Below are 144,179 nucleotides of genomic sequence, written 5' to 3'. Positions count from 1 at the left end.
CAATTAAAAAATAAGCAACAACAAACTTTCTGAGCTATTGAATAGACACACAAACAGTTACATGTTCCCTTTTTACTCACTGCTATCTTCTGTTCCTTTTCCATGCAATGTCTTCCTTTTTGCATTGGATAATACAGGTGATTCTGATAATTTTCTTAAATAAATTGAAGTAGCTAAGGTGTAATGCATTAACTTCATATTTTGTGTTTTCAATGTTGAAAGTTTACTCATGTGGTACTAAGGATTCTGGGCTTCCCAGGTGGCTGAGGGGTAAAGAATCCTCCTGCCAATGCAGGAGACACAGGAGAGGCGGGTTCCATCCCAGGGTCGGGATGGTCCCCTGGAGGAGGAAATGTCAACCCACTCCAGTATTCTTGCTGGGAAAATTCCATGGACAGAGGAGCCCGTCGGGCTACAGTCCATGGGGTCACTAAGAATCAGACATGACTGAGCACACAGTAAGGACTCCACCCCATTTCTTACCCCACCTCAGATCAATTCTCTTTTTATGCCACTTTGCTGAGTATAAGGCAAAGAGCAAGAACTCTTGTAATCAATGTACAGAGGAACTCGAATTAAAATCCCAGCTTCACTACTTATTGGCTGTTAACTTGGGGAAACCACTCTCAATTTCTCTGCAGCTAAGTTTCCTCCTAGGCAAAATGGGGATAATTTCTTGTTTTCAGGAGGGTGGTAAAAATTAAATAATAATGCATGTTAAACCCCTGGGCCAAAGCCTGGTACAGAGCAAGTTCTTAATTGAGGTGAGTTTCCCTGTCTCTGGTGAGCAAATAAATGAAAACATAAACAAAACCCTTCTTACTCTGGATACTTCCCTTCCTAGCTCTTTTTGTTTTAAGCCACAAAATCACATTCACAGACGTTTTATCCTGAATCAGACGTTTTCAAATGCACATGCCATGAAAGCTGAGTTCTTATTTCTATTCCTCTAGAGAAAGAGCAGCTGTATTAACTCTGCTTTCTTTGGGAAATGCTAACTTTCACTTCAGACACCACAATCTTAGGAGGTTGGATTAAACATTTGAAGTCAGTTAGGTTGCAATTGCAAGCACATCTAAGTAAGTTAAATGTATGTTTTATTATTTCTTTCTATAATAGGGCATACCAAAGATGGATGCTCTTATCAGTTGGGCAACCAGCCACAAGTATAAATGATAAATCTGTTTGTTCTGGACTTTTATGGGATTTTCCCTTCTCTTGGGAATCTAACCTTTCTGTGGTTTTCCCTGTAAGTTCTTCCCTGACTCACTCTGCCTTCTGCCCCAACCATGATTGATTGACCCAGAAGAGGGCACCCAGAAGCAGAGCCAAAGAATCCTTTCTCTAGGATTTTTGGCCTCAGAACAAAAGAGGTCAATTAGCATTTCCCTAGTGGCGCAAACTGGAAGATGTGAAATGTGAGAACCACAGTGGACATATTACCTACCACTTGGATAAATCTGGTGAAACAAGTAGGGATGAAAGATGGAGAGTGAATCTTGGATGTCTTGGGAGGCAATGAGTTGTAAAACCCATTCCCAAGTGAACTTATAATCCTCCAGTTAGCTCTCCTTGGGGCTCTGCATTTCTTTATTCCCAGGATAAAGGATTTTCAGTATGGAGGTGGGAGAGAGAGAGAAAGGGAAACTAAGTTCTCTATTCTTTGGGAAAAGCTTCTCTGGAGGTAGTTGGTTTTAAACCAGTCAATCTAAACAGCAACCTACTCCGGTGCTCTTGCCTGGGAAATCCCATGGACAGAGGAGCATGGCGGGCTACAGTCCGTGGGGTCACAAAGAGTTGGACACAAGTGAGTGACTAAACGACAACAAATTCATAACTATGTAGTAGTCACATGAGTTATTATTTTAAAGTTTGTAGGCTAGAGCCTGCAATCAGCTGTTTGCTGGGTTGTCTGTCTCTTCATCAACAAATTGACCCATACCTTTGATTGTAAAGTGATTTTTGGTGAGGATTAGAAGACAAAGTATGTTTATATGTGTGTCTTTGGACGTCTGGAGCATGACACTTCACAATTAAAATGAAATGATAGTGAGTATTTATCGTTTGGTACTGCATGTTGTTCTGAGTTTACATCTAGTAACTGATTTAATTCCTACAATATCCTATGTCAAGGTAGTTGTCATCCCCATTGTACAGTTGAAGATACTGTGGCTCAGAGAGGCTAAGTAACTTGTTCAAGGTCACACAGGTAAAATGTGGGTGTTGAGTCAGGATTCAGACCCAGACAGCCTTACTTGAGAGTCCTTGCTCTTACTGCCCATTATTTTAGTCACTAAGTCATGTCCTATTTTGGGATGCCATGAACTGTAGCCCACCAGGCTCCTCTGTCCATGGGATTTCTCAGGCAAGAATACTGGAGTTGATTGCCATTTCCTTCTCCAGGTGATCTTTTCACCTCAAGAACTAAACCTCATCTCCTGTGTCTCCTGCATTGCAGGCAGATTCTTTACCCAATGAGCCATTGGGGAAGCCCTTTCTTACCCATAATAAACAGTTAACACACAATTGATGGATGAACAAATGAGCAACAACTAGTTATAAAGGCTGTCTAAAGGTATAAGAGGGATCTGAAACTTGATGGACCAATCTGAGTGGTTGGATTACAGATGATTTTCACTCTGTGTTTTCCACTTTTTTAACCAAGAACATGTATCCCATTTTTTCAATCAGAAAAAAAAAGTATGTTTCAAAAGAGGAACATTCAGATACATTGATGATTATGTGTTGGATTTTTATTCATCTTTTAGTTTTATACTCCTGGGTTCAGAAATATTTCATGTGAGCCCAGTGTAAAGTTTAACATAGGTCCTAAATAAATACTTGTTATGGTATTTATTAATAATATATTCCCTTTGTATAAGACCCTGTCATTCTTGATTGAAAAAAAAAAATCATACAATTACAAAATACTAAACAGAACTCTTAGAACACTGAAATTAGAAAAAGTACAAATACCCATGGACACGTGTATTTGTTATATGCAGCTAAATAGTAATTGAAAATCCTAATTTTTTCTACATTTTTTTGTATCTTTTTATTCAAGCAGATCCTTCATCACCTTAGGGAAAGGCAGAGGCAGGCAGGAAGTAGAAAGTGTCTATCAGATCTCCAGGCTTGTGTTTCAAAAAGCCTAATTCATTAAGGATGACAGAGTCAGAGAGAGAAGCTTCCAAAATCAAAAAGGAAACGTTCCTATTTGGATTACAGAAGCGAGACTGCAGTGCTGGAATAGCAGAGTTCCCTCTGTCATTAGCTGGGGGTGATGGGGAGGGGTGCAAGATGTGTTTGGGATGTGGGACCATGTACACGAGGGAGTCTGGCCTGGTGGACCCATTGTGATGCCCCAACACTGCTTAAAAGCGGTTGGACTGAGTGTACCAGCCTTTCTTGACCAGAGATAAGGAAGAGTAATTCTACGAATACAGAATCTTCATAATTTCACCCATGAAAAATGTTTAACCCTCGTTAGAAAGGGAGCTGTATGTAGAATGAGATCACATGGTGCAAGATAGCAAATATCCCTTTTATATTTGAAATGTTTGTTTTAGCAATTAATCAGTTTAGTTCAGTCACTCAGTCATGTCCGACTCTTTGCAATCCCATGGACTGCAGTATGCCAGGCCTCCCTCTCCATCACCAAATCCTAGACTTTACTTAAACTCATGTCCATTGAGTCAGTGATGCCATCCAACAATCTCATACTCTGTCATCTGCTTCTCCTCCTGCCTTCAATCTTTCCCAGCATTAGGGTCTTTTCAAATGAGTCAGTTCTTCACATCAGGTGGCCAAAGTACTGCAGTTTCAGCTTCAGCATGAGTCCTTCCAATGAATATTCAGGACTGATTTCCTTTAGGATGAACTAGTTGGACTCTTTGTTGTCAAAGGGACTCCCAAGAGTCTTCTCCATCACCATAGTTCAAAAGCATCAATTCTTCAGTGATCAGCTTTCTTTATAGTCCAATTCTCACATTAATACATTATTACTGGAAAAACCCATAATTTTGACTAGATGGACCTTTGTTGGCAAAGTAATGTCTGTGCTTTTTAATAAGCTGTCTAGGTTGGCCATAATTTTTCTTCCAAGGAGCAAGCGTCTTTTGATTTCATAGCTGCAATCACCATCTGCAGTGATTTTGGAGCCCCCCAAAATAAAGTCTGTCACTGTTTCCACTGTTTCCCCATCTATTTGCCATGGGAAATGATATGGGACCAGAAGTGGTCCCATCACATGGGAAGTGATGGGGCCAGATGCCATGATCTTAATTTTCTGAATGTTGAGTTTTAAGTCAGGTTTTTCACTTTCACTTTAATCAAGGGGCTCTTTGTCTTCTTTGCTTTCTGCCATAAGGGTGGTATCATCTGCATATCTGACATTATTGATATTTCTCCCAGCAATCTTGATTCCAGCATGTGCTTCATCCAGTCCAGCATTTCTCATGATGTACTCTGCATAGAAGTTAAATAAGCAGGGTGACAGTATGCAGCCTTGATGTACTCCTTTCCTGAATTGGAACCAGTCTATTGTTCCATGTCCAGTTGTAACTGTTGCTCTTGATCTGCATACAGGTTTCTCAAGAGGCAGGTCAGGTGGTCTGGTATTCCCATCTCTTGAAGAATTTTCCACAGTTTGCTGTGATCCACACAGTCAAAGGCTTTGGCGTAGTCAATAAAGCAGAAGTAGATGATTTTCTGGAACTCTCTTGCTTTTTCGATGATCCAGTGGATGTTGGCAAGTTGATCTCTGATTCCTCTGCCTTTTCTAAATCCAGCTTTAATATCTGGAAGTTCACGGTTCACGTATTGTTGAAGTGTATCTTGAAGAATTTTGAGCATTACTTTGCTAGTGTGTGAGATGAGTGCACTTGTATGGTAATTTGAGCATTCTTTGGCATTGCCTTTAAAAGACACTTATTCCTTGGAAGGAAAGTTATGACCAACCTAGATAGCATATTCAAAAGCAGAGACATTACTTTGCTAACAAAGGTTCATCTAGTCAAGGCTATAGTTTTTCCAGTAGTCATGTATGGATGTGAGAGTTGGACTGTGAAGAAAGCTGAGCACTGAAGAATCGATGCTTTTGAACTGTGGTGTTGGAGAAGACTCTTGAGAGTCCCTTGGACAGCAAGGAGATCCAACCAGTCCATCTTAAAGGAAATCAGTCCCGGGTGTTCATTGGAAGGACTGATGTTGAAGCTGAAATTCCAATACATTGGCCACCTGATGCGAAGAACTGACTCATTTGAAAAGACCCTGATGTTGGGAAAGATTGAGGGCAGGAGGAGAAGGGGACGATAGAGGATGAGATGGCTGGATGGCATCACCGACTCGATGGACCTGAGTTTGGGTGAACTCTGGGAGTTGGTGATGGACAGGGAGGCCTGGCGTGCTGCAATTCATGAGGTCATAAAGAGTCCAACACAACTGAGTGACTGAACTGAACTAAACTGAACTTATTTGGGATTGGAAAGGAGACTGACCTTTTCCAGTCCTGTGGCCACTGCTGAGTTTTCCAAATTTGCTGGCATATTGAGTGCAGCACTTTCACAGCATCATCTTTTAGGATTTGAAATAACTCAACTGGAATTCCATCACCCCCTCTAGCTTTGTTCATAGTGATGCTTTCTAAGGCCCACTTGTCTTTGCATTCTAGGATGTCCGGCTCTGGGTGAGTAATCACACCAGTGTGGTTATATGGGTCATGAAGATCTTTTTTGTATGGTTTTTCTGTATATTCTTGCCACCTCTTCTTAATATCTTCTGCTTCTGTTAGCTCCATACTGTTTCTATCCTTTATTGTGCCCATCTTTGCGTGAAATGTTCCCTTGGTATCTCTAATTTTCTTGAAGAGATCTCTAGTCTTTCTCATTCTGTTGTTTTCCTCTATTTCTTTACACTGATCATTGAGGAAGGCTTTCTTATCTCTCCTTGCTATTCTTTGGAACTCTGCATTCAAATGAGTTTATCTTTCCTTTCCTTTTCTCCTTTGCCTTTCACTTCTCTTTTCATAGCTGTATGTAAGGCCTCCTTAGACAACCATTTTGCCTTTTTGCATTTCTTTTTCTTGGGGATGGTCTTTATCCCTGCATCCTGTACAAAGTCACGAACCTCTGTTCATAGTTCTTCAGGCACACTGCCTATCAGATCTAATCCCTTGAATCTATTTGTTGCTTCTACTGTATATTCATAAGTGATTTGATTTAGGTCATACTTGAATGATCTAGTGGTTTTCCCCACTTTCTTCAATTTAAGCCTGAATTTGACAATAAGGAGTTCATGATCTGAGCCACAGTCAGCTCCTGGTCTTGTTTTTGCTGACTGTATAGAGCTTCTCCATCTTTGGCTACAAAGAATATAATCAATCTGATTTTGGTATTGGCCACTGGTGATGTCCATATGTAGAGTCTTGTCTTGTGTTGTTGGAAGAGGGTGTTTGCTATGACCAATGCGTTCTCTTGGCAAAACTCTGTTAGCCTTTGCCCTGCCTCATTCCGTATTGCAAGGCCAAATTTACCTGTTACCCCAGGTGTTTCTTGACTTCCTACTTTTGCATTCCAGTCCCCTATAATGAAAAGGACATCTTTTTTGGGTGTTAGTTCTAGAAGATCTTGTAGGTCTTCATAGAACCATTCAATTTCAGCTTCTTCAGCAATATTGGTCTGGCCATAGACCTGGATTCCTGTGATGTTGAATGATTTGCCTTGGAAATGAACAGAGGTCATTCTGTCATTTTTGAGATTGCAACCAGGTACTGCATTTTGGACTCTTTTGTTGACCATGATGGCTACTCCATTTCTTCTAAGGGATTCCTGCCCACAGTAGTAGATTTAATGGTCATCTGAGTTAAATTCACCCATTCAGTCCATTTTAGTTCGCTGATTCCTAGAATGTTGATGTTCACTCTTGCCATCTCCTGTTTGACCACTTCCAATTTGCCTTGATTCATGGACCTAACATTCCAGGTTCCTATGCAATATTGCTCTTTACAGCATCAGACTTTACTTCCATCACCAGTCACTTCCACAACTGGGTGGTGTTTTTGCTTGGCTCTGTTTCTTTATTCTTTCTGGAGTAATTTCTCCTCTGATCTCCAGTAGCATATTGGGCACCTACTAACCTGGGGAGTTCATCTTTCTGTGTCCTATCTTTTTGTCATTTCATACTATTCACGGGGTTCTCAAGGCAAGAACACTGAAGTGATTTGCATTCCCTCCTCCAGTGGACCATGTTTTGTCAGACTCTCCACTGTAAGGCATCCGTCTTGGGTGGTCCTGCACAGCATGGCTCCTAGTTCCACTGAGTCAGACAAGGCTTTGGTCCATGTGGGGAGCAACCCCACATCCAAGGAGTGGTGGCTGCGTGGGCACAGGAGGGCCGAGAGGAGCTACTCCACGTTCAAGGTCAGGAAGGGCGGCTGCATTTTGCTGGAGCAGCTGTGGAGAGATACCCCACGTCCGAGGTAAGAGAAACCCAAGTACGATGGTAGTTGTTGTGAGAGGCATCAGAGGGCAGACACACAAACCATAATCACAGAAAACTAGTCAATCTAGTCACACGGACCACAGCCTTGTCTAACTCAGAAACTAAGCCGTCATGTGGGGCCACCCAAGACAGGCGGGTCATGGTGGAGAGACCTAACAGAATGTGGTCCACTGGAGAAGGGAATGGCAAACCACTTCAGTATTCTTGCCTTGAGAACCCCATGAACAGGACAAAAGGGCAAAATGATAGGATACTGAAAGAGGAACTCCCCAGGTCAGTAGGTGCCCAATATGCTACTGGAGATCAGTGGAGGAATAACTCCAGAAAGAATGAGGGACAGAGCCAAAGCAAAAACAATACCGAGTTGTGGATGTGACTGGTGATAGAAGCAAGGTACAATGCTGTAAAGAGCAATATTGCATAGGAACCTGGAATGTCAGGTCCATGAATCAAGGCAAATTGGAGTGGTCAAACAGGAGATGTAAAGAGTGAACATCGACATTCTAGGAATCAGCGATCTAAAATGGACTGAATGGGTGAATTTAACTCAGATGACCATTATATCTACTACTGTGGGCAGGAATCCCTTAGAAGAAGTGGAGTATCCATCATGGTTAACAAAAGAGTCCAAAATGCAGTATTTGGATGCAATCTCAAAAATGACAGAATGATCTCTGTTTGTTTCCAAGGCAAACCATTCAATATCACGGTAATCCAAGCCTATGCTCCAACCAGTAATGCAGAAGAAGCTGATGTTGAACGGTTCTATGAAGACCTGAAAGACCTTTTAGAACTAACACCCAAAAAAGATGTCCTTTTCATTATAGGGGACTGGAATGCAAAAGTAGGAAGTCAAGAAACACCTGGAGTAACAGGCAAATTTGGCCTTGCAATACGGAATGAGGCAGGGCAAAGACTAATAGAGTTTTGCCAAGAGAACACACTGGTCATAGCAAACACCCTCTTCCAACAACACAAGAGAAGACTCTACACATGGACATCACCAGATCATCAACACTGAAATCAGATTGATTATATTCTTTGTAGCCAAAGATGGAGAAGCTCTATACAGTCAACAAGAACAAGACCAGGAGCTGACTGTGGCTCAGATCATGAACTTCGTATTGCCAAATTCAGAGTTGAAGAAAGTAGGGGAAACCACTAGACCATTTAGATCAGATCAGATCAGATCAGTCGTTCAGTCATGTCCGACTCTTTGCGACCCCATGAATTGCAGCACAACAGACCTCCCTGTCCATCACCAACTCCCGGAGTTCACTCAGACTCGTGTCCATCAAGTCAGTGATGCCATCCAGCCATCTCATCCTCTGTTGTCCCCTTCTCCTCCTGCCCCCAATCCCTCCCAGCATCAGAGTCTTTTCCAATGAGTCAACTCTTCGCATGAGGTGGCCAAAGTACTGGAGTTTCAGCTTTAGCATCATTCCTTCCAAAGAAATCCCAGGACTGATCTCCTTCAGAATGGACTGGTTGGATCTCCTTGAAGTTCAAGGGACTCTCAAGAGTCTTCTCCAACACCACAGTTCAAAAGCATCAATTCTTCGGCGCTCGGCCTTCTTCACAGTCCAACTCTCACATCCATACATGACCACTGGAAAAACCATAGCCTTGACTAGACGAAACTTTGTTGGCAAAGTAATGTCTCTGCTTTTGAATATGCTATCTAGGTTGGTCATAACTTTCCTTCCAAGGAGTAAGTGTCTTTTAATTTCATGGCTGCAATCACCATCTGCAGTGATTTTGGAGCCCCCCAAAATAAAGTCTGACACTGTTTCCACTGTTTCCCCATCTATTTCCCATGAAGTGATGGGACCGGATGCCATGATCTTCATTTTTTGAATGTTGATCTTTAAGCCAACTTTTTCAGTCTCTACTTTCAGCTTCATCAAGAGGCTTTTTAGTTCCTCTTCATTTTCTGCCATAAGCGTGGTGTCATCTGCATATCTGAGGTTATTGATATTTCTCCCGGCAATCTAGACCATTCAGGTATGACCTAAATCAAATTCCTTATGATTATACAGTGAGAAATAGATAAAAGGAACAAGATCTGATAGATAGAGTGCCTGATGAACTATGGAAGGAGGTTCATGACATTGTACAGGAGACAGGGATCAAGACTAACCCCAGGGAAAAGCAATGCAAAAAAGCAAAATGGCTTTCTGGGGAGGCCTTACAAATAGCTGTGAAAAGAAGAGAAGTGAAAAGCAAAGGAGAAAAGGAAAGATATAAGCATCTGAATGCAGAGTTCCAAAGAATAGCAAGAAGAGATAAGAAAGCCTTCCTCAGCAATCATTGCAAAGAAATAGAGGAAACCAACAGAATGGGAAAGACTAGGGATCTCTTCAAGAAAATCAGAGATACCAAAGGAACATTTCATGCAAAGATGGGCTTGACAAAGGACAGAAATGGGATGGACCTAACGAGGCAGAAGATATTAAGAAGAGGTGGCAAGAATACACAGAAGGACTGTACAAAAAAGATCTTCAAGACCAAGATAATCACGATGGTGTGATCACTGACCTAGAGCCGGACATCCTGGAAATGTGAAGTCAAGTGGGCCTTAGAAAGCATCACTATGAACAAAGCTAGAGGAGGTTATGGATTTCCAGTTGAGCTACTTCAAATTCTGGAAGATGATTCTGTGAAAGTGCTGCACTCAATATGCCAGCAAATTTGGAAAACTCAGCAGTGGCCACAGGACTGGAAAAGGTCAGTTTTCATTCCAATCCCAAAGAAAGGCAATGCCAAAGAATGCTCAAATTACCACACAATTGCAGCCATCTCACACACTAGTAAAGTAATGCTCAAAATTCTCCAAGCCAGGCTTCAGCAATACAGGAACCGTGAACTTCCAGATGTTCAAGCTGGTTTTAGAAAAGGCAGAGGAACCAGAGATCAAATTGCCAACATCCACTGGATCATCGAAAAAGCAAGACAGTTCCAGAAAAACATCTATTTCTGCTTTATTGACTATGCCAAATTCTTTGACTGTGTGGATCACAATAAACTGTGGAAAATACTTCAAGAGATGGGAATACCAGACCACCTGACCTGCCTCTTGAGAAACCTGTATGCAGGTCAGGAAGCAACAGTTAGAACTGGACATGGAACAACAGAGTGGTTCCAAATAGGAAAAGGAGTACATCAAGGCTGTATACTGTCACCCTGCTTATTTAACTTATATGCAGAGTACATCAGAGAAGCCAATGGCACTCCATTCTAGTACTCTGGCCTGGAAAATCCCATGGATGAAGGAGCCTGGTAGGCTGTAGTCCATGGGGTCGCTAAGAGTCTGACATGACTGAGCAACTTCCCTTTCACTTTTCACTTTCATGCATTGGAGAAGGAAATGGTAACCCACTCCAGTGTTCTTGCCTGGAGAATCCCAGGGATGGGGGAGCCTGATGGGCTGCCATCTATGGGGTCGCACAGAGTCGGACACGACTGAAGCAACTTAGCAGCAGCAGCAGCAGGGTACATCATGAGAAATGCTGGGCTGGAAGAAGCACAAGCTGGAATCAAGATTGCCGGGAGAAATCTCAATAACCTCAGATATGCAGATGACACCACCCTTATGGCAGAAAGTGAAGAGGAACTAAAAAGCCTCTTGATGAAAGTGAAAGTGGAGAGTGAAAAAGTTGGCTTAAAGCTCAACATTCAGAAAATGAAGATAATGGCATCCGGTCCCATCACTTCATGGGAAATAGATGGGGAAACAGTGGAAACAGTGTCAGACTTTATTTTGGGGGGCTCCAAAATCACTGCAGATGGTGATTGCAGCCATGAAATTAAAAGACACTTACTCCTTGGAAGGAAAGTTATGACCAACCTAGATAGCATATTCAAAAGCAGAGACATTACTTTGCCAACAAAAGTCCGTCTAGCCAAGGCTATGGTTTTTCCAGTGGTCATGTATGGATGTGAGAGTTGGACTGTGAAGAAAGCTGAGTGCCAAAGAATTGATGCTTTTGAACTGTGGTGTTAGAGAAGACTCTTGAGAGTCCCTTGGACTGCAAGGAGATCCAACCAGTCCATTCTAAAGGAGATCAGCCCTGGGTGTTCTTTGGAAGAACTGATCCTAAAGCTGAAACTCCAATACTTTGGCCACCTCATGAGAAGAGTTGACTCATTGGAAAAGACCCTGATCCTGGGAGGGATGGGGGCAGGAGGAGAAGGGGACGACAGAGGATGAGATGGCTGGATGGCATCACTGACTCGATGGACATGAGTTTGGGTTAACTCTGGGAGTTGGTGATGGACAGGGAGGCCTGGTGTGCTGCAGTTCATAGGGTTGCAAAGAGTCAAACATGACTAAGCAACTGAACTGAACTGAACTGAACTGTGGTCCATGTGATTAGATTGGTTAGTTTTCTGTGATTGTGGTTTTCAGTCTGTCTGTCCTCTGATGGAGAAGGATAAGAGGCTTATGGAAACTTCCTGATGGGAGAGACTCTGATGGGTAAGGCCATGCTCAGTAAATCTTTAATTCAATTTCCTGTTGAAGGGGCTGTGTTCCCTCCCTGTTATTTGACCTGAGGCCAAATTAATTAATAGAAGGACAATTTTATGACTAAAAGTTTAATGACATGAATGATTATTTTTTAGCCACCTTAAAGTTGTATCTCTATCTGATGGGGAAATGAAACAAGATATGTCAGTGTAATTGTTTCATATTAAATGAGCTACTAAACAGTGGTGATTGTGGCATAGAATCACAGAAGATGTATGTGGGTCTTTTTTTCACATTTTCCTGATAATAGTGTACCTTTGGAGAAAAATGTTCTCAGTAAAGTGACTTCATATGTAATGTGTAAACCCAAATTTAGAAAAAAAAAAAAAAGTGGAAGACTGGCTGAGGGCCAGAAGGAGTTACCCCATTTTAGGCTGTTTATGGGCTGAGTTGTGCCCACATGCCCTCCCCCAAATTTATATGTTGAAACTTAACCCTCAGTACCCCAGAGTGTGAATATATTTGGAGATAAGATATTAAAGAGGTAATTAATGTAAAACAAGGTCATACTGATGAGCTTTAATCCAGTCCTACTGGTTTCCCTTAAGAAGAGATTAGGACATAGACAAGCACAGAGGGAAGACTTGGGAAGACAGGGCATGGAGGCGCCATCTAGAAGCTCAGGAGCGGGTCCTTAGAAGAAGCCAACTGTCCTAACACTTTAGTCTTGGACTTCTGGCCTCCAGAAGTGTGAGAAATAAACTTTTGTTATTTAAGCCACGGACTGTGGCATTTTGTCATGACAGCCCAAGCAAACTAATATGCACTGACTCTGTACCTGACCTCAGGATCTTATCACATCCCTGGGAGGACCACTCTAGGATGCTGGCAGCTAAGAACCTACCGATAGGATTAGCAGAATAGAAATTCAATTGTTTAATGAATACTAAAACAGTATCTAATTTCTTCTACACCTAACCTTGAGCCCTAAGTAGTTGTGCTATTTTGTTTCATATTGATTTTGCTACATTATATTTTGAGGGATTTGTTTTTATTTATATACTATTTGTTATTCATCCTTTTAATGTATCTCTCTTAGAACAATTATTTTATGACCCATTGTCAAGTTGTTTAAAATCACCTAGTACATTTCCCACTTCTTTTTTTGTTCCCAGAAAGCTTGGTTATAGTGAATTTTGTGTGAAGTGTTCAAAGGGGAGATGCGGAAGACCCAGGTGTGATCCCAGTCCAGTGATGTGCCTAGGCAGAAAATAATCCTCTAACACACAGATCAAGAAAAGGATTTAGGGATTTTTCTTGAAAAATCTTTAAAACTATCAGTCTAGTGCATGGTTCTAACCAAATAAACACAGTGTTAGCAGAGAGAAAGCACAGAAGCTGGAGGTGGCATCTGCTAGTTTGAAAACGACTTGTTTGATCTAGTTGGGATTCTCACCATGTTAGCCATTATGATGCAAGAAGGTGACAGAAGAATCATGAAAACTCAAGAATCACACGTGTTTACTATGTGAGAGGGTGTTAGTCACTCAGTCCTGTCTGACCCTGTGACCCTATAGACTGTAGCCCGCCAGGCTCCTCTGTCCATGGGATTTCCCAGGCAAGAATACTGGAGTGGGTAGCCATTCCCTTCTCCAGGGGATCTTCCTGGCCTAGGGATCAAACCCTGGTCTCCTACATTGCAGGCAGATTCTTTACTGTTTGAGCCACCAGGGAAGCCCTGTATAAGAGGGCCACAAACTCATATACCTCCCAGAATCAAGCAGATGAGGAAATGTGTGAGTTGTCATGGTTAAGACTTTGCGGAAGGGTGGGAACTGGGTCAGAATGGAGGATGCTTGCTGCTGCTAAGTCGCTTCAGTCGTGTCCGACTCTGTGCGACCCCATAGACGGCAGCCCACCAGGCTCCCCCATCCCTGGGATTCTTCAGGCAAGAACACTGGAGTGGGTTGCCATTTCCTTCTCCAATGCATGAAAGTGAAAAGGGAAAGTGAAGTCGCTCGGTTGTGTCTGACCCTCAGCGACCCCATGGTCTGCAGCCTTCCAGGCTCCTCCATCCATAGGATTTTCCAGGCAAGAGTACTGGAGTGGGGTGCCATTGCCTTCTCCGAAGGCAGGATCCATCCGAAGGAGGATGCTTAAAGGCTTTTAGATTCACACACACACACACATACACACACACTGTCGCTGCCCAATAGAACACATCCCTCTGCTCAATTCAGCTCTTTGGATCCCTGACTTAGAGAGTTTTGTTCTGTCTCTCTCCTGACCCCTCCCTAATCCAAAGGACCCTGGAGGATAGGGCCATGTCTTAATCTTTTGTCCTGCACTGTATTAAGCATTGTTCTCTGTGCCCTGAAGATTGGTTGAAAATAAAGAAACTCTGGGCTCTACCTAGCAGAACGTGCTGCTGACACTGGCTGCGTCTATTTCTCAGTAGCTGCTATGTCTGAAGTTGCGTCTTAAAGATCTTGTGAGTGGGCGTGGAAGCCCACTCTGTGCTTGGCTCAGCCCCACAGTACCTGATTTGCATACGGTGTGTAAATTATTTCTGTCTCTGTTATGTACAATGCTGCGTTTTCTCTCTTCTGTCTGCTCCTCCCACCTAAATCTGCTTTTCTTCATCTCAGATATTCCCCCTTTCCTTTTTTAGCGACATAAAAAGGAATTTCTCAGTTGGTTTTTCCTTTTCTGCCTTCTCATCCTGGTTTGTTTTGCTTTGTATTCTTCCCTTTTTCTCATTATACCTATGCTACAAAAGATGGGAAACAAAAACCATCTCAATGAATTATGTCTTCAGGGAGTATGATATTCTGGTTAGCAGAGTTTATGTTTAACTGATATTCCACTGTTTCAAATGGCACAGTCCTGTTATGGTAGGTAAGAGAAACAGGTTAACAATTAAGAAGTACATTAGGCTGATCTTAAGATTTATTTATATTTTTTAACATGCACTTATATATACAGAAAACCTGGGCTTCCCTGGTGGCTCAAATGGTAAAGAATCTGCCTGCAATGCAGGAGACCCAGGTTTGACCCCTGGGTCAGGAAGATTCCCCGAAAAAGGGAATGTCTAACCACTACAGTATTCTTGGCTGGAGAAGTCCATGGACAGAGGAGTCTGGCAGGCTACAGTACATGGAGTCACAAAAGAGTTGGACACAACTGACTGACTAACACAAACTAAATTATTAAACATAATAATAAACGAATAGCTGGGAACCTACCTCTCAAGAACTATAATATAACAAATACTGTTAAAGCTTCTGTATTTTACTTAGTGTTTCTTTGATGTCCACCAATCCTACCTTAGGACCATTACCATGAGCATCAGTTATGACTGTACAATACTTTGGTTGCTCAGGCTAATGCTGACAAATAAGGATGTCCCTGGTGGTCCAGTGCTTAAGTAAGTCACCATACTTCCAATGCAGGGGGTGCGGGTTCCATCCCTTTAAGGGGAACTAAGATCCCACATGCTGCGCAGCATGGCCAAAAAAATGTCTTTCTCTTGCTTGCTCAGTCATGTCCAACTCTTTGTGACCCCATGGACTGTAGTCCACTGGGTTCCTCTGTCCATGGGATTCTCCAGCCAAGAATACTGGCATGGGCTGCCATGCCCTTCTCCAGGGAATCGTCCTGACCCAGGGATAGAACCGATGTCTCCTGCATCACCTGCATTGCAGCCAGATTCTTTACTATCTATCTATCTAGTTATATATACACTATCTGTACTATATAATAAGACTGAGTTGTTTCTTGCATCTGTCTCCTTTTCTTCTTCCAGATTCTATTGCTGAGGCCCAGGCCTGAGATGGCTTTAGACCACATTGCCAGCCCCTTTACCTGTCTGTCCTCACCCAGGTTTTCTAATTATCTAGGTAATTTAGCTGTACTAGGTATTAGTTGCAGCACATGCGACCTTTGATCTTCACTGCTGCATGAGAACTCTTAGTAGCAGCAGGTGGGATCTAGTTCCCTGACCAGGGATTGAACCCAGACCCCCCTGCACTGGGAACTTGGAATCTTAGCCACTGGACCACCAGGGAAGTCCCTTCACCCAGGGTTGAAACTGTATCTGGATCATGGGGCAGGCCAGTAGGGCAGCTGTGGGTGGGGGGATTCAGTGTATTAGAAAGAGAAACATATTTGAATCAATTAGAAATATGGTGCCAATTAATTAAATTTTTATACAACTCTAAATAGCCAGTAAAATGTGAATTGCTTCTGTCTAGATGCTGTATTAGTTTTCTATTGTTCCATAACAAATAACCACACACCAAGCAAGTTTAAAACAACACACATTTATTTTCTTGCAGTTTCTTGGGGCAGGAGTTCAGGCACAGTTTGACTTGGTCCTCTGCTCAGCTGTCATACGGCTGGGATCAAGGTTGGAATGGGCAGTGTTCTCATATGGAGTCTCGACAGAGGAAGAGTCTGCTGCCAAAGTCAGGTTTCTGACAGAAATTGTTTCTTTCCTTGTGGTTTTATCACTGAAGGCCCTAGCTTCTTGCTGGCGGGAGGTTGTTCCCCCATCCTAGAGGTCACCTTGCCACATCCAGCCCACAGGGGGAGGCTCCAGCTTCAGGCTGCTGAGATGGAGTCTTATATGATAGATTCTTATATCCAGCAGAGTGATATCATGCCACTTCTGCTGCATTCCACAGGTTAGAAGCAAGACACATAGTTCCTGTCCACATTCAAAGGGAGGGGACTACAAAGGTGTGAACACTAGGAGACAAATCCTTGAAGATCATCTTAGGATGAGTCCACAACATATACCTAGGTAGACAATGATTTGGAGTAGGAAAAGAATCCTAGTCAGCCATATATATATACATTTTTAAAGTCTCTTTGCAAAGATTGTGTGTGATTATAATTAACTGAAAGTTGGCATTCTGCTGAAATTTTAAAACCAGATAATGTGTTGCGTAGTGCTGACTATTTGAAAGGAGTGAGTTATTTTCGCATCTAAAATTTAAATCCTTTAATGTGTGCCCCGAAAGTTCTTTAGCTTGGAAAATCATAAAATAGAACTGATGAATGCAAGAGGACTGCATAAAAGGAATAACATTTTGCCAGTTTTTTAAAGGGCAATTGATTCTGCTTTGTTATTCAGTCACTCAGTTGTGTCCAGCTTTTTGTGACCCCATGGACTGTAGTCCACCTGGCTCTCCTGTCCTTCACTGTCTCCTGGAGTTTGCTCAAACTCATGTCCATTGAGTCAATGATGCCATCCAACCATCTCATCCTCTGTCACCCCCTTCTCCTCCTGCCCTGTCTTTCCCAGCATGATTTAGTTTGGACTAGGAACATTGCATCCGTTTCTGTATATAATTTTTATCAAAAAAAATATTAGTTTCTCCCCATCTGCGATAATAAATGTTGAGCCAAAAAAATCCTGTTTTATAGGGATGCCAAAGAATTAGTCACCTTAGGATATCCACATGTTATTAGCATCTGCTCTAACTTCTACACTTTCATCAAAGCTGTTTGTCTAAAACAAAAACTTAATTTTGTCATTTCTCTGAATCAAAGCCTCTGATGATTTTCCACTTCCTATACAATCAACTTTAGAGTCTTAAACCTGATTTTTATATATCTTCAAAAATTGGTCCCAGTCTGCACTCACCATATTCCTTTCCCTTCACACATCTCCCTGCATCTGATGCTATAGACACACAGAACAATTTAATGAGCCACAGAGCTCCTTCAAGTCACTGCCTCTGCATCTGTTATATCTGCAACTTGACACATGCCCATCCCCTTTTCTGGGAGTTCTAGAGACTTTGCTTTGTTCACCACTAGATTTCCTTGGGCAAAGTGCTTAATACATAGTATGCATGCATGCTCAGTCACTTCAGTCATATCTAACTCTTTGCGACCCCGTGGACTATAGCCCACCAGGCCTCTTTGTCCATGGGATTCTCTAGGCAAGAATTCTGGAGTGGGTTGCCATTCCCTCAGGGGATCTTCCTGACCCAGGGATCAAACCCATGTCTCTTGTGTTACCAGCATTGGAGGCAGATTCTTTACCCACTAAGCCACCTGCAAAGCCCTAATACATAGTAAGTACTCAACAAACATTGCTTGAATAAACGGGTCTCAGATTGTTCTTATTTCTAATGAGATTGGATGAAATGATGGCTCCTTACTGCTCTACTTCTTTCTTTTTTTAAAAGCTTTATTTATTTGTGGCTTCACTTTGTGCAGTCTTTCTCCAATTGCAGTAACTGGGGGCTACTCTACGTTGCTGCGTGTGGGCTTCTCATTACTGGTTTCTCTTATTGTGGAGTATGCTCTAGGCACATAGGCTTTAGTAGCTGTGGTACATGGGCTCAGTAGTTGTACGGGCTGTAGATCTCTGGCTCAGGAGTTGTACACGTGGGCTTAGTTGTTTTGAGGCATGTGGGATCTTCCCTGACCAGTGATAGAACCCATGTTTCCTGCAATGGCAGATGGATTCTTTACCACTGAGCTACCAGTGAAGCCCTCTATTTCTCTTTTTAAGCATTACACAAAATTAGAAAATTTAAGACTACATATAGATAAATTAAGATGTGTGGTTGAAATTTTAAATGCTATAGCATTTCAGAGGAGGAAGATATCATTCTGTGTTGGAGTAATCAAGGACATATTTTACTGAAGAAGGTGAGATTTCAAACAGGTGTTGAAAGATGAGAGTGATGTTGAGCCATCGTTAGTGTGACACCTTCTTCATAGTAGACCTTCATTACATTTACTGATTTGAGTATTTGAACTGCATGATAGACAAAGAGGAGGTAAATAGATTTTGTGAATGAAAACCAACAAGATCAGAAGCCCGAGTGCAGGAATGAGCCAGGTATGTCTGGAAAATGAGAAAATTTTCCTGATACGATTGTGTTCTGTTCAACATTGAAGATTTTGACTATGTAGGTTGGGAACAAAATTATGGAAGATCTGAAAACTATGGGGTGCCGGTGGATTTGGTACTATAGTAAATAGTGAGATATTACCTGTTTTCACAATACTGTGATAGGACTTTAGGTTTGTTAGTCTGGGGATGGTAAGCAGGCTTGGTGGAAAAGCAAGAGAATAAAGTCATGGTGATTAGGTGGGGGTCTCAACTTGGATAAAAGTCATCCCTTAGGTATTTTACATCTCTTTATGATTTAGAAAGCATCCATTAAACCTACAAGAGAGCTTCTCACAGCAAGCCTCAGAGGAAGGTAGGGCAGATGCTAATATTCTTACCCTATATGAGAATTGAGATTCAATCTGGATTTGTCTGAAGATGCAGATTTGGCAAAGGGTGTCCCTGGAACTCACACCTACTTTGTGTGTTTTTAATCTCTAAGTCCACTATTCCTGTCATTAAGAAATAGAAACGAAAGAGGAGACATCAGATATTGAAAGCTGAAAAATCTGAACAACTTTATAAGGTATAATCCACATTGTGTAGTAGAAAGAGTTCCAGCCTGAACATCAGGAAATCTTAAATCCTATCTTTGAATTAATGTGATCAAGTGTGACCTTAAATAAATATCTTCTATGGTCCACTTCGCCTTCTGCATCTGTAACATAAGAGTTGTACACACAACACTGTTTAAGTTCATTCTGGCTCAGAGGCCTTGGAGTTTGTGAGAGAGTCATAATAGGATGACTTCTTTTTTATTTTTTAAAATAAAAAACATTTTAAGGAGACAATTCAGTGGTTTTGGGCTTGCCTGGTGGCCCAGATGGTAGAGAATCTGCCTACAATTCAGGAGTCCCAGGTTTGATCCCTGGGTTGGGAAGATCCCCTGGAGAAGAGAATGGCTACCCAGTCTAGAGAATTCTTGCCTGGAGAATACCACAGATAGAGGAGCCTGGTGGGCTACAGCCTATGGGGTCACAAAGAGTCAGACACGACTGAGTGACTAACACTTTATAGAGGTGACATTCTTGCCGGTTTTGAATATGAAGGAGGGGTAGGAGCTGAGGAATGCAAGGAGCCTCTGGATCTTAAAAAGGCAAGGACATGGTCTCTCCCCAGAGCCTCCAGAAGAAACACAACCCTGCTAACCCCTCGACACCCACTGAGACCCACTCTGGACTTGTGACTTTCAAAACTGTGAAGTAATAAATCTGTGTTGGTTTAAGCCACTAAGTTTGTGGTAATTTGTTTTGGAAGCCTCAGTAGAAAACAAGTACGGGGGCGAGGGGCGGTCACTGGGGAAGGAGGACTAATATTATTCACTTAGCATCGACTGTTCTTCAGGCATTGGTATGCTTACTGTTTTATCTATCAGGAAAGTAGATCTGAGAGTGGAAGTGACTTTCCTGGGTGAACACAGTAAGGGGCTGGGCTGGGAATTCAGACATGGGGCCATGTGACTCTTGGTTCTATCACCCAGTTTCTAGTTAGAAAGGCAAAGTCCACAAGAAATGTGACAGTTCTTAACCTCACAGTGCTGGAAAACTAGAGGAACTATGATAAAAAAATCAATGAACCAGGAGCTTGGGAACCAGAGAAGACATTAAGATATGGCTACATGAAGCAGGGGAGGGCCAGCAACATGTATTAATACTCCATAGCAGGTACATTATACACACGCTATTTCCATAAACCATCACAAACCACACTATGAGGTAAATTTTATTCTCCCTATTTTTATGGCTGAGGAACTGAGGCTTGAATAAGAAAGTACTTTGCCTCAACTCAGGGGTCCCCAACCTCTGGGCCAAGAACAAGTACCTTCTGTCAGATCTGTGGCAACATTAGGTTAGAAATAAAGTCCCTAACAAATGTCATGTGATTAAATCATCCCCAGACCATGCTTCCCAGTCCATGGACCAATTGTCTTTCACGAAACCCGACCCTGGTGCCAAAAGTTTGGGGACCACTGCTATAGCTAACGACAGAGCTGGGGTTTAAATACAAAGCTTACCTTTTTGAGCCCCCCAAAACACACCCCAAACAAAACCAACCAACACCCCCGCAACTTTTATTTCTTTAAAAAGGAAGAGCCAGAGAAAGGCATAATTTAATTATCATTTGGAAATATATGACACCACCTTCTCCCCACGTCCAGACTTACACAGAAGATTGTAATTGGCTTGAGGTCAAGGATGTTTATATCATTACTTGTTCTCAGAGTGCTTACAATCAATCACTTTAGAACAGACTGTAGGCACCCAATATATACTCACTAGATGGAGTCTGTCAGCAGGATAGAGGGGCTTTTGTATAACGTTGACTGAAAAGACTGAAACACACAGTCTGGAAGGATGAAGGTTGAGATCTGATGGAACCTAAATGTTATGGAGTCCCCGATCTCCTTTATATCTTTTCCCCATGACTCCATCCACTATTAATTTCCTTTCTCCTTCCTGATTGCCCCAAGCTCTTGAGCTCTTGATCACTCAGTTTTGCACTTTGTCCCGCTACCCTGATAACAAGAGCGCCCCCTGCCTCTTGCATCAAGCCTAACTTTCTAGTTTCCCCACCCCTCTTTCATCTTTCCTCTCCAGCCTGATCCTTTGTCTATGCAAATCCTTGTCCTTAGTCTGCCTGATAACTGGAACCCTGCCTCACACCAACCTTTATCTAGGTCCCCCTTGTCCATTGCCACAACTTTTGGGATTAATTTTCCCTTCCCCCACAACACCTTCTTTTAATCTTCCAGTTGTTATCCTCCACTTCCTCTAATCCTTTTGTTAGTGTTGCCTGTACCATGTAATTCACACTTCAAATAAAACAAAATTCTCTAGTGTGATTTAAATGCCTCCTTCTTCAATCTTAAAGTTTATTTTCCCCCACCTAATCATTCAAGAATGATTATATTCTTTGCAGCCAAAGATGGAGAAGCTCTATACAGTCAGCAAAAACAAGACTGGGAACTGACTGTGGCTCAGATCATGAACTTCTTATTGCCAAATTCAGACTTAAATTGAAGAAAGTAGGGAAAACCACTAGACCATTCAGGTATGACCTAAATCAAATTCCTTATGATTATACAGTGGAAGTGAGAAATAGATTTAAGGGACTAGATCCGATAGACAGAGTGCCTGATGAACTATAGACTGAGGTTCGTGACATTGTACAGGAGACAGGGATCAAGACCATCCCCATGGAAAAGAAATACAAAAAAGCAAAATGGCTGTCTGAGGAGGCCTTACAAATAGCTGTGAAAAGAAAGAGAAGCGAAAACCAAAGGAGAAAAGGAATGATATAAGCATCTGAAAGCATGAGTTCCAAAGAATAGCAAGAAGAGATAAGAAAGCCTTCCTCAGTGATCGATGCAAAGAAATAGAGGAAAACAACAGAATGGGAAAGACTAGGGATCTCTTCAAGAAAATTAGAGATACCAAGGGAACATTTCATGCAAAGATGGGCTCGATAAAGGACAGAAATTGTATGCACCTAACAGAAGCAGTAGATATTAAGAAGAGGTGGCAAGAATACACAGAAGAACTGTACAAAAAAGATCTTCAAGACCAAGATAATCACGATGGTGTGATCACTGACCTAGAGCCAGACATCCTGGAATGTGAAGTCAAGTGGGCCCTAGAAAGCATCACTATGAACAAAGCTAGTGGAGGTGATGGAATATCAATTGAGCTATTCCAAATCCTGAAAGATGATGCTGTGAAAGTGCTGCACTCAATATGCCAGCAAATTTGGAAAACTCAGCAGTGGCCACAGGACTGGAAAAGGTCAGTTTTCATTCCAATCCCAAAGAAAGGCAATGCCAAAGAATGCTCAAACTACTGCACAATTGCACTCATCTCACACTCTAGTAAAGTAATGCTCAAAATTCTCCAAGCCAGGCTTCAGCAATACGTGAACCATGAACTTCCTGATGTTCAAGCTGGTTTTAGAAAAGGCAGAGGAACCAGAGATCAAATTGCCAACATCTGCTGGATCATCAAAAAAGCAAGAGAGTTCCAGAAAAACATCTATTTCTGCCTTATGGACTATGCCAAAGCCTTTGACTGTGTGGATCACAATAAACTGTGGGAAATTCTTCAAGAGATGGGAATACCAGACCACCTGACCTGCCTCTTGAGAAACCTGTATGCAGGTCAGGAAGCAACAGTTAGAACTGGACATGGAACAACAGACTGGTTCCAAATAGGAAAAGGAGTACATCAAGGCTGTATATTGTCACCCTACTTATTTAACTTATATGCAGAGTACATCATGAGAAACACTGGGCTGGAAGAAGCACACGGTGGAATCAAGATTGCCAGGAGAAATATCAATAACCTCAGATATGCAGATGACACCACCCTTATGGCAGAAAGTGAAGAGGAACTAAAAGGCCTCTTGATGAAAGTGAAAGTGGAGAGTGAAAAAGTTGGCTTAAAGCTCAACATTCAGAAAACGAAGATCATGGCATCTGGTCCCATCATGTCATGGGAAATAGATGGGGAAACAGTGGGAACAGTGTCAGACTTTATTTTTTTGGGCTGCAAAATCACTACAGATGGTGACTGCAGCCATGAAATTAACAGATGCTTACTCCTTGGGAGAAAAGTTATGACCAGCCTAGATAGTATATTCAAAAGCAGAGACATTACTTTACCAACAAAGGTTCGTCTAGTCAAGGTTATGGTTTCTTCAGTGGTCATGTATGGATGTGAGAGTTGGACTGTGAAGAAAGCTGAGCGCCCGAAGAATTGATGCTTTTGAAGTGTGGTGTTGGAGAAGACTCTTGAGAGTCCCTTGGACTGCAAGGAGATCCAACCAGTCCATTCTGCAGGAGACCAGCCCTGGATTTCTTTGGAAGGAATGATGCTAAAGTTGAAACTCCAGTACTTTGGCCACCTCATGTGAAGAGTTGACTCATTGGAAAAGACTCTGATGCTAGGAGGGATTGGAGGCAGGAGGAGAAGGGGACGGCAGAGGATGAGATGGCTGGATGGCATCACCGACTCGATGGACGTCAGTTTGAGTGAACTCCGGGAGTTGGTGATGGACAGTGAGGCCTGGTGTGCTGCGATTCACGGGGTTGCAGAGTCGGACATGACTGAGCGACTGAACTGAACTGAATCCTTTAAGTGTGGTAAAATACTCATAAGATTTACCATCTTCTTTTTGCAATAGTTTTATTTTCTAATTTTTCTTTGCTAGTATATGAAAATAAATTGATTTTTGTAAATTGACCTTGCATATTGTTAAACTGGTATATTAGTTCCAGTTTCATATTTATAGAATCTTGGGATTTTCTAATAGACAATCCAATAAATTTTCCAAATAAAGAGAATTCACTTCTTTTTCCAATCTGTATGCCTTCAATTCAAAATTTCTCCCCTATATTATTGCATTGGCTAAAACCTCCAGTTCAGTACTGAACAGACATGGTGAGAGCAGGCATCTTTGCTTGTTTCCAACCTTAAGGAAGAAGTTTACATTGTTCATTCTAAAATATGTTGTTAGCTCTAGGTATTTCTTAAAGATATCCTTTACCAGTTTGAGAAAGTTTTTTCTCATTCCTAACTTGTTGAGAAGGTTTTTTTCCCCCCTGCAGTTTTATTTTTTTAATTAATTTTAAAACATTTTTATTTGTTTGTTTATTTGTAGCTGTGGTGGGTCTTCGTTGCTGCACAGGCTTTTCTCTAGTTGGGGTGAGCTGGGGGCTGCACTCTAGTTGTGGTACGTGGGCTTCTCATTGCGGGGTCTTCTCTTGTTGGAGGGCATGGGCTCTGTGGCACACAGGCTTTAGAGGTTGCAGCATGAGGGCTCAGTAGTTGCGGCTTCTGAGCTCTAGGGCACAGGGTCAGTAGATGTGGTGCAAGGGCATAGTTGCTCCACCGCCTGCTCCACCACATATGGATCTTCCCAGCCCAGGGACTGAACCCGTCTCTCCTGCATTGGCAGTCAGAATCTTCACCATTGAGTCACCAGGGAAGCCCCTAGATTAATTTTTATTGGAGTATAGTTCCTTTACAATATTGTATTAGTTTCTATTGTACAGCAAAATGAATTAGCTTTACATATACATATATCTGGAAAAGGCAATGACACCCCACTCCAGTACTCTTGCCTGGAAAATCCCATGGACGGAGGAGCCTGGTGGGCTGCAGTCCATGGGGTCGCTACAAGTCAGACACGACTGAGCGACTTCACTTTCACTTTTCACCTTCATGCATTGGAGAAGGAAATGGCAACCCACTCCAGTGTTCTTGCCTGGAGAATCCCAGGGACGGGAGAGCCTGGTGAGCTGCCATCTATGGGGTCACACAGAGTCGGACACGACTGAAGTGACTTGGCAGCAGCAGCAGCATACATATATCTCCTCTTTAATGCAAAAGCAAAAGTCACTCAGTTGTATCTGACTCTTTGCAACCCCACGGACTGTAGCCTGCCAGGCTCCTCTGTCCATGGAGTTCTCTAGGCCAGAATACTGGAGTGGGTGGCTGTTCTGTTCTCCAATGGATCTTCCTAACCCAGAGATTGAACCCAGGTCTCCCACATTGCAAGCAGATTCTTTACTGTCTGAGCCACCAGGGAAACCCCTAAATCTCTTTAAAATTTACCATCATAATCATGGTTAAGTGTACAGTTTAGCAGTATGAAGTACATTCACATTGCTGAGCAACCATGACTGCCATCCATCTCCAGAATTCATCTTGCAAAGCTGAAACTCTATCACACAGTCTTCTTAGATCCACTCTCCCCTTTGCAGTGCTAGGTACCTGCACACTGGCCTCATGTCAGTTTCTCCAACAGGCCAAGCAGTTCATAGCTCAGGCCCTGACAAGATGATTTTCTTCATCTGGAAGGCATTTTTCAGCACCAGTCTCACCCCCACCACATGGTCAGCAAAGACTGGTCCTTCCTCACCCTTCAATCTCAACTTAAATGTCACCTTAGAATTGGCATCCTGATCTCTTATATTTAAGTAAGTTCTCTGCTTAAAACAAAAACAAGCAAAACTCCACCCATTGGGTATTTCTTAAAGCTTTTATAAATATTCTCTTGTCCTCTTCATCTTTAGAATTATTCAGTTACTTATTATCTGTCACTTCTATGAAACTGTAAGCTCTATGGGGGCCAGAACCAGGCCTGTTTTGTTCTCAGTGCCTTGGAGGGTGTTTGACATGAACCAGGAACTTCAATATTTGGTGGTAAATTAATATCCTATATTGTACTCTCTAATTAATAATAGTTTTATGAATTTACACATCACTTCATGACTTCTTCATAATGCTGTTTTGTTAACTGATGTTTGTAGGTGTCTATTTTCCATCTTCAATTGACTGCAGTTTGTAGAAATTACATCTATTTCTTTGGACCGAAGGAAGTTAGATACATTGTAGGTTTTCAATAAATGCTTGGTAAATTAAATTAGACTTAACGTATTGTCTGTCACATACTGAAATGCTACAATCAGGAAATATGTTTAAAACTTGAAAGAGACACAACTGTGGGGTTACATATTACTTGGGGGTACTGTTGGTAATGGTTAGCCTCTGCAGTTAGCACTGAGCATAAAAGCTATGTATGCTCAAATTTTTCTTTGTTTTGAAGACATCATTATCAGTTTGCCAAAAACACCAACCCAGCCAGATTTTCTTCCAGTATCAGATAAAGTCTTGTACCTTTGGTTGAAGACCACAGAAGAGACCTGGCTTGCATTCAGGGGCCATGTTGCAGGATATATATAAATCTTTAAATTCTAGACTCATACTTGGCCTGGTAAGACAATCCTATGATTGGAATGAAGGTCTAGTGTGAAAAGAGCATATTTCCATTTTCCGTCTCACACTCAACCTGGGGGCAGCATAGGCTTCTTCTCTGAAATGGCCTATATGATTTTGATTTATTACTTGCTCTTCATTTTCCTTTAGTGGAGCATGAATACTTGATTTCACATAAGTTAAGGATATGTATGGCTTCCCAGGTGGCACAGTGGTAAAGAATCCACCTGCTGATACAGGAGACCTGAGTTGAATCCCAGATCAGGAAGATCCCCTGGAGAAGGAAATGGCAACCCGCTCTAGTATTCCTGCCTGGAAAATTCCATGGACAGAGGAGCCTGGCGGGCTACAGTGCTTAGGGCTGCAAAGAGTTGGACATGACTGAACACAACAACAAGGATACATGATGAACTTATACTGTCCTCTGCTCTGTGGGGCATTAACTCATGGAACTCATTGTTCTTATTTAGACAATATAGTGGATAAAAATATAAGGTCGCTGAAGAAGTATTTAAGTCAATTCACAGATGTCAGAATTCTTGAGACAGAAACACTTACAAAATACTCCTCCGTTGAGTTATTATCCAGAAGTACAGATGTGCCTTCCATAGAGATTGTACCATTTTGTAAGACCAGCAGGAATGTATGCGAGCTCGTTAAAATTTCAGTTCTTAACATCAAACATAGATATGAAGCTTCTCAGGATAATGGGTTCTCTGTACTCTCTCTGCAGTGCTCAAAGAAGTACTATTTCTATAGAAGACAACACGATATAGGGAATAGAATTGATAAGGATGACATCTGCCTACTGGTTGTGAGGCTTTACCCAGTCTCAAATTAGGAAAATCTTGTGAAGCACGTATGAGGAAGATTCTCTGGAATACTTTTGCTAGGGCAAATTCTCATGTTGGAATTCAAGTGTCTTGTCTTCTAGAGAGGTATCAGCAACATAACAGAGAACCTCCAGTGACTAATACAGTAATACTGGCTTCATTTTGAGGGTCCAAGCACTGCCTGGCCCAGGGAAACAGTAGAGTGAGTAAAGAATCCTCCTGCAATGCAGGAGACCCCAGTTTGATTCCTGGGTCAAGAAAATCTGCTGGAGAAGAGATAGGCTCCCCACTCCAGTATTCTTGGGCTTCCTTGGTGGCTCAGCTGGTAAAGAATCTGCCCGCAATGTCAAAGACCTGGGTTTGATCCCTGCGTTGGGAAGATCCTCTGGGTTGGGAAGATCCCCTGGAGAAGTGGACAGCTACCCATTCCAGTATTCTGGCCTGGAGAATTCCATGGACTATATAGTCAGTCCATGGGGTCACAAAGAGTTGGACATGACTGAGTGACTTTCACTTTCAGGTAATTTATTAGTAGGTTTTTGATTCTAATCTAGGCTACCCTACCATTCTGAAGGAGATCAGCCCTGGGATTTCTTTGGAAGGAATGATGCTAAAGCTGAAACTCTAGTACTTTGGCCACCTTGTGTGAAGAGTTGACTCATTGGAAAAGACTCTGATGCTGGGAGGGATTGGGGCAGGAGAAGGGGACGACAGAGGATGAGATGGCTGGATGGCATCACTGACTCGATGGACACGAGTCTGAGTGAACTCTGGGAGTTGGTGATGGACAAGGAGGCCTGGCATGCTGCGATTCATGGGGTCACAAAGAATCGGACATGGCTGAGCGACTGAACTGAACTGAACCTCCCACAGTTGTGATTCTGGATGTCATTAGGCTGATTCAAGGCTGCCTTCTAGACTATTAAAATGGTGATACTAATGCCCATGGCGTTTTGGACTGTTGTGAGATCAAATGGAATTGTGTTTGGGACAGTGACTGATACACACTAGCATTCAACACTAACTCTCCTCTCTTTGCCTTTCTGAAAATGAGAGAGTGGGGATAAAAATCCCCAGAGTTGTCTCTGAACAGCCCAAAACATATGCCACAATTTCTATATACTATATCTGCCTTACTTTACTTATAGAAGAGTCTCTAAAAATCTGTTTACTATTATTCATGTGTTATTCCAATACCCTTTGTGGTTTGGCTTCTCAGCCTATATCAGAGTGGAAAGAACAGGGCTACACTTGTTAACTGACTGAAGGATGAAAAGTAGAGCTTAAAAAATTATTCAGAAACAACAATAATAATAAAAGTGACCAGCAGGTATGGTGGCTTACCAGTAGTAGGGTGGCTCCTTGGTAAGTCCACAAATAGTCAGAGCCTCTTAGCATAAGGCTTCCTTAAGGTCAAGTTATCAAGAAAGGGTTAACTGTTGTGCTGGTAGGAAAACAGATCAGTGGACAACACATTTATTTATTTATTTATTTTATTTCCTTCCCCATCTCTTGTTTACTAAAGAATTGAGGTATTGTTGTAATATATCGATTGAGTTTTATGAAGATTTACATCTTAAAATGCAAAATAATACAATGGAAAGCATTTGAAAGGATAAATTTCAGTTATCTGAAAAATAATTTACTCATTTAACCAGTATTTATTGAGTGCTCACTATGCATTCAGCACTGTGCTGACTGTTGGATTTGCTTGGACAACTAATTGCCCTGAAGTTCTACATAAAAAAAGTACCATTCATAGCACAGTCCAAATTTATGTTAACCTTTTAGTGAGTCTTTGTGATAGGTTCCTTATCATTGATTTTAATTTTAGAACCTCCTGGGTTCTACACAATATCCCCTCCAAAGAAGGCAGAATGATAAAATTGTTGAAACAGCAAATGTAAAGTTGAAATCAATTGAGTCTGTGAATCTTTAAATATCTACTTGAAACTTCAACTCTGATAAAGCCGTTTGACTTAGTCCTATTTGTCAGCCTGATATAGTGAATGTAATTTACTTAGCTAATTTCACTAGTAGATGATGTTCTTCCAGGGCACAGAGAAATAGAAATCATAAATATGTCATTGCTGCTTGCTTTTGTATCTCATTTCGCAGCCTCACAGGCTCAAATAGAGAAAATATATTTAAAAACAAATTAATTGCATCTATTTCCTGGAAGCATCTGAAAATGTTTTCATTTTAGAGATACCAAATCTGCTGGATCATAGAATTTAAATAACTATATGTTGGCATATGTGAACATAACAAATAGTTACCATTCATCCAATGCTTACTACTCATCAAGTATATTGTGTTGAGAGCTTTAAATAGATTACCATCTTTAAACTGCTCAACAACTTTTCAAAGAGGGCACTGTTACATTCTCATTATATAATGGAGGAAACTGGGGTTTAAGGAGGTTAGCTATCTTGCTCACATTATTCATGTATTATTTTAGTGGAATTGGGATCCAAACCTGGGCAGTCCTATTCTATACCTATGCCATCTTTTAAAGGTATTATTAATTCAAATTCAGTAAAGAAACAAAATCTCAACTGTATGCAGAAATAATCCTTAGCCATTGTCTATAAGTTTTACTCCCCTAGGAACAAGGAGGCTTAAATCATAGTGTGAAATAAAAGGATACCTTTAGGCGACTTGTTTCCAAAAAGCAGATTTTGTATTACTTCTCCCCTACCCCTGTCCTCCCCAAATGGCAGATGTAAAAATTCTCTATGAGTACTTTCTGTAAAGTCCTTACAGGTTTTACCTTGGCATAAATACTCATGAAAAATTGTGTACTAAAATACGGAATCCTTACCTTGCTCTGTCACCTCCAATACTTAAGTAGGAACTTTGGTGTTAAACAGTATATCCCAAAATAAGGGTACTGAAAATTTCAAAGGCATCTTTCTTCCATAAAACCTCAATGCCATACAAATATTACCTAGCTTGTCCTCTATATTCCAAAGAAAATTATTGGCATCATTAGGTTTTTCTGAAGGGACATGTAGATAGAATCAGAAAAATGAGCACAAAAATCCAGAGAAGTCGAGAAAATTCACGGTTTGACATTTTTTTTCTTGTAACTCCAAATAGTTCCTTTCACCTGACCAGTAACAACTGTGACCATGTAGCTTGCTCTATCTGGCTTCAAGTATACTTTCACTAGAAGATCATTGTAATTCAAATCCATTCAGTGCTGCTTCACTTTTGTAAATTGTTAAGATTAAGTAGTGTACCCTGCACCTATTTTAATGATTTAGCACATTGATAATATTTTCACTTATTTAAAGCCATATTTATTGACAGAGGCTTAGCACCCAAAAAATTCTAGGAAGCAATTTTCACACATCCAAAACCTTGAACAAGTAATTGACACAGCTTAAACTCTGGCTAGTTTTGAATTTTCCAAATTAAGGTCACAGAATTGAAAAAACTGCATACTTTTTTAAAAAAGTTGGTAGAAACACATTCTAATGGTGAAGAAAATACACTCAAGGTCACAATATGCCAATCCTGTCTCTATGCTCTACTTCTAAAGATGCAATTAAGCTGATTTTTAACTGGATTTTGCCTGCACTTTTCTTAAGGGAATGGTGGAAAAGTTTATTGCAAAAGATGGAAGTTACCAGAGACAAAGTCAGGGGGTCAACAGAGGTAAAAGAGGAGGAAGTTGTCTATGTGGAAATGAGAATCAATAAGTTGTGAGTGGGAATCTAAACTGACATACAATTTCTAAAGACCCTCAAAATAAGAAAAGAGCAGGAGATAAATTTAAAAGAAAAACATCAAAAAGGGGGGGAAAAACAGCCAAAGAGGTGAGACACAGCCATTTTGATGGGGGGTGGGTTGTCTACACAATGAGGTCATCCTATCTCCCGGAAGTGACACGTAATCACCTGCTTTGCACTAGCTCCGCCCCTTCCCTCAGAGGTCCCGCCCCTCCGCCAGCAGCCGGGAGGGTGTTAGGGGGCGTTTCTCCAGGAGGAAAGCTGAGAGCTGCGACGCTGAGGAAGGGGACCCCAAAACGTCTGGCACTGCCCCCTCCAGGGATCACTTTGGACCGCCTTACTCGGCCCAGCGGGATTCAGAAACGCCGAGGGGTCAACCTGATGGGTTTCGGGGTCAACGGAAGAGGGGAAGGGGAGCCCTGGCGGGGTGAACCCCCCGGTCCCCCGCCAAGCAGCTGAGGCACAGGAGGGCGGCCATCTTGGCCGGGAGGGTAGGGCTGGGGAGCTGCGGGCGCCGTGCGATTGGGGGGCTCGCCCGGAAGTGACGCCAACTACCCGGAAGCGGAGGGGGTTCCCTGGCCCACTCCCCCCTCATTCGTTTGCTCCCCCGCTTCCTCCCCGCCCCCCTTCCTCTCCATTCGTTCCCCCCCCCTCCCCGTTCCCTGCCTTCTTACCCCCCCCAACCGTCCCTCCCCCCCCAACCTCCGGAGCTGGGAAGAGAGTCAAGATGGCGGCGAAATCCGATGGCGGTGGCGTGGGGGTGGGCTTCGCCCAGCTGCACAACCTGGACGAGGCGGTGGGCAGCGGCGGCGAGGAGGACGGGGAGCCCGGGGGAGGCGGCTGCGGCGGCGGCGGCGACGGCAGCGAGCCCGGCGAGAGCAGTTCGCTGCACATCTGCCACTGCTGCAACACCTCCTCGTGCTACTGGGGCTGCCGCTCCGCCTGCCTGCGCTCCCTCCTGGGCAAGAAGCCGCGCCGCAGCGCCGCCGCCGCCGACGGGGGGGACCAGCCGCTGCAGCCGCCCGCGGCCGCCGGTCGCCAACCCCCGACGCCCTCGGCCGAGCGGCCGCAGCCGCCGCAGGTGGAGCGGCCGTGGCTCGACTGCCTGTGGATCGTGCTGGCGCTACTGGTCTTCTTCGGGGACGTGGGCACCGACCTGTGGCTGGCCCTCGACTACTACCGCAAGGGGGACTACGGCTACTTCGGGCTGACCCTCTTCTTCGTGCTGGTGCCGTCGCTGCTGGTGCAGAGCCTGAGCTTCCGCTGGTTCGTGCAGGACTACACGGGCGGCGGGCTGGGCGCCGTGGAGGGGCTCAGCAGCCGGGGCCCCCCCATGATGGGGGCCGGCTACGGCCACGGCGTGGGGCCCTCGGCCACGCCGGGGGCGCAGCGCCTCTGCCGCCTCTCCGTGTGGATCTGGCAGTCGGTCATCCACCTGCTGCAGATGGGGCAGGTGTGGAGGTAAGAGCACTGCGGGGGTGGGGGCGGGGGCCTGGCCAGCCAGCCCTGCAGAGGGCCCCGCGGGCGAGGCCGAGCCCTCCAGAGTGCGCTCTGCCCCCTAGGTGCCCCGCAGGTGGGCTCCTCGGACTGGCCTTGGCCCGGGGGTCTTTAAGGAGGGGTTCGCCACGCACTTTCCCTGGCGTCTCAAGAAGACCATCCTTCGGTCTGGATCCCTGGCCACGCCTTTTGGCCCAGGGAGGCCCGAGTCCGGCTGTCTGTCTCCATCCCTGCTTCGCACTTAGCGGAGACCCTGCCTCGCCCTTTCTCTCCCCTCTTATCTCCGTAGACCTCTCATATTCCCGGGGTCCCTTTGCCCTGTATCCCAAGGTAACCAGCCACTAGCGCTTTTTATCTGCACCCCAGCTTGCCTCCTGGGGGGAACCTTCCTTCTTCCAGCCAGTTTGCACTCGGTTTTGTCCCCCGGTGAGACATCCTCCCCTCTTTTCCCCGTCTTCTCTCCGCAGTGGCCTGTGTGGGGGCCCTGTGCAAACCCCCTGGCTGGCTCTTCTTTTGCCCGCCCCCCCCCCCCATTCCACGCCCCCTCCTCTTTTCCTGCAATCCCGTCCCTTGCAAATGACTACAAACTGCTGCTCTCCTTGGAGGAAAAATGACTTTTTTTGGTTTTTTTTTTTTTGGCTGAATTAGACGTGCCCTTTTCTTAGTAACAGGTAAAATTGTATAGTATGTGATGGGTGTAAGCGTTTTTAATTTTCACTTCCAGAAAATCACTTAGCCACCCGGATACACATTCTGGTGGAATGTTGCTTTTGGTAGCCAGGGCAGTACGCAGGTGATTTATGTTTACACAAGCCCCAAGCTTGGCTCTGGGGACTTTCCCCTCTTGTACATTTCCCGTGTGCCAGGTAAATCCTTCAAAAACCACTTGCAGATCCCACCCCCCACCCCCCCTTTTTTTTTGACACCTGGTTAACTGGTTAAACTAAGGAAATGATCTTATAAAAACCTTGGTAAATATGCGTCCTCCAACTTAAATCAGTTTGAGTGTATTTTGGAAACACTGAGTTGTGGATGAGAGTGTTTGCAAGAGAAAAAAACCTTCCTGAAGAGAATATAGGAAGCTCTTCAGGTACATTGCTTCTGTGAGAAGACATTTTGCCTAGATTGCTCAGGCACCTATGCCTAGGAGGAGATTTTAGGTGCTCAGATTTTTCTGTTTACTGAGATGTACCTAGGTTAATTGAAATAAAGTTCGTTGTCTTTTTAATTGTCTTGGTTGTTATTCAGAATTTTAAATACAAACGTTTCAGAAAGCATGGAATTGAATTAAGTCGAATCAGGAAAGACAGGGTGAGACTTTTGTCTTGCAGAATTTACATGGGAATTCAGGATTGGAGTTTTCCTGGTCTTGTGAGTAGTTTTCCTGGTCTTGTGTTCCTAGGTTGAACAAGCAACCTTTTTTCCCAGCCCTGTCTGCAGATAATTTGTTTCCTGCTGATAGGTTTAGAGGAAGAGCGGGGAAAATTAGGAAGAAAAAAATAAAAAGGTGATTAACTTGTAGCTATTATGAGCCAAATTTGGGGTCAAGGAAAATTTTGAAGTATGTTTTAAACTGGAAGTCTAGCTCTGAAAACATCCAAATCTGTACTGAATTGAAGAGTATGTTTGGTATGGGGGATACTATTTTTGGTTCTTGCAGGTTGGTGACATGCAAAGGAATGAAGTCAAGAGAGACAAAAAGCATAGGGAGAGGTTTTTGAAATAGTAGTCAAGTTTATCAGCATGTATAATAAGTAGGCCTGTATCGAATAAGCCTAAGTTACCTATCTCTCCAGGTCTTAGACAATGTGGGCAATGTGGGCAATCAAAACCTTGGTGTCAGGTTCAGATTCCTGAGAAGATTGTTTCTAATGTAATCCATCCTAGGTATTTCTTAGTAGTAAGCTTTTGGGACATACTAAAATTGGAGTTCTGTTTCACAAGTTTTTTAGGCAGAATAATCCCCCCAACACGGCCCATTTACCTAAACTTTAATTGTATTTGACAGAGTAAAAGTTCAGGTTGTGGACTTTTTTTTGAAAGATATCTGTGATTTACTATGTCTGAGTTTTTTGTTCTTTTTTCAAGATTAGGATATATGTCTGAATGTTTTATAAAGTTGATACTAAACGACATGCTAATTCAGCTACGTTATTTATTCTAATGTATTAATACTATATTTCAATTGAAATACTGAGGAAGGATTTTTTCTAACTTTTTTTTCTTGTTTTGCTTGAAATACTCCAGGAGCAGGGTCTTTCTTTAACACATACTAGGCACGTGGCTTGCATAGAAATCATTCATAAGTAAAAGCTCTAGAGAAAGGTGTTTATTCTTTTTTAGCTTTAATCTCTTGGCAAGCTTGTCATTGTTTGTAAACATACATCATCTCAGCTTTTCTGCAGATTTTTTGGGTTACAATTGTTCTCTGAGTCATGTTTGCTACTTACATTTTATGTACTTCATGTGGTCATGTGACTTAAAGGTTAAGATCTAAGAATTTGATTTGGGCTACATTCCCAGGAAAAGATGTTGGTGAGGTTGTCAGAACTGATTACATTAAACCATGAAACTTGTCTCTTCACTTGCTTTTTTTTTTTTTTAATGTACAATTATTTGACTCGTGCTTGGACCAAAGCACAGTGCTTATTTAAGAAAAATTAGTTTCTTTTGACAGTAAAGTGGTGAATTTCTATGCATGTTGCCTTTCCTGTCAAGATGGAAAACACTTGACATCTCTTTCATCAGATGACCCCCTAGACTGTCAAAAAATGTTTTTGGTTGGGCCAAAGCTGGAGTGTGGAGGATAGTTACCTGTAGGATGACTTGTTTCAGGAACCTTGTGATTAAAGTCTGTTTAATGCATACTTTACCATCACTAATTACTTAATGTGGAACTTTCTGTCTAGCTTTATGTGCTCTATTTTTCAGGTGTTTTTCCCAGGGATAGCTGGTCTGTGAGTCACTCATACCAGGAACAGGAGTTATACCAGGCTTCACAGTTTAGTACAATGTGTTGTTATTAGAAAGTGAGATCGTTTTCTTGGAAGGTTACAGCTTAGGAGCAGGTTTGCATATTGCATTTTTGTGTGTTAAGCTTTTTCCTTGAGTGTGTTGGCCTTTCTTTGCTTTTGTGCTCCTTTTAGAGAGTGCTTGGTGTGCTGTGGTTCACTGTAGTCAAGGAGCAGTTTCTTTGACTAAAATGTCATGGAATGTCATGATGTTGCAACCCAATCATTAATTTTTATTTTTATGTACTTATTTTTATGGGTATGTTTTAAAGATTTTTCTTAAAATACTAATTTTTTCTGCCACTTTTAAAATGAACATCAGCTGTTCTGGGAGATGAGGTGGAGTAAAGGGTTGCCATCAAGGGACAAAAAAAAAAAAAAGTAAAACATGGTTCACCTACCATAATGGGGTCATCAACCTGTGAACAATCTAAAGCTTTATTTTAGCTTTCTTTTCACTTCAAAACCGTGATATAACATAGGGACATAGCTCTCTGTAATCAGCAGCAAATATTGGTGAAGATGCTTCTATAAATTATCCACTCCCCCTTACCCCACAATGTAAGGATATTTGGAAAATTATGGAGGTTTGTTCTTGTTGAATATTTTAGAATAGTGGTTCTTAATTCAGGCTGAGAATAGAACCTACTACAACATTAAAAAAAAAAAAAATGCCTGAGCATTGCTGGACCTGCTGAGGAAGAATCTCAGGGTGAGACCCAAGCAGTCTTGTTTTTAGAAGCTCCACAGGTAATCAGATGGTCAGCCAGGCTTGAGAAGCACTTTTAGAATTGGGTTTCAGGCTTATTCCATTTGGAGATTGTTATTGGATTTGTGTTCTTAATATGTTGGAACAATTGGGAGTGGAATGCTTTGATACTGTGAAACTTGGTTCCTGGACAATATCATAACAAAACAACTTTAACCTTGGAAACATGAGTGTCTAAACTCAGTACTTGGGATTGTCTCAAGTGTGTGCATTTATCGTACTCAGGGTTTTTTTCTTTGACCCTAGGTATGGATCTCATTCTAAAGGGATTCCTAAACTCAAGGCATTCTTTAGTATTGTGGCCCACTTCTTTGCCTTTTAATGTGATTCAAATAGCACTTTTATGATTGTGTTGCGTGTTAAAGGGAAATTAATTTTGAAATGATTCTCCTAAGTAGACTTGAGGTAAATATGACTGGGATTACAAGAGGTGTTGGACTAAGTGGTCTGCAATGTCCCTGTAGCTCTAAAATGCTGTGATTTAGGAATGGAAATGTTATTTTACAAATAAGGAAAACCATTTATATGGGGCCAGAATACTAGTCAGTATTCTACTAGTCATAAAAGATTGAGTTTGTGTTTATGTCTCTGTGTGTGTGTAGGGGAGCTTTATATAGTATCTGTTTATTACTGGATGGAAATCTCAATTTTGTAAGAATCTTTCCCCCTCATTTTTGTGTATATATTTAATGGAGTTCTGGTTCAAAAGAAACTCAGTGGGGTTTGTTTTTTTTTTTTTGGAGGGGAAACCCGAGAAAAATTGATCTGAGAAAATGATGCATATATATAGTCAAAAAAAAATCTTGAAAAAGAAAAACGTTCCTCTGTCAAAAAGTGAATGTACTATAAAGTGTCAATAATTAGATCAATGTGCCACTGGCAGAGGAATAAAGCAAATAAGTGTTGAAGCAGAATAAAGAGAAATTGACAGGTTTGTGGGAATTTAGTAGATAGTGAAGGTGGCATTTCTAATCAGTGAAGGGAGAAAAAGATTATTTAGCAAATGATAGTCAATTGACTACCTAGTTGGGAGAAATTGCTCTCTACTTTACATAAACAAAAATTCTAAAAGAATTAAAAGTAAAAATGTGAAATATTATAAAAGCACTAAAAGAAAATGTAGGACAATTTATAATCTTTGAATGGGCAAGAAGCTTTGACACCATCAAGAAAAAAAAGGGACAAATTTAACAAAGACAGTCCCATCTTGTTATTGTCTTCCTCCTCTTTCCACTTGAAAAATCATAGAAATACATGATTAGTTGTGAGAGTGGAAGAGTTATATTTGGACAAAGAGCTGTGTAGCTAAAGGAGAGTATGAGGAGAGAATATTATTTCTTGTTTTTGAGTGAACAGAAACAGAACAAACTAGACATCTATGGTGAATTTCCAAAGGAAGGCGATGGAAAAATGGCCCACTTTTAGTAAAATTGTAAGCAGTGATGAAGGAAGGATAGTATTTTCAGAATGATCCAGAAACAAAACACCAAATTCATATTGCCTGAAACCTAGTAGGCACATGTCATAAATCATGGGCAGTTCATTTCTGCCTTTTAACATCATTTGCTTTGATTTTGCAAGCTTCCATAAGGTCAGTTAGTCAGGGTTATGTAATGGATAGATTCTGGAGTACTGAAATGAGGATGTTTGCACGCTCAGTCCCTCAGTCATATCCAGCTGTTTGTGACCCCATGCACTGTAGCCCACCAGGCGCCTCTGTCCCTGGGATTTTCCAGGCAAGAATAAATACCGGAGTGGATTTGCCACTTCTTCCTCCAGGGGATCTTACTGACCTAGGGATTGAACCCATCTCCTGTGTGTCTCCTGCCTTGGCAGGTGGGTTTTTTACCACTGAGCTACCTGGGAAGCCACTGCAAAAATTAGGTGGGATGCAAAAAGGAAGAAAATGTTTCCGTTGTTGCTGTTTTCGCCATGGGCTGGTTTGATTTACAGTGTGCTTTCTGCAAACACTGTTGTGGTTAAAACTTTAGTTTACTCCTTGTGATACTCTCTGTACCTTGTTTCTTCTCAGAAATTCTGAATTTATTTGGCTCTGAAAGCATTCATTTCTTTCAAAAAAATCATGAAAATGTAGCCTCATTTAGAAAGTTCACTGACTTGATTTTTGCCTAAAGACAATCCATATTTATCCCTATTGGAGATACTCAAAAAAGAAGGAAAAAAAGAATTCCGCAGGACACAGCAATAATAAAAAGGGAACATTGGAGTTAAGGAATCAGGTTTATCATTCTGCAAGTTACCAAAAAAACTCTGGACTCAGTTTCCTCCTGTTTATCAAATAGAGAGTTAAATTCATTGATTTTTCAGGTCCCTCCATTTTGGAGTCTGTTATGCTATAGGTATTAGGACTCTGAAGTTTTAAACAAGAAATTTCAGACCCTAGTTTGAACAATTAAAATATTTTAAAGTGTGAATTTCCCAGGAACTATTTTGAAGTAGTATCATTTATTTTGAGTTAACTTAAAATTTTTCATTACTTGTAATCACTTTGCTACCTATAGAAGCATTATATATATTAATATATTGCTAGCTAAGATTAAAATTTATAGCCGATACTTGTTTTCCTGGTTTATTAGCAACTTTTGTGGAATTTGCAATTTCAGCTAAAATTAAAGTGTCCTTTTATAATCTTCTGTTTAACATATTTTACTGTTAGGTTTAGCTAAAGTGATGTATATGTCTAACATACATTTTTGAAGTTTTTCTGAATTGATTACCAAGATTGATTTCTAATTGGGAAGAACCTTAAAGTCACCTACCACAATTTATGCTTTGATATGTATTCTCTAACTTTGAAAAATTAGTGTCTGTTAAAAAATAAATAAATAAATAAATTTTGGCTTTCTTGTTCTAAGCAATTTTTGGAAATGATTCTAAGTGATTCTTTTTGTGTTTTGTATTTTATTAGATTAAGGTATAGGTACTTTAAGTTGAACTTGGGAAAAAGATGCGATTTGCTTGAAGGATTCAGTGAATATTATGATGACAGTAATACATTTGTACATAAAATTCAACCTTAAATTTTTCTTTTCTGCATGTCTAATGTGGGTAAATCTGTTGATCTTGGTATACTGCATTATTTTAATATACTTAAAGCAAAACGACCATATCCTAAAGGTAAAATTTTGCATGTTGCTAACAAAATGTGTCCTTTATGTATATTGCTTTCATCATGAAATATTGAACAAGTGGTTTTTAAGTAACTTTTGTTTTGAATGCAGTATTTTGGTTGTTTTTCTTTCTAGTTGTGAGGAAGCTATTTCTGTTTTATCTTGGTCATGAATTTGCAGTGGGGATTGTATGTTCATCAACTCATTTCCAGGAAGAGATTTGAATATTCAGTTTGCAGAAAAGTAAGCACATCAGTTTTCTTCGCAGCACCCTTGGAGGGAGGAGGAGTTGATAGTTACTGTTTACTCTGGCTTATATGCTCCCAAAGAATCATAGGTACATGAAATAAGTTTCTCTTTCCCTTTATGCCCTCTTTTTATTCTGTCTTAACTACATACTGTTCACGTGAAGAAAGATGGTAAAGGTGAGGAAGATACCAGATCCATGGCTTGGAAAGCCCAGTGAGAAAACAGAGCTGGCAGGGAATTAGGCACCCACACCCTTCTAGACAGTACGCATGGTCTGCTTTCTCTCCCTGGCTGTGTTTCTTAGGGTGGTCAGAGAACCTCTTGTCTTAGGATAGGCCTGGGGCTTGCTAAATGCAGATTTGTGGGTCTACTAAGGGCTTAAAGAATCAGAACCTAGGGAGTTGGACCAAGGAATGTGTAATTTGGGTGGGGGAGGACTGCATTGTGATGCCTGTGGGATCCTTGTCCCTGACAAGAGACCAAGCTTGTTAACCCCTTCCCACACCCCCCTCCCCACTGGGATTTTGGAGTCTTAACCACTGGACCTCCAGGGAAGCCTGGGCATGTGTATTTTTGTGGTCCCTGCCTGACTCAATTATGACTTTGCTGGTGGGAGGGGGGGTTTTGTATTTTAAACAAGCTCCCCAGCCCTTCTTACCTCTCTAAAGTTGGAGAGCTATTGCTCTACTGGAATCAGAACCTGAGAGGTAAGGAAGAAAACAGTTCCATCCTGAAGTTACTGTGAATCTAGGTACTGGTGGGTTTTCAGCTGGTTGTCAGTAGACAGAGTTGATGCTTCATGTTAGTTTTGGAGGAACAAAATTGAAATGTGTCTCGTGTGTTCTCTTGTCTGTAATAGCAGTAACCCGAGGTAAGGGCTAATAGAAGTATATATAATAGGTTAGAGCGTATGACTCAAAGGAGAATGGAGATGGCATATAGAAATTCTGTTTTTACAAATATTGTCTCATTTAACTTTCTATTAAGGTTTTTGTGCCCATTTTATAGGTGAAGAAATGAGTTTAGACAGATTGAATAAACTAATAAGTCACTGGTAACTGGTAGAGGAAAGTTTTGAAGCACATCTCACTGATGGCAAAATATATGCAGTTTCTACATCCTGTTTTTCTTGTAATGATCAGGAGACTCTTCCCACTAAAAACTTGGTTTTACTTTGGGGCTTTGCTGTTCTGGCATATTGAAAGGGGAGGAATCATATTCTTGAACCTCTGGGGTCTCTGGATGTACATGCTGAGGTTCTTGGAGACCTCTGATTTCTAGTCTAATGTGTTAAACTCTCCTGAGAAGATATACCCATATGTTGATTCTCTGTCTACCTGTTGTAAACACCAGGAGTAGTAGTAGCTCTTTCCTTAAGGTTATAAAGCAGTTGTTTTCAGACCTTGATTTTGTGTCAGGATCACCTGAAGAGTCAGATATTTGAGTTTTCCCATAAGAGGTTATGACATAGTAGGTCTGGGATGGGCCTTGGAATCTATATATTTGAAAAGCCTGTGTTTTCAGAATGTTCCCCACCAGTGCAGGGATGAAAATCACATATCTATAGGCTGATTTCTGGGCTTCCCTTGTACTCAGCTGGTAAAGAATCTGCCTGCTGTGCAGGAGACCTGGGTTCGATTCCTGGGTTGGGAAGATCCCCTGGAGAAGGAAAAGGCTACCCACTCCAGTATTCTGGCTTGGAGAATTCCAGGGAGTGTGTAGACTATGAGGTCGCAAAGAGTTGGACACCACTGAGCGACTTTCACTTTCACATAGGCTGATTTCTATCAATATTTACAGCAGTAGTTCTCAAGGAGAAGGAGTTTACATTAGAATCATTTGGAATTTTTTTTTTTCTTGTAAACTTGAGCACTAGGTGTATCAGATATATAGAGGGGTGGAGTGAATAAACAAAGCTCTGATGATGATTTTAATGCAAGACCAGTATTTAAGCAATCTCTAGTCAGACCTTACTCTTAGCTGGAATGGTTGGTGAACATGTATATTGATCCAGTGGGTATATTTCCCATATGCTATGGCATACCAGTTATACTTAAGATTGAGAATACTGTCAAAGCATTTCACATTAAAACTGTACAGCATATAATTGAATATTCTTTTGATTCAGAAGCTTCTTTGGAAGTTTAAAGTGCTTCAAGGTCATTATTAGCACAAATGATCACTGATGGTGCTCCAGAAGTGCCAGGTTAGAGGCATTTTATTATGTCGGGAAAATTGATACTCAATCCAGAGTCTCAGATTTTCAGAAATGTTATATTTGTTGAAATTCGTGCCAAGGGTAGGCCTCCTAAAAAGAAAGTGGTGAATGAAAGGGGAGAAGTATCCTAATAGGTGTTAAATAGGTGTCATTAGAGACAGGAATGAAGGGAGCAGAGAAGAAAAATAGCCTAACATTTGGTTTGATGGATTCACAGGCAGGAATGGCTCAAGGAGGAGTCAGGAAGGGGTTGTACAGTCTTTAACTGTGCTATTCCCTGCTGGTAAGATACTAGCACAGGGATCAACAGGGTCCCCTAAAATCTACGCACACCAAAATAACATCCCTTTGAGCTCCATCTCGAAAGGTGCTGTGGTAGTGGTGAGAAAATCCAGGGTCCTTGTAACCGCGAAGTTCAGGATCAGAAACCCTAAGAGGGCCAGTAGCTGGCAGACAGGGCCACAGGATGTAGGGGCACGCACACCACACACTGGTTGTGTTCTCTGGGATTCTGGATGAAAATGAAGAGAACTCCAGATCTGTCATTCTACTTGGTTTTAAGGAACGCCGCTTTTGAGTATGAACTAAATAGTAGTTCTGCATAGCCTTGTGTGTTCAGGATGTTGTGTCATTTGGCCTTCTGTAAGGCAGTTTTCATCAAAGCTGACTCTGAAGAAAGAGGTTATGCCTTCCAATAAAGGAGTTATATATTCAAAATTTAAGCAGTCTCAAGTGCTTTTGCTTAAACCTAGTGGGTAATGGCATGTTTTGGGGTTGGAAGAAAAGAGAAGCTACATTAAGGACTTACTACTCTAATTTGCAAATTCAAAATGCAGCTGAAGTTAAAAGCAACTATAATATAAATTTTGAAAAATGGAGAATTGGAACATCTTTGTGCCATTTGTGGGTCATATTTGTTATTTCCATTATTTAGTAGGGGCCACATAATTTTGAGGTAGTTTTCAAGATATAGTGGTCTAGGATTAAATAAGATGGTATTTGTCAGACATTTTACAAGATTTTGAATGGGGCCCTGTAAGGTTGGAATGTGTCATTCTGCCTATTTGGCATTTGCAGTTCACTGTCTCAGTTCGTGGTACAATCATATCTACCATAATGTGATATTCCTGAAAACCCTCTCCTTCTGTCAAATCAGACAATAAAGCTTACAGGACTGTGCGAGAAATAAGATTAAGGCTAGACTGCTTAAAACCATGTGACTTTATAACCAGAGCACTAACAAAAACAGTGACAATCCAAATAAAAATATTAGCATTGTAGCACTGGGGACGTTTGTGCTCAGCTTCATATCCAGATGGTTCAAGACCTTTTATCCTGGGACATGTTTTTCCTTCTTTGATCTGTAGATTCTTGTAGATATTAGCTTCGATTGGAGGCCAGTTTTCACTAAAATTAAACCTCTGGTCCAGGGTTTAGCCTTCACGTGTGCCCACAGTATCACCAGGTAGTGCAGAGTGCAGCAGATACGGAAGATGCTAAATCAGTCTCCACCGCTTGTACTAAAGGCAGGTACTTCGGTAAGAATCTCACCGGTTTTCTCCACCCTCCCCCCCCTTCCCCCCGCTGAGTCTTTATTATTTGTGAAAAATCTTGTCCTTGACAGCTTTGAAACATGAACATGCTGGGAAGGATCACTTAGAAACCAGCACCGTTTCCCCACTGCACTGCTGTCCTTCCCATTTTGCCAGTCACGTGTGAAAGACTCCGTGTTACAGAAGCGTGTGTTGTGGCATAACTGACATGCTTTTGAATCTGTGATGGTGTCAAGATGCAGAGTTTGGAGTTGTCCGGGTTCTGTTGTTTTGGAAAGTTCTAGTTTTGGAGATCCTACAGTGTGTCAAGGTTAAGTGAAATTTATTATTCTTCTCATGTTTTGTTGGTCTTTATATACAATAAAGAAGTGAAGGGGGGCTATTTCAATCGGCTTACTCATTTCTGCTCTGTAACATAGTCACTGAATGGAATGAGCTCATGTCTCAGTGCTGTATTAGCACTTGAGCTACATATATGAAGCAGGAGTGGCTTTAAGTTTCAACTCATTGAAAATGTAGTTATAGTGAGGTTTTACATTAAAAGTCATCTGCACATACAGTAAATGGGAAAAAAGAGCAGCAGTAGCCAGTTGTCAAGATAAAGACTGATGGGTAAAACAGACAGACTGCTTTCAGCAATATAAACAGTCTGTTTTCAAATGGTTGTTTTGTTTTGTTTTAGGATTGGGAGAACTTCCACATTAAGTAGAAGTTAGTTAAATGTGAAAGGCAGCAAACATACGATGTGTATGTTGATACTGCATTTTCTTAAGTAACTGTAGTATAATAAACCTCTCCATGGCTCAACATGGGAAACGCATTGCCTGCAGTGGGCAGTTCTGGCTGACTTGGCTTTCTATAGGGACTCTACTCCCTCATCATTCAGCCAGAGAAAGAGAATATGGAGAAAGCATAACTGTTTCTTAAGTGCCCTGACTTGAAGTGACTCACATCACTGGTGCTAATAACATCCCATAGGGAGAGCAACCCTGTGACCATGCCCACATAAAAGGAAGCCTGGGACTGTGGTCTTGCTGGGGAGCAGCTTTGTGCAGCAGAGGAGGGACCTTGTGGTTTTGGTGACCAGAGACTGAGAAAGAATCCTGTACTTAGATCAGATACCCTACAAATTAGGTTAAAGGAGGTTGTGTGTGTGCGTGTGTGTGTGTGTGTGTGCGTGTGTGTGTAATGTAAATTGCTATTACTTGGGGAATAAAAGAGACAGTTATTTTTAAAACTTTGATTTATATTTTAATTTAGTATTTTAGGATTTGTTAGCCATGTCAGGTGCCTTGTTTTACTCTTAAAAATGTTAAAACTGTTCTTAGCCTGAGGGTCATAAAAAAATAGATCAACTGTATTTTAACTGGTCAGGTAAGACAAGTAACAATTTAAATTAGCTTTTAAAGGTAGCAACTGTGTTTAATAATTTTGTGTGATCTATGCTAAGTACACCAAACTAAAATACACAACTAGAGTTTTGAATAATTTTTCTTTAGAAGAAACTTCATTGAGATTAAAATGAACTTCATAGACTAAATAAAAAGTACTTAAAAGTAAAGTACTCTATACCTCTGCCTTGTCAATGTTTCAGGTCTTAAAAGAAATAGTTCATCTGTGTTTAGGACACTTTAGAATCTTGATAAGTTGTTGTAACTTTAACAAAACCATATCCCATACTTAGGGAACTTGTTGGTTGCTATTCTCCAAATAACTGCTCTCAAAAGTCACTCCTTGTTTTTATCTGTTAATTATACAGGCCACCAAATATATAACCTAAATATGTGTGCAAAATTCATACCTAAGAAATTTATACTAAAACTTTATACTAAAACTAATTAGATTTTATTTGTTTTGTGTGTTAACCACTGGGAATGGATTAAAATTATCTAAAAATTCCTTATAAAGGTGTTAAAGCATCTAAATATGATTTAATACAAAAAAGAAACTGAAAATTTCCATCAAAACATGTTAATATGTTTTATAAATCTTTCTGGAATTCAGAAAATATTTAAAAGATAGAGGCCTGTTTAGTAGTGAAGGTTTAACAGTCAACTTGTTTTAAGATACTTGTTTGTTAATTTCAAATATGACTTAGGTTACATTTTCTGGTATTCTTATTTGGCTTTTAAAAATTAGGTTACTAAAGCATTAAAATAATATATGTATTTATTTAGAAGTTATTTAATAATTAAAGTTTCTCTACATAATATCACCACCAGTTGAGACTGTACCAGGGTCTAGATGAGGATCTTCTTTTTTCTTACAAAGCCAAAATCTGTGACCTGTATAGGTAATACATAATTAATATCTTCTCAGACTATTGTGCTTGAGAGAGAAAACTGCAAATGATAATTAGAATAAAATCCAGACACAAATCTTTAATTGGAGCTGTATGGTGTTACAGTTCAAATACACACTATTTGAGATAAAATGTTTTGTCTGGTGGATCTTATTCATATAACTTTTCATACTTTTAATGTATTTACTTATATTATCTGGTGCTGGCTTAGTCTTTCACTCCCAGTGTTGCATCAGTTGTATCCAGAGGACACTGCCCAGTCTGCAAGCAGACCTGACTCCCTATTGTTGTAAGAAGCCTCTGGGCCACCCTTTCTGAGCTTGATCAAAGCAAATACTATTACATCCAGGGATTCCAGAACTTAATACTGCTGCAGATGTTGAAATGCTGTACACTATGTTTACAACCTTATTCACAAGCCTTTTCAGTTTTCAGTTCATAAGCCCGTGTGGGTGCACTCTCTGGAATCTTCTTAGTTACACTGTAGCAATATTAATCAACACAGATTGTAGGACATCTTCTTAAGACCAAAGAAAAAATGAATCACTAAATTTCACATGATTAATCACTCTTGGTTGATGTAGATAAACAGCTTTAAATAATAATGTTTTTAAAAGTCCAGTAAATAATACTTCGTACTCATTAGAAGACTCCTAACTACATTTGAAACTAGCATGATACTGTAAATCATCTATACTAGAATTTAAAGAAAAAGATGGCTCTGGTCAGAAAACCAGTATAACAAGTATTGGTGAGGTTGTAGAGAAATTGGGACCTTCGTGCACTGTTGCTGGTAATGTAAAATTATGTAGACCTTGTGAGAGAAGAATGGTGATTTTTCAAAAAATATATATTTGATCTGGCAATTTGACTTTTGGGTGTATACACTAAAGCACTGAAAATGGGAACATGAAGAGATGTTGGTACCACATGTTCATAACAGCATTATTCATAATAGTCAAAAGAGGGAAGCAACCTCACTGTCCATGGATAGCTGAATGGATAAACAAAATGTAACATATGTATAATGGAATATTACTCAGCCTTATAAAGGATGGATATTCTGACACATGATACAGCATTGGGTGAACTTGATGCTGAGTGACATAAGCCAGTTTAAAAAAAAAAGGACAGATACTCTATAATTCTACTTTTATGAGTTAACTAGAGTAGCCAGCCTCATAGAGAAACAGAAAGAATGGTGGTTGCTGGGGGTTGGGGGTGGGGAATGGCGAGTGATGCAGTTTCAGTTCAGGAAGGTGGAAAGAGCTCTGCGGACGGGTACTGGTCATGGTTGCACAGCAGTGTGGATGTTCTTATTGCCTCTGAACTAACTGTACACTGGGAAAGGGTTAAGATAGTAAATTTTATGTCACGTGTATTTTATGAAAATTTGAAAACAATCAACAGACGAACCCTTCAGATAGTTTTATTTCTTCATAGTCCTGCTCACAACTTAAACACAGAAAACCAAGGAACAAACAATATCATTTTCTCTTCCTTGCCCAGTACGGTTGTCAGTTTAAAAAGCAAAAGCAACACTAATTATTCCCCACAGCCAATCCATGGGGATCAGGGCATACCTCTTACCAGTGTTCTAGTCCCAGTGTCCAGCTGGGAACTGGCTTCAATTGTGTTACCTAAAAAATAATGTTTTGAAACTGGTCTCGTCTGCTTCTACCACTGTTAGGTTAAAAAGTCCTAGTGTTGGTCACCACAGTGATATCCAGGGTCTCGGCTTTGAAAAAGACAAACAAGTGTTATTAAATCTGAGATGACTCCAATAAAGGATGGGTGGTATCTGACATCCAAGTTCCCTCTCCTACGGCCTGGCCTGTGGTGACGAGACACTGCTTCTAAGGAGGGCCGAGGGAGCCGAGGCCTTCAGAGCAGGTCTTCTGGAGCCTGAGTGCTTAGTCTCAAGCCTGCCCTATACCAGCTGTTAACTTGTATTGTTATCTAATCTCTCTGTTTCTGGGTTTCCTTACCCACTCCAGTGTTCTTGCCTGGAGAATCCCAGGAACGGCGGGGCCTCATGGGCTGCCGTCTATGGATGGGGTCGCACAGAGTCGGACACGACTGAAGCAACTTAGCAGCAGCAGCAGCAGCATAGGTAAAATAGTGCTTATTTGGGGTAGAAAGATCCAGAACAGCTTTGAGGAGGATATTACTATGTTACAGGGTTGTTTTGAGAATGAAGATTTAATACATGTAAAGTCTGAGAATAATGCTTTGATACACTTAATAAATATTAGATATTAACAGCTTTTTCTACCTGAAAATTGTACCTGGCATTGATAAGGTTCTTACCAGACCAAATTTTCTTCCTTTATTTGACTGTTATCAAACCCTCTTTCTACATGTAGAAATATGCCTTGCTTAGGTGTTCAAAGTGAATTCTTCAACTAAGGATGTGATATTGTTAAAGCAGAAATACGTATCTATTAAATGTTTGTTCTCATTGTAAGTGAAACCAAGAAGAAAACTATAGTCACTTTGTAATTTATTTACATATTGATAAATGCTTGTATAAAAAGTGAGTTGTCCATATTCAAGACTAGATTTGACAGGCAGTCTTTTATTTTTTTTTTTAAGTCTTCATTGAATTTGTTACAATATTGCTTCTGTTTTATGTCTTTTAAATTTATTTAGTTTAATTAGAGGATAATTACTTTACAATGTTGTGATGGTTTTTGCTGTACACTGATATGAATCAGCCATGGGTGCATATATGTCTCCCGATCCTGAGCCCCGCTCCCACCTCCCTCCCCAACCCACCCCTCTGGGTTGTCCCAGAGCACCGGCTTTGGATGCCCTGGCAGGCAGTCTTTTGACACACTGCTGCTGCTGCCGCCGCCTAGTCACTTCAGTTGTGTATGACTCTGTGAGACCCCATAGATGGCAGCCCACCAGGCTCCCCCATCCCTGGGATTCTCCAGGCAAGAACACTGGAGTGGGTTGCCATTTCCTTTTCCAATGCAGGAAAGTGAAAAGTGAAAGTGAAGTCACTCAATCGTGTCCGACTCTTAGTGACCCCATGGATTGCAGCCTACCAGGCTCCTCCATCCATGGGATTTTCCAGGCGAGAGTACTGGAGTGGGTACCATTGCCTTCTCCCTTTTGACATACATTCTTTTCGAAAAGTCAAAACATGTGGCACCAAAAAGAAATCTAAATGTTTATATGAGTTTCTTAAGGGAAAAAAATGTTATTATGAAATATTGTCATGCGTGTATAAACTTCTGATGGATAAAGAGTTCACCACCCTTCAGTTGATAAAGAAAATACTGCATACTAATGGTTTAACTATGCAACCATTCTTTAAAATCCCCTCAGCCAAGATAGATGTTAACCAGACATTTTATACTGTCTTCTAATAACATTGACAGATCTTAATTCTCTGAACCTGTCACCAAATCAAAGACTTTCAGTGGTCTCTCTTTGTTCACAGAAGGTACCCCAAACTTTGAAACCCAAAGTATGAAGTCTGTGGTTCCAGAACGCTTTTCTAGCCCCATATTTCATTACCTCGTTACCCTGCTACTCTACTTTCATAATGAAACAGTCTTACAACACTCCTTATTTAACCAAACCATTCTCATCCCTTACACTGTCTGTCTCTGTGCAACCTAGTCTCTAATGGAACCTTGAAAGCAACCTTAGCCGACTCGTGATGGGGGGAGGGGGTTGCCAATGACAGTTGCCCAGGGTCTGGTTGTTTCAGGTAGTGATTTTAATTTCTTGCCTTGGAAATGTTAGTGATTTTAATTTTTTGCCTTGGAAATGTTAGACAAACTGAAGGTACATCGACGTTTAGTCTGTTCTCTATGAATGGTGGCTAAAGTCCAGGTAGGAATTAGTAAATTAATAATCAGTTACTTGCTTTTCATAAAGGAAGCATCTGTCAACTTGTAGTTCAAGTGTCCGACTTAGGTCTTCTCCAGCTAGATGCCTGTTCTGTGGGCCACTGGACTCCATAGGCTCAGGCAGAACCCAAACCAGTAAAAAAAAAAAAAAAGAAAGAAAAATGGAGAATTAAAGAGCAGAGGAAGAGTTTACTTGGTTCTTTATCAGATATCTTTAAGTGTTTGTCTTAGTTCTATTTACAGCCAAAATTACAGTAAAACTAGAAGTTTTTGGTTTGATCTAAGCTCTTTGCCCATTTCTTTCTTTCTTTTTTTTTAAGCTATCAGGTGTTTATTCTTAAAAACTTGATATTTTTCAAAGTGATTTCTCCATGGTTTGGGATATTTTATATCCTGTTTTCGTCAGCTTTAATGTGTATCTATAAGAAAGTTCCTTTTTGATTGGAATTCAAATTGTACTCTTTCAGAACTGCCTCATGACCACCTGAAGCCACATAAGTAAGACTTTAATACAGTGATTTGGGGGGCCCATTTGTAATTTTCAGAGTTTCATAATATTAATTCCTGAGATTGCTGCAGGTTGACCCCAGAGCTGTCAAACTTTTGGAAGATTAGAGTAGGCTCATTCATTGTTGAGCATGTGAGGCTACCGGATGTGACTGCACCTGTGGCCTGGTTTTGGTAACTTGTGCCAGTGATGGTGTTCTCTAGGGTAACTCCTCTCTCCATAGGATACTTTGCTGCTGCTTCTGCCTGTTGGGTGGAAGACCTGGCTCCCACCTGGCCTCTGTGGTACCGGGCCCTCTGCGCTGTAGTCATCTCTGGCCTCTGTGACAAGACCAGGCGTAATGGGATCAGTGCTGTGTTGCTTACAGTTAAGAAGGACCTCAGACTTCAGGCTTTGTATGTCAGAGAGGTCTTGCAGTGTACATGCCACTGCCACTGCCAAGTCACATTAGCCCACTGTATTAGCTTCCTCTTAAGGCTCTTGTGACAGAATATCATGAATGGGGTGGCTTACAGCTACAGATTTATTCTCACAGTTCTGAAGACTGGGAGTCTAAAACCAAGGTGCCAGAAGGGCCATGTTCTCTCTGAGTCCCTTGGTAGAATCCTTCCTTACCTCCTCCTAGCTTTTGGTGATAGCCGTCAGTCTGTGGCATTCCTTGGCTTGCAGCTGCAAAGCTTCATTATCTGCCTCTGATGTCGTGTGAAATCCTTCTCTCTGTGTCTGTGTCCAAAGTTTTCTTTTCTTATACCAGTCATGTTGGACTAAGGCCCAGCCTACTCTAGTATAACTCAATCTTCATTTATTAACTCTGCAACTTACCCTGTTTCTAAATAAGATCTCAATCTGATATCCTGGGGGTTAGGACTTCACATGTCTTTTTGAGAGACACAGTGCAACCCATAACATCCATGATTTTTTCTTTAGCGTTGTAGATTTGGAAATTCTCTTTAGTGGTTGACCCAATATCAGTCTGACTAAAAATGAAGGCAGTTTTGGTATAGTAGTAACCTTTCAAACAAGAAAGCTATGTGGTTATGAAAACAGACTATAATGAAGGCTATGAAAGGTAAAACTAGAGCTTCACTGTAGGATAAGCAAGGGTCTTTGAGCTGGGCCCTATGATGTTATACAACCTGTTCCACCTGAGTTACTTATAGTCAACACTGTGGTTTTACCAGTGGTCACGTATGGATGTGAGAGTTGGACCATACAGAAGGCTGAGCACTGAAGAATTGATGCTTTTAAACTGTGATGCTGGAAAAGACTTGTGAGAGTCCCTTGGACTGCAAGGAGATCAAACCAGTCAATCCTAAAGGAAATCAACCCTGGATATTCATTGGAAGGACTGATGCTGAAGCTGAAGCTCAAATACTTTGGCCACCTGATGTGAAGAGCTGACTCATTAGAAAAACACCCTAATGATGGGAAGGACTGAGGGCAGGAGGAGAAGGGGACGACAGAGGGCGAGATGGTTGGATGGCATCACCAATTCAATGGACATGAGTTTGAGCAAGCTCCGGGAGATGGTGAAGGACAGGGAAGCCTGGCGTGCTGCAGTCCATGGGGTCGCAAAGAGTCAGACACGACTGAGCAGCTGAGCAACCACCACCACCACCTAACTTCATACTGTAACAAATGGAAATACAGTGGGGCTCCCTTACCCGTTACTGTAAACCCTACAGATAGTGCATTTTCGTCAAGTTGTGTAGTTCTGTAGGCTTAGGCTTTGAAACAGATTGCCGAGCTCTCAAAGCCTTGGTTTGCCCCCAGGTAGGGTTATTCAGGGTTTGGATGAGTCGACGCTGCAGAGCGTCTGGCACACATGGCGTGCTTGCTCTGTGGGAGTCGCCCTCTCCATCTTCTCGTGGTCTTGGCTACACTGAGAGCGGCTGTCAGTGGAGCAGCTGGAGTCCGCCGTGCTGCCAGCAGTGACATCTTGCTGCCAGTGGTGCCAGACTTTGCCCAGTGTGGAACTAAGAATAGTAACCAGGAAGACCGCCAGAGGAGGCCTCTCGCTCTGACCTAGAGGCTTTGTGGGGGTTTTCTCTGAGAAAGACACTCGCACTTGGTTAAGATGCACTGATTGCTGTGGGTCTGGGTCCCCGCGGGTGCAGTGCTGTGGGTGTCAACACTCTGTGTTCCTCAAGTACACCTCATCTGCCTCCTCACCCAGATTTTTCAATATCCTTGGATTTTGGGTGGTGGGAGGTCCTGTGGGACAGGATCTTAATGCTTTGGAAGTCAGTCTAATATTAAATTTAACTCAACATAATTTTTTTTTAAGTATATACATTTGTTTCAGACATAAAGGGACATTATAATAAAAACACCAGTTTACCGGTATATTTGAAACCATTTTTTGCCTTTTGAAGTATCATTAATATGCTTAAGTTTTCTTTGTGGGGAATTTATTCTTGACATAGTAAATGTAGTGAATCCTTGCTAATCTTTTACAGTAGGGCATTTACTCAGCCAACTTTCAGTTTCTGGTTCTGTAAATTGCAAATGGTAGTACCTGTATACCAATCTCATAACGATTATAAGCATCACAACAGGATATAGGCATATGTTGGTCCATTGGACTAGATCATTTCTCAGGTTTACTTCAGTTGTGAGATCATTCAGTTTTTTGAAGATGGATAACTTGTAAAAGTGCTTCAAAGATGCTAATTGTGTAGGACAGTGATGATAATATCAGTTTGGAAACACTTGGCACTCAACTTGGAAACTTGTAAAATGAGTTTTACAAGGTCATTTATTTTATACTCACAGAATCGTTTGTGAGGCAGTCTTTCTTGAAAGTCAGAAATTAATATTACTTTGTCCAGCTTTAAATGCACATCAGCTTTCTGATTCTTTAAGGATAAACTTACACAACTGTCTTTGTGTGCTTGCATCACGCTCTTTGTACAGTCAAGAAAAGATCACAAGAAATGCTGAGTAGCCCTGTTAATACTGTTGACAGACTGTGGGAGTATAGTGATAATGATGCTGAGGTGTCATTGGTCTGGTAGGAGAGGGAAGCATAGTGAACAGGGGTTAAAAATCTTAAATTGCTTTCAGACTGAAATAATGATTTTCAAGTAGATAATCAGAATTAATTAATTAATTAATTTTTTTTTTTTTTAGTATTTACTCCAGTAAGGATCTGAGGAGTAGATCTTGCTATAAATCTTCCTTTTTTCCCTCCTGTATTCTGTATAGGAGTAAGAGGGATCCTGATAATTCCAAATTATGTTGGGACTTTGGTTAAATATTCTCCTATCCAGAATGTGGCTTAGGGGTATTTGAGAAGGTGAAAAGGTCCTTTGGTTGTCATTTCCCTTTTGCTCCCCAGTGTCTTGAGGAAAGAGTTACTGGAGAGAGCTGTAGTGCAGGGCTTGTCAGGGGACCTCAGGTGGGAGCTGGACTTGGAGGAATCTCAAGTTAGGGTCTCTACAACAGAACTCAGTGTAACCTCTCGCTTGATTAATGAGCCGCCAAAGGAAGGCATGTGCGTTCTTTGCTACAGTCACAGCTACTTTGTTCTTTGAACCAAAGGAAAGAACAGAATGTCTAATTATAATAATCTTCTAATAATTACAATATTTTGCATTCATTTTCTTTTAAAAATCTATTTGAGTAACTACTAGCCTTCAGAAGATGTTGGAAAATAGTATTTAGGCAGCAGCTGGCAGCTACCAGTGTTGGAGTCTGTGCAGTGCTCAGCTCGTAAAAGATTTCATTAGTTGGACATACACTTTGATTTCCTTATTGCTGCACAAGTACATTCTCTTGAGCAGCTGCTTTGGAAAGGAACGTACAATAAACATTTCTACACTTGTTTTAAATATGTGGGTTTTGTTGGAGTGTCACTTGCCATCTGGTAGAGAGAGGAGTGGCTTACTTGTAGAGAGGAGATGTCTGGAGTCTCTACATGTGTTCCTGATGCAATTTCAGGTCCCCTTTTCATTTTTCATTCAGTAAGAGGAAATAATTGACAGCTGTAATTATTTTTTTCTCTTAGATCCTTAGGAAGAACTATACATAGGATAGAATTTATAGAAATATTTGGAATTGCACCTGGTCAGTAGTAGTTTTAACGAAAGCACATGTTTTTTCTAGTGTTTATTGAAGCTTAGTAGATTTTAGACAAATAAATACATTGTAAACAAGTCAGACAAAAATACTGATATATGTAAAAAAAGAGCTGCCCTCATCCCAAATCACTAACAGCAGAAAGGTTCCACATTCATCCCTCCCCCCCAGTGTTTTTTCCTATGTCCCATCAGCTAACTGAGTATCAGAATGATATTTGAGTGGAATTCATGCAGAACTGATTTGTGGTTGTGTCATAACCACATTGATGGCTATTGATAAGAGCAATCAGATATTAGTTCTGTGGGGCTGCAGGAGCCACAGGGACTGGTGGAGGTGGGTTGAATAAAGGAAAATTCTGCCTCAACAGGGACTTGGGCAGGAAGAGTCATCAGTCAGGAACTTACTCATATTTGGAATAACCACTATCACAACGATTGACTCAACTGAGCGTCTCCTAGGGGCAAGGCATTAAGCACTGTATGTATGTCTTACTGAGTCCGTGCAGCTATCCTGTGAGACTAGTACTGTTGCCCCTATTTTATAGACATGGAAATGGAAGCGCAGAGAAGTGAGTTGCCCAACATCAGATGGCTTAGTGACAGGCTGGAATTTAGCTAGTCTGGCCCCAGAATCTCATTCCCACAGTGTTACACCATCTTTTGGAAGCACACCCCTGTTCTCTGGAAGCCGTTATATTTTAAAATCATACCTTTTGGTCCCCAAATGAGGCAAATGGAAATTGTAGATATGTTAATGACTTAAATAGCAGATAAGAAAGTTGGTATAATTAATTAAATCTGTGACTTGAAACAATTCCGCTGTTGCAAAGACTTGCAGGAATCCTCCTTCTGGTTTCGCTTGTTAAAGTAAATGTTTTTCCCCATGAGTCTTCTGTAGTGTTTTATTCTTGGTGTTTTTCTTTGGGCCTGCATGCTTTCTGGCTTTTGCTCCTGCTGAGTAGGCAAACATATCTGGAGACAACCATGGAGTACAGGAAAAGAAAAGCTTTGCAGTTTAGAATTGATTTATGTGGAAGCTTCTACTGTGGTTCAAAAAAAAGGTGTGTGTGGGGGGAAGCTCTCTCCCCCTTTATGCATTAATCATCCCCTGTTACAGTAAACCAAACTTGTTTTATATGAGGGGGAGCAGGCATGACTGTGTCAGAGGTCACTGCCACTGTGATATTCATGTGACTGCCTTGAGAAGTTATTGTTGAGAAGTGTATTTGTGTGGATACAAAATGTGTAGGAACCCCCCCCCCCCCCCCCACCGAAGATGGGTAAACTGACCTAAAGTCTGTGCCTTAGTGAAGGGATGGTATTTTGAGGGATGTTGCTCTTAACCTCTGGTAATTAGTAGTGAAACAGGCAACATCTCCTGGGCTGCTTTTTTCCCTCTCAGGTTTTGAATTAGCTGTGAGTGTGTGTGTGTGCACATTTATGTGTGTCTACATGCCCCTAATTCTAGCACCAGCAGAATTCCTAATGACCTTTTTTGTTCTGAGGTGCTCTGTGTACAGTTGGTTTCTTTGGTGGCCCATACTCCAGCAAACCCCTTCATGGATCACAGCCTTGTCATGGTGAGGGGGCTTACGTAACTCAGTGAAGCTATGAGCCAACCCATGCAGGGCAACACAAGACAGACAGGTGAAGAGCTCTGACAAAACATGGTCCACTTGAGGAGGGAATGCCAAACCACTCCAGTATTCTCGCCGTGAGAACCCCATGAACAGTCTGAAAAGGCAAAAAGATAGGACCCTGGAAGATGAGCCCCCTAGGTCAGAAGGTATTCAGTATGTTACTGGGGAAGAGCAGAGGGCAATTATTAATAGCTCCAGAAAGAATGAAGTGGCTGGGCCAAAGCAGAAATGGCACTCAGGTATGGATGTGTCTGGTGGTGAAAGTAAAGTGCAATGCTGTAAAGAACACTATTGCATAGGAACCTGGGATGTTAGGTCCATGAATCAAGGTAAATTGGATGTGGTCAAACAGGAGATGGCAAGAGTGAACATCGACATTCTAGGAATCAGTGAACTAAAATGGACGGGAATAGGTGAATTTAATTCAGATGACCGTTATATCTCCTACTGTGGGCAAGAATCCCTCAGAAGAAATAGAGTAGCCCTCTTAGTCATCCAGGGTCTGAAATGCAGTTCTTGGGTGCAGTGTCAAAAACGACAGAATGATCTCGGTTTGTTTTGAAGGCAAACCATTCAACATCACAGTAATCCAAGTCTGTGCCCCACCGCTAATGCTGAAGAAGCTGAAGTGGACTGGTTCTGTTTGAAGATCTACAAGCTCTTCTAGAACTAACACCAAGAAAGGTGTCCTTTTCATCATAGGGGATTGGAATGCAAAAGTAGGAAATCAGGAGATACCTGGAGTAACAGGCAAGTTTGCTCTTGGAGTACAAAATGAAGCACAGCAAAGGCTATTGGAGTTTTGTCAAGAGAACACACTGGTCATAGCAAACACTCTTCCAACAACACAAGAAAGGATTCTGCACATGGACATAACCAAATGGTCAGTATCAAAATAAGATTGATTATATTCTTTGCAGCCATAGATGGAGAAGCTCTGTATAGTCAGTGATTACAAAACCTGGAGCTGACTGTGGCTCAGATCATGAGTTGCTTATAGCAAAATTCAGGCTTAAATTGCAGAAAGTAGGGAAAACCACTGGGGCATTCAGGTATGACCTAAATCCCTTGTTATACAGTGGAGGTGACAAATAGATTCAAGGGATTAGATCTGGTAGACAGAGTGCCTGAAGAACTATGGACAGAGGTTTGTAACATTGTACAGGAGGTGGTGACCAAAACCATCCCAAAGAAAAAGAAATGCAAGAAAACAAAGTGGTTGTCTGAGGAGACTTTACAAATAGCTGAGGAGAGAAGAGAAGCGAAAGGGAAGGGAGAAAGGGAAAAAGATACACCCAATTGAATGCAGAGTTTCAGAGAATAGCAGGGAGAAACAAGGCCTTCTTAAATGAACAATGCAAAGGAATAGAGGAAAACAACAGAATGGGAAAGACTAGAGATCTCTTTAAGAAAATTGGAGATATCAAGGGAGTATTTCATGCAAGGATGGGCATGATAAAGGACGAGAATACACAAGAGGAACTGAATACCTGTGGCAGATTCATTTTGGTATTTGGCAAAACTAATACAATTATATAAAAGTTAAAAATAAAATTAAAAAAAAAACAACTAAAAAAAAAAAATCTTAATGACCTGGATAGCCACAATTGTGTGATAACTCACCTAGAGCAAGATATCTTGGAGTGTGAATTCAAGTAAGCTTTAGGAAGCATTACTACTAACAAAGCTAGTGGAGGTGATGGAATTCCTGCTGAGCTATTTATAAAATCCTAAAAGATAATGCTGTTTAAGTGCTGCACTCAATATGGCAGCAAATTTGGAAAACTGAGCAATGGCCGCAGGACTGGAAAATGTCAGTTTTCATTCCAGTCTCAAAGAAGGGCAATGCCAAAGAATGCTCAAACTCCCATACAATTGGGCTCATATCACATGCTATTAAGATTGTGTTCAAAATCCTTCAAGCTAGGCTTTAGCAGTGTGTCAGCTGAGCACTTCCAGATGAACAAACTAGGTTTAGAAAAGGCAGAGGAACCAGTGATCAAATTGTCAACATTCATTGGATCATAGAGAAAGCAAGAGAATTAAAAAAAAAAAGCAACAACCAAAAAAACCTGCTTCATTGACTATGCTAAAGTCTTTAACTGTGTGGATCACAACAAACAGTGGAAAATTCTTCAAGAGATGGGAGTACTAGACTACCTTCAGTTCAGTTCAGTCGCTCAGTTGTGTCCGATTCTTTGCGACCCCATGAATTGCAGCACGCCAGGCCTCCCTGTCCATCACCAACTCCCAGAGTTCACCCAGACTCACGTCCACCTTACCTGTGTCCTAAGAAACCTGTAGAACCTGTGTCCTAAGAAGCCAGTCAAGAAGCAACAGTTAGAACCAGACATGGAACAATTGACTGGTTCCAAATTGGGAAATGAGTACAACAGGGCTGTATATAGTCATCCTGCTTAATTGATTTCTATGCAGAGTATATCATGCGGGATGCTGGGCTGGATAAATCACAAGCTGGAATTAAAATTGCCGGAAGAAATATCAACAGCCTCAGATAATGCAGATGATACCACCCTAATGGCAGAAAGTGAAGAGGAACTAAAGAACCTCTTGATGAGGATGAAAGAGGAGAGTGAAAAAGCTGGCTTGAAACTCAACATTCAAAAAAAACTAAGATCCTGGCATGTGGTCCCTTTACTTCATGGCAAATAGAAGGGGAAAAAGTGGAAGCAGTGACAGATTTTCTCTTCATGGGCTCCAAAATCATTACAGTGTCTGCAGTCTTGAAATTAAAAGATGCTCCTTGGAGGGAAAACCTAGACAGCATATTGAAAAGCAGAGATATCTCTTTGCTGACAAAGATCCATGAAGTCAAAACTACGTTTTCTCCAGTAGTCATGTACGGATGTGACAGTTGGATCATAAGGAAGGCTGAGTACTGAAAAATTGATGCTTTCGAACTGTGGTGCCGGAGAAGATTCTTGAGAGTCCCTTGGACTGCAAGAAGATCAAACCAGTCAGTCCTAAAGGAAATCAACCTTGAATACTCATTAGAAGAACTGATGCTGAAGTTCCAATACTTTCTCCACCTGACGCAAAGAGCCACCTCACTGGAAAAGACCCTAATGCTGGGAAAGATTGAAGGTAAAAGGAGAAGTGTGGGGCAGAGGATGAGATGGTTGGATAGCATCACTGACTCAATGGACACGAATTTAAGCAAACTTCAGGAGATAGTTTTGGACAGGGGAGCCCGGCAGACTACAGTCCACGGGGTGACAGAGTTGGACACGACTTAGCAACTGAACAACAACTCCAGCAAATCCTTTCTTCCTTATGTCATTCTGTCCCCTCATCTGGCAAAGCCTGTGACATTTATGATAAAACAGACTTTGGGAACTCAAGAACAATGTAGGTAAAAAGGACAAAATATTTTGCTTTTTGTTTCTGTCATAATTTCTAAACTAGTAAAGAGTCAAGAGTTCATTATTGCTTATCTAAATCCTTAGGTTGGAGTAACCATTGTAGTGGGTGATAGAATGTCATTTTAATTATTTAAATCTAAGGATATTTTCTAACCTTGCGAAGACCTAAAAAATGAGTTCAATGTACTTTGTGTTCAGATGCTCTTGTTTTCCTTTCTGAGATTCTGCTTTAACACTTGGGATGATCAGAATGTGGACAGGCAGCAATTATTTTTAGCAGCTTAAGATATAATTGACATCATAAAATTTACCCGTTTAAAGTGTATAATTCTGTGTTTTTAGTATATTCACAATCACTGCAATCTAATTTTAGAACATTTTCATCCCTTCAGAAGGGAACCCTAAACCCATTGTAGTCACTCCTGCTTGCCCCTTGCCTGCAACTCCTGGGAACCAGTAACCTCTGTAGAATAGTTGCCCCTTCTGGACATCTCCTTTAAGTGGAATCATACAACATGTAGTCATTTCTGATTGGCTTCTTTGACTTTTACATAATGTTTCAGGGTTCTTCCATGGGGCAGCCTGTATCAGTGCTTCGTTGCTTTTTATGGCTGAATAAAATCCAGCTGTATCAGTAATACTACATTTTGTTTATCCATTTGGATTGTTTCTACTATCTGACTGTTAACAGTGCTGCTAAAATTCGTGTGCAGGTTTTTGTGTGAGCTCTTTTTATTTCTGTTGGACATATACCTTGGAATGGACTTGCTGGGTCCTGTAACGATTCTATGTTTAACATTTTGAGGTGCTGAGTAGGGTTGCAAGTTAGCACTGTAATTTATTTTTTGTTTAGTATGAGATAGTATCTGATAATCAGGACCTTGTTTAGGTCATCTTCGTTTAAGGCTCTCCTGGGGTACTTGTTACTGACCCAGAACTATCATCAGATCCAGCTAGAAGTTGCAGTGTTCATTTTCATGACTGATAGGAGTAATGTTATTTCCCACACCTGTGAGATCACATGGACTTTTATTTTTTGCTTCCTTTTTGTTTCTATATTGAAAAAATATTTATAGTGGTAAAATATTTAGCATAAAATATACCATTTTAGCATTTAAGATTTTTATCATTGTGGTAAAATATGCATAGCGAAATGTATCATTTTAACCAGCTTTTAAGTGTGCAGTTCGGTGACATTAAGTGCATTTACAGTGTTGTATAATAATCATTATGAAGAGGAGCTAAAAGCCTCTTGATGAAAGTAAAAGAGAAGAGTGAAAAAGTTGGCTTAAAGCTCAACATTCAGAAAACTAAGATCATGGCATCCAGTTCCATCACTTCATGGGAAATAGATGGGGAAACAGTGGAAACAGTGTCAGACTTTATTTTTTTTGGCTCCAGAGTCACTGCAGATGGTGACTGCAGCCACGAAATTAAAAGACGTTTACTCCTTGGAAGGAAAGTTATGACCAACCTAGATAGCATATTCAAAAGCAGAGACATTACTTTGCCAACAAAGGTCCGTCTAGTCAAGGCGGACCACCTTCCAGTGGTCATGTATGGATGCGAGAGTTGGACTGTGAAGAAAGCTGAGTGCGGAAAAATTGATGCTTTTGAACTGTGGTGTTGGAGAAGACTCTTGAGAGTCCCTTGGACTGCAAGGAGGTCCAACCAGTCCATCCTAAATGAGATCAGTCCTGGGTGTTCATTGGAATGACTGATGCTAAAGCTGAAACTCCAATACTTTGGCCACCTCATGTGAAGAGTTGACTCATTGGAAAAGACCCTGATGCTGGGAGGGATTGGGGCAGGAGGGGAAGGGGGCGACAGAGGATGAGATGGCTGGATGGCATCACTGACTCGATGAACATGAGTTTGAGTAGACTCCAGGAGTTGGTGATGGACAGGGAGGCCCGGCATGCTGCAGTCCATGGGGTCGCAAAGAGTCGGACATGACTGAGCAACTGAACTGAACTGAACTGATGATAATCATCACCAGCCATCTCCAAAACTTTTTAATTTTCCCAGACAGAAATTCTGTGCCAATTCAACACTTAATTCCCCATTGCCTCCTTCCCAAGTTTCTTGTTCCCTCTGTTCCACTTTCTGTTGTCAGGATCTAATACTTCCTACAGGTGGGATCATACACTGATCCTTGTGTCTGGCTTATTTTACTTAGCATGTTTCATAGGTTCATTTATCTTGTAGCATGTATCAAAACTTCATTCCTTTTTAAAACTGGAAAATATTCTGTCATACAGATACATACAGCATTTTCTTTATCTGTTCGTAGTTTGGTGGACGTTTGGATTGTTGCACTGTTTGGCTTTTGCGAATAAAACTGCTGTGAACACTGGTATACAGATATCTGTTTGAGTCCTGTCTCTCACTTTTGGGTGTACATATAGGTGTGGAATTGCAGGATTATATGATAATTTTGTGTTTAACTTTTTGAGTTAAAACTGCCAGCTGTTTTCCTCAGCAGCTGATGAACAAGTGTTCAAATTTCTCCACATCTTCCCCAACACGTTACTTTCCTTGTTTTTTTTCATTACATTCATCCTGGTAGGTGTGAATGTATCTCACTGTGGTTTTGATTTACATTTCCCTAATGGCAGATAATGCTGAGCATGCTTGTTGGCTATTCATATGTCTTCTTTGGGGAAATAGCTGTTAAGTCCTTCACCTATTTAATTGGCTTGCTTGTTTTCCTGGCAGTCATCACAGTTCTGTTATGCTGTTTTCAGTAGCATTATTGACTGAGTAGTAGTGTTAATATTTTTCCTATCTAATATTAATAATATATTAATTAATAATAAATAATTAATTAAATAAAGTATAAGATTTTAATAAGGTTTGGTGCCTTATAGCTTAATGCCACATTTTTGGATTATTTTCCACTCTGTGTAAATGCACTTCTGAGATAACCCAAGACAGTGGTAAATGTGATTTGATTTATTGTTTTACAGTTATGCATTTACCGGCAAAACTGAAGTACAGTTAGAATGGTTCTTCTTTATCTAGTTGATGGATAGTATGCATATAATCAGTTTGCAAATATGGAAAGTTGACATCATTTGGCAAAACATTAGACAGTGATCGCTGCATGTGGCTTTTTAAGATCTTACTGTCCTCTTATGTAACATGAGACAGTATAACACAGAGTGTATAACGCAGAGAAGACAAATTCTAGCATTATACATGACCAATTTTAGTGACCATTTGGACAAAAATTTGAGGCCCTTGGATGCAAGAATATATAATGTTTATGTGCTGTTTTTCGGCTACTTTTGTCCCTGTTCAGTTATGTTAATACTGGATTGGAACTCATTGTTAATTTTTTCAGGACTGTGACCTAGGAGTTAACATATAACCTTTATTCTGAAGACTTAGCTGGGTCTAAAATAGAAAACAGGTGCTAATAGGTTACGGTTTGTGCCAAGTGAGCCCGAATCTGCTGTGACCATAGACAGCGTGCCATCTTTTGCTCTACCTCATTGCCCCTCACCTTGCTTGTCCAGGTTCAACTCAAAACATAATTTGGTTCAGATTCTCCACAAAACCATAGGAATTAGAAATCTGCACTTCTCAGATTAAAAGAGTAGTTACCAAGGAAAAGGTTGGGTGACTTGCTGTTGACCTGTTGCTTCAGGGGGTTTTCTTGGACTGAAGGTGTGTCTTAACCCTTTTGACACCTTTCGTTCTTTGGTGACACATTATCTCCTTTGAACCCCTCATTGGAAAGGTAAACGAAACCTTAATAACTTTGAAATGCTTCATAAGTAAGTGAGGATGGTGTACTAGGAGCCACATTGCACGTGTCCAGGTCTGATGTTCTTTCTGATATTTCATGTCTGACAAGTGGATTTTGTGAAATAGTTGAGTATGTGATTAGAGAAGAGCGGTGTAGTTGGAAACTAGTGGATAGAAAAAAAGGGGGAATCCTAAGAATGAGAGACTTTGACTATTATGGCATAGATGTGTATTTTTTATTTACTATACTTGAGCCATTTATTCCTTATGTTTTAATGCTTGGTTTATCTGAAAGAACCAAGCCATATACCTGTTAAAACAGTGACTTCAAACGGGACTCCTGAATTTTCATTTCATTATTTTTACTTTTCCTCTCAGACCTTTCATTTTCCCCACAGGAATCCATAGGGGAGAAGACTAGAATAACATAAACGTAGGAGCAGTAAAACCAAGGGGAAAAGGCTAACAACAGTTCTGAGTAAGTGCTGGGAACAGAGCGTGAACCCCAGGGGTGGAGAAAAGGCAAAAGTCTAGCGGGTGCCTAGAGTAATTGACCTCATTCCAGCATGGCTGCTATGACACACAATTGCAGAGTTTGATACTGTAAAGGATCAGAGGACTGTTGGCTCTGCTTGAGGCACTTTCAAACCGCACTCCTGTGCCTGAATTGAAGCAGAAGCCTGTGGGATGATTGGCTTTCTGGCTGTGAATAGGCCAACTCCGTAGGGAAGCAAGTAGGAAGTATTAGTGCTGGCCTGGTCACACTCGTCTTCCCACTGTAGACAGAAGAGTGTACGGGTGGAGCGAAGATGAGAGGAACTCCTCCAGACACTTCTTTTCACGTTACCATCCAGAAGCACTGCGGCTGTAACTCACCAGAATAGCTGAGCTGAGGAAGGGTTGTCTTTTTGGTGTCTGTTTGACCTTTTGTTTTGCATGCATTTGTCAGAGAGGATGGGGCCAGGGACAGCAGAGAAGATTTAGAAGGAAGTAAAATTTAAACCTTTCACTTAGAGCTGTGACTATGGGTACCTTGGGCATGTCAATGAACTCAACTCTGCCTCCGTTTCTCAGCTGGTAAAATAAGTGAGTTAATGTGTCTGAGGTGCTGAGGAGGTGCCTAGCACAGAGTAAGTACTACAGAAGTGGTGGCGGTGGTATGAGACACTGAAAACAGCAACAGACCATGCAGACAGCAAAATCAATACATGTTTTATCCTAGCTAAATAAGTACTTCTACAAAATTCAGTATGTATTTTGTTACTCAGGATTCTTTTCTCTAGAGTTGCACCCGCAGATTTTATTATGGGATTTAATTTTATCGTGGATGTCTGTCTCTAGCAAATGCAGAACATAGTTGTGTGACCAAATTAAGACACGGTACTTGCAGATTTGAGTGGATTTTTTGAGCTCTTTTGAGAACGCAGCAAATCTGATAGTGGAAACATCAAAAGACAAACTCTCTTATAAGTTTTTCATGCAACAGTAATTATTTATTAGAATTAAGTGCATATGGAAATAGGCTTGGTAATACCTTGTCCTGGGTAATAAATGCTGTGCAGTGCTTATACTTCACATGCAACTGAATTTTTTTAAAAGTTTGAAAAAATGGTAATTATTAGAACTGGACCCACACAAAGTATGAATTAATGTTTTCTAACAATTATTGGTTGATTTGTGATCATCATAAATGGCCTGATTTTATTAGAAAGTAATTTTAGTCTGTAATCACTTGGTTTTGGTATGATACGGTATTAGTAAAGGGTTCTGTTTTCCTTGCTTTCATGAAAGGGGGAACAAATCGGTCCTTTAAACCGTCTCTTTAAAGAACAGCTGTTTTCTCTTTCCCCAAAGTGATGTTTCTGGTGGCCCATAGTCTAGAAAGGTTAGCTGGACTGAGAATGGATCACTGATCAGTGCATGACAATGTGAGGTCTCAAATGCTTGTCCTATGTAGTTCTGCTAGGTCTTAGCCATTGGATGTGACATCTGAGTAAGTGGATAGTGGTTTGTGGTTCATTACAGAGTTCTTTTTCTGGATCCCAAATATAAGCCAGACAGACTATCTTAAAACTTTGAAGTTCAGTGCTCCACGGGGTTAATCAATTGGCCTTTTGTAATAAGTAATGTCTTAAACATTTTAGGAAGTCTAAGGTCACACTTTTATATAAGCCAAAAACAAGCCCAAAAGAGTGAGTTTATTTTTTGTAGTTTTTGGAGAACAAAGTATGTACTGTACTTTTTCACTGTCACAGTGTCAATATCAAATCATTTTTAGATTCTAGTTTAGCTAGCTGACTTAAAATGAAATTTGAGATAAAACATGATTGTAATAAAAAATTAAGATTTTTTTCCTCTTCCACAATTGGTAAGGAGCACTCTAGGTTGTGACGTTGGTGAATCTTCATTCCCCATTTACAAAATTAAGGCTATAAAGATTCAGTGAGTTCAGAGCATCTTATGGACTAGGAAAAGAGACTTTTTTTCTGGATTTACTATGTGGTAGCATATATATTCCTATTTAATACAGCCAATGTGCATTATCTGCTTTTCCCTCCTTCCCTCAACTTTTTATACCCTTAACTCTTGGATTTGTTTCTCTGTTCGTTCTTTTAAAACATTCTGAAGGCTTTCTTTTTTAGTTTCATTTTACAATTAGGAAAGTTCCTGTCTTGGAAAATTTTAAATGAGCTTTTTTTTTTTTTTTTTAAAGAAACAAACCTTGAGATTATCATTTATTTTTCTGGGTCAATGTTTTTAAAATATATAAAATGTGATGGAGTTAAACTATTTTCCAGATATGACATTCTGTGGAGTAGGGTGACATTGATCCTTCCATTGACCTTCCTTCTGCTTTTTTTTCTTTTATTCAGCTTCATGTATTTGCCATGACCTGGATAACTAAGTACAGTTCTCTTTTATAGAGGCCTTTTATTCTTTATTTTTCCTTATTTGTTAGTTATGTCAACCAAAATTTTGAGTTGCAGGTACTTGCTGATATAGTTTAATAAATGTTTTACCATTATATAAATATATAGGGGCTTCCCTGGTGGCTCAGATGGTAAAGCGTCTGCCTGCAATGCGGGAGACCTGTGTTCGATTCCTGGGTCGGGAAGATCCCCTGAAGAAGGAAATGGCAATAAATATATTAGGTATTAAACTCTTAAAAGATTTGTGATAGCTTTTAAAGTGATTGATGAATCAATTAGATTTATTAAGGGCTTAAAGTGCTCCCAACATTGTAAAGAACTGTGGGGGCCCCTGAATGTGTTTACATTATAACTGGAAAAATAAAAGCATCTGAGAGAACAACCGAGTGCTGAATCTTGCCCTCTGGAGTAAGTGCAGTCTCAGTGTGGAGGGAGATCTGTGCTGTGCATTACGGTAGTTGTGGCACTTCCTGGCAGAAGAATCGTGGTGTTCATCCTAGCTGGGGGACTGGATATGTTGGTTGCACTTCTCAAGGTTTTCTGATTTCAGGTGGGCAAATGGGTAGTGACATCCTAGGTTTGTTGGGACATCATTAACAAAGGCACGGACAGTAATTGGGATGGGGGAGAGGAGGTTTCTGGATAGTTTTGGGATACGGATTGATTAGACTTCTTATGGACTGGAAGCTGTATCCAGGTAGGTAGGTAGAGGTGGTGGAGAGTTAGCTTTAAATCCCAGCCACAGGAGTTTAGATTAGAGGTAGGTAGATCTTTGAAAGTCTTTGTTTTTTATAATTAAGAAAGGACCTTCTTTCTTATAGCCTGTAGAAGCTATTGCTTGCTGATTTGAAGCTTAGAGCTGCTGCGGTCATGACTCTGTGTGGGCTGTGAGTTTCACTCCTCAAAGATACCTTGATTTCTTAAAGTTGATTTCTCCTAGGCACTCTGCTGAGATCACATCCTATTGAGAGTTTTGATTCTATTGTATGTTTCAATGAGTCTTTTTACCTTTGCTGTATTCAAATATTTTAGAATCTTAAAGTTGAAAGGATCCTTGGAGATAATCAGATTTATGTTCTCAAGTACATGAATCATACCTTTGGTATGATTTTGAAGTGATCCTTATGTGTCTGCTGGAACGCATGAACCATTTTTTAAGACAACTCTTCCATTGCTGGATTTCATTCTTTAGGTTAAAATTTGCCTTTCCCAGCTTTATCTGGAGCTAGATAAAGTCTAATCCCCTGTTATTACTCCAGCCCTTAGATATTTGAGGCCAGTTATAATGGCCTCTTCTAAACTTTCTTTTTTCAGTCTAAATGTTTTCCTTTGTCTTACTTTATATTTCAAGATTCCTCACCATTATCCTTGCTCATCTTTTGTAGTCTGTGTCTTAGTGAAAACCCAGAATTGAAACTAATATCCTTTCAAAGAATTGATTATGATTTTTGTGGATTTTTTTTAAGCAGTAAGCAACAGAAGAGCTTCTCTGGTGGCTTAGTGGTTAAGAATCCACCTGCCGATGCAGGAGATGCAGGTTTAATCCCTGGGTTGAGAAGATCCCCTAGAGAAGGAAATGGCAACCCACTCTAGTATTCTTGCCTGGAAAATCCTGTGGACGGAAGAATTCTGGCAGGCTGTGGTCCATGGGGTTGCAAAAGAGTCAGACACGACTTAGGAACTAACTGACAAGCAGTAGAAAACTCCTTCTCAATAAGAGGGTTAAACAATGAAGAATTGACTGTTTTCAGTTGGGAGATGTACCTTTTCTTCATATCTGAACGTTGCTGATATTGAGACACTTGAAACATTTAGGTGAATGGCTCATCAGTGCACTTGTCAGCACCCCCTTCCTTGATGACTTGTAAAATAAGGATGGTTTCTATCACTGCTGTATATTTGATGAAACATGATATCTCAAATAGCAGGAGGTCTCATGGAAGTGTAGATTAACAATTGGTTATTATTGCACCTTGATTATACCAAGGATCCAGTATGGCAGGTAGACTTGGCTTATCCTCTCAGTTACAAGATGGCTGCAGCAGTTCTAAGCATCAGCTCTCCAGTCAGCAACATCGAGAGGCAGGAAGAGAGAAGATCCCTTCTTTGTGTTCATTTTTAAGAATAAGCAAAATTTCCAGAAGTACTCTTTCTAGGTCAGAGTTGTCACATGCCCATTCCTATGCCAATCACTGACAAGATTAGGGGGAATTACCAATATTAACTCAGTGGTTCTTAGTCAATGATTCTCAGACTGTGTGCACCAGAATGACCTGGAAAACTTGTTAAAACACAGATTGGTAACCCTTACCTGTAGAGTTTTTGATTTAGTACTTTGAATCAGGGACTGAGAATTTGCTTTCTTCACAAGTTTGTGGGTGATGCCAGTGCCTACTGGAGATGGGCCCAGTCTTCCCTTAAAGTGTGTGGCCAAACTGATATCCAGACAAAACCAGTGTTTTGTTAGCAAGAGATGAGGTGTGTGGGGGCAGTGTGAGGTAAGCTGCTGTCCATTTCTGTCACATAGAGCAGCATTTCTCCTAGATGTTCTGACACACCAAAGTGTGGTTGTTACTGTAAGTTGTACAGAATTTATTATTAGTAGTAAGCTATATGCAGATGGCACCACCTTTATGGCAGAAAGTGAAGAAGAACTAAAGCGCCTCTTGATGAAAGTGACAGAGGAGAGTGAAAAAGTTGGCTTAAAGCTCAATATTCAGAAAACTAAGATCATGGCATCTGGTCCCATCACTTCATGGCAAATAGATGGGGAAACAGTGAGAGACTTTATTTTTTTGGGCTCCAAAATCACTGCAGATGGTGACTGCAGCCATGAAATTAAAAGACACTTGCTCCTTGGAAGAAAAGTTATGACCAACCTAGACAGCATATTAAAAAGCAAAGATATTACTTTGCCAACAAAGCTCTGTCTAGTCAAAGCTATGGTTTCTCCAGTAGTCATGTATGGATGTGAGAGTTGGACTACCAAGAAAGCTGAGTACCGAAGAATTGATGCTTATGAACTGTGTTGTTGGAGAAGAGTCCCTTGGACTGCCAGGAGATCCAACCAGTCCATCCTAAAGGAGATCAGTCCTGAGTGTTCATTGGAAAGATTGATGCTGAAGCTGAAGCTCCAATACTTTGGCCACCTCATGCGAAGAGCTGACTCATTGGAAAAGACCCTGATGCTGGGAAAGATTGGAGGCAGGAGGAGAAGGGGACGACAGAGGATGAGATGGCTGGATGGCATCACTGACTTGATGGACATGAGTTTGAGTAAACTCTGGGAGTTGGTGGACAGGGAGGCCTGGCGTGCTGCAGTCCATCGGGTCACAAAGAGTTGGACACAACTGAGTGACTGAGCTGAAGACTTGAGAATGACTTTTGTAAATCATATGGAGTAGATAAAGTAGATGACAAGAAAATGGTCGTTACTCTCTGACATGCTTTCTTGAGTGAGGAGAGAAAACGATGGCCGTTCAGTGAAGGCGCAGAGAATACACCCTTCCAGTGGTATGTAGTGAGTATTAATAATAGCTGACAATGATAGTTCATAGCATACTAATTACATTTAAACATCAGCCTCATTCATTAGATAGGGTCTGGTAACATCCACATTTCACGAGGCAGGAAACCGAGGTACAGAGAGGCTAAGGAATTTGCCAGGTGTCATGGTGTCAGGAAATGGTAGAGCTGGGCTTCAAAACCCTGCAGTTTGGCCTCACAGCTCATACTTTTAACTGTATGGTCTACTGCCATTTGGGGCTGAATATGTTGCAGGAAGAGGAAGCCTTGAGAGGTTTCAGTTTATATTTTTGGCTTGTGTCAGTATGGTGGGGTTAATGTGGTGGGAATTCTCTCCCTCCATTCCCTCCTTCCTTCATCTCTGCCTGTTTGTAATTGATGCATTTGAACATACGTGTAGAACTTAAAGCATTGTGTTTGCAATGTCTGCTTACTTTTTGCCACCTATGCATTTTATAAACCTGCCTTCCATGTCATTTTGCACCTACTGGGGAGAAAGAACATTGTGTAGATAGGATCGAGCACAGAGTCCTATGATTAAGCACTTAAGTTTTTGTTGTTGTTGAATATGATGGTGTGGAGGGTACTTAGCTTCATAAGAGCAGTTCTGTTGATCAGTCTTTATGGCAAATAATGAACTAAACACAAAGGTTTTTAGCGGCTCCAGAGTGGTTGGGAAAGCTAAGGAAGCTCTGGACCAAGTTTCTAGGCACAACTTCCAAAAGCAGAGTGAAAAACTGAGCTGCCTCATTCCTTGCCATGCCCTACTCAACACTGTAGGCTCTACCATACTGAAGGACTGGCCATGTCCTCTGAGTTGTAGACTGTTCCCTCTACCTGATACACTCAACCCACCGCCTCTTGACAGATGCTTCCCATCCTAGATCTCCTTCCAGATTTTTCATTTTCTTGATCCTTCATCTTTCTGTCCTTCAGACAGCCCGACGCTCCTGCCCTCTGCCCCCATTGCACCCCGTGTGCCCCTGCGGTGGTGCCTCGCTGTTCATTATCGCTTGTTGGCCTGTTTGTCGCCTCTCCTCACTGCATGGTAGCACGTGACTATGCTTGAATGTAGGAGTTGAATGGTTCAAATTTTAAAAATCACTAATTACACATTTGGAGCTTCACTACCAAGAAATAGAGGCCAATCACAACTTCTAAGTTGTAATTTATAATTTTCTTAATTATAATTGACAGATTTTTCCTTTGGTTTGAGTAAAATACCCTTTATGGCATGTCTAATGTAACTTAATGGAGATTGGACAACTGTTCTGTAAGCTAAAGATTCTTTGAAGTTTGGAAACTGAATCTGAGAAGTTTTGTAACTAGATGAAACTAGACTTTTAAAAATAAACTTTTTTTTCATTTTTGAATAATTTCATGTTTACATGAAAGAAAGGTTGTAAAGACAGCATAGAGAGTTCCTCCATTGTTAGCATCTTACATTATCATGGTACATGTCCAAACCAGGACGCCAGTATTGATACATTACTATTAGCTAAACTCCAGATTCTTTATTTGAATATCACCAGTTTTCCTATTTGTATCTTCTGGTTCCAGGATCCAGTCCAGGGAGCCAAACTGCATTTGTTGTCACATCTCGGTCTCCTTTGGGCGGTGACAGTTTCAGTATTTCCTTGTTTTTCATGACCCTGACAGTTTTGGGGAGTACTGGTCAGGCATTTTGTAGAATGTTACTCAGTTTGGATTTGTCCAGTGTTTTTTTTTTCATGGTTATACTGAGGTCGTGGATTTGGGGAAAGAATACTAGATTTTTGTCAAGAAGGGGTAAAATGCCCTTGTTGATACATTGCTGTCAAGGGGCTCGTGATGCCTCCATGACGTCAGGGTGAGGTTAACCTTCATCACTAGGGTAAGGTGGTGTCTACCAGGCTTCTTCACTTAAAGTTCGTCTTTTCCTCTCTTGCCATTCTCTTCTTTGGAAGCAAGTCACTAAGTGGCCCCCCCTCCAGGACTGTGAGCACATGTGTGTGAGGGGTCTAAGCTCCACCTCCTGGAGAGGCACTGACAACATGTTACTTAGAATTCTACAAGCAAGATTTGTTCCTTCTCTCCCCCAAAGTAAATATTTAGATTCATCACTGTGCAGTCATTTTGCAAGTATATTGATGACAGTTTAATAGACACTTAATGGGTCTCTAACAGGTACCGTGCTGATTTAAGGGAGAGTATTTTTAAATTCTTTGGAGTCACATGCCTCTTTGAGAAACTGATAATTGCTATAGACTTTAGGAGTTTCACAGGTCTTTGACTTCATTTAAGATCATCTCTGCCTTCCAATAATTCAGTTCAACCAAGGAGACAAGCAAGACAAAATATGTGTTGCCTGCTGTCAGGGAAATTTGAGTTTAGTGTTTTGAGAACATAGATAAAGGAGTAGTTTTATTTTGGGTGAAATGCTAGAGAAAGTTCTGGAGAGGCAATGCCATTTAAATTTGTCTTTGAGGAATGAGAGAGTTAAATCAACTAAAGGTTGGAAAAACATTCTAAGCAGAGGGAACACAAGGAATAAGCCCTATTCAAAAAGGCATGGTGAGGATTTAGGTCTTGCCTAAGTATATACCATATATATATGGTATAGCTCAAGTGGGAGGTGCGCTAGATATAAAATTGGAGTGGTAGGAGAAGGTCTACCCAAGAAAATTGAGTAACTTTCTCAGTTTATAAGTTTTGAAATGTTTAAATGACTGTGTAATGATTTTGCCTGCAAATTGTTTTCATCTTTAGTTTCATGTCTGTAATTTACTGCTTGACTTGAATGTATAATTAAAGAGTGAGTAGGAGGTGAAGAGATGTCGACCACTTTCTCAAGACTTTTGAATATGAAGGGACTTGAGGCAGGAGAAAACTGGAAGAGATTGTGGGGTTCAGAGAAGTTTATTCAAGTTGGGGCAGACTTGCATGTATTTAAATAAAAGGAAGGCCCAGTAGAGAAGGAAAGAGGGTAATTGAAATAAACCTACTAAAAAGGTGGGATGGTTGATCCAACAACAAGGAATTGATACTTTGCATCAGGAAAGAATGAGGAAATAATCTAGTATATAATGAATGGCTCCTGTACATTGTATTTAGAATTATCAGGCTTGTGTAAGACTTACAGTTGGCTTCTGGGTAAATTGGGGCTGTGGCCCGACCTTGAGTCTTACTGCTGCTGTATTCATTGTGCATATTTAATTCCTTTTATAAATACGTTTAAGGTCTTTGCTAAGTTCTGGTGCTAGGAGAATGTATCAGAGTTCATGCTCTTGATGAACTGAGTTGAGGTCGTTAAGGATACAGGATAGATATATGAAAGGATCAAAAATAAATATGAAGCGAGAATTTCGCGATTCTTTCTCATGCTTGTGGCTGCAGGCTTTGGCCAGATCAGGCACTCTTCATTTCTTTTCAGGGTATGGGGAAGATGAAGTTAGGGTATGTGGTAATTTACCCTGTTCTAGTTTCTCGTTTAGAAGTGAATTCACATGGTCCTACACTTAGTAGTCCTTACAGGGCATTCTTAGATAATTTTAACTGTCAACTGTGAAGAGGATTAATTTTTATGGTGACCTCTTTTCTTTCTTTTAAGTTAGGCCACAATGTTAATCGCTAATTTCTTACCTGATAGATAGTATTAATAAAAGAATCACCCTCTTACGAGGAAAATTATTCCTAAATAAAGCTCTAAAATTTAGCACATGTTTGAACATAGACTTGACCCTGTGCTTAATAAAAGGAGGTTTTTGGTCATTGTTATAATGCCCTTTGGGCATGGTATTAATTGACTTTAGAAATTAAAATGAAACTTCATTAGGCAGCCGTTACTCTTGCATTAATATTCTTTCTGCTCTGAATCCTTACCGAAAAAACATATGCTCTTTAAATATATATATATTTTATATATGTGTTTAATCTATATATTTAATATATATAAATGTACAAACCTTGTATACTGGTTTTATTGTTGAAAACCCATGTAGTATTTTAATGACAAATAAAGGTGTGAGGAATGTTTGAAGAGAAATTTTGATAAGGTTATATCATTTGTACTAATAATTGACTGAAGGCTGTAAGATCAGTAGATTTTTTGCTTCTAGACTCATATTCAGTCAGCAAATATGTGCAAAAGCACCGTGTATATAGCAGAGGATAAGAAAGTCATGGTTACTGTGTCAAGCTTCCAGTCTAGTGGAAACAAATTGAACAAGAATAGTTGATGCTGTTATCTGATGTGGGTATATGTAGGTGCTTATTACCTCATTTGCACCAGCAGAGACCTCTTTAGTATTCTGAAATCTGCAGCAGAGAGATGAGTAGAATCTGACGGAAGAGTGGGGGAAGGATGTATGAGACGGTGGGCACACTTAGGAGGAAGGGAGTGTGCCTGTGGAGAGTGGGGTCCTGCACAGGCAGACCCAGAAGGTAAAGTGTGTGTAAGCAGGAATGTAGGATGTGGTGGCTAGGCCCACCGGTGAGGGTCCTGTAAGGCTTTTGACTTTATCCTAAAGGCTCCAGAAAGCCACTGCTGGGCAAAGATCAGATTCTCTTTTTAAATATTGGGAAAGATCATTCTGGAGTGGAGTGGAGGGAAACAGAGGTTGATGAGAGATTTGAGCAAATATGGGGAGGCCAGTTAGCCTTGTGTGATCATAGTCTGCCAGGGGTGATGATGGGTGCTTTATGAGAATTCAGTAGTAAACTGTTTTGAGAGATCTGAAATAGGTGAAAAACTGGATACTTGTATAAAACAAATAGCATGCGCCTTTTCTAAGTGTAAAGCTTTGTTTACGCACCTCTTCTAAGTGTAAAGCTTGTTTAGTGTATATAGTTCTTAAATCTCATTTAAGGGCCCTGAATTACACTGAGGATCTATATCCTAAAGACAGTACAAGGCTATTGTGAAAACTAATCCTTTTTCCCCACTCTGGGGATGGGGTGTCCCTTGTTTATTTTAATTTTTAATGGAACTTTAATATTCAAATTATAAAGTCTTTTGGCCTTACTGATTTGAAGACAGACTTTCTTTTCAGTTTTAAACACATCTGACCTCCTCTCTGGATTATTTATTTGACCCTTAATTAACTCCTAAGGCAGGGAATTCAATCTGCCCAAATGTTAAACAGGGCCATTTAAAATTTGGAAGCCCAAAGCAAAACAGGCTGAGGTGACCATATCCAAGCCAAGCAGACTCGTTTTGAGTAACGAAATAAGCTTGTTAAATGAGCGCAGTTCCAGGAATATGTCATATGAAGACTGGAGAAGCAGGTGCCAGTGGTTGGGGGCTCAAGATGAAACCATGGGCCTGGCCAGAAGATTCTTAATTGTTTTCCTCTTTCATGCAGCTCAGATAAATATGAATTTTTTTACCTGTCTGAAAATTTTATATGAATGATTCTGTATAGAATCATACAGATTCTTTGGTGTGTGACTTCTTTAGCTCAGCATTGTTTTTGAGATTCAGCTCTGTTGTTGGGTATAGTTGCAGATGGCTCTTTTGCCTTGCTGTATTGGCCACCTCATGCGAAGAGTTGACTCATTGGAAAAGACTCTGATGCTGGGAGGGATTGGGGGCAGGAGGAGAAGGGGACGACAGAGGATGAGATGGCTGGATGGCATCACTGACTCGATGGACGTGAGTCTCGGTGAACTCCGGGAGTTGGTGATGGATAGGGAGGCCTGGTGTGCTGTGATTCATGGGGTCGCAAAGAGTTGGACATGACTGAGCGACTGATCTGATCTGATAGTGTTCCATTGTCTGAATATATAATTTGCTTATCTGTACTAATATTCATGGGCATTTGGATTGTCTTGGTTTTTGGATATTAGGAATATGCTACTATGAACATGTTTGCCCTTGTCTTTTGATGAGCATATGTACACATCTCTATTGGGTATGTTTCTAAGAGTAAAATTTCTTTGTTTTAATACTTTTGTGTTTAGCTTTCTGTCATGTTTTTATTATTTTTATTTCGTTTTTTCTTTCTGCACTTTGTCTTATGATCGGTTTTAGTAGATAACTGATAAACATTTTTATAAAGTGATGATTCCTCTTTATAATTTGTACTACTAGCAGCATTTTGCTTTCAGAGAAGGCAGTGGCACCCCACTCCAGTACTCTTGCCTGGAAAATCCCATGGATGGAGGAGCCTGGTAGGCTACAGTCCATGGGGTCGCTAAGAGTCAGACACGACTGAGCGACTTCACTTTCACTTTTCACTTTCATGCATTGGAGAAGGCAGTGGCAACCCACTCCAGTGTTCTTGCCTGGAGAGTCCCAGGGACAGGGTAGCCTGGTGGGCTGCCGTCTATGGGGTTGCACAGAGTCGGACACGACTGAAGTGACTTAGCAGCAGCAGCAGCAGCATTTTGCTTTACATCCTTGTTAATTCCTAGTATTGTTTATTTTAGTCTATTGGGTATATAAAACTCCATGCAGTGTTAGTATACTTTTATGTTTGATTTTATAGCTGATACTTTTCTTATTTCATAGTTTTCTGGTCAGTCTTACCTTTTCAGTCAAGGTGAACTTTAGGATCATTTGAAGTTTACAAAATATGTTGGAATTTTTATTTAGAATGTACTGATTTATAAGTTACTTTGAAGTGAATTGGCAGCTTGCAATATTGAGTCTTCCAATTCAAAACAAGACATTTCCCAGTTAATTTGAGGCTTCTTTTATGTTCCCCAGTTGAGTGATATGGATTCTTTAATTATACAGATCATGCACATTTCTTACTAAGTGGATACCTCATTGTTATGAGTTTTGAAAAGTCTGAATATGATATTTTTAAATTTCCTAATTGAAATACAAACCTTGATAAGGTATATTATTTCTTTATTGTTTAGCTGTATTTTTTCTATTGATATTATTTTATTTGGATATTCCTCAGCTTTAATAAGTTAACATGCCTTTTCATGTGTGGTATGTGTATGTATTTGTTTTATTATTCTCCTTTTTAAAAGGAATTGGGAATTTTTCTTTCATCTGTTCATGGGAACACTTTAAATAGCTTTAGAACACCCTATTCCTTGACTGTGAAACAGATCATGCATGAAATACCTGGATTTGATATTTGGACTGTAGCTTTTTTGCTTTATTTGTTCCATGCAAGATATTAGCCTTTTATGGTTATTATTCTTTGAATCAGTTTTGCTGACTCTTTATTCATTGGACCTTATTCTCATAATCAGCGTTGAGTTATAAGAAATTAGTCACCTATAATTTTTTTCACTTTTCTTTTTCTCATTTTTAGTTATGTGTATTTATTTATGACCTCTCTTTAGCTTTTGAGTAGGCTGATTAGTGACTTATAGGTTATATTGAATTTTATTTCTAAGACACAGCCCTTTTTTGTGTGTGGATTTCAGTTGATGGCATTCGTAATTCCTCTTCTCTGGTTTCCTAGATTCATGTTTTGTTTTTCTGATTTCTTCATCTGTATACTTATTAACTTATTTCATTCTTATTTAGTAACATAGACATTTAAACTGTGAAGTTTCTCATATTAAAGATTTGGTAGTGACCTGTAGATTCTGACATGGTTTTAAGTTTAATTATAATTTTTGAGATAATCTATAATTATGTGTTTGATTTCCCCTTTGGTCTAACATTTATTTATGAGAGAGTATTTTAAATTCTGGTAGGTTTGTGGGTTTTTGGTTGGCTTTGCTGTTGTCAAAAATCTCCAGTTTTATTTTATCATGATTAGAATGTTTGAGTTACTTCTTCTTTCTGTAATTTGTTAAGATGTTCTCTGCTTGCCTAATATTTCACTCTTTGTGTAGTGTTGTGACTCCTTGAATAGAAGAATAGTTCTCTTTTTATGGTGTAGAGTTATATGTGAGTGCATAGATATGAGTATGCGCCTGTGTGTCTCAGCTTAATATTTTTCTGAATTCTTAACTTTGTACTTACTCCATCTGTCATGGCCTGAAATAAGTTTATTACTAACTTTTATTGATGGATGATTTTATGTCTGTTTTACCTTTGTGGTATTAAATATGTAATATGCACATATTTAGATTTTTAAGTTTCATTGAAATACAATTGGCTTACAGAAAACTATGCACATTTGAAGCATATAATTTGGTATGTTTTAGAATGTATATCACCCTTGAGAGTCACAATTAAGATAACCAACATATGTATCACTGTTCAGTTTCCTTGTGCACCTTTACAACCCCTTATTATCCCTTGCCCAGGCAACTGCTCACCTGCTTTTTCACTATAGATTGGTTTACGTTTTCTAGAATTTTATGTTAATAAAATTATATACTATGTCCTCTTTTTTTTTTTTTTTTTTAAACTCATCATAATTATTTTCAGACTCAGCCATGCTGTTGGGTGTATTAATAGTTCATTCCTTTTTTTTGCCGGAATTATTCCCTTGTAGGGAGAAGGCGATGGCACCCCACTCCAGTACTCTTGCCTGGAAAATCCCATCGACGGAGGAGCCTGGTAGGCTGCAGTCCATGGGGTCGCAAAGAGTCAGACACGACTGAGAGACTTCATTTTCACTTTTCACTTTCATGCATTGGAGAAGGAAATGGTAACCCACTCCAGTGTTCTTGCCTGGAGAATCCCAGGGACAGCAGAGCCTGGTGGGCTGCCGTCTATGGGGTCGCATAGAGTCGGACACGACTGAAGCGACTTAACAGCATTCCCTTGTAGAGACACTAGTTTGTCTATCCATTCATCTGTTAGTGTATACTTGGGTTGTTTCCAATTTGGCACTATTACAAATAAATATGCCGTGAACATTTGTGTACAAGTCTTTGGGCTTTTTCTTTAGGTGGTAAGTACCTAGTTGTGGAATGGCTAGATCAAATGGGAGGTATATGTTTAAGGTTTTAAGACATTGTTATTGTTTTCCAAAGTGGTTTTCAGTTCGGTTCAGTTCAGTTGCTCAGTCGTGTCCGACTCTGCGACCCCATGAATTGCAGCACGCCAGGCCTCCCTGTCCATCACCAGCTCCCGGAGTTCACTCAGACTCACGTCCATCAAGTCAGTGATGCCACCCAGCCATCTCATCCTCTGTCATCCCCTTCTCCTCCTGCTCCCAATCCTTCCCAACATCAGAGTCTTTTCCAATGAGTCAACTCTTCGCATGAGGTGGCCAAAGTACTGGAGTTTCAGCTTTAGCATCATTCCCTCCAAAGAACACCCTGGGCTGATCTCCTTTAGAATGGACTGGTTGGATCTCCTTGCAGTCCAAGGGACTCTCAAGAGTCTTCTCCAGCACTACAGTTCAAAAGCATCAATTCTTTGGCCATTTGGCATTTCCATGAGCTGCATGAGAGTTATTTACTGTTGCTTCAGATCCTTGCTGAGTCAGTTTGCTAGGACTACCATAACCAAACACCATAGACCGAGGGGCTTAACAACAGAAATCAATTTCCTTGTGATTCCTGAGGGTGGAAGTCCAAGATCAAGGTATTAGCAGAGTTGCTTTCTCCTGAGGCCGTTTTCCTTTTTTTTGTAAGTGACTGCTGCTCTGTTGTTGCCTCTTCACACAATCTTTTCTTTGTAGTCTTGTTTTGTGTCTAAATTTCCTCTTCTTGTAGGATCAGATTGGATTAGGGCCCACTCTAAATTGGTTTTAGTTTAATCATCTCTTTAAAGACCCACATATTCTGAGATACTGGGGGTTAGGGCTTCAGTCTATGAAGTTTGGGGCACACAGTTCAGACCAACACTTGTTTAGTGGGATCAGTTGTGATTTTAGCCTTTGTGTGGATCACAACAAACTGGAGAATTCTTCAATAGATGGGAATACCAGACCACCTAACCTGCCTCCTGAGAAATCTGTATGCAGGTCAAGAAGCAACAGTTAGAACCGGACATGGAATAACGGTCTGGTTCCAAATTGGGAAAGGAGTACATCAAGACTGTATATTGTCACCTTGCTTATTTAACTTCTATGCAGAGTACATCATGCAAAATGCTGGGCTGGATGAAGCACAAGCTGGAATCAAGACTGCAGGGAGAAATATTAATAACCTCAGATATGCAGATGATATCACTCTAAAGGCAAAAAGCAAAGAGGAACTAAAGAGCTTCTTGATGAAAGTGAAAGAGGAGAGTGAAAAAGTTGGCTTAAAACTCAGTATTCACAAAACTAAGATCATGGCATCTGGTCCCATCCCTTCATGACAAATAGATGGGGAAACAATGGAAACAGTGAGAGACGTTATTTTCTTGAGCTCCAAAATCACTGCAGATGGTGATTGCAGCCATGAAATTAAAAGACACTAGCTCCTTGGAAGAAAGGTTATCACCAACCTAGACAGCATATTAAAAAGCAGAGAGATTACTTTGCTGACGAATGTCTGTCTAGTCAGAGCTGTGGTTTTTCCAGTAGTCCTGTATGAATGTGAGAAGAAAGCTGAGCACCAACGAATTGATGCTTTTGAACTGTGGTGTTGGAGAAGACTTGAGAGTCCCTTGGACAGCAAGGAGATCAAACCAGTCAATCCTAAAGGAAATCAGTCCTGATATTCATTGGAAGGACTGAAGCTAAAGCCCCAGTACTTTGGCCATCTGATGGGAAGAACTGACTCACTGGAAAAGACCCTGATCCTGGGAAAGGTTGAAGGCAGGAGGAGAAGGGGACGACAGATGATGAAATGGTTGGATGGCATCACCAACTTAATGGACGTTGGTTTGAGCAAGCTCCAGGAGTTGGGAAGCCTGGTGTGCTGCAGTCCATGGGGTTGCAAAGAGTCAGACATGACTGAGTGGCTGAACTAAAGAGATGCATCATGGTATCAGTTGGCATTTCTTTAAATGACTAATATTGTTGAGCATATTTTCACCTGCTTATTGCCATTCATATATCTTCTTTGGCAAGGTATCTCTTAAAATTTCCTGCTCATTTTTAAATTGGGACTGTTTGGTTTCTTACTGTTGAGTACTGAGAAATGTTTACTTTGGATACAAGTTCTTTATCACATACATGCTTTGAAAATATTTTCTGCCAGTCTCTGGTTTGTCTTTTCATTCTTGTAACAATATCTTCTAATGAGCAGAAGTTTTAATTTTTGATGAAATCTGTTTTATTAATTTATTCTTTTATGGATTGTGCTTCTGGTGTTGTATTTTAGATGTCTTTGACAAACCCAGGTACACAAAGATGTTCTTCTGTGTTATCTTGTAGAAGCTTTACAGTTTTATGGGTTGCATCTAGGTCTGTGCTGTGATCCACTTTGTTTCCTTTTTTGGGTATATAACAGGAAGTGTAGATCAGGGTTTGTTTTTTTTGTTTGTTTTGCTTATCAGCATCCAGTTATTCTAGTTCATTTGTTGACAAGTTATTCTTTACTGAATTGCCTCTGTACCTTTGCTGAAAATCAGTTGCCCATAAATGTGTGATTCTATTTCTGAGCTCTGTTCTGTGCCATTGATCTTTTTGTGTATCTTAATGCCAATATCACGTTCTCTTGATTACTGTAACTTTAAAAATTAGTCTTGAAGCCACTTACTCTAAGTCTTCAAATACTCTTCTTCCTGAAAGTTGTTCTGGCTCTTTTTAACAGTAGAAACTTGCCTGAAAATATAGGTTATTTTCTTGTATTCTATTTGTAACCAGTGTTCTCTTCCTCAGATAAAATAAATTCTGATTCAAATCCTTGATTATTTATACTAATCAGAGAACGTGGTGGGAAAGCTGTACCTGCCAGTATTGTGACATGAGATATGCCGCAAGTATAGATGATTCACTGTGGGAAGTACCTGTAGGACCTCCCTGTGATCCCTGCATTCATAACAGTCTTTCGGGAATGGATTTTAAGCGCAGAGTTTTAGCAGGTAATCATCTTCTAAGGTAGAGGCACATGTTTTAAGAATGTCGTTTACATTGAGTACAGTGATGAGAAGACCCTACCTTACTGCTCTTCTGTCTTCAGAGAGGAAAAGGGGTTGATGCCTGCTTCAGGTAGGGCAGTTTGAAGGGGCTTAGGGCATTTACTGGGGGTCAGGGGAGAGAGGTTTCAAGGAATAAGGTTTTGGACTTAAGTCTTACTTTGGGGTATGTTTTATTTGTCAGTTTTGTTCCAGTGTTTATTTGTTTGTCTTAATTCTAAAGATCTTAGGACTCTTGTATAATTCAGAAAGCCTGAGATTTAAGAGGAGATAAAAAAGAGGAAAAAAAGACTGAAAAGATTCAGAACTAACCTGTCTTCTTACTTTTATTTCAGTTCAGCAAAATCTCCCTGCTTGTGTGCTTCATACATACATTGCTCATATTGTGGAATGGTATTTTTCCATTTAGCAAAAGTATTTGCTTCCTTATTCCATTTGACCCAGAAGAGCAGATTTTAGACCTTCTCCCCGCTCTCCTTTTTCTTCCAGAAAACTAGGAGCTGCTGAGAAATGGTGGCAGTTTGTGTGACCTTCCCCTAGAGTGGGGCAGTAGAGAACCTACTACCCCAGATAATGACTTTAAGGAGACCCTTATGTATCCTTGAGATGTGAGGGCTACTGTCTAGGTTTGAAAGAGAACATATCCTAACTGTTCTGGTTAGAATACGGAAATGAAGAGAGATCTCAACTGGCCTTGTTCCCCTGTAGTCTCTGCAGTTGTTGTTGTTTTTCTGTTTTATTATCTAGTATATATTGGTTTCTGAGAAGGATTAAAACATAATTTCAGTCGACATCTCCTCACTGCATATAGCTCTTGAGAAAGCTCCATGGTAGAATGGTGGCTCTTTGCTGCTGCTGCTCTGCTGCCCAAGTTTCAGAAATATCAGAGAGGAATGTGAGACATTTGTGTTTTTTTATATAATGATGAGCCCAGAGGATGCTTTTGAGGAAATACAGGTGATTGGAGGATGAGGCTTTTTGATGGAAGATCAGGGCCAAAGGTAGGAAGCCAGGTCATGAATGACCTCGTTGTTCAGTTGCTGTCATGTCAGACTCTTTGCCACCCCATGGATTGCAGCACACCAGTGATTGACCTCATTCATAAGCAAATGAAGTGTTTAGACTTCATTCTGTTAGTGAGGGGAAGTCATTGCTATGTTTTAAAATAGGAGGTGACAAGATCTGATTGGGTCTGTGGTGTAATGGCAGGCACTGAGTTAATTCTGTTTTGGGTGTGGGATAGTTGGGAGATCTTGACGTATCCTTGGGAAATAAACATAGGTTTTAAAAGGAACCAGGCTATTGGGAATGGTGGGAGTTTGCACAAAGTGTTTGACCTGCCTCCCTGTTTCTGAAGGAGGACTTTAAAAGCCCTGCTAGTAATGCTTTTCCCAGCAAAGTTTGGTCTGTTCTTCTGCACACAGTTCTTCCAGGAGTCAGGTCTTCGCTAAATCTTAGACTTTAATATATTAGTATTTGTTCCTTTCCAGATCTCCCTGGAGAGTTCTTGGCTCCATTCTTTCCTTGGGGTCTGCTCTGCTTTGCACTTTGACAAAATAAAACTGGGATCCTCAGTTCTTGCCCCTTCTTCAGGAAGGGAACCTGAAGGACATTTGGCCCAAAGATCTGTGTTTAGTTCCAGGGTTCAGAATGATGATTTATCGCTCCAGTCCACCTTCAATTTGCCTCTCACAAGGAGGTGTTTTGTATGAAGCTGGTACCACATTTCTGTAGATCTGTCAAAATGTGATTCTGGCTGGTTATAAACGTAACAATGATAATACTTTAGTTCTCATGCCTAAAATCAATAAAGCTTTCAATAAATGTGCATTTAAATTCCAGTCTTGGTACCCATTTGCACCCTCTACCTTGTGAGCTTGTGTTTAAAGCCAGTTACGTTCATATGTTTGCAGTGTAACTTGCCGTTCAGTATTTCTCTTCAGTATAGCACTAGATGTCTAATGAAATTTTTCCTTATTTTCCTTACAGATGGTTTTTTATCACAGAAATGTGTAAATTTTCTTATAACCCTTCTTTTTGACTTGAATCTGTTTGACTTGACTCAAGCAGACTTCTGTACTTGGCACTTATATTTTGGGCATTTCCACTGGAAGTTTTTTTCCGGGGCTGGAGATGAGGACACATCACATTACAGGTGGAAAGAAATGTAAATGGCTGAAACTAATAAAAAGTACATGTACATAGGAAGGGAAGAAAATAGTGTGAAGAAAAGTAAAAGTTGAAAATTAAGTGGTTAGTAGGTAAGATAGAGCAGTCTGAATAAGAGGTTTAGTTAAGAGGTGATTATTAAGACTATAGAATAAAGTTGCTTAGACAGCACCTCTTAGAACCACCACCTGTGGCTGTGATGCACTGACTTTGACTTTGAAGACGTTTAGTGTCTGTAATAGATTATTTGGTTCAGTTCAGTCTCTCAGTTGTGTCCGACTCGTTGTGACCCCACGGATTGCAGCATACCAGACTTCCCTGTCCATCACCAACTCCCAGAGCTTGCTCAGACTCATGTCTGTCGAGTAGGTAGGTGATGCATCCAACCATCTCATCCTCTATCGTCCCCATCTCCTCCCACCTTCAATCTTTCCCAACATCAGGGTCTTTTCCAATGAGTTGGTTCTTCACATCAGTGGCCAGAGTATTGGAGTTTCAGCTTCAGCATCAGTCCTTCCAATGAATATCAGGACTGATTTCCTTTAGGATGGACTGGTTGGATCTCTTTACAGTCCAAGGGACTCTTAAGAGTCTTCTCCAACACCACAGTTCAAAAGCATCAATTCTTCTGCGCTCAGTTTTCTTTATAGAAAAAAAATTATTTGGTGAGTGCTTTTCAAAGTGTGGTCCTGGCATAGCAGCATCCCATCACTGGTACTTATCAGGAATGCATATTATTGAGCCCACCCCAGATTTGAACCAGAATCTCTGGTGGTGGGCCCAGTAACCCTGAAGTTTCAGGCCCAAGTGTTAGAGAAAATATGGCTCTGGCTCAGTAGCGCTAGGAAATTATGCTAGTTACATACTGTGGTGCTGGAGAAGACACTTGAGAATCCCGTGAATAGCAAAGAGATCAACAAGTCAATGCTAAAGGAAATCAACCCTGAATATTCATTGGAAGGACTGATGCTGAAGCTTCAGTATTTTGGCCACCTGATGCAAAGAGCTGACTCATTGGATTCTGGTGGGAAAGATGCCCTGATGCTGGTGGGAAAGATTGAGACCTAGAGGAGAAAGAGGCAACAGAAGATAAGATGGTTAGATGGCACCACTGACTCAATGGACATGAGACTGAGCAAATTCTGGGAGATGGTGAAGGACAGGGAAGCCTGCCATGCTGCAGTTCATGGGGTCACAAAAGAGTTGGACAGAACTGAGCGACTGAACAACGACAATGTAATTGAGTACTCTGTTTTAGAGATCCTTTCTCTTCTTTTTTGCTCTGGTAATCCTTATTTGTAGCTATAATTTCAGTGAAAAAAAAATTCCAAAGACTTGATGTTGTATTGAGTGCTATGTGTTCAGGTTCCACTTGGTGAGCAGCTTGCATTTTCTATAGCTTTACAGCTCTCAGCCTTTCTCTGTAGTTTTTATACGGACAGTGTAAGTATACCCTCTTTCTCTTTTTTTAGGTTTTTAATCAGGATATATACAGATCAGGAAGTAACAGTTAGAACTGGACATGGAACAACAGACTGGTTCCAAATAGGAAAAGGAGTACGTCAAGGCTGTATATTGTCACCCTGCTTATTTAACTTCTATGCAGAGTACATCATGAAAAACGCTGGGCCGGAAGAAGCACAAGCTGGAATCAAGATTGCCGGGAGAAATCTCAATAACCTCAGATATGCAGATGACACCACCCTTATGGCAGAAAGTGAAGAGGAACTAAAAAGCCTCTTGATGAAAGTGAAAGAGGAGAGTGAGAAAGTTGGCTTAAAGCTCGACATTCTGAAAACTAAGATCATGGCATCTGGTCCCATCACTTCATGGGAAATAGATGGAAACAGTGTCAGACTTTATTTTTTGGGACTCCAAAATCATTGCAGATGGTGATTGCATCCATGAAATTAAAAGACGCTTACTGCTTGGAAGGAAAGTTATGACCAACCTAGACAGCATATTCAAAAGCAGAGACAAGTTTGCCAACTTTGACAACAAAGTTCCGTCTAGTCAAGGCTATGGTTTTTCCAGTAGTCATGTATAGATGTGAGAGTTGGACTGTGAAGAAAGCTGAATGCCAAAGAATTGATGCTTTTGAACTGTGGTGTTGGAGAAGACTCTTGAGAGTCCTTTGGACTACAAGGAGATCCAACCAGTCCATTCTAAAGGAGATAGGTCCTGGGTGTTCTTTGGAAGGAATGATGCTAAAGCTGAAACTCCAGTACTTTGGCCACCTCATGAGAAGAGTTGACTCATTGGAAAAGACCCTGATGCTGGGAGGGATTGGGGGCAGGAGGAGAAGGGGACAACAGAGGATGAGATGGTTGGATGGCATCACCGACTCGATGGATATGAGTTTGAGTGAACTCCGGGAGTTGGTGATGGACAGAGAGGCCTGGCGTGCTGCAATTCATGGAGTCACAAAGAGTCAGACATGACTGAGTGACTGAACTGAACTGAACTGATGCCTCTTTAGATTTCCATGTGGAAATGTGTGTGTGGTTTTAGGAATTGAAATTTAGTTGAAAGATATACAAAGAAGAGAGTCTTAATAGTAATTAAAATAGAGAATTAATAGAAAACATTTTATTGAGGTTTTCTTTTGAATTTATGATATGAGAAGAGAAAATTCCTTAGAGACATGCATTTCATGATCTCACTAAAGTTAATATTTAAAAGTTATTTTTGAGTGGTTTAGTGGTATAAAATACCTTCAAAGATACACAGTCTGCCTGTCATCCTTGTCCCTCAGCCGCTGGTTCTCTACCCCTGAGTCAGCCAATGTTGTTTGCCTATCCTTTTATACACATGTGCACACACACACACACATTTATAAATATATTACTGTTAAAGTATATTTATTTTTTGCCATGCTGCTGCTGCTGCTGCTAAGTCACTTCAGTCATGTCTGACTCTGTGCAACCCCATAGACGGCAGCCCACCAGGCTCCGCCGTCCCTGGGATTCTCCAGGCAAGAACCCTGGAGTGGGTTGCCATTTCCTTCTCCAATGCAGGAAAGTGAAAAGTGAAAGTGAAGTTGCTCAGTCGTGTCCGACTCTTCGGGATCCCATGGACTGCAGCCCACCAGCCATAAACAGTAGCATATCATACCTTTTATGATGGACAGTTACATTTTTTGAAATCTTTTGCTGGTGCTGCTGAACTGTGGTAAGCGTATATGTATACCACACGTGCATGCTTATACACATACACGTGTTAATGTATCAATATATCTGTAGCATAAGTTTCTAGAAGTTTACTAGCCATGTCACCAAGAGTATATGCCTGTGCAGTTTTGTTAGCTGTTGTCACTAGCCCTCTATAAAAGCTGTATCAGTTTGAACTCCCACCAGCAGTGCAAGAAGGTGCTTATTTCTCCACAGCATCACCAACAAATTATTTTGAATTTTTGCCAGCGTGGTTGGTAGAAAGTAATTTCTGAGCATAGTTTTAATTATGTATCATGTTGATCATCTGTTTATTTGTTTTCCTTTCCCATGAATTTCTATCTGGTGACTCAGATGGTAAAGAATCTGCCCACAATGCCAGAGACCCAGGTTCGATCCCTGGGTTGGAAAGATCCCCTGGAGAATGGAATGACAACCGACTTCAGTATTCTTGCCTGGGAAATCCCATGGACACAGGAGCCTGGCTACAGTCCATGGAGTCGCAAAAAGTTGTACACGACTGAGTGGCTAACCGTTTCTTTTATTCCATGAATTGCTGGTAGCTTTTGAGTATACCTCTCTAACTTTTTATTTACTCAACCAATATTCTTTGAAGAACTTCTCTCTGGCACTTTGTGAGCCTGAGAGATACCAAATTGAAAAATTTGCTGTGGGGTTGATTTTTGGTTTTGAAAGTGAATTTTTAACTATTTGCTTAAAAATATATCATTTTGGAAGCATTAAAAATAAATAAATTTTAAACAGGGTTAACAGTTTAATAGCAACCCAAAAATAAATTTAAAAATGAAGCCACCCAACAGTTACAAACTACTGGGTGTAAAATAGGTGAGCAGCAAGTACTTACTGTGCAGCACACTGAACTATGTCCAGTATCTTGCAATAACCTATAATGGAAAATAACCTGAAAAAATATATATATAACTGAATCACTTTGCTGTACACCTACAGCTAACACAACATTGTAAATCAACTGTATTTCAACAGTAACAACAAAAAAATGAAACCAGCTGCTCAGTAGTTTTACTTAAATGCTAAATGCTAGCCTAGTTCTAGAACTGAAAATGACTTGTCTTTCTAGAAGTATATGTTTTGAATATGTAATGAGATTTCTTTTCTCGTGGCATGGAAGAATTGATTTTACTACTTTATTGTCAGACCTTTCATGTACGAAGTGTGATCAGGGATTTTTCGATGCAATCTGGCACAGGAATTCAGATTGGCACTTGAGCTTTGTACCTCAAATATCCCTTTTCCTTATCTGCTGTTATATATCAAATAGATGAGATTTTTTTCAAGTGAAGATTGAATTGTTTTCTCACATTTATTGTGAACTGGCAGAAAAATGAGGATCTTTCTTTGAGACAGTTAGCTTTGGCTGGATAGAAAATATTCCTCTTTGTCTTACTTTCTTGTCCTTTTTACTTCGATTTTTAAAACTAGGTACAAATGCAAAATCCAAAAATAAATTTAGGGTGAATTAAAATTCTGGTTGAATTAAGATACTGTAATTTAGTTATATGGCATTTGACATTAAATGTAAATAATCTTTTTAAAAATTTTTATTTAATTTTTTAATTGAAGGATAATTGCTTTACAGAATTTTCCTGTTTTCTATCAAATCTCAACATGAATCAGCCATAGGTATTCCTAGATATTTTATTCTTTTTGTTGCAATGGTGAATGGGATTGACTCCTTAATTTCTCTTTCTGATTTTTCATTGTTAGTATATAGAAATACAAGTGATCTCTGTGTATTGATTTTGTATCCTGTGACTTTGCTAAATTCACTAATTAGCTCTAGTAATTTTCTGATAGTATCTTTAGGGTTTTCTACATACAGTATCATGTCATCTGCAAACAGTGAGAGCTTTACTTCTTCATTTCTGATCCAGATTCCTTTTATTTCTTTCTCTTCTCTGATATTACTTGTTGCTTTTCCCTTGCTGCTTTTAATATTCTTTCTTTGTGTTTAGTCTTTGTTAGATTGATTAGTATGTGTCTTGGTGTGTTTCTCCTTGGGTTTATCCTGTATGGGACTCTTTGCACCTTTTAGACTTGATTGACTATTTTCTTCTCCATGTTGGGGAAAGTTTCAACTATAATCTCTTCAAAAATTTTCTCATACCCTTTCTTTTTCTCTTCTTCTGGGATCCCTATAATTCGAATTTTGGTGTGTTTGATATTGTCCCAGAGGTCTCTGAGACTATCATCAGTTCTTTTCATTCTTTTCACTTTATTCTGCTCTTCAGAAGTTATTTCCACCATTTTATCTTCCAGCTCACTGATTTGTTCTTCTGCTTCAGATATTCTGCTATTGATTCCTTCTAGAGTGTTTTTAATTTCAGTAATTGTGTTTGTCTGTGTATGTTTATTCTTTTAAATCTTCTAGGTCTTTGTTAATTCTTGCATTTTCTCCATTTTGTTTTCAAGGTTTTTGATCATCTTTACTATTATTATTCTGAATTCTTTTTCCAGAAGTTTGCCTACTTCCTCTTCATTTATTTGGACTTCTGTGTTTCTAGTTTGTTCCTTCATCTGTGCAGTATTTCTCTGCCTTTTTTTTTTTTAAACTTACTGAGGTCTCCTTTTCCCAGGCTTCAGGGTTGAATTCTTACTTCCTTTTGGGTTCTTGCCCCCTAAGATTGATGCAGTAGTTTGTGTCAGCTTTATATAGGATGAGATTTATGCTGAGTTTTTTGTGTTTTTTCTCTTATGGATGAGGCTGAGGGAGGTGGTAATCCTGTCTGCTGATGATTGGGTTTGTATTTGTTTTGTGTGTTGTTTAGACGAGGTGTCCTGCACAGGGTGCTACTGTTGGTTGGTCTTGTGTTCAAGTGGTTTCCTTTGTGTGAGTTCTCACTATTTGATACTCCCTAGGGTTAGTTCTCTGGTAGTCTAGGGTCTTGGAGTCAGTGCTCCCACTCAAAAGGCTCAGGGCTTGATCTCTGGTCAGGAAGGAAGATTCCACAAGTGGTTAGTTATGGCATTAAGTGAGATTAAAACACATACCCCAAAACGAGAAACCAAAGATGAACCCCAAACAAATGGCAGTTACAAAATCAGGCATATGATAATTAAAATAATGGAATATACACATATACATCCATAAGCAAAATCAAAACAATCCAACAAAAATAAAGTGCAATAGATTGACCCAGCAAATAAAGGAAACCAAAAATTATATCTACTAATTAAGAACCAAAGTAACTAAAACACAAACTGGAAAACAAAACTAAAGCAAGGTGCCAAGTGGGGAATAAAGCAATGAAAGCAAAACTAACAAATGAGAGGAAAGGAAAGAAAGAAAAGAAAGAATAGATATGCAAAGTTAAATAAAAGTAGATAAAGAAGATATATATAACGTTAAAGATTGGCTGCAAGGGGAAAAGCTAACGAATAAATATATAAAAATAATAAGTTTTAAAAACTAAGAATTAAAATTAGAAATTAAAAAAGAAAAGAGGGGGAAATAAAAGGAAAACTCCACAGAACTGCAAAAGACAACGTAGAGGCAGAGGTTTGTAACAATAAGATATAGTGTGCTTGGGAAAACAAACAAACAAACAAACACCTCAAAAGCTTAATTAGATTTCACAGTGCCAATAAAATCGGCAACTACAACAGAGTTGGGGGTGGGAGAAGAAGTAAAGGGAAAAAAATCCAAAAGAATCTACAGAACCAGTCAAAACATAAGAGTAATACCTGTTTCTCTTGAGTCACTGCTGTCAGCGTCCTTCCCTCGCTGGGAGGCTCAGTCCCCCTCACCTCCTAGGATGCCCTCCGACACTGCTGATCTCTGGACCTGCTGTGGGGGCAGCTCAGATTCTAATCTGGTCCTACTCCTGTGTGTTCTTGACTCCAGTGTCCACAGCTATCAGAACTAGTGAGTTTTCTTTTGTGGGAGTGCTCAGTGTCCTTTTACATATTCCGTAGACACGGAGTCTGCCTGGTTGAGCGTCTGGATTTAATCTGCAGCTTGTACAGCTGGTGGGAAGGTTTTAGGTCTTCTTCCTTAGTCACACTGCCTCTGGGTCGCCCACTGGGGTTTGCTCCTGAGGCTGCCCTGGAGGACTTGGGTTTGCCCCTGTGAGGGCCAGGTGCGGAGGTGGTGCAGCTGCTTGGGTCGTAGGGGTTCTGGCAGCACCAGGTGAGTTGGCAGCTAGGGCAGCAGGAAACATAGTGCTCTAGAAGGTATGGCTGGAGAAGGCAATGGCACCCCACTCCAGTACTCTTGCCTGGAAAATCCCATGGACAGAGGAGCCTGGTGGGCTGCAGTCCACAGGGTTGTGAAGAGTCAGACAGGACTGAGCGACGTCACTTTCACTTTTCACTTTCATGCATTGGAGAAGGAAATGGCAACCCACTCCAGTGTTCTTGCCTGGAGAATCCCAGGGACGGGGGAGCCTGGTGGACTGCCATCTATAGGGTCACATAGAGTTGGACATGACTAAAGTGACTTAGCAGCAGCAGCAGGGTATGGCAACCAGTATTGGCCAATACACTCCAGTACTCTTGCCTGGAGAACCCCCCTGACAAAGAAGCCTGGCAGGCCACAGGCCACAGGGTCACAAAGAGCTGGACATGACTGAAGCAACCCTGGGTGCATAGACGCAAGACTTTCTTTTTTGCCTGTGACAGCTCTGCCCCAGTGAGAGTTGAGCGTGAAGGTGGCATAGCTGCTTGGGTTGTGGGGACCCTGGCGGTGCCAGGTGTACAGGGACATGGGACTCCTCAGCTGCAGGAGTTATGGCCCTATCAGAGTCTTTTTTTGAGCCTCTTTGTAGCTGGTCATGAGACGGCCTCTTTGGCTAGTCTTTCTCCATAGCTCTTCCTGTTCAGGCACTTAGAGGGCTCCCTTACCTGGGGCCCTTCTCTGTAGATCGGCGCATCAGTCACTTAAAGGGGCACCCGGGGTGGGGTCCTACTCTGTGGTTCAGCACATCAGTCACTTAAAGGGGCACCCTGGGTGGGGTCCTGCTCTGTAGTCCGGTGCATCAGGTGCTTGGCAGCCCAGCCTCTCTATTGTTCAGCTGCTGATGCTGGCGTGTGGGGAGAGAGGCTATGGTGACGGCTACACCCTCTACGCATGACTCAGCAGTATTGCCTTGCTTCCATGGCTGCCTGGCTTTCCTCCACAGGCATTTGCCACCACAGTCTCCTCCCTCACATCCGCTTGGTTTGTCTCTCCACAGTCAACAGCAGCCCTTGTCCTGGGATTGTTCCACAATCCCTAGGTTCAGCTCCCAACCACTGCACCTTCTAGGGATGCAGGTCCCTGTCCAGGGTCTGTATGGCTGCAGCAAGGACTGCCTGATTCTCATTCCATTTAGGCTGCCACAGATCAGCTGTTTCACTCTCAGCCTTAAATGTTTCTCCTCTGACTCTTGGACCCCTGCTTCAGTTCCCCCACCAGCCGAGGGCAGGTCCAGTCCTAATCCTAATAACACTCCTGTTTTTCCCGTAGTTCCTTCATCCTACTGAATTTTGCGTGGTTCTGTATATTCTTTTCCGCTGGTCAGGTTCTCCTGACCTCTCTCTGCTGGTGTTCTGCATGCACTTCTGTGTCTGAAGGTGTATTCCGGATGTATCCATGGAGAGAGATGTACTCCGCATCCACCTGCTCCTCCACCATCTTGGTCTCAGCTGCATCATCTTTTATGTCCATGCACTTGTAGAATCTTCTCAGCTTTCCCACAAGTGAGCGTACCCTCAGTGAAGAAACAATGATGGATATTGCAAACTTCCCTTTTATGTCTCATAGATTATGCTTGTTCCTCTGAGTGTCCAGAAGTCTCTGGTGGAGGCGTGGGTCGGCAGTGGCCTGCTGCAGGGTTGGGGGCACTGAGTCTGTAATCTTTTTAAAAATGGTATTTTATGGTTGGTTGTGTCTTGTGAGTTTGTTTTTGTTTAGTCGCTAATTGGTGTCTGATTCTTTTGTGACCTCATGGACTTTTGTTTGCCAGGCTCCTCTGTCAATGGGATTTCTCAGGCAAGAGTACTGGAGTGGGTTGCCACTTGCTTCTCCAGGGATCTTCCTGGCCCAGGGATCAAACCTGCATCTCCTACATTGTCAGGTGGATTCTTTACCACTGAGCCACCAGTCGTTTAGTTTCTAGAATCAGTTATTAACTCTTGAACAAGAGATGGTTTGGGCATCTAGTGGTCTTCCTGTGGAAGTGACAAGCAGATCTATATGCTTGGTAACATTTAAAGTCGAGGATGAACTAACCAAGAAATGTTTGATGATCAGATTCTTTTTTTTAAAGCCCCAGCAGTGGACCTTAAAAATCACTGAAATACCTGATTTTGCAGCGATAAACCTTTTTAGTTTTTAACACCAGTATTTTCCACAAAAAGGAGAGAGACTTTCTTTCTTCCTCCCTCCATCCCCAAAATAACCTGTCTTACTAAATTGAGGAATCACTTGGCAAATGAAAAGGAAGTACTCCTTGAAAGCAGGAATTTGTCTTATTCTCACTTTTGAATTGTGGTGTCTGTTTTAAAGCACAGGTACTATAGAAAATACTCGGGTGACTGTCATTAAGGAAAGGTTAATGTGTGGTGTGCTGTCTCCTGTAGAGCAGGGAAATGTGCCTGACACAGGAACTTGCTTTCAAATAGGTTAACTCAAAGAGCTTCTGCATTTAGAGGGATTTAATTCTGAAAACCAGAAGAAACCTTAGAGATATCTAATTTAGCCCATCCTCCTAATATTATAGCCACAGAAATGGAGACGCAAAGCATTTGAACAGCCCATGCAGGGCACGTGGCTGGTTATGTAGTGCCAAAGCTGGCGTTGTAGCCAGAGTTCCTTGCTTGTAGCCTTCCCTGCGCAGTGCTTGAGGGGTGGGATGGAGCCAGCTCCCAAATTTACCTATGTGTTACTACCTCATAGAGCAAGGCTGGCAAGAAGAGAAATTTTATGTAATGATATTTTTTAATCACGTCATATGCTCACTGTATATTAAGCTCCTGAAAGATAACCTGCCTACATTGTGGCTTTGACTACATTTCACTCTGTTTAGTCTGTAGTCATCTTTGCACTGTTCATTCCTAATTAGTTAAAGATACCCAGTTTTAGATCCTCTTGAATTAGGAAAAGGACCTTTTACATTTGCAAGTAAATATCTGTCTTCAGTTTTTGGTTGTTAATTTCTAGTTCCCTTGCAGTTTGGCTAGCAGATTTGGCTTGTGTTGGTTTTCTTTTGGACTATGTTGAGATTTTCCTCATTTTCTAATAATATGTGATTAGTATTTTTGAATATTCAAATATATATTTGGAAAGAATGTATATTGTCTGTTAATTTATATATATAAATGTGTATATATACATTTTATATTATATATACTGTAGCTTATTAATGAGTCTTTCAAATGCTTTGTCCCTGTTTTTTACCTGCTTCATATTTTGATTTCTCAGAAAGATTTTGCTATGGTCTGAATGTGTCCCCCGCCCCCAGATTCTTACATAGAAATCTGTAGCCCCCAAGGTGATGGTATTAGGAGGTGATTAGGTCCTGAGGGCAAACCCTCCATGAGTGGGATTAGTGCCCCTGTAAAAGAGACACTGGAAAGCTTCTTTGGCCCCTTCTGCCATATGAGTGTGCAAGGTCTGCCGCTGGGAAGAATCCTCACCTGAAAGTGCCGGCACCTGGATTTCTGACTTCCAGCCTCCAGAACTGTGAGGAATAAATTTCTGTTGTTTATAAGCTGCCCATTGATCGGAAATACCCATTGGTATTTTGTTACAACAACACTACTGTATCAAGATTTGTTAAAGCCTCCCTCAGTGATTTTGCCAAGTTTTTTGATATTTTTATCAGAGCTGTTGTTGGTGTAAACATAAAATGTATTATTTCTGTCTTCTTAGTGGATTGTTAATTTATTATGGAATAGTCCTTTCTGTCCTGTTTATTGCTTTTTTTAACCTTAAGTACTACTATGAGACTAGTGCTGATATATCTGTTTCTTTTGGTATATCTTTCTTCCTCATCACTTCTCTGCATCAATGAAACTTAGATCCAGCCTGATGACCTTGTAACAACGTCTGTCCCTTTAGTCTGCTGACGTCTCACCCCCTATTTGGTCTTTCCTTTATACCACTCAAGTGTTCCTGGTTTGTTTGTGGTCTGGCTCCCACGTTGAGAGTTAGCTTCAGGAGATCAGACCTGATGCTTGGTCCCTTCCCTCCACCCCATCTCCGTCTTAAACATCTCGCAGAGTCCTGGCACATAGCAAGCATTTTATGAATGTTGAATGAATGAATGGAGTAACGGTTAGCATAAAAGGTGGTCAGTAGGGGTCCTTCATGAGACTGGGGGGCATTGGTATGTTTAAAAAGTGATTTTGAAGGGAGTGCAGTTATTGGTGATGGGGACTATGCACAGACCCCAGTAGTGGGGGGCTAGGGTCGGTGTAGAAGGGATAACTCAAAGGCTGGGATGGCTCATCACTGTGGGCATTGAAATCCCTGAGAAAGAGCACAGGAGTTGTTTGGCTTTTAGCACAGGAAGGTGATGGAAATATTCACTCCTGGCTGCTGGGCTCCCTGAGCTATGTGTGGCAGACTGCCTGTGACCCTTAGCTTCGGAGGAGCTCCTGGATGGGAGGTTTTAATGTTCCCGGTTCTGTTTTCTTCTTGGAACGAGTGAGGTGTTGCTCTGTTGCCTTCTGGCGTGGGATGTGACTGTCGAAAAGTCTGAGGCCAGCCTGACTCCTTTTCTTCCTTGTGGGGATTGCTTTTTCTGCCTGCATGCTTGAGGAGATCTTTATTTATAGCCTGTTTTTTCCTTTCTTTTGAATTGAGAGCAGGGTATGTGAAAGAAGACAAAATGCAGCTACATTAGGCAATTGACCCATGAGCCCCCGTAATTAAATCTTAAAGTGACTAGAGCTCTAGTGTTTCTATATTTATTTATTTACTTGTCTGAGGCTCCTGGGCATCTGCAGAGCCCACACTATTCTAGGTGTGGGCTCCGTCTTCCTGCAGTAACTTAGCTCTCTAAGCTTCCCCTGAGACAGGCTCTGATTGTGACCAGACTACTGTGAACCAGCAGTTGTATTTCAACCAAGCACAATTGATGTGACACCATCCTAAAATTAATCCCTTCACTCTGTCTGCTAGGGCTCCCCAATGTTGCAATCTGATTTTTCTCTGACTGACCTTTGAATAGTCATATACCTTCTGAAGTTGCACTCAGTTGGGTGTAGAATCTAGGAGGACTTATGAGCCTAGAAGTTCTTTCAGGGCTGAGAGGAAGGAAGGTGTAGTTGATGGAGCTTTGAAGTCAGTGCCCCCAAGGCCAGGTCTCAGAAGTGCCTCTGATTAGTTTGATTCTGCCCAAGTTGCTTGGCATCATGGGGTCCTGCTTGGATGTTGTGAAGACTGCAGATAATATTTGTAAACTATGTTGCATACTACCTGCCATAGGGATGTTTAAGTGATAGTAATTTTTATTGGTTATTTTGTTAATTTGTGTTGCTGTTGCATATTGAGTTTTAAGAACATTTAAATTTAGACATTTTAATCTAGTTAATGCTACTTCTTGAGGGCTAGTTGTATATGTTAGTGCTTTTCCTTGATGCAAGCAAATTTTTATAGTCAAACTCTAGTTTGTCACCCTATGTTAATTGGGATTAAACTTTGAGATGGCTTAATAGTTGTCTTGCTCCCTGTTTCACCTCCTGAGTGCTTGGGGATCCTAAGCTTAGAGCTTCGGTAAAGTGGCCTCTTTTATCTCCGGTAATCTTTCTTCAGCCCTTCTCAGAACAGCAGCACTTTCAAGTTGGTCTTGAGTGTAGTGGTAAATCATCGACAGGAGCAGCAGGGCTAATCTTAAGTATGACTCTTGATGAGTTAGGTCATCGTAGAAGCCAAAGGAGGACAGCTGGCTGGTGCGTCTTGGTCTGCATCCTCCTCTCTCCATCTTTACAAGACTAGTTATTCAAAATGTTTCCAGCTGCCACCCTGATATTTGTATTCATCCTTGGCCTTCCAGTCTGAGCATATTTCCTATTGTGCTAATATAAAAGATGGTTAATTTTTTTATGCCTAGCACTTTGCTAAGTATTTTTGTTGTCATTAATCTCAGTTGATCCTCACAACAGCCCAGTGAAGGATCTACTTTTCATGCATTGCCGGAGTCCAGCTCCAGCAGCCAGGGGTTCAACCTGAAGGGAGGAACGGTGTCGGCTAGTAACGACACAACCTCTCAGTTTTTGAGAACTGCCTATTTATTTCAAGTTTAAGATTTTCTTTTATACTTTTACAAAAGCATTAGGTAGAGGTTTGACATTTTCAGTTCCCCCTCACCCAGATTTATTATCTCCATAAATCATTGTTGTCCTTCAAACAGAGTTCCTGCTTCAGCGATTCTCTGGGAATCATTTACCATCTATTATCTAATTCCTCTTGTGTGTCCTATAGTTAACTTGTGATTACATTGTAACTCGTGCTTCAAGTCTGGGCTGCATACCACAACCTCAGCTTATTTCTTATCTTTCTAAGTCCCATTTGCCCCTAGTATCCTGAGCTCACTAACTCTTAAAAAAGACTTCTAGCTATTGGTATCTCTAAAATTCTTAATCTCTATAAGCTATAGTAAAATATGCTAATATTACAACATTCCTTAAATCTTTAACTTCTAACTATTTAAATTATTTCTAAGCCCTAAATTCAGTAAACTCCTTTGCCATAAACATTTTCCTCACAGATAGGCTTCAGATAGCAATCCCTCCCATGGCCTAAGGCTGCGGCCTATGTGCTCATCCTGGAACACTCTTGTAAAAGTCCTTGAACAAATGTCAGTGACTAACTTTATGAATTATTTTCTGAGCACAGCTGCAGAAGGCTTTGTGCCTCTCATGTTCCTCTCAAGAATAATAAGCACCTTAATATTCCCTTTCAGTCAACTCAGCTGAGGAGAGGAAAAAACAAGTCAGAATTAAAAGGCCTAACTCCCTCATCCCGGGTCCATGCCTGCGGGACAAGGAGAGGGGGTTGGGGCCATGCCTCCATTTTGTCAATAATGCCTAACACAGCTCCCGACAATACATGGAAAAGAAACCCCCGAAGTCTGCAGAGTTGAAGAGACTTGCTCCAGACCACATGGTTTAGTGGAATGACCCAGCTCACCAGTATACAGTGGTGTTGACACAAGATTTTGTGTTGTTCACACTGCCTGAGAGGGCTTCTATTTCAAATGATGTAAAACAAAATCCTGTGTGGGGGGTGTTTTTTTTGTGGGGGAGGGTGAAATTCACATAAAATTAACCATTTCAGTGAACAGTTCAGCAGCCTGTAGTACATTCAGCAGGATTGAGTAACCATTGCCTCTGCAGTTCCAGAACTTTTTCATCACCCTGAAAGAAAACCTGCACCCATTAAGCAATCACTTCCATCCCCCAGCCCCTGACAGACATCAATTTTCACTGTCTCTATGAATTTACCTGTTCTGAATGTTTTATACAAATGTGATCTTTTTGTCTGGTTTCTTTCACTTAACAGTGTTCTCAAGGTTCATCCACATTGTAGCATTGTTTCATTCTTTTTTATGCCTAAATTCTATTCCATTATATGGATTTGCCACCTTTTCCTTAATTATCTGTTGATGGACATTTGAGCTATTTCTGCATTTTGGTAGAAATAGTGAATAATGCTGCTGTGAACATGCATGTATATGTTTTTAATCTATTTCAAAGCATTTAATGCTCCTAGGTATTTACTCAAGAAACCAAACCTTATGTCCTTGAAAAGATTTGTTTAATAATGTTTATAACAGCTTTGTTCATAATAGTCCAAAATTGGAAGTATTTCAGATCCTTATTTGGGTCTTTGTTATATGGTATATACACTCATTGAAATGAAATCTATTTAATTTCACTATACATGGATTTCATTTTTTTTTTTTCTTTTAAAGAGGAAGCGAATGGGGCAACACATGAACCTTAATTTCAAAATACATTCTGGCTGCTGTATTGTTTTAGTCTGTTGGGGCTGCTGTAACAAAGTACCACAAACTGGCTTATGAACAAAGAAATGTATTTCTTATAGTTCTGGAGGCTGGAAGTACAAGATTAAGGTGCCAGCTTGCGTCTGTTTTGATGAAGGTCCTCTTGCAGGTTCATCAGTTCATTTCAGTTCAGTCGCTCAGTTGTGTCCAACTCTTTGCACTCCAGGCCTCCCTGTCCATCACAAACTCCTGGAGTATACCAAACTCATGTCCATCGAGTCGGTGATGCCATCCAGCCATCTCATCCTCTGTCGTCCCCTTCTCCTCCTGCCCCCAGTCCCTCCCAGCATCAGAGTCTTTTCCAATGAGTCAACTCTTCGCATGAGGTGGCCAAAGTACTGGAGTTTCAGCTTTAGCATCATTCCTTCCAAAGAAATCCCAGGGCTGATCTCCTTCAGAATGGACTGGTTGGATCTCCTTGCAGTCCAAGGGGCTCTCAAGAGTCTTCTCCAACACCATAGTTCAAAAACATCAATTCAGCGCTCAGCTTTCTTCACAGTTCAACTCTCACATCCATACATGACCACTGGAAAAACCATAGCCTTGACTAGGCAGACTTTTGTTGACAAAGTAATGTCTCTGTTTTTTAATATGCTGTCTAGGTTGGTCATAGCTTTCCTTCCAAGGAGTAAGTGTCTTTTAATTTCATGGATGCAATCACCATCTGCAGTGATTTTGGAGCCCCAGAAATTAAAGTCAGCCACTGGTTCCACTGTTTCTGCATCTATTTGCCATGAAGTGATGGGACTGGATGCCATGATCTTAGTTTTCTGAATGTTGAGCTTTAAGCCAACTTTTTCACGCTTCTCTTTCACTTTCATCAAGGAGCTCTTTAGTTCTTCTTCACTTTCTGCCATAAGGGTGGTGTCATCTGCATATCTGAGGTTATTGATATTTCTCCCGGCAATCTTGATTCCAGCTTGTGCTTCTTCCAGCCCAGCGTTTCTCATGATGTACTCTGCATAGAAGTTAAATAAGCAGGGTGACAATGTACAGCCTTGACGTACTCCTTTTCCTATTTCGAACCAGTCTGTTGTTCCATGTCCATTTCTAACTGTTGCTTCCTGACCTGCATACAGATTTCTCAAGAGGCAGGTCAGGTGGTCTGGTATTCCCATCTCTTTAAGCATTTCCCACAGTTTATTGTGATCCACACAGTCAAAGGCTTTGGCATAGTCAATAAAGCAGAAATAGATGTTTTTCTGGAACTCTCTTGCTTTTTCGATGATCCAGCGGATGTTGGCAATTTGATCTCTGGTTCCTCTGCCTTTTCTAAAACCAGCTTGAACATCTGGAAGTTCACGGTTCAGGTACCATTGAAGCCTGGCTTGGAGAATTTTGAGCATTACTTTACTAGCATGTGAGATGAGTGCAATTGTGCTGTAGTTTGAGCATTCTTTGGCATTGCCTTTCTTTGGGATTGGAACGAAAACTGACCTTTTCCAGTCCTATGGCCACTGCTGAGTTTTCCACATTTGCTGACATATTGAGTGCAGCACTTTCATAGCATCATCATTGAGGATTTGAAATAGCTCAAGTGGAATTCCATCACCTCCACTAGCTTTGTTTGTAGTGATGTTTTCTAAGGCCCACTTGACTTCACATTCCAGGATGTCTGGCTCTAGTTGAGTGATCACACCATCGTGATTATCTGGGTCATGAAGATCTTTTTTGTACAGTTCTTCTGTGTATTCTTGCCACCTCTTCTTAATGTCTTCTGCTTCTGTTAGGTACATACCATTTCTGTCCTTTATTGTGCCCATCTTTGCATGAAATGTTCCCTTGGTATCTCTAAGTTTCTTGAAGAGATCTCTAGTCTTTCCCATTCTACTGTTTTCCTCTATTTCTTTGCATTGATTGCTGAGGAAGGCTTTCTTAAAAAAAAGTCTGTCCTTGCTATTCTTTGGAACTCTGTTTCAAATGGGTATATCTTTCCTTTCCTCCTTTGCTTTTCACTTTTCTTTTCACAGCTATTTGTAAGGCCTCCTCAGACAACCATTCTGCCTTTTGGCATTTCTTTTTCTTGGGGATGGTCTTGATCCCTGTCTCCTGTACAGTGTCACAAACCTCAGTCCATAGTTCATCAGGCACTGTATCAGAATTAGTCCCTAAAATCTGTTTCTCACTTCCACTGTATAAGCAGAAGGGATTTGATTTGGGTCATACCAGAATGGTCTAGTGGTTTTCCCCACTTTCTTCAATTTAAGTCTGAATTTGGTAATAAGGAGTTCATGATCTGAGCCACAGTCAGCTCCCGGTCTTGTTTTTGCTGGCTGTATAGAGCTTCTCCATCTTTGGCTGCAAAGAATATGATCAGTCTGATTTCGGTGTTGACCATCTGGTGAGGTCCATGTGTAGAGTCTTCTCTTGTGTTGTTGGGAGAGAGTGTTTGTTATGACCAGTGCATTCTCCTGGCAAAACTCTATTAGCCTTTGCCCCTTTGCCCTGCTTCATTCTGTACTCCAAGGCCCAATTTGCCTGTTATTCCAGGTGTTTCTTGATTTCTACTATTTTTGAATTACAGTCCCCTATAATGAAAAGGACATCTTTTTTGGTTGTTAGTTCTAAAAGGTCTTGTAGGCCTTCATAGAACCGTTCAATTTCAGCTTCTTTAGCGTTCCTGGTCGGGGCATAGACTCCTGCTTCGTAGTGGAAGCTTTTCCCTTGTGTCCTCACATGATGGAAGGGACAAGGGAACTCCCTGGGGTGCAGTAATTCCATTCATGAAGGCTCCACCCTGAAGACCTGATCACCTACCAAGGGCCCTCATCTACTGATCCTGTCACTTTTGGGGTTAGGGTTTCAATGTAATTTTGGGGAGATATAAACAAATATAAACATAGCCTGTATTAATACAGGGGAACAAAGGTGGAAACAGATTGGTTAGCAATGGCTTGGCTCAAGATGATATCACTGGAGTTGGTAAGTGTTTAGATTCTGTATCTATTTTGAAGGTAGAGCTGATTGGGTCTACTGATGGATACAGTGGTGGATATAAGGAAAAGAAAGTTGTCAGGGGTGATGCTAAGGTCTTGAATGAGGTAAAGTTGCTATATACTGAGCTGAGAAAGACTCTGAGAAGCAGGCTTAAAGGGAAATCAGAAATATGGTTTGGGACTTGCAGAGGTACCTTCTTGATACTTAAGAGAGGGTGTTGAGTAGGTAGTAATAATCTAGGAGACAGTAGCAGTTCAGGGCTCTGATCCAGGCTTGAATGTAAAACTTGGAGTTGTCAGCACAAGTTGGTGGTTCAAATCCTGAGACTTAGTGGCTTTCCCAAGGGAATATAGACAGGAAGGCCTGAATACTGAACCCTGGGTCACCTCTAACTTTTAGGGTTATGTTATGTGTGGATGTGAGAGTTGGACCATAAAGAAGGCTGAGTGCTGAAGAATTGATGTTTTCAAATTGTGGTGCTGGAGAAAACTCTTGAGAGTCCCTTGGACAGTAAGGGGATCAAACCAGTCAATCCTAAAGGAAATCAACCCTGAATATTCATTGGAAGGACTGAGCTGAGGCTGAGGCTCCAATACTTTGGTCACCTGATGCAAAGAGGCAACTCATTAGAAAAGACCCTGATGCTGGGAAAGATTGAGGGCAGGAGGAGAAAGGGTGTGATAGAGAATGAGATGGCTGGGTGTCATCACTGATTCAATGGACATGAGTTTGAGCAAATTCTGGGAGATAGCCTGGAGTGCTGCAGTCCATGGGTTCCCAAAAAGTTGGACAGAACTGAACAACTGAACTGAACTGGGCAAGAAGAATCCGGCAATGAGCAGTGAGAAGGCCTGGCCAGTAGGGTGAAAGGAAAACCAGAATACTCTGGTGTCTTGAAAGTCAAGTGTGGGAAGTGTTCATGGAAAAAGATTCACCATCTTGGTTAAGTAATATGAAGACCAAGAATCGGCTGTTAAATTTAGTCATGTAAAGATTACTGAGAGCTGACTGTGAGACTGGGAGCTGACTGTGGCTCAGATCATGAACTCCTTATTGCCAGATTCAGACTTAAATTGAAGAAAGTAGGGAAAACCACTAGACTGTTCAGATATGACCTACATCAAATCCCTTACTATATACAGTGGAAGTGACAAATAGATCAAAGGGATTAGGTATGATAGGCAGAGTGCCTGAAAAACTATGGACGGAGGTTTGTGACATTGTACAAGACCATCACCAAGAAAAAGAAATGCAAAAAGGCAAAATGGTTGTCTGAGGAGACCTTACAAATAGCTATGAAAAGAAGAGAAGCAAAAAGTAAGGGAGAAAAGGAAAGATATACCCATTTGAATGCAGAGTTTCAAAGAATAGCAAGGAGAGACTTTATTTTTAAGAAAGCCTTCCTCAGCGATTAGTGCAAAGAAATAGAGGAAAACAATAGAATGGGAAAGACTAGAGATCTCCTCAAGAAACTTAGAGATACCAAGGGAACATTTCATGCAAAGATGGGCACAATAAAGGACAGAAATGGTATGCACCTAACAGAAGCAGAAGACATTAAGAAGAGGTGGCAAGAATACACAGAAGAAATATACTAAAAAGATCTTCATGACCCAGATAACCATGATGGTGTGATCACTCAACTAGAGCCAGACATCCTGGAATGCAAAGTCAGGTAGTCCTTAGGAAGCATCACTACAAACAAAGCTAATGGAGGTAATGGAATTCCAGTTGAGCTATTTCAAATCCTCAAAGATGATGCTGTGAAAGTGCTGCACTTAGTATGTCAGCAAATGTGGAAAACTCAGCAGTGGCCACAGGACTGGAAAAGTCAGTCTTCATCTCAATCCCAAAGAATGTTCAGATTCCCTCACAATTGCACTCATCTCACATGCTAGCAAACTAATGCTCAGAATTCTCAAAGCCAGGCTTCAACAGTACATGAACCAAGAAATTCCAGATGTTCAAGGTGGATTTAGAAAAGGTAGTGAGCCAGAGATCCAGGTTCGATGCACGATACTGGATGCTTGGGGCTGGTGCACTGGGACGACCCAGAGAGATGGAATGGGGAGGGAGGAGGGAGGAGGGTTCAGGATGGGGAACACATGTATACCTGTGGCAGATTCATTTTGATATTTGGCAAAACTAATACAGTTATGTAAAGTTTAAAAATAAAATAAAAAATTAAAAAACTTTGCAAAAAAAAAAAAACATATGATGAAATTTAGGACTATAGCTATGATTTAATTTTAGTTATTTGAGTGTGAAGAGCTTTCAGGATAAAAATGTTAAAGTTACTGTATTAGTTTTCTATGGCTGCTTAACAAACCAGCATAAACATATCAAGTCAAAAAAAAAAAAAAGAAAAGGTAGTGAGCCAGAGATCAAATTGCCAACATCTGCTGGATCAGTGAAAAAGCAAGAGAATTCCAGAAAAGCATCTACTTGTGTTTTATTGATTACGGAAAAGCCTTTGATTGTGTGGATCACAACAAACTGGAAAATTCTTCAAGAGAAGGAAGAATGACCTGACCTGCCTCCTGAGAAATCTGTATACAGGTCAAGAAGCAACAGTTAGGAGCAGACATGGAACAACGGACTGGTCCAAATAGGAAAAGGAGTACGTCAAGGCTGTATATTGTCACCCTGCTTATTTAACTTATATGCAGAGTATATCAGGCGAAATGCTGGGCTGGATGAAGCACAAGCTGGAATCAAGGCTGCAGGGAGAAATATCAGTAACCTCAGGTATGCAGATGATACCACCCTTATGGCAAAAAGCAAAGAGGAACTTAAGAGCCTTTGATGAACGTGAAAGAGGAGAGTGAAAAAGTTGGCTTAAAACTCAACATTCAGAAAACGAAGATCATGGCTACCTGTCCTATCACTTCATGGCAAATAGATGGGGAAACAATGGAAACCGTGACAGACTTTATTTTCTTGGGCTCCAAAACCACTGCAGATGGTGATTGCAGCCATGAAATTAAAAGACACTTGCTCCTTGGAAGAAAAGTTATGATGAACCTAAACAGCATATTTAAAAAGCAGAGACATTACTTTGCCAACAAAGGTTTCTCCGGTAGTCATGTATGGATATGAGAGTTGGACTATAAAGAAAGCTGAACACTGAAGAATTGATAGTTTTGAACTGTGTTGTTGGAGAAGACTCTTGAGAGTCCCTTGGACTGTGAGGAGATGAAACCAGTCAATCCTAAAGGAGATCAGTCCTGGCTGTTCATTGGAAGGACTGATGTTGAAGCTGAAACTCCAATACTTTGGCCACCTGATACAAAGAACTGTCATTGGAAAAGACCCTGATGCTGGGAGGGATTGGGGGAGGAGGAGAAGGGGACGACAGAGGATGAGATGGTTGGATGGCGTCACCTACTTGATGGACATGAGTTTGATTAAACTCCGGGAGTTGGTGATGGACAGGGAGGCCTGGCGTGCTGCAGTCCATGGGGTCGCAAAGAGTTGGACACAACTGAGCAAGTAAGCTGAACTGAACTGAAGGATTAAGGATGACCTTGATGAGAAGTTTTTGCGGTATGTTGTGGATGAGCACCTGGTGTGTGGGCTAAGGAGAGTGTGTGAGAGTCGCTCAGTCGTGTCCGACTCTTTGTGACCCCATGCACTACACAGTCCATGGAATTCTCCAGGCCAGAGTACTAGAGTGGGTTGCCATTCCCTTCTTCAGGGGATCTTCCCAACCCAGGGATCGAGCCCAGGTCTCACACATTGCATGTGCATTCTTTACCAGCTGAGCCACAAGGGAAACCCAGGAGAAGATGGGAGAAAGATGACTGAATAGGTATGTGTAATGGGGAAAATTCCAGGCTTTTTGTCTGCTTATAAACATGCTCCAAAGATTGAAAAGGTGATGAAGCAGGAATTGGGGGGAGCTAGAGCTAGAGCTGCAGCCTTGACTTTTTTTTAAAGAAGGGAAAAGGTCAAAGACTCCAGTGAGGGAATGCCAGTTAATCCAGACCAATGGAGGGAGAGGAGCATATATGGGTAAGCTGCAAGTCAGTGGGTATAGGTTGAGGTGAGATCCCATGGATCTGTTGGTTTCTTTTTGCTGAGCAAAATAGGAAGTAACAGTTATCAGCTTAAAGTGAGGATTGGGGAAGAAAGGTCTTCAGGGTTACAGAGGGTGGGATTTTGAATTAATTATCTGGGAAAGTGGAAAATTAGTGGATTGAGGAAATGTAGTTTGATTAAGGGGTGGCTGAAAGCGGCTATTTGAAGTTAGTGGTGATTTTTCTCTTGCTGTGTTAAACTGCTCTTGGACTGGCATGAAGTAGGCAGAAAGGTGGATATGAACGTTGGGTTTTTGCTAGTTGTGGTACCATGAGATGAGAGGGGTAGGACAAGAATGTATCCATAGGGAGTGGTGGACTGTGAGACTGGGATGTGAGGATCAGGACAGGGGAGGAATAACAAAAAGTGGTAGAATCAGTGAGTTGAAGGATCCATTATGGTTGAGGAATTGTTGGAGCTGGCATCTCCAGGAGGTAAGCAACAGTCAGGATGACTGCTCTGGAAGATTAGGTGGTGGGTGAACAGGATGCTTAAAATTGAGATGGTTGAAAGGTTGCACTTGTTTGGTAATTAGAGTATGATTAATAAACTCAGTAGTTTGTTTCCATCCTTTGCATATATCCCATTTTTAATAGGACAAATTCAATAAAACATTTAGATCTCTCTTATATATTAACTTCATTCTGGCTAATTGGTCCCATAATCGGTACAGAGTTAAGGCTTAAATGATTGTTTAACTGATATTTCCTTTTTTTTTTTTTTCAAGTTAAGACAGAAGTGAAGGGGAGCAATGATCTTTATATCAGAGTCAAAAATCTTAGGCATTATCACCAACTGTTAATTAACTTTACAGTCATCAATGAGACTATTGTATATATTTTTGTACCTTGCACTTGTAAAAGCAGATAAAATATTTAATATGTAATTTACATTGTATTTTACCAGCTCAGCATACAGGATGTATATAGATCATATCAAAGTGTAGTAGACAGGGGCCTGTGCAAACCCTGCAAAAACAGTACTTCAGGTATCTGCTAATTTAAAAAAAAAAAAAAAAAAAAAAGGAAGGAAAAAAAAGACAGTTTGCTGTTTAGAAGGGATGCAATAGATATTTTCTTCTTTCCCCCATTGGTAAATCAATCACTCATGTTGTGTAAAAACTGAAATAGAAAACTGAAGTCTAATTTTAGTATAAACTATGCATGGAAATAGCCATGTCCTCCTTAGTTAATTAGTACTGAAGTTTCCAGATAAATTGAACATTTTCACCAAATGTAAAATGGGTGACATAGAGTCAGTGGTAAGACTACAGTATATACGCAGTAACTCTGTGTAGGCAGAATCATGATCCTCCAATGATGTCACATCCTAAGCCCCAGAAACTATAAGTATGTTAAGTCACAATGCAGAAGGGTCTTTGTGGATGTGATTAAGTTAAGGATTTGGAGATGGTGTGATTATCCTGGATTATCTAGTTCAGTTCAGTCGCTCAGTCGTGTCCAACTCTTTGCAACCCCATGAATCACAGCACGCCAGGCCTCCCTGTCCATCACCAACTCTTGGAGTTCACTCAGACTCACGTCCATCAGGTCAGTGATGCCATCCAGCCATCTCATCCTCTGTCGTCCCCTTCTCCTCCTGCCCCCAATCCCTCCCAGCATCAGAGTCTTTTCCAATGAGTCAACTCTTGGCGTGAGGTGGCCAAAGTATTGGAGTTTCAGCTTTAGCATCATTCCTTCCAAAGAAATCCCAGGGCTGATCTCCTTCAGAATGGACTGGTTGGATCTCCTTGTAGTCCAAGGGACTCTCAAGAGTCTTCTCCAACACCACAGTTCAAAAGCATCAATTCTTTGGCACTCAGCCTTCTTCACAGTCCAACTCTCACATCCATACATGACCACTGGAAAAACCATAACCTTGACTAGACAAACCTTTGTTGGCAAAGTAATGTTTCTGCTTTTGAATATGCTGTTTAGATTGGTCATAACTTTCCTTCCAAGGAGTAAGCGTCTTTTAATTTCATGGCTGCAGTCACCATCTGCAGTGATTTGGGAGCCCCAAAAAATAAAGTCTGACACTGTTTCCACTGTTTCCCCCATCTATTTCCCATGAAGTGATGGGACTGGATGCCATGATCTTCGTTTTCTGAATGTTGAGCTTTAAGCCAACTTTTTCACTCTCCTCTTTCACTTTCATCAAGAGGCTTTTTAGTTCCTCTTCACTTTCTGCCATAAGGGTGGTGTCATCTGCATATCTGAGGTTATTGATATTTCTCCCAGCAATCTTGATTCCAGCTTGTGTTTCTTCCAGTCGAGCGTGTCTCATGATGTACTCTGCATATAAGTTGAATAAGCAGGGTGACAATATACAGCCTTGACGTACTCCTTTTCCTATTTGGAACCAGTCTGCTGTTCCATGTCCAGTTCTAACTGTTGCTTCCTGACCTGCATACAGATTTCTCAAGAGGCAGGTCAGGTGGTCTGATATTCCCATCTCTTGAAGCATTTCCCACAGTTTATTGTGATCCACACAGTCAAAGGCTTTGGCATAGTCAATAAAGCAGAAATAGATGTTTTTCTGGAACTCTCTTGCTTTTTCGATGATCCAGCGGATGTTAGCAATTTGATATCTGGTTCCTCTGCCTTTTTTAAAACCAGCTTGAACGTCTGGAAGTTCACGGTTCAGATACCGTTGAAGCCTGGCTTGGAGAATTTTGAGCATTACTTTACTAGCATGTGAGATGAATGCAATTTGAGCATTCTTTGGCATTGCCTTTCTTTGGGATTGGAATGAAAACGGACCTTTTCCAGTCCTGTGGCCACTGCTGAGTTTTCCAAATTTGCTGGCATATTGAGTGCAGTACTTTCACAGCATCATCTTTCAGGATTTGAAATAGCTCAAGTGGAATTCCATCACCTCCACTAGCTTTGTTCGTAGTGATGCTTTCTAAGACCCACTTGACTTCACATTTCCAGGATGTCTGGCTCTAGGTCAGTGATCACACCATCATGATTATCTGGGACGTGAAGATCTTTTTTGTACAGTTCTTCTGTGTATTCTTACCACCTCTTCTTGATATCTTCTGCTTCTGCTTCTGTTAGGTCCATCCCATTTCTGTCCTTTATCGAGCCCATCTTTGCATGAAATGTTCCCTTGGTATCTCTAATTTTCTTGAAGAGATTTCTAGTCTTTCCCATTCTGTTGTTTTCCTCTATTTCTTTGCATTGACCACTGAGGAAGGCTTTCTTATTTCTTCTTGCTATTCTTTGGAACTCTGCATTCAGATACTTATATCTTTCCTTTTCTCCTTTGCTTTTCGCTTCTCTTCTTTTCACAGCTATCTGTAAGGCCTCCCCAGACAGCCATTTTGCTTTTTTGCATTTCTTTTCCATGGGGATGGTCTTGATCCCTGTCTCTTTTACAGTGTCACGGACCTCATTCCGTAGTTCATCAGGCACTCTATCTATCAGATCTAGGCCCTTAAATCTATTTCTCACTTCCACGGTATAATCATAAGGAATTTGATTTAGGTCATACCTGAATGGTCTAGTGGTTTTCCCTACTTTCTTCAATTTAAGTCTGAATTTGGTAATAAGGAGTTCATGATCTGAGCCACAGTCAGGTCCTGGTCTTGTTTTTGTTGACTGTATAGAGCTTCTCCATCTTTGGCTGCAAAGAATATAATCAATCTGATTTTGGTGTTGACCATCTGGTGATGTCCATGTGTAGAGTCTTCTCTTGTGTTGTTGGAAGAGGATGTTTGCTATGACCAGTGCATTTTCTTGGCAAAACTCTATTAGTCTTTTCCCTGCTTCATTCTGTATTGCAAGGCCAAATTTGCCTGTTACTCCAGGTGTTTCTTGACTTCCTACTTTTGCATTCCCGTCCCCTATAATGAAAAGGACATCTTTTTTGGGTGTTAGTTCTAAAAGATCTTGTAGGTCTTCATAGAACCGTTCAACTTCAGCTTCTTCAGCATTACTGGTTAGGGCATAGACTTGGATTACTGTGATATTGAATGGTTTGCCTTGGAAATGAACAGAGATCATTCTGTCATTTTTGAGATTGCATCCAAGTACTGCATTTCGGACTATTTCGTTGACCATGAGGGTTACTCCATTTCTTCTGAGGGATTCCTGCCCGCAGTAGTAGATATAATGGTCATCTGAATTAAATTCACCCATTGCAGTCCATTTCAGTTCGCTGATTCCTAGAATGTCGACATTCACTCTTGTCATCTCTTGTTTGACCACTTGCAATTTGCCTTGATTCATAGACCTGACATTCCAGATTCTTATGCAATATTGCTCTTGACAGCATCGTACCTTGCTTCTATCACCAGTCACATCCACAGCTGGTGTTGTTTTTGCTTTGGCTCCATCCCTTCATTCTTTCTGGAGTTATTCCTCCACTGTTCTCCAGTAGCATATTAGGCACCTACTGACCTGGGGAGTTTCTCTTTCAGTATCCTATCATTTTGCCTTTTCATCCTGTTCATGGGGTTCTCAAGGCAAGAATACTGAAGTGGTTTGCCATTCTCTTCTCCGGTGGACCACATTCTGTCAGATCTCTCCACCATGACCCACCCGTCTTGGGTTGCCCCATGGGCATGTCTTAGTTTCATTGAGTTAGACAAGGCTGTGGTCCTAGTGTGATTAGATTGACTCGTTTTCTGTGAATATGGTTTCAGTGTGTCTGCCCTTTGTACGATCTAATTGTTTCCAACACAGAAGAGACTTTAAACCTAAATTACCATAGCCTGGTGTTATCTATATAAATCCATCCCATAATTGTTGGAGATTTTTTCCTCCTTTGCTGAAACTTTTCTTGTTGCTCTGATTGAGCTTGAGTAATAGAAACAACTTCAAATTTATGGCCAGAGTCACAGCAGGCATAATTAATTGGCCCAGTGAGGGGATCCCATCTAGTAATATCACAGTAACCTGAATATGACTATAATTTTTTTTTTAAGTAAATTTTCTCAGGGCCAACCAGTTAGAGTCTTGTAGTAGAGAAATTTAACAAGGTAACCCAGAACTAGACACAGGTAATTGGCCACAAACCCAACAATTGAATTGATTTCTAAAACTAGCATAGAATCAGGCCTATGATAGAAAAGCATTTGATTTATATGCAGAGGTCTAAGAACTCAAGCAAACATAAATGATCATACAAATCAGGTCCAGCATCTTGGGCAAGCTGTCTATCTCTGATGTCGTCATCTTCTCATCCTGGTATAGTGTGGTTTCTCCTGCTTGAGCATCATTTTAAGGTGAGATCAGGTCAGCTGTCTTCTCTATAGACCAATCCACTGTAGGGGCTGGTCAGGGCACTCTGGCTGGTTGTCCATGTCAGGAGGAGACCAGGGACTAAAGGGTCTCAGTTGTGGCCGCTGGGTCTGGTCCATTGGCAGGCAAGCTGGCCCCTGAGTACCCCGAGTGGTCAGGATGTCAGTTTCAGCGAAGAAGAGTCCCCACCAGAATCGCCATTTGTTGCAGGAAGGTGGACCCCTTCCAGGGCCTGAAACTGGGCTCTTGTCTAACACTTGGAAATGAATTGTCTGAGGAGATACATGTGCTGACAAAGCAAGAGACTTTATTGGGAAAGGGCACCCAGGTGGAGAGCAGTAGGGTAAGGGAACCCAGAACTGCTCTGCCGCGTGGCTCACAATCTTGGGATTATCTAGGGTGGGATATATAATCTCAGGCGGCCTGTCAGAGTTAGAGGGATTTAAAGATCTGCACTGCTGCTGATGCTGACCTTGAAGATGGAAGAAGGGACCCTGAGCCTGCCAACACATGTGATGCGTTCTCTAGAAGCTCTCCTAGAGCCTACAGAAGCAGGAGTTGGACTTGAGCTGTATCAGTATGACTGCAGAGTCTGTAAGGCAGACTAACCTGCAGGCCAGACGAATTTGATCATAGCCTGGTGGGGTATATTGTATCTAGGTAAGAAGTGCCACTGTCAGGAACGGAGTTGGTTAGTAAAGTAATACAGGCAGGTTTTTATACTGTTAATGCGAATACCAGAGCACCCTCATTTAGTACTCAGTTTTCAGTTCAGTTCAGTCGCTCAGTCGTGTCCGACTCTTTGCGACCCCATGAACTGCAGCACCCCAGGACTCCCTGTTCATCACCAACTCCTGGAGTCCACTCAAACCCATGTCCATTGAGTCGGTGATGCCATCCAACAATCTTATCCTCCGTCGTCCCCATCTTCTCCTGCCCTCAATCTTTCCCAGCATCAGGGTCTTTTCCAAAGAGTCAGCTCTTCACATCAGGTGGCCAAAGTACTGGAGTTTCAGCTTCAGCATCAGTCCCTCCACTGAACAACCAGGACTGATCTCCTTTAGGATGGACTGGTTGGATCTCCTTGCAGTCCAAGGGACTCTCAAGAGTCTTCTCCAACACCACAGTTCAAAAGCATCAATTCTTCAGTGCTCAGCTTTCTTTATAGTCCAACTCTCACATCCATACATGACTACTGGAAAAACCATAACCTTGACTAGATGGACCTTTGTTGGCAAAGTAATGTCTCTGCTTTTTAATATACTGTCCAGGTTGGTCATAACTTTCCTTCCAAGGAGTATAAGCATGGCTGCAGTCACCATCTGCAGTGATTTTGGAGCCCCCAAAAATAAAGTCAGCCAGTGTTTCCACTGTTTCCCTATCTATTTCCCATGAAGTGATGGAACTGGATGCCATGATCTTAGTTTTCTGAATGTTAAGTGTTAAGCCAAGTTTTTCACTCTCCTCTTTCACTTTCATCAAGAGGCTCTTTAGTTCTTCTTCACTTTCTGCCATAAGGGTGGTGTCATCTGCATATCTGAGGTTATTGATATTTCTCCCAAGCAATCTTGATTCCAGCTTGTGCTTCCTCCAGCCCAACATTTCTCATGATGTACTCTACATATAAGTTAAATAAACAGGGTGACAATATACAGCCTTGACGTACTCCTTTTCCTATTTGGACCTAGTGTGTTATTCCATGTCCAGTTCTAACTGTTGCTTCCTGACATGTGTACAGATTTCTCAAGAGACAGGTCAGGTGGTCTGGTATTCCCATCTCTTTCAGAATTTCCCACAGTTTATTGTGATCCACACAGTCAAAGGCTTTGGTATAGTCAGTAAAGCAGAAATAGATGTTTTTCTGGAACTCTCTTGCTTTTTCAATGATCCGTCAGATGTTGGCAATTTGCTCTCTGGTTCCTCTGCCTTTTTTAAAACCAGCTTGAACATCAGGAAGTTCATGGTTCACGTATTGCTGAAGCCTGGCTTGGAGAATTTTAAGCATTACTTTACTAGTGTGTGAGATGGCTGCAATTGTGTGGTACTTTAAGCATTCTTTTGCATTGCCTTTCTTTGGGATTGGAATAAAAACTCAGTTTTACTAGAGTAATAATCCTGTGGTAGAGATGATACCAGAGACTGTTTACCCTGATGTTTTAAAATATGTTAGATAATGGATTCTGTTGCTTAGATTTCTGTGTTCCCTGAACAAATGCTTGATTATAATTTAGCTTCCTGTGTGCATGTCTACATGGAGAGAGTTCAGTGAGCAAATGATTCAATTATCTGATTCCCTTTTATTATATATTGTTTTCCAATATGGTTTGCTTGTGGACACGGGTGTATGAGAATACAATGATCAGAGGGCACTCATTTCTCTTGGTTCTGTTGGCTGTTGTAACTCTTCCTGCTGAACTGGTATTCTGGTCTTAGTTAGTCCATTGAAATCAGTCCATCCCTGGGAGATGACTCTACTGGATACCTTTAACTGATTATTTTTGCACACCCTCAGAGGGTTAGTTCTGGATCTTGGAATTCAGCTAGGTAATATAACTCCAGAGGGCTTATGGAACATAAAATGTTTTCTCCAGGTATCATAGCCCTGCTTCTGTAAAGCTGAGAAGCAAACATGAGTGAGCTTTGCTGAACTGAATTTCTGTAATTGAAAACCAGGAAAGGAGGAAGTATATCAGTTTTCAGAATCAAGAGAATTTCAGCTTCTGGATAGTTTGGAAAAATAAGCCAAAAGTCAGGTGAGATACAGCATAACCAAGTGTAGAGTTTTGTACTGTATCATTTTTAAAAAATGTGAAGTGTTAGTTATCAGAAGATAAAATTTATTGGAAGTCAGAAGAGTGCTCTGTAATGACCTAGAGGGGTGGGATGGAAGGGTAGGAGAGAGGCTCAAGAGGGAGGGGATATTTGTATTCATATGGTTGATTTACATTGTTGTTCAGCAGAAACTAACACAGCATTGGAAAGCAGTTATACTCCAATTTAAAAAAAAAAGGCCTGAGAAGAGCTAAAATATCCAACCAGTCCATTCTGAAGGAGATCAGCCCTGGGATTTCTTTGGAAGGAATGATGCTAAAGCTGAAACTCCAGTACTTTGGCCACCTCATGCGAAGAGTTGACTCATTGGAAAAGACTCTGATGCTGGGAGGGATTGGGGGCAGGAGGAGAAGGGGACAACAGAGGAGGAGACGGCTGGATGGCATCGCTGACTCGATGGACGTGAGTCTGAGTGAGCTCCGGGAGTTGGTGATGAACAGGGAGGCCTGGCGTGCTGCAATTCATGGGGTTGCAAAGAGTCGGACATGACTGAGCGACTGATCTGATCTGATGTTAGATGAATATATTACTTTCTAAACTAACTCTTAAATATCTTTCTAGATTTGTTCTAATAGTTCTATTGGAATGTAGTCAGAACCCTTAAATGTTTAACTTAAATTTGATATCTTGCTCGACCTACCAAAATAAGGTGAAAATACTCAATGCTTATTTTCATTTACTAGAAGTATGTTAATTTGCTGCTAAAATTGATACACGTGGTGGACATTGATGTTTAGCATTTGCTAAAACTATGAAGAATGGAAAGAATAGCAGTATTCTGCAAAGTTTCCAACAGCCCCATACACACATGTAAAGGGAAGCATACATACAGTAACTTGCAGAATATAATGGCTAGTTAGTATGGGCTGTCTTTGGGTTGCATTATTTGTAACAAAGTAATCATTTTCAATTAAATGTATAGTTTACCTGGATGTCTATTATCTAATTTTAATAGTTTCAATATAGGAGAACTAGACCACTACCACCCACAGCTACTGTGGTAAGCACACATGAATTGCAGCGTAATCTGAGAATTGTGTTCACAGAGTTATCAGGTTGTACCAGGGCATCTGTTTAAAGATATTTCTTGTTTGAGTTCGTATATATTTCATCATTATAAGAGAAAATAGGGCAAATCCATAAGGCAATTTGAAATATACCTACTAATAGGGAATATTATTAAATATGCTTGCTTTCTTGTTTTGTTGTAATTAGCTTTGTTATCAGTCTGTTTTCTTCCGTTGTGAGCTGTCCACTGTGCATGTTTTGAATACCTACTATATAGGAAACATTAAGCTAAATACTGAGAGAAGTGGAAGATACAAAAATCAGCGACAGCTCGTGCTTTTAAGCTCAGGATAGAAGTCATTTCAGAAACTGAATTGTCAGTTGAAGAGAGAAGATGCTGTCTGTTAGGAGCACGCAGGGAGCCTGTAGGCGAAGCCTTAGGAGTACTTGGCAGTAAACTGTATTTGCTTGCCTGTGCAATGGAACCATAAGCTCCTGGGGGGCCGCGCTGATGTGTGTCCCCACGCTCTGGCACGCAGTCACTTTTCAGGGAAGAGTGGATGAACAAATGTAGATCCCTCTACAGATTTGGCAAGAAACACAAAGAGGAAGAAGGACGTTCGCTAAGCTCAGTGATGTGTTCAAGGAAATGGATTGTGGATTAGCTCTGGATCAGAAAATCTGAAAGTGTCTGTAGACAAAAGGAAAGGAACCATTGGAGAGAAAACGGAAGATGTAAATGAAGGAGGGACTCATTCATGGAATAAAATTCCACAGGGACTGTGCGATAGGAGAAGAGTTAGCCTTAGAAAGGAGATCCTGTGTACCCATACATAGGAGCGAGAGAAGGGTTTGGAATTTATTATTATATATTAGTAAGGGCTCAGGTAAAATTAATTAGCATTAATTAATATGCTGATAAGTCCCACAGCACTTTCAATTATAGTGGCCTAATAACTGACGAAAAATGCAGGTTGAAAATGTTCAAAATTGTGTACATGCCAGTGGTTACGCACCGTGTCTCCCAGTGAGAAATGGTGCATTGTAATTATCAGGTGCATTTGTCATAAACTTTTGAGGGTGAAGGGCTCCTGCAAGTGCCAACATCTAGTCATGCCAGAGGAGGAGATATGCCTTCTTGTCCTGCTGAATAATTCAGAAGTTCTGTCTCTGCTTAGTGCTGATTTGGGATAATCGTGAAAAGGTTTATAGAGTTAAGACCATTTTTAAATGGACAGATTTTTTTTTTTTTTTTTTTTTTTGAGCCTATTTTGTTCATTTTTTCCTCCTTCCTAGGAGACTGCTTTTCTTCAGCAATGTTTTATTGGAAATCCTGGCCAGTTTCATGTATTGTCTATCATAGTGGGTATCACATTGAATGGCAAGATTGTTATTTGAAGGAGTTGGGTTTGGCGACTACGATCACAGGAGACATCTCTAGCAACAACACGCTCATTGGACTGGCCCTGTCTCTAGGATAGAGGGTATGGTAAACAAGCAATGACTGACTTTGAGGCACATGCTGGGCTATTATTGGATAGCCCATTAGGCACTTAAACGTAAACTCAAAACCTTGCAACCTGCCCCTGGTTTATAAGAGTGAGGGTGTACTGTGCCTGCAGGTGCAGATTTAACAGCATGAAGAAGCTAGTGGTGGCCAGCTTCAAGAAGCACAGTGCCCAGGGCCATGATGAGTTTATATCAGGGTGACCACTGAGTGCCTCTGTGGTCCTCAAACATCCTCATGTTCAGAGGATGGCTCGTGAGACATGACTCAAGGCTGTAAATTCTCTTCCATTTTGAGAAATCAATCCATAGTCTTGAAATGCCGAAATAGCAAAGCATCCTTGAAAAACATTTTAGTTATAGAACAATAATTACATATATAACAGAAATTATATACAGTAGTTATAAAGTAATAAGAAGAAAGCCCTTCCCCCAATTCTTATATGTTTTGACAGTTTCTTGGATAGCTTTTCATAATTTTCATTTTTTTCCCCTTTTTTTACATACACTTTTGCATACTTTTTAAAAATTATTTTTTAAATGAATGATATTGTATATCTATCTTTTTAATGGTGTCATTTATGCACTTACTGATACTGGTATCCCCTACTTTTCAAAAATTCTCTTTATTCTACTTCATTTTAAAGAAATTCCTACTTTAGTGCCTGTTTTCTCTAACCAGAAGAATTCCAAGGAGGATTTTTGCTTTTATGAAAAAAAGCAAAAAGCCAAAATAGCCTTCAGTGTCTGTCTTCCAGCGGGCTGTTACAGAGGCAGTGTGCACCCCAGTCAGTGAAAGTGGCCCCACTCAAGTCCTTCCCCAGGAACCACACTCAGCATCTCGGTATCTAGCTTCCATAGCTTTGAACTTTGTGAGCATCTATGCTTATCTCGATTTATTTTGTGCATCCGTTAGCAGGATGTGACCTAAGGTAATTGCTTCTTTGCTTTATTCCATTTTGGCGTATGAGTGGTTTTATAGGACTGCTGTTCTTTCAGATAGTTGGTGAAACCTGTTTATCTAGGACACCTTTCCTCAGCTAGATGAAATGAAACATAATTTTTTTAAACCAGCTTCCTTTTGACAGACATTAGGGTGATTTTCCACATTTTTCTTTCATTATTATACATTAATGTTAGAGCTGTAACATTGTCATTATAGTCTCCTTGTACAAATATTTTTGCTTACATGAAAGAAGAAATATAAAGAATCCTGGTCCTAGAAGTCAAATTTGTGGGTCAAAAACATGTAGGTTTCCACATTTTTATAGATATTGCCATTGTTCCACAAACATTTAGTATCAGTTTACACCTCTCCTAGTGGTATGGTTGAGCACCCATCCTCCCAATTCTTGATCGTCATTGCTCATCCGTTAGTATGTTGTTTTAACTTGCATTTCTTAAATTATGAGTGTTTGAAGATGTTCTCATGTTTATAGATCATTTTTATTTTTCAGTGAATTGTCTGTAGTCATTGCCCATTTTCCAATGAATTGTCTTTTTCTTAGCAATTTGTCAAGACCGTGCATATTAATATTCGATGCAAATATTTATCTTGGTTTATTGTTTGTTTTTGTTTATAATTGATTTTTTGTTTGATTTGTCTTTTATAATATCAATTGTGACTTCTTCAATTAAAAAAATCAAAGTCCTTCCTGTATTTCAAAATTTATTAAAAAATTTTTTCTTCAAGAATTTTTATAGTCTCATGTTTTAACTTTAATTGTGGTATACCTGGAATTTGTTTTGTAAAGGAATGAAGGTAAGGATTTAGCCATAAGTTTTCCAAGTGGCTAGCAGTTGTCTCAACATCATTTTTTGGAACATTTTCCCATCTTCCCATAGAATCCTTAAATTTGAGATTTTCTGACTGATAAATGTATGGCACTTATAGTATCATCTAAACTAAGGGACTGATTTTCATGAGAATGTATATTTCATTGGATACACTTAAACAGATAGGCTTTGTTTTTATAGAAATTTGATTCTATGATTTGTTGAAATTTATAATTAACTTAATGGAACTGTTTGATTTTATTAAACAGGAGACCTCAATATAGGAGTCTTGAAGTGACACATGGAGTTTTATGATTAGTATAATTTAAAACTGAGTATAAAATTACTTGCCTTAATTAGGGGTAAAACATGTCTTCTGAGTATTAAAATCTCTTGGTTTATCATTAAAGGCCTTGACCAAAGTGGGAGCAGTGAAAACTGTAGAATTTGAAGAATAGTGTCAGATATTTGTTGTTGCATTTTCTGGGTTGGATGGATTGGTTCAGGGAACATGATGGAGCTGTAATTTGTATGACAGAACATACTAGGACGGAAGCAAAAGGGGGAAATGAAGCTGTGAATGTAGTATGCATGAGGCTAAAAGTTGCTCAAGGGAGAGATTTGAGTTTTGAAGAGGCAGCTACTTTCTGATTTTTGCCAAAGAATGCTAGGAAATATGAGTTGAGAATAGCTGCAAGTTCTCTTTGTTGATATAAGACACAAATTTGAGATTTTTAGGTAAGTGTTTAAGGCTTATAGAAAAAGTGTGTATCTATCGATTATTTATGTTTTCTTTGAAATTTATTGCAACGGAAAACAGGAATCTATGACATATGTGATAAAGGAGGCAGCACTGACTGCTTACAAATAAGACCGGCATGCAGTTTTCCTTGATGAAAATTTTAATGCATCAGAATAAAAAGCTTACAGAATCATCTTATGAACATCCACGGAAAAATGATCTTCAAAGCTTATTGAATTTGTTTTTAATATTTTCACTTGAGGCAAATCATACCCTAAATCTAGATATGACTCAAAACAGTTATTTTCTTCTTTATTCTAAATATTTAAGTATAAATTACAGTTTATTACAGGATGGTTCTGAGACCTAGAAACTTCAAAGTCAAACCATTAAACTTTGTAACAGTTGTCTAGATACTAGATTTAGTTGGACTTCACATAAAAAATTAAGATAAGCTAATTCACATGTGTTTATGACCCCTGATTTAAGACAAACATAGAGTTTAAATGGAATCATATGTATATATTTTGATATTTTTTGGTAAGGTACCATATTCATATACAATTAAAGAATTCCATTGGTATACATCAAGCAGAGAAATGTGAAACATTAAACAATGTGTAGACGTTAGTGGTAATTCATGTATTTTACTTGGTGGGTATTTATGAATGGCATAAAAATTTATAAGATATTCATTTTCATTACACTATAGTTAAGGCCATCTCTTTTAGTGGAACTTTGGCTACAGAGTTTCTGAGTTTTAAATTGTGGCTTCAGGTGAATGAAGTACTCTTATAGTAAGTGATTTTCAAAGTTTCTTGGCTCGTTTAACTTTACAAAATAGTCTGAAATGTTTACACTTGTTGAAACCACTGAGGCTGTATGAATGAAAGAGAACTAGTTTTCAGGATTAATGTAGGGTTTTGAAAACACAAGGTTCACATTAAAATAGAGACCAGGGCTTCCCTGGTGGTACAGTGGGTAAGAATCTGCCTTGCAGTGTAAGGGACACTGGTTTGATCCCCGGTCTGGGAAGATCCCCCACGCTGTGAAGAACCGCAGCTACTGAGCCCGTGCTGTAGAGCCTGTGAGCCACAAGCACAGAAGCCCACGAGCTTGAGCCCATGCTCGGCAACAAGAGAAGCCACCGCAGTGAGACGCTCTCACACCACAACTAGAGCATAGCCCCCACTCGCCACAGCTAGAGAAAGCCCACGTTCAGCAGCAAAGACCAGCACAGCCAAAAAAGTTAAAATTTAAAAAAAAAATTAAAAAGAGACCAATTGGTGACTGACATTCACTTGCATTGTGAACGCAGGGCTTCTCAGTGGGTTTTGTTTCCAGCCCTACCGTCTCATTCTGTTGTCCCTGATACATACTGCCTTCCTCCTCTCGTGGAAACAGAGCAATCCTTATTTTCTGTCCTCTTCACGTTATAACCCAGACCTAAGACAAAAAGTTAGGAAATAAAAGGCTAGGATCCCACTCACTGAGGTTTGGAGCCATCTCTCATCTTTAGCATTTGGCTTCCAGCTCTTAGAACATTCAGTTTGTTGAATGAGTGAGCACTTTTTGATTGTAGAAACAGGTTAATTTTCATCTACTTCACTGTTGGAAGGAGGAGTTCTTAGAACACACAAAAATGTGTTTCTTAGGGCCAGACCATTCTTCTGGTTCATTATTACACTTTTCTTTCTTGCCTCGGTTTATGTGCATAAAGAAGAGCTTAGTTGCTGTCTAACATCATTAGCTTCATTAATGATATTGTTATATTTAACTCTGTAAGAAATAAACATTTCATAATCTCAGGAGATGAATGAATAAAATACTACTCTGGCTCTGTTGAACCACCTTGGAATTAAATTGTCATTATTGTCATACCTAGCAGCTGACAGGCTAAGAAGGGTACCCTCTCATTCTAAGTAAGGTTACGATACTCTGGATGGAAATGTGTACATTTTCATTTTTCTGAGATTAATAATGGCTTCTAATATTTTACATTTCAGTGTCATGTTAGAGATTTCATTTCATGACCTTTTGTTCATTCACATGTATTTTTGTTTTTAGCTCTAAACGAAAGACATGAGGCCTAAGACTGAAATGAGGTTGTTTTGAGGTCATCTGATTTCTGACTAGAAGGTGTGCGATCGCCTCGTCCTGAAACCACTGCAGACAGAATGGTAATGGCAAAGCCTGAGACAAAGAGAGGCCTTCATGTTTTTCTGTCTCTCCTCTCCTACCCCAATTCCTTTCTTTACAAGCTTAATTTTTTTTGTAAGTTGTGAACAAAAGATGTTAAACAACATGCTGGCACCCTAACTAAACTGGTTCAAGTGTTTAATAGCAAAAGGATTAATTATATAAAACCATATATCAATTAAACCTTTTAGAGTTGGTTAAACATACTTTTAAAAAATTGAGGTCTTGTGAGCTACTTAAGTAGCAGCAAAATGTTTATTATAGGAAAGCACCTCAGACTGGTAGGTATTTGCAGATTGAAATAATTTTTCCCCCCTTTGAAATCCAATATAGTCTGCTCTCAAAAGGAACTGTGGATTTAAGAAGTTTTTCAGACTAGATAGTAAAGATTCTTGCCACAGGTTTTTCTGTTATAAAGAATTTTGATGTTTTATGTATGTATGTGTTTTTGTTTTTTTTTAATGTGAAGTGCCCATTAAGAGTGTTAGTTCTATCAGTTAACTCTGCTCCAATTATTGCATGTATCTTAGTTCAAAATATATTTTATGATAGCAGCACTCTATTATAGTAAAACATTTTAGGGGGGTGTAGAGGCTCTCTTTATTAAGTTTATTCCGATGGACCATGTCCTGTTAAATGTGTTGATGTAGCAGGCAATTCCTAGACTTGATCCTTCCAGACCCCCCCAGAATGGAAGCTCAGCAGATTCTTGGCTAAAATTCAGATCTTATACTTAGCTACTTTTTCAGAGTAAGTGGTTCTTTATGTTATTTCATTTCCTCTACTACATGTAATGGCATTAATAGCAAAAATAATATTATAAATTTACTTACATTTAGTCTAAATAAATTATATATGTTTGTTTAATTGATGAGATGCTGAGGAAATGAAATAGTCATTCTATTCCAGAGAGTAATACAGAGGGCAAATTCTAAAATACTGACAGTATTAAGAATTATTTTTTTTAAGTCGTGTTTATTTTCATGTTTTCTTCTAGAGACTCAGTTATAGTATAGTTCTAAACATCACCTAATTTCCCTACAAGCAGTATTTTCTTACGAATAGTATCACAAATAGTATTTTATGGATAGTATTTTGTCAGATGTTGAGAATGACCTAAAATTTATAAAATATATTCTTCTATTTCATGTTATATGACCTTCTGTGATGATAAACTTATTCACATGTTACGTAAATCCAGGCATTGTTTTGGCTAATCCAGGGTGCAATAAGCTTATATCTGTGAGCTCAATTTATACTTAAATAATTCAGCCTAGCCTTGTTCTAAAAAAAAGCAGTATACAATAGGTTGTTTCCTTTTGTTTTATTTTGTTTCCTAATTTGTTGTTTTCCTCTTCTTTTGGAAATGTGAACTCTGAACTTTCAATTTTCTATGGAATCATTCAATAGGCTGGTCTAAATAGCATGGTTTTTAAACCTGTAATTAGGAGAATTGTTCCTGTAGTTCATTTTTGTGTATTAATGTTTTTATGAGAATTACTGGTTAAAAATAACCATGTCTTATATTTTCCAAAACAAAATTGTTTTTCTTTTTCAAATAAATCCTATATAGATAGATCCTTTTTGAGTTTACAAGAACTTTGAAGGCCATCTTTCTTATTTCACGTGCTAAAAGCTAGTGTAGTAGAAGTACAAAGACTTTAACCACTGTTAACTGGCTAAAACATAGTTTCCAAGGTGAGTTACGTAAGAAGGAGATAAAAAATTTCATTTATGCATCTGAATGTTTGTTACCTTAATGATAGCTTAAAAAAAAAAAAAAGCCAAAACCAGTACCACTTTATATTTTCAAATTGTAAATATGAAGGTATTTTGACCCAGTAAATATTTAAATAGGTAACGTGCATGAGTATAGTTCAGTATTTATTTTGTTGTAAGTAAACAGCCTTGTTATTAAGGAGAACTTTGATGTTAGACTTTAAAAACTTATAACTGTAAATGGGGGAAAAAGCATTAAGTTTAAAATGTCATTTTGAAAATTATAAAATACTGACCTTTTCTAAGAAAATCTTTTCCTTTTGACATTGTTTAATTTTTTTTCCTTTTTGTTTTTTAGGTTTGCAATTTTTTTTGGTGATGGCATGTTCAGAATCTTGGATCCCTAAGTTGAATATGTTGGAAATATTTAGGAACTCTGGAAATTGTTGTTTTTGTATATATAATGACTTACTAGGTGAATCAATAGATTTAATAAAACATATAGAATAGGCGTTACAATTTTGTATTTCTAAGTTAGCATGCATGTCTCAAATTCTCAGCTGTTAGTATCAATGTCATACTCTGGAGACAGTTATCTTTTGAAGATTTGGGGGGTTTTATGGACCTTGTATTTTCCCAGGCAGTTTATATAATCTTCCCATGCCAATTTGATCAGCTTTTTTGCCTTTCTCTCTACCTCATGTAGTGTCACTTCCTTAGTCAGAGGTGATTCTTGATCAGGAGGAGAAAGATGAAATAATTGTCAGGCGATAGTCCTAAAGGTAGTAATTACAAAACTTCAACCTGGAAATGGCCTCAGCATGGTCATAGCAGGATATGCAAATTCTACCCAATATATCCAGATACACCAGTGGCAAAATGCTGCCAGTTTTCAAATTAGATATCATCATGTGGGACGGAGGTGCCAATAAAGAGGGAAAGGAGCCACTCGGTTTCGCCTGCTTCTCTCTCCTTGTTGTTGAATGAATGAATTAGGAAAGGAAAATGGCCAGGAAACAGACTGTGTGAAAGAAAAGGAGAAGGAACAAAACTTGACTTTCCAAGAAGGACTATTTCCCTTAAAACGGGAACGCTGCCTGTATTCCACGTGCACTGTTTTAAAACTGGGGGTTACTCTGAAGTAGACCCAGAGTGTGAACTAGGGCATTCTCACCAAAGGGATGGGTGGAGAACTGGCGTTTGAGAGGAGACTCAGGCATTCTTTGGGTGACTGCAGTGCCATGATTGGTGGTTGTCCTCTCTGGCTTGTTCCTGCGGGGATTAAGAGATTTAAGCATTCTGGGCTGGGTAGTTATGTTGATGGTCAAATATGATTGCCTCCCTTTTCTTTTGACAAAAACTGGGGAAGGGTTGATTTTTTTAAGACCTTATTCAGAGCAATTGAAAAAAGATTAAAGGGAAAGGATGAGGAGAATTCAAGGAACTTTAGAGACTGAGTGCTAGCTCAGTAGGGTATTAATTATTTATTCCAAGTTTTATTATTAGTAGATAATCTAGTAATACAGAAATTGGTAGAACAGAACTTTTGATAACATTTCTATTAGAAGGCATGTAGAACCTGATAAACTATATAAAATACACAGTTTATCCTGTATCTGCATCTTCCTTCCCCTTGCTTTGCTTGATTTAATAGGAATTGGCTGATACATATTTAATAAATGGCACAAAGAAAAAAATCAGAATTTTTTAAAAATCAAGTTACATTTTAACCTAAATATGTATTGCCTATTTAGCTGCTTTCCCATTACAACTGACTTTAAAAAAAAAAAAAAAAAAAAAGGTCCTTCTGTGATACTTTTGTCAATAGAGGTGTTCCCTCTTAGCCAATCCTAGCCACAGTATTGACTGGGCCTAGGCATTTGATATATCCCAAAGGAATTAGCCAGGAAAAGACTTGGTCCCTACTGGAATGAATATTTTAAAGACCTTCTTAGATTCTGAACACTGTGAGTACAAATGAAAGAGACCCAAGAGAGGGAAAACTTAAGAGCCTAAGAATAAAGATGATGGTGGGGATGAGGGGCGGGGTAAGCTCTTATATAACTAAGCTAAGATGCTTGAAGGCAGGGAATTAGTTTCCTGCAGATTATGAGATAGTATGGGAAATCCCTTGAAGAGTAGGCATTCTGATGTTAATTTGGGTAGTTCTCACTGGCATACTATTATTTTAAAGATAGTGGCAGGTGATATTGGGAAATACAAGTGTGTTTCCTAGTAATGAGTTTGATTTCATTCTGGTATGTTATGAATGGGCATGTGGCTCAAGGATTAGCTTAATTTAAAATATCTTAAATATTAGAGAAAATACCATAAAAGTGGGTCTTTTGTCCCTGTTGTATAATTTCAGGAACTATTGTAGAATCCTGAACATAGTGGAGAGTTGATGGCATGAATATAATCAGTATTTGATTGCCTTCTAGAAACTTCTAAGTGAAACCTAAATTTGTTTTACGTTGGCCTCAGTTGTACGACAGTAGCATTTCTAGTGTGTATGTCCCACGGGAAGGTCTGTACCTCCTTAACTCGCTGCACGTCACAGCCTTGCACATCACTGTGAGGATTCAGAGACTGACTCAGTTACCAAAGGTTGATTAGATATTTGGGGAGAGTCAGTACACAGCAGCACACACGAGACAGTGAGCCTCAAACAATGGCTGTCTGTATTTTGGACGTTTTAGACCCTGTTTGGAAGATCAGAAGAAAGCTTTGGATCATTTCCACGACAGAACTACAGTTTCTGAGTGTAGAGGTTGGTTGTCATCCAGGAAACCCTGATCTTAAAGACCATCTTCACTTTATACCTGACCTTGTTCCGGCTTTGTTGTCACTCTCCATCAGTAGTTGTCACCTTTGAATGGAGCACCAGATCCTGAAGGATACTTACCGCCGTACACACTGAACTGTTGAAGCCACAAGTCCAGAGCTTTGTGACGTCATGGTGAAAAAACCTTCTGCAAAGGGCTGCGAGAAGGTGCAAATGGTAAGAACAGGGCCTGAGGCATTAGGTGTGGGACCGCCCTCCTAGGTAGTACCTACCTCCTGCTGGCTTAGGGGCATTTATTTCATAGTAAATTGAATATTAATGTTTTGTTTTAAAAAATAAGCATACTTCCTCTAAAATATTTAATTATTAAAAGATTTTCTACCTACATGTGACTTTTTCTCATGTTTTAGGATATCACATTCATAGTACAAATGAAATGTGTACTTCAAATGAACACAGTGACTGGAAATGTGGGATTCTGTTATTTGTGACTCTGAAATTTGTAGCCCATTTTCAGGAAGATTGTTGAAATACTTCGTTCTTTATTCCTTGCAGGTTTTCTTGAGTGTATGATTATTTCTGAATTTTATTAATTTATTTATAACTTTAGAGACAACTGCCTTCAGTTTATGTTTTGACTCCAAATACTTGGGTTTATCTTAAATTAGCAGTGTGTTTTGAAAAAAATTCCATTTTTAGTAGCTCTCATCTCCATTTTGGAATCTCAGACCAACTGCTCATTACAGTGTACATTGGGACTTTTCTGCAAAATACAACTCCACTGAGAAGGTCATCCTTGAGAAATAAGAAATCTGAAGAAAGTAATTTTGGATGAGTAGAAAGATGGAAGATCATCCTATCACAGCACAGCACACTGGAAACACCTTAGACTTCACTGCTTTTGTACGTGAAACATAATTTGTTTCATAATTTGAAACATTATTATTTCAAACATAATTTGAACTGGACTTGTAGACAGATAAAATGTATCTTGACTAAGAAAAGCACAACTCTAGCCTCTAAAACATTGCCACCAGGACAGCTGACTCTTGATAGTTCAGACTGGTGGAGGGAGCCTGGCTCTTTCAGCCTGACTAAAGTTAGATGTCATGCATTCAAAGGTGTTTCTGTGTTCCTTTTGGAATATAGTGTTTGGATTTTACAATATGTGCTCTCAATTTCACCTGCCCTGACGAAGAGCCTAAGTTCATCTGTTCCCTGATGCTTGGTCTCTGTCCTTTTCGTTTCTGAACTCTTGACCTAAATGTGGGGAAAGCATTGAGTATAAAGGATTCCAGAATTGATCAGATCTGTTAAGTCTGCTCCACTTCTCCTTCCTGGGTAATTTTACTCCATTTGCTTTTCAACTCTTCTAAACATAGCCCAATTTCCGCCCCTTTGTCTTAGGTCAGGATAGAATTATATAACCACACTGTCCAGGCTTCTTCCCTCGTGTCATATTTTGTTCCTCCTGCAACGGGAGGTTCCTGTTGCTTTACTCTGAAGGCATCTCCTTGTGTCTTTGTATTTCCGTCTCCCTCCCTGCATGTTCTTGTGGGGAAATAGAATAGAGGCAGACTTAGCACTCTTGGCTATCTAAGATTTGCCTGTAAAAGTCCTTAGTATCTCAAAGAGAGCTTCTTAGCTGTGTTGTTGGCAGGCATCTCTGATTGTGCTCAGTCGGGTGTGGCTGTCCACTCTCCCTCAGTCCTCCTGAGAGCCAGGAATGAACTTCATCTCACCTCAGGCACAGGATGAGTCAGTCTGACTTCTCTGTAAGCTGGCTGGTTCCTCGAGTCATGAGTTAGTGAGAAAGTTAGAAGAGATCCATATGTTTCCCCCAGATGCTAGTAAAACAAATCATGTGCAGAGAAAACAACATCAATAAACTTTGTCAAAGAATATGCCAGATTTTAGGTTAACCTACACAAACCCGCATTGACCATCCAGTTTTGTCTTACTTTAAAAAAATACACAAATTAACTTAATGCTTAGAAAATGCTGCCGAAGTTCCCAGGCATTTTCAAAATGTGATAGATAGTACCTCTAAACATTTTGTTTTACAAGTAGCTTTCAGAAACACGTGCAAATGTGTTTTGTGTAGAAGAGTATATACTGAATATAATATTCTGACTTATTCTAATAAAATTAAACTTAAATAGTCTCATTATTTAAAGCCTAATAGTTTGAAATTGTTTTTGAGTAAACTTTTATAGCATGAAAGTATTTTCACTTCTCATAAAATGTACAGATATTAGTAGAAGCTGCTTGTGTGTGTGTGTTTTCCACATAAAATAAAAATATTGTAAACAGGGTCATGTCTCCAGTAAGAGTTTCCAAACTTTTGGTTGTAATTACCAAATGCTTGGGATTGGGCTGACTGGAAATACATCTCAAGTTTTTCTGTATATGTAGCAAATTTTGTCCAAATAAAGTAGCTTTGTCCCCTGAAGGAGCTTTCTAGTAATACTTTTGTTAAATAAAATATTTGAAAGTTAAAGGAAAGGAACAAAAAGAGCTGTAAATGCCATGGCCTCAATTAGGGGTTTGTGAAATTTCTCTCTCCAAGTGAACGGTAGTAGTGAGTTGGTAGGAGTGGGTGGATCCAAGTTAACGGTGCAGTGAGTCAGTAGGCGTGGGGTGGAGGTGGGATTTGTAGTTTGAAGGGATAAGGAAAGAGCCCTGTCTGGAATCGACCATGCTGTGGGTCAGTGTGCGTAAGCTGTGACCTGTGGACCCTAAGTGCAAGGTTAGGCTTGGTGCTGGAAGTCTCAACCCACCATTGCTGAATGACCAGCAGAAGGGTGTTGATCTGAGGCAAAACAGGAAAAAGAGAAGACGGTATAATGACTTCAAAATATATTTTCAGTTAAAAAAAATTGTCTACTCTATGCCCTTATTTGGTAAAAATAAAAGGCTTGCCATCCCGAGTTGGTTCTCTTAAAGCTATTTAGAGATTTTTATAGTGGTCTGTGAAATCAAAAGGCTGGGAGCGGCTGCTACTTGGACTATTAATTCCAGTATTCTGTGCAGTATTAGCAGATTAGGGTCCCAGTTGTTTGTCCCACAACCCATAACTCACAGAGCAGTGATTAGGGTGTCAGAACAGTTTGGGAAGGTGTGTATAATTAACTTCAGCATTGCGTGCAGTGGGTGTCATCGTCTCAGACTGCTACATCTCGTTACAGTTAGCAGCTAAAAGGATGGCTCGTATCCGTTTCAGCCAGTGGTTGACTGGAAATGTCCCAAACAAATTTCCAGTAGTTTTGTGTGAAAATGAATTGATAACACACAGATCTGCTACAATACCAACTTTGAGGAAATTGTTTATACTGCCTTGAAGTTAATTTTTTTCAACCTGTAAAATGGTCACCAACCTGCAGAAAATTCTACACTAATAAATGACTAGGAACTATGCAGTGGTTATAATTTGTTTTATTTCTGTTGCTGCTTATCTCTAATATCATAGTCTTGTGTGACTAGACTACTTTTACTAATTTATGTTCAGAAAAACCAGACAAAAGAATCTGGAAGAAGGAGAAACTGAGGAAGGAACCCAGGACATGTTTGGGCGGCAGGGTGATCACCTTCATCTTTACCCCTGAAAGGGCATTTTCCAGAAAAGTACAAGCTACATAACGCCAATGTTGTATCTCGTCTACTTATGTGCTTGCCACTGTGCTAAGTGACGTACATGTAAAATGTGTCTAGGAGTGAATGAATTTCCAAGAAAAAGACTGAGATTTCTTCTTTTGACAGCTTTGAGACAATCAGTATCCTTCCTGAACAGGTGCTTGTGGGCAAGTTCAGAGGGAGTCCGTGATCTCTAGCCGTGGTTTACAATACTCCAAAGTACCTCCCTTTGTCTCCAGGGATGCTGCAAAATTCTCACTGAATTGCTCATTAGGCAAAGCTTGTCATATTCTACATTAAGTGTTTTCCTTAGAGACTTTATCTTAGGAGACCCAACTTTGAGTTATTAAACCCAGGGCTATGATTAGTGAGGCAGACACCTGCTTTCTCTATTCACTGGGACTTGAAAGCAAGAATGAAATTACCAAATAAAATAAAATTGGTTTGAGAGAGATTTTGGACTTCATTTCCTCTATGTCGTGCATCCTTTCCCAAGGGTAGAAAACAATCAGCAAGTGTTTTAAGTTTTCCAATACTGGAAGGCACTACTTTCCCATTAAAATTTTGGATTAAATATTTTGAGCATGTGTAATTTTGTAGCAGAGAAAGAATAATTGATGGAAATCGTTTCACCTAAAATATGACCCAAGATTTTGTGGTAGGTTTCCAATTTTGTATTGGGAAGAAAAAGCACAAATTTCTTATTATGGGCCTTTGATAATAATTGTATGTGGGAAATTTAGTCTATTTACTCTCACATCTCAGTCTTACTCCAAACCAAGTAATGTTTTTAATCAAAGAATACCTCAGGAACTTTCCCTTAGGAATTAGGATTTTCTTTAGCTCCTGAGTTGCTCTCAGGCTTGAGGCTTCTGTGGGCCCCATTTTGGCCAACCCAATATACCGCAGAGTGAGTTGTGCAATTTTATTTATTTATTTTTTTTAGTTGTGCAATTTTAAAAGCCCCCTTTTGCAGGATCTGTTATGAAATACAAAAATATTCACATCATTGTAGGCTAGTTTTTCTCATTTTGAAAAGGGAGGGATTATCCTTTCTAGTGAATGGTTGGTTTGTGGATCTCAGTCGAGGCTTTCCCCAGTACTTCTTGGGCCTGATTCAATAGGACTACCCCGCCCCCTCCCCGGGTGTTGGGGCTAAGGACCACGGCTGGACTTCAGGAAGTTTAAGGCAGGTGATGGAGTGTGGCTTTTCAGATCTACCAGCATAAGCAGTTCCTGTTTGTTTTATAACATCTTTTCAGAAAGTCATCGTAGCAAATTGTAGTTTCTCCTTGCCTCAAGATTTTTTAATGTTTAAATTGAGATTTAAAAGAGTTAATTCAGCCATTTCCTCTTAAAAAAAAAATGCCATCAGCTGCAGATCTAAAATTTCATCTTCCAAGTCCTAAATTCTGATTTCAAAAAATTGATAAATTTGGTCTGAGTAGCATATGAAAACCTTGTAGCAGCCCTTTCTCTTTCCATTCTTTTTAATTTTTTTAAGCTGGCACTTCTAAAGGAAGACATGTTTTTAAATATATAACACTACAATACAAAACCAATTATGTCAACAATACCACTGCTGTGCCAGAATGCAATTGGGTCTATCTGGTTAAGCACTATATTATTTTCTTAAAAAAAAAACACACACACACACAACTTTTGTATTGGTATATAGCCAATTAACAATGTTGAGATAGTTTTAAGTGAACAGCAAAAGGACTCAGCCATACATATGCATGTATCCATTGTCCCCTCAACTCCCCTCCTGTCCAGGCTGCTACTTAACTATCTTTCCATCCTTGGTCTCCTGCCCCTGCAGATCTTAAGTTGCTGGCCACTTTAAGGATTTAAAATTTAGATCAAGACTTGAGAGGTGATAGAAGGGAATGGGCACAGGGCTGAGTAAAAGTTCCTAAAGTGCAACAAATACCGGACTAGGGTATAGTTACTGTTGGTTTTTATGGCTGAACATACTGGAGCTGACCACTGTGTGTTAACTCGTGCGTCTTCTGGTTCTGTTTTCATCCTCTTCCTCTTGTTGATGGAGATTTGAATTCTCACAAATGAAGTATCTAAGCCCTGGATACCCTGGTGCCCAGCTAGCAAACAAGTGGGCAAAGTCTCTGCATCTTTTGGCTGCTGAGGGAATGAAAAGACCACGTTTTTCAACAACTGCCACTCTTGCTTCCTGTTTCTCCCCCACCTGAAAAGGTGGGAATCTCTAGCAAAATCATTTCTTCCTAAAACTATTCCATAGAGGATCTTGAGAAGCACCATACAGCTGGACATGCTGCTGCTGCTGCTGCTGCTAAGTCACTTCAGTTGTGTCCCACTCTGTGCGACCCCATAGACGGCAGCCCACCAGGCTCCCCCGGCCCTGGGATTCTCCAGGCAAGAACACTGGAGTGGGTTGCCATTTCCATCTCCAATGCGTGAAAGTGAGGTTGCTCAGTCGTGTCCGACTCGTAGCGACCCCATGGACTGCAGCCCACCAGGCTCCTCCATCCATGGGATTTTCCAGACAAGAGTACTGGAGTGGGGTGCCATGGCAGTTAAGTAAATGATTAATTCCTGCACTATACAGATGGATGCTTACTCTGTCCTGGGTGGTCTCTTGAGGAACAACACACAAAGCACAGTGTTTACAGTCTGGCAAAAGTGAACCGACACAAGTGAAGGGTCGCACTGTGGCATAAACAGAAAAGAGCGAGAATGTGCCCAGGACCCTCGTGAGGGATGGAGGGGCAGGTGTCAGTTTTCAAATAGCGAGATCAGAGATCTCCTCCCTGAAAAGTGTGATTTGAGAAAGACGACTGCAGTAATGGGAGCTGAAAAAACAGGTTTATCTGAAGGAAGAGAGAAAACACTGACATTTCCAGCAGTTGTGGATGGCTTTCCTGCCACTCCTTGACCTACGCTAGAGGCTTGCAGTGCATCTGAGAACAGCTGTTCACATTCTTCCTGATTTCTGCCATTGTCATTCCTCCTGCCAAGAATTTTCTTTCCCAGGGTCCTGTCCAGATGGCATCTCCATGGCATTATTTGTGGAGATAGGCAAGGTCCTAACAAGCTGCACTGCATGGCAGAATCTCGACACTCAAAGAGTAGGGAGGGTCTGCTAATGAAGGATGGGCTTGTAGAAGGGGGCTTAGGTGCCATGGACTTTGAAAGGGGGTCAGAAGGACAGGACAGGCTGATCAAGTTCATACTCAAGGTGGGTGAGAATGAGACAGGTCGTGGAGGAATCCAAATGCCATGCAAGGAGCAGGGGTTTGGTTCTATAGGCAACAGGGGACCACTGCTGTCCTTTTGGGCTTCTCCCACAAGAGCGTTTCCACTGAGTACAGCAAAGATTCATTGGCTCTTGGGGAATGGAAAAGAAGGTGGTTAGTAGTAATTTCCTCTCTTCCATGTCTCAATACCTATGTTTCCAAAATGCAATAACTTTTTTTCTCATAAAAAGGGTATGATTTGTAAAAGTTTTAACTGGCATAGAAAAATTAAAAGCAGAGTTCACCATCTCACTACTGTTAATATCCTGATCACCATCAGTTTAGACTTCTTCATTCTCAGGAGTATATAGTATTGATATTCCCTAACAGCATCCTTTGTAATAGATGCTCCGTGCAGATACAACCAACACTCTATTGCGGGAAGTTGAGTGGTTTACAATTTTCATTGTAAACCATTTTCTTTTCCATTTTCACCCTTATAAATTTCCGTGAATATCCCTCTGTAGTGTCTGCGACTTACGCAGTCATCTTCTTGTTATAAATTAGGGCAATTCCGAAAACTGGGATCCTTACAACTGAGATACATGACACTGGGATTTAGCGCGGCACGACGTTACTTGGGCGCTGCGTGTGCGCGTGCACGCGGGTGCGGGTACAGGTTTGTGGATGTTTGCACGCGAGCCTGTGCGTATGTACGCAAGTGCGTGTGTGCGTGCCTTTGCGTGTTCATGCCCTTTCCTGTGAGTCCCAGCGGCGGCTTGTCTTCAGGCCTTCGTGAGAACAGCGGCTCGTGGTTGAGAGTGGTGGCCTCCGCTTTGGGCGCTTAAGGGACCGTGTCTCCTGTCTCTGCGTCTGCAGCAGCTTTCAGAAGCCCGGTTCCCAGCCCCGCTGTCCGCAGAAGCCCTCAGTATGTAAGTGCTTCTCCCATATGGTAGCCAAACTCAGAACTTTCTCGCTTCCTCCCATGAAACTGCTTTGCTTCCATGATTCACTTTTCTCATTAGGCAGATCAGAGAGACAACACGCTTTTCTGAGAAGCTGAACATCCTATGACAGAACCCTGATCTATTTCTTAGTAGCAAGGCTTTATGAGCATTAAGTGTGTTACTCCCTTATTGTTCTTTCAGGGTAATATTACCTCTGGAGGTGGTCGAATTGGGTTACTCAGGGGTCTTCTATACATGCCATCCTCCCCAGCCACTTTTCATCCTTAAGGTCTCTAGATGGTTCCTAGATCGAGCCATTGTGTACTAGACAAAATGAGCAGAACTCAGGGAGCCAAGACTCCGTGCCCTGTTACATGGGAGGCTTGACTTATGTTCAAGTCATAAGGTCTATTCCCTCTTCTTAAAGATGAGTGCCATTTAGAAACCATGGTGGCTCAGATGGTAAAGAATCTGCCTGCAGTGCAGGAGATCCAGGTTTGATCCCTGGGTTGGGAAGATCTCCTGGAGAAGGGAATAGCAACCCACTCCAGTACTCTTGCCTGGAAAATCCCATGGACAGAGGACCCTGGCAGGCTAGTCCATGGGGTCACAAAGAGTCAACCCAACGGAGCATCTAACACTTTCACTTCCTTTTCATGAGAAACCATAGTTATGTCACCTCTTCTGCTCATTGGCCAGCCCCAGTGGTAATTCCCATTCCTTTCTGCCTTGGGGCCTTTGCACCCACTGTTCCTCTTGCCTGGAATGCACCCCCAGGGGCTTACAGGGCTCCCCACCTTGCTTCAGTTAGCTCTCTGTAAGTTGTCTCATCAGAGAGGCCCTCTCTGACCAGCCTGTGCAAAGCAGCATCTCTGATATTAGTTCCTTTATTTCCCCTTGCAACCATCACAACCTAACAGGAAAGATTTGTCTCCTCCACTAAACGATAAGCTCAGAGGGGACAAGGTCTTTGTTTTGTTCCTGGATGTTTCTTCAAAGCCTGGAACAACACTTGACATGTGTCAGATACTTAGTAAATACGTAATATTTGAAGGAGTGAATGAATGAATTCCCCACTACTGCACCTAGCTAGGGAGTTGTGAAGAAACTTGGGAGCTTGTAAAGAATCTGGAAGATGTAAAAAAAAAGCCCCAGCTGCCTTAGAGGAGCAGACTTTGGGGCTGGGTCTCCAGGCGGGGTCAGCCTCACCAGCAAGTTGTTCCTGCCTCCAGCTCCTTCTCGGCCTGAATGATCCCTTGCAGCCATGGTGCTAACAATCCCCTAGTTGTAAGGTGGCTGTGCCTTTAGAAAACATTTTAATGGATTAATGCATTCAATAGATTGATATTGTTGTTTAGTCGCTGAGTTGTGTCCAACTCTGCAACCCCATGAACTACAACATACAAGGCTTCCCTGTCCTTCACTATCTACCAGAGTTTGCTCCAGTGGCCCCATCCAACCATCTAATCCTGTGTCGCCCACCCCCCTTCTGCCCTCAATCTTTCCCATTCTCAGTTGTCTTTCAATGAGTCAGCTGTTCGCATCAGGTAGCCAAAGGATTGGAGCATCAACTTTAGCATCAGTCCTTCCAGTGAATATTCAGGGTTGATTTCCTTTAGGATTAATTGGTTTGATCTCTTTACTGTCCAAGGGACTCTCAAGAGTCTTCTCCAGCACCACAATTTGAAAGCATCAATTATTTGGAATTCAACCTTCTTTATGGTCCACCTCTCACATCCATACAAGACTACTGGAAAAAACCATAGCTTTGACTAGACGAAGCTTTCTCGCAAAATGACGTCTCTGCTTTTTAATACACTGTCTAGGTTTGTCATGGCTTTTCTTCCAAGGAGCAAGCGTCGTGTAATTTCATGGCTGCAGTCACTTGTCCACAGTGATTCTGGAGCCCTAGAAAATGAAGTCTGTCACTGTTTCCACTGTTTCCCCATCTATTTGCCATGAAGTGATGGGAACAGATGACATGATCTTTGTTTTTTTTGAATGTAGAGTTTTAAGCCAGCTTTTCCACTCTCCTCTTTCACTTTCATCAAGAGGCTCTTTAGTTCCTCTTGCTTTCTGCTATTAGGGTGGTGTCATCTGCATATCTGAGGTTATTGATATTTCTCCCAGCAGTCTTGATTCCAGCTTGTGCTTCATCCAGCCCAGCATTTAGCATGATGTACTCTGCATAGAAGTTAAATAAGCAGGGTGACAATATGCAGCCTTAACGTACTCCTTTCCCAGTTTTGAACCAGTTTGTTGTTCCATGTCCAATTCTAATTGTTGCTTCCTGACCTGCATACAGGTTTCTCAGGAGGCAGATAACGGTGGTCTGGTATTCCCATCTCTAAAAATTTCCCACAGTTTGTTGGATGATTGATGCCTTTTGATAAATATGAACAAAGCCTGCTCCAGAATGGTAGTCCAGTATATATATACCTCACTCTGGCTATTTGGGGGCCTTGCTTTTAAACTTTGCCTCTTTGACAGTTTTAACAAGGTAACCCTTGGTTTTACTTTTATATATTTGCTTTTCATTAAGATTAAATTTCTTACATTTTTTTCTTTCATGAAATGCCTCTTAGGTTCTTGGCACATTTTTCTCTTAGTTTTTTTCTTTTTTTTTTTTAAGATTTTTTTATTGGAATTTAATTGCTTTACAATCACATTAGTCTCTGCTGTACAATGAAGTGAACCAGCCGTCTGTCTGTATACATGCGTCCCTCCCTCTTGGACCTCCCTCCTTCCTACCCCATCCCAGCCGTCTCCCTCATCACAGAGCGCCGAGCTGAGCTCCCCGTGCTATACAACAGCTTCCCACTAGCTGTCTATTTTACACATAATCCCTGAAAGCTCTGTCTTTACCTTTGTCACCTGTACACATATTTCCCCTCATTTAACTTTGTTTATAGTATTTTTGACATTTAGAAAATTTTGTAGTTTTACTTAGTCAAATTTTTCAGGCTTTTATTTTATGCTTTCTTCTGCATTTATTCTTAAAAATGTCTTCACAGTCCTGAAGTGAGATGATTGAAATTAGTTTTAATTGTAGACTTAATTGGAAGACAATGGAATTAGGGCTTGGCAGCAAGCATTTCAAGGAAACTACAGCCACCAACTACCTACCTGTGAGCTAGTTTTAACCAAGTGTGTACATCAAAATCACCTGTGAAGGCTTTTAAAAATGTACAGATGCCTGAGTCACACCCCAGAGCCACTGAATCTGAAGCTTAAAAAAAAAACTACCAGGCCTTCCCTGGCAGTCCAGTGGCTAAGACTCCATGTTCCCAAAAGAGGGGGTATGGGTTCAATCCCTGCTTGGGGAACTAAGATCCCACTTGCTACATGGTGTGGCCAAAAAAAAAAAAAAGAAAGAAAGAAACTTCCATAAGTCCACAAATGTAAGAGCAGAGCCAAGTTATACGTAATTTTTTTAAAATTCTGCTTGCTTTGAGCATTACATTTTATTAACAGAGTGGGTATGTCTTGTCTTACCCTTTACTGCTTGCTAACTAACTAGGAAGATCAGAGTGCTTTCTGAAGAAGAGGCCTCGGAGCAGAGTACTGGGGAGCCCCCTGCATATGTACAATGGGCCTCTGGAGGCACCACTCTCCCAAGTCCACATTTAGTGGACATTCCTGTGGTTATTTCCAAGCTCAGTGGCTGACCTGCACACTTGCACTACACTATGGCAAGTGGATTCTTGTTTTTTTTTAAATAATCGGAAGAGATAAAATATTTACAAATGTAGTATATTTGATAAATATATAGAATGCAACCTCTTTGAAGAATATCTAGAATATGTCAGAAGGTACAATATATTTACAAATTATGGGTGTGCTACTTCACATTTGTATGTTTATTTGAACCAAGATTCATTACTCTTGGTGAAGGAAATGGCAACCCACTGCAGGATCTCTGCAGGAGAATTCCACGGCCAGAGGGGCCTGGCGGGCTACAGTCCACGGGGTCGCAAAGAGTCAAACATGACTGAGCGACTAACACTTCCACTTTCACTTTTCATTACTCTATGATATATGGCAGTGTCTCATTTGAAATGGGGTATAGACCTTGCAAGGAGATCCACCAGTCCATTCTGAAGGAGATCAGCCCTGGGATTTCTTTGGAAGGAATGATGCTAAAGCTGAAACTCCAGTACTTTGGCCACCTCATGCGAAGAGTTGACTCATTGGAAAAGACTCTGATGCTGGGAGGGATTGGGGGCAAGAGGAGAAGGGGACGACAGAGGATGAGATGGCTGGATGGCATCACTGACTCGATGGATGTGAGTCTCAGTGAACTCCGGGAGTTGGTGATGGACAGGGAGGCCTGGCGTGCTGCGATTCATGGGGTCGCAAAGAGTCGGACACAACTGATCGACTGATCTGATCTGATCTGATAAACCTTACAAATTTGGGAGAAGTATTTACAATTTGGGAAAAGAAAGTTGAACAGATGTCTTTGAACAGATTTGAACTGTGCTCACTAGTGATCATTGAAAGTACACTCCTGTTTCTGTAGCCTGGAGTTGTCTCATTACAAGGTTTTATAAGGAAAGCAAATCAACCTGTTTTTTTTGCCTACAGATCAATCTATGTTTTTTTTAACTGTCCACCCCATAAGTAGCATCCTGAATTCTAAGGAGCAGCCATTCCACCCATAGGAGGTAAGAGGAAGGCATGGACCAGCCTTGGCATCTCAAAGGCTCGGAAACTGCAGAAATGATGGTGGTGTGCTTCATAGGGCTGTAAGAAGGACTAGGTGGTAATTGAAGTCCTGGGTCTGGCAGCCGGCAACTACCCCATTAAACGTGGTGCCGCCATCCCCCGGCTGTTCACTGCTCTGGGTGACTTGAAGAAGGATATTTCGGGGTTAGGGCCAGGAGATGGAGGGTTCCAAGGAGAGGTCTCTCTCTGTGTTTTGAGTTCCCCTGATCAGTTAGAGAAATTATATATGCCTCCAACAAAAAGAGACAATATAAAGACACTGAAGTATAAACTGCTAAATTTTGTTACAGATAATATATTTACACTGAAGTATGAACTGCTAAATTTTGTTACAGATAATATATTTACACTGAAGTATGAACTGCTAAATTTTGTGTTACAGATGATTCATTTATTACTTATGAAAAATAAAAAAGAGGTGTGGCCTGAAGTATGCAATTTTTAATATCATTTTCATGTAGAAAATGCTTCAATCAGATTTGAATGCATCACAAGGAGAAGAAAAGATCATATTGGGTTGGGAAGTTCCCCTGGAGAAGGGATAGGTTACCCACTTCAGTATTCTTGGGCTTCCCTGGTGGCTCAGACGGTAAAGAATCCGCCTGCAAACATGAGAGACTTGGGTGTGACCCCTGGGTCAGGGAGATCCCCTGGAGGAGGGCATGGCAACCCACTCCAGTATTGTTGCCTGGAGCATCCCCATGGACAGAGGAGCCTGACGGGCTACAGTCCATGGGGTCCCAAAGAGTCCGACACGACTGAACAACTAAGCAGAGCACAGAAATCTAAAAATAAAGGAAATAAAAACAGAAAATATCAAAGTGCCTCACATACTGTAAGGAAGTATTATTTAACAAAACATTTGTTTCAGTTTGATATATTTGTAGGTGTGTGTGTTCGTGTGTGTGTGTGTGTGTGTGTGTGTGTGTGTGTGGTGAGTTTCAATGGAAACTGTATTTCTTACTCTGCATTGTAGTCAGAAAAGCTTACAAAGCAATGTTGTGGGCTCACAATCCCTTATCTACAATTCCACATTCCAAAACATGACCCTGTTTTCTTAAGTTTGGCACTGGTTCATTTGGCAGCAGAACATGACCTACAGTGGTGTAAGGGTATTTATAGTCTTTGTGTATCTCACTTACTATGAATATTTGTACACTTAACTGTAGAATGGAGTTGTACCTTTGACCCCAGCGGGCTTGTTGCACTTAATTACTTTCCTAAGGGCCAAAAAATTCTGAACCATAGAGATTGCGGGCCTGTGTAAGGGCTGTAACAGCAGTTTTTACTCATTCAGCGGGCGTTCATCTAGTGCTTTCTGTGGCCTCTGCTGTGCTGGGTGTCAGGTGCAGGCATGCTCAGTCACTAAGTCGTGTCCAACTCTGCTACTCCATGGACCGTGGCCCACCAGGCTCCTCTGTCCGTGGGGTTTCCCAGGCAAGAATCCTGGAGGGGCTGCCATTTCCTCCTCCAGGTGTGGAAAGAAGAAAAGTTTATGTGAGATGAATTCTTCGGGAATTTCAGAGCCCCATGGGTGGACTTTCTGGTCTTTACTGTAGCTGTTCCCTCATTGGACCTGATGTTCCAGCTGTGGGGTCCCAAGTCAGGCTTGGTGCTTGATGCTCCCCTGTCCCTTTGTCTTGGCCTGTGTGGTTTTTCTCGGCTGGAATTTCCTGATCCTTTTCACCTGGTTATAGTAACCCAACGCCCCCTCCCATCTATCCATCTATCCACCCATTTCTCCATCCACCACCTCCATGCATCCATCCACCCACTTCCATCTATCCATTCATCCATGCACTCACCCAATCATCCATTTATTGAGCCTCTCCTGTGTTCAGGGCACTTACAGCCTACTCCGGTTTACTCTGCCATAAGTAATCACAACTTTCTTAAAACCCCCTAAATACCTTAAACCTCTAAAATGGTGTTTATCATTATTACAGTTTATTTTGTCAGGTTAGGCACCAAAGAGCAGATACAGTCCTATTCATTTTTAATGTTTTGCACTTGTAGGAGCTCATTAAATATGCTTAAAGAAATAAATTTCAGGTTGTACGTTCAAACATTAAAAGCAGCATTAACATTATGGTTTAAGCGTCCTCACCCAAATCCACGTGTTCAGCGTCTTCAGCTCATTGATTTTAGTGAGCGTATCCGGCCCTCACTTCCATCTGTGGGCTGAAGGAAGGAGGGACATTCTCCCCTCGGCCTCTCTGCCTCCATATTCACTGAGAACCTGACTCTGGGGCACCCGACGTGATCTCACCTCTCTAGGGTCTTGGCATGAAGTTAGAGAAGGAAGATGGTGCCACAGAAAATTAGTAAGAAGACAAGGCCGTGTGAGGTGTGGGTCAAAGAACTGGTGCTGGCATCATGATCTGAAACCAATCATAATGAAACAGCTTGTTTTATGCTTGGTCGTGTAAGACTGGTTTTGAGAGATTTATTCTTTTGCAAAGGGATCTGGGTCAGAATTATCATTTTATGTCAGATTGGATTTCTATAAAAAAATTGTTTTGACTCAAGTAGATATTTAACAACATCTCTATTATATGTAAGCTGAAGTTGTCTTCTGATTCCACATTTCTATGAGGTGCGAGCCCGCAATCTTTCTGACCTGACACTGAATGGAATTTTCTTTGCACATTTTCAAAACAGGTGTCAGTGAATTCTGAACGCTCCCGGCTTCCCTCGCACTCCTTTTCCGGTACGCTCCCGGGAAATGGTTTCCAACCACAGTGTGGCTAACTTTCTGTTTCCAACAACCAGTCACAGGTTGGTTGGTTGTGTCTGTGGTTACTCCTTGCCCGGGGAGACTCTTTGAGGATTGAAAGGAGTCTTTTGAGGACTTTGCTCGTTCCAGGAAGATGTCTCTTCTCTGCCTTGTGTGTCTGCTTGCATCTTTTTAGTGACAGAGAGCTCATCATTTCTCACTGTTGATGGCGTCACTGTGGGATTAAACATCGTGTTGTCTGAACATAGTGAGAGGGCTGGGCTCTCCCAGCAGTGGTTCCCAGCGAGCATTCCAGGGAGCAGCCCCGATCCTCCTTGTGGAGTTCAGGATCTGCTGCCAGTGGGTCTGCTGCAGTTTGGTTTGAGTCCTGACATTATTGGAGCCCTAACCTCAAGAATGCTGGTCAAGTGCCTTTACGATCATTGTGAATGGCTCATTTGTCCTCCAGAGCCACGAACAGTGGGATCCACCTCTGACTGTCTGAGTGGGGAGGCAGTGGGAAGAATGAGTGCAAAGGTTTAGGGAGAATTTAGGTGCCTGAGTATGGATTGGACAGCAGACAGATGACGGATGATGGGTGCATGTGGGAGCAGCAGAGGCCCTGACACAGCCACCCCAGCAGGAACAAGCTCGTCAAAGTTTCGGGCATGACCCTGGAACCTCCAGGTACCCAGCGGCCTGCTCAGCACATCTGATTGGCTGAGACCGAGTCTTGTGCCCCCTTCCACCACCACCCCTCCAGTCGTGCTCCCAGCGCAGGAACTGAATGGAGCTTTCCACTTCCAGGGTGGCCAGTGGCCACCCCCTGCTCCCGAGATTGCTTACACGGACGCTAGGGACACAACCAATGAGGAGAGGGCTGCTGGATTCCTAAGAGCCGGTAGGGGTTCCTTTTCAGTGACAGACTTTGATAAAGTCCTGAAGTCACCATATTGAATATGACACCTAAAAAAAGAAAAAAGTGCATTGGTTGCCTCTGTGTTTTGAGCTTTGGCATGTCTGTTTTATTGGCCAGAGAGGTAAATATAAGTTTGTAACAGAACCAATGTCAACTTAGCCCTGCCTTGCAGGGTCCAGAGACCGTCGGGCCAGGACTAGGCTGGCGCTGGCATTAGGGGGTATACTGCAGAGGGTGATCGATGTTCCTTCACGGCTGCGGGCTTCTCACTGACACAGCACGGTCCCTCACTTCCTGGGTTACCTTAAAGCACAGTCAAGATTGCTGTTGAAATGGAAGTGTTTCTGTGACCTTTCTAACACTCAGAAGTTTGTTTTCTCTGCTTCTGGGTTCTGTGAGTTGGGACGGAGCCCCTAGAGACCCAGGCAACCCAGTCCCTGGCTGCCCTGGCGCCCCTCCACTTGCCCGAGCCCCTCCTACCCTGGCTCTGTCTTGGCATCGTCTCGAGTCCCCCTGGCCGCACCCCACCACCGTGCTCCCCGGTCTTCTGACCATGTCCCTGTCTGTCCTGGGCCTCCCAGGTGCTTCATTCACCGGTTTGACCCAACAGAGAGGTCTAAAGGTGGGACAGAGATGGTGTCTTAGATTCTAGAAAGAGTCCAGCCTTGACTCTAAGGAATGTGAATGTGAGTAGTAGGTGCACTCTTCGCCATGTGTTTAAAAGGCCACCATTGTGTATGCAGCCGGGGCTTAAAAGCTGAAAGTAATGGATTTACAGCCAGCTTGAGTGAACTCACGGGAGCTGGATGGTTAGTGGCCACAGTTGACTGAGTGGAAGGATCTCATAGGCAGGAGTAATATTTAAACTTCCTAAAGACTCATAAGGCCCCTCAATCAAGTGATACTCCCTCAGGCTGGGCGGGGGCCTTTAATTGCAGGACTGTGATAAATCCGGGGCCCTAGGGGGTGAAGCAGCCTGGCAGGAAGAGCGCATGGGGTGGTAGTTTACCAGGCAGGGTAAAATTGGTTCAGAGTCATACCAGCCCTGCTTGTAAGACAGAGGTGCAGTCTGCATTCCCAATGCTGCTTTTTCAGGGAGCTGGGGCTTTTTGTTTGTTTGTTTGTTATTCTGTTTAGATGGTTGAGAGTTGAATTGTATCACCAGCCAACGCATTGGGCATTTTCTCTTATGCTGTCCTAGCCTTCTTTCCCCAGTGAACCCACCCCGCCCGCCCCGCACAGAGGCTGTGTGATATGGTGGAGCCCCCTCACCTCCTCTGTGAAATGGGCCCAAGGATGCTTCCGTTTCCAGGACATTGCGAGGACTCCGTGGAATGACACAGGTGACAAAACATGCGGCTCTGTGTCAGCCACTTCATCTCATCTCGGGCGTAGTGCTGATTACAGCGGCGCACACTGCTCTTCAGAGCTGAGCACCGGTCCCAGCTGCGTTCTCAGCAGTCAGCTCCGTGGGTCCCCTTGCTGCCCTGACGAGGACGCGGAGGTCCCGTAGCTGCGGTGTGGCAGAGCGGGGACCAGTGCCCACGCTGTGTTCCCCGGCCCCACTCCTTCTTCAGTGGCCTTCAGGATCCTTTCACAGGGAGTCACGCTTAGATGGAACATAAGACAAAGACAGAGGCTCCGGGTATGAAGGGCTTCCCTTGCATTAAATGCAAAAGGCACTTAATTATTATATCACCAAAGTATTGCCAGATGCAGGTATTGGCTGTTGTCTTTTCATCTGCCTACGGTCTTTTGCACTTGCATCTGTATTGAGGCAATAGTCCTTTAGAAACAGATTTATGTATATATTTTTTGTTTTTTTCTTTTGCTTTGAAATTAGAGTGGTCCTTTCATGAAATGAAGTTCTTCTACATCAAGATCTTAATTGGAAGAGTTGGATCTGTCCGTGAATCTGAGTCTTGTCTGGTAGCCCTCGAAGCCCTGCCACCGCCACATGTTCAAGTTTAGGTAGAATCTGAAGGACGGGGGTGAAGGAGGCATGATTGGAGCCAGAACAGTAGGACCAGCCATCCGGTCTCCACCCCCAGTGATATCAAGGGCCTCCTCAAAAATAATGTCCCTGCAACCCCACACCCCCACAACCACAGCAGCACATCTAACAGCCAAGGGGAGGACAGACTGCTCCTACTTACTGATGATGATAACTGCTCCTACTTATTGATCTCCTTCTGTGGCCCTCAGTGGCCCTTCTGTGGCTAGACAGTTTCCTGTGGTCATCCCTGTTCATCTTCCTGACTCCGTGAAACAGGTATGAATTCCACTTTTAAGCTGAGGAAGCGGAGACTTAGAG

The 144,179-nt window shown here is 40.9% G+C and overlaps 1 protein-coding gene across 5 annotated transcripts; it reads left to right on the top strand.

Annotated features, from left to right (window-relative positions):
• Window positions 1-30,664: 30,664 nt before the first annotated feature.
• LOC129649830 (XK-related protein 6-like) lies at window positions 30,665-126,043 on the top strand. Of its 5 annotated transcripts, XM_055577715.1 has the most exons (5): window positions 30,675-32,687; window positions 121,072-121,184; window positions 123,281-123,397; window positions 125,622-125,692; window positions 125,782-126,043. In XM_055577715.1, exons 1-2 carry the CDS (start codon window positions 31,954-31,956, stop codon window positions 121,088-121,090), a joined length of 753 nt encoding a protein of 250 aa, XP_055433690.1. In that variant the 5' UTR covers window positions 30,675-31,953; the 3' UTR covers window positions 121,091-121,184; window positions 123,281-123,397; window positions 125,622-125,692; window positions 125,782-126,043. The 5 variants fall into 5 exon arrangements, with proteins under 5 accessions (XP_055433691.1, XP_055433690.1, XP_055433688.1 ...); XM_055577713.1 differs by having other exon boundaries at window positions 125,622-126,043; XM_055577714.1 differs by having other exon boundaries at window positions 123,281-125,692.
• The last annotated feature ends 18,136 nt before the right edge of the window (window positions 126,044-144,179 follow it).

Source organism: Bubalus kerabau, chromosome 4, assembly GCF_029407905.1.
Source record: "Bubalus kerabau isolate K-KA32 ecotype Philippines breed swamp buffalo chromosome 4, PCC_UOA_SB_1v2, whole genome shotgun sequence".
Classification (NCBI taxonomy): Eukaryota; Metazoa; Chordata; class Mammalia; order Artiodactyla; family Bovidae; genus Bubalus; species Bubalus kerabau.
This window is presented reverse-complemented; position numbering and strand designations above follow the sequence as displayed.

Coding starts and splice junctions, on each gene's coding strand:
- LOC129649830 (XM_055577715.1), top strand. CDS start 31,954: ATGGCGGCGAAATCCGATGGCGGTGGCGTGGGGGTGGGCTTCGCCCAG.